At 42.6% G+C, this 144,179-nt stretch overlaps 1 protein-coding gene across 2 annotated transcripts; it reads right to left on the bottom strand.

The window, feature by feature from the left end:
• Positions 1–25,166: 25,166 nt before the first annotated feature.
• On the bottom strand, positions 25,167–111,998 carry CSRP2 (cysteine and glycine rich protein 2). 2 transcript variants are annotated; one of them, XM_069228793.1, is made up of 6 exons: positions 111,874–111,998; positions 85,087–85,207; positions 66,742–66,910; positions 48,016–48,145; positions 27,015–27,108; positions 25,167–25,657 (listed from the first exon to the last, which is right to left on the bottom strand). In XM_069228793.1, the coding sequence occupies exons 2-6, from the start codon at positions 85,196–85,198 to the stop codon at positions 25,581–25,583; spliced, it is 582 nt and encodes a 193-aa protein (XP_069084894.1). In that variant the 5' UTR covers positions 85,199–85,207; positions 111,874–111,998; the 3' UTR covers positions 25,167–25,580. The 2 variants fall into 2 exon arrangements, with proteins under 2 accessions (XP_069084894.1, XP_069084895.1); XM_069228794.1 differs by lacking the exon at positions 111,874–111,998 and adding an exon at positions 111,510–111,858.
• Between the last annotated feature and the right edge of the window lie 32,181 nt (positions 111,999–144,179).

Here is a 144,179-nt window from a genome sequence, read left to right as displayed (position 1 = left end):
CCGAGCCCCAGAGACTTTGGAGGAGCTGTGGGCAGCTGCTGCTCCCAGTTCCTGCCTGAGCTCATACTGCAACTGGAAGGGGACGACATGCAGAATTGGGCTAGGCATTACTAAGTCTGCATGGTATTCCTCAGTCGGGGTGAAAAGTTGCAATCACCATTGGCCTCCCTAAATGTCTTTCTCAAGGACTTCAACTTGTACAAAATCAAGCGGCTAGACTTTTATTCAAACAACCAAGACATTGTCATACTACTCTTCTGATGAAGAAACTTCACTGGCTACCGGTGACACAACGTACCATCTTTAACACTGGATGTATTATCGTTAAATCTATTGATGGAAGAAGCCCTTCCTTCATCTCATCTAGAATTAAAAATGCATTCCCAACTGAAATTTAAGATCTATCCACATGAATTTACTCTACACTCCATCTTTCAATAAAGAGACTGGGCGGCCCCCACATCTGGAACTCCTTTCCACAGGAAATCAGATCCACCTCTTGTTACTAAAATTTACGAAACTGTTGAAGGCTTGGTTATTCAAACAGGCATATGATTAACTGTCCTGATGGTGGGCTTAGCTTCTGTTATATATACCATGAAACCACCTGGTGTACATGCACTCTATAACTGTATCTAACATAACAATATTTCACGGGGAGGTAGGTACTAGTATTGTTAAATCCAGATCCAGTATCTTCCCAGTGAGATAACAGGCTACCTTTAAAAACAAAAAAAAAAACTTCTCACGAAATGCATGGAGGGGTTTGTCAGCATGAACTGCAGCACATGAAACAGATGCAAATTACTGTGTGTAAAGTTCATCCGCATTTATCATTTGCTTCTACTTCTTTTTATGTGACATATGTACGTACATGAATGGAATTTCTGTAGTTCTGTAACTAATAATACTTAAACAGCCTTGGAAAAGCCCCAGGTCTGCATGCCACTGAGGGGTAAAACACTTGTTGGCTGGCCTATGTTCTCAGCTGTCTCGCAGTGAAATAGATACTTTCATTTGTTTTCAAATGCATTAAAAATGACATGTGATGATTAGTACATCATCTCTGACCACTATTTAACTCAAGGAATATCACACCACATAATTATTGTTACTTAGAATTGCTTACTCTACCTTACTTAAATATATTTATTTTATTTTGCAATAACATACATGAAAATACATTTAAAATATAGTTGCTTACAATATTGCCATTAAAACAAGTGTTTTTAGAAATGGGTAAGGGAGTTTACAAGGGTAACAGTAAAGGAGGAATCAATTAACGAGCAAATCAAAGCCATTGCAGGCACCCTTGCAGCATAGTGCAAGGGTACGTGTGTTATGGGCAGGATTGTTTTTAAGCATGAATGGATAACTTTCTGCATAAAAACAATCCTTAGAGCCATGTTTCTCTTCCTATGTGTGCTGCAAGATGCAGCACACATGCAAAGAGATACCAACAAGTAGAAATCAACATATTTCTCCTTGTTACTCCTCTGTCGGGTAGTCACACCATTTTGGCACAATACCAGGTTTACAAGTCTTTGTAAATCTGGGTTTGCATCAAAATTCAAAGATGAATGCACAAGACCACCCATGCTCCACCCATGTAACACCTAAACGACGTTGTGCAGCGCCACTTTTCTTGAGCCCCTTAGCGCCACTCCAACACCATCATGTGTGGGGCGAATTTAAGATATGGCACACAATGATGGTAGTTTGGCGCTTTGCAGAATTAGAGTCAAAAATGTTGACGCTAATCCTGCAAAGCACATTGAGGCCCATTATAAATAATGGTGTGCCTCCTTTTATTGCATGTTCTGTGTAGGCGTTAAAAATGATGCAAAGAAATCTTTTAGATCAGGTCAAACCTTTCCGAATGTAGTAGGGGAAAAAGACTTGATGGCAGACTTATCAACATTTTGAACTGGTACAAAAGTGATATACACCAGTGCAAAGTCCTGATAAAGCATTTGAGTTCTAGTGCAAAACATTTTTGCACTGGAAAGTAGCCAATAAAGTAACCCAAACAGAGACTGAGCCACTATGCTTCAGGGGCAGTTATATCAGTAGTACATGGGCATTCCCATGCTTCAGCCCATTGTTTTTGATGCAAAGTCCTATTTTCTTAAAATAGTGGACAGGCCTTTGTACCAAAAATGAAAGCCTCCTGAGGCAGGCATTGAGTTGGAATAATCTTAATTTCTCCTACCTTTTCAAACATTGCATGTATGCTGCACTGTACCATAGACACCTAATGTATGAAAAGTTTTAAACTTTACCTAGGCATAATTTATTGCACTGAAATGGTACAATACTATGCTAGACAGCAAACATTCCTTTGCACTGTGGTGCAATTGTGTGTGCATGGCACTATGTAGTCTAATTGTGCTCCTCTGATGGGGAAAATTAGAAGCACCATATCTTAGTAAATGTAACACAGATACTTTGGTTGTTACACTAGAAATTAGTAAATGTGCTGCTTATATTTACAGAGACATGGATTATGGTGTGGTAATCACCAAAATCTGCATTTTACTCCCTCTTATAGGGAAAGTACCCTGAATAGGTTCTAATTGTAGCACCCAATACATTTCAACCACTAGGGTGTTGGATTTTATTAGATGAGTTAAATACCTGCTATCCCTCCAGGGCAAACAATCAGATCCTGAGCAAGTGGTATTTGGGTCAGCCCAGTTCAATCACCGATGCTGGTTGCTGCAAGAAATTGGAGTATTAGTTGAGAGAGGTGAGAACCTACCTCAAATTGTAATCACAATCCTTGTTAAGATGACTGACAAAAGTCACTAATGAAACCTATGCTTAACTCTCTGGTAGGTTGGCACTAAAGCATTCAGGCTTAAAGTAGAGGACACCTGTAAAATATTTATGCATAACTCAAACAGTAATAAAGGGAAAGAGCAACACAAGAAAAGAGCTTGAAACCAATTTAGAAAAACAGGGTACATTTTAATAAATAAAATGATACCAAACTGACAAAAATACAATTTTAATTTATCAGTACAAATAGCATTACAAAGCTTCGACCAAGACAAGGGTACGGTTTTAGGCTGACTGAGATAGAATGCAGGTAGGATACAGTGACCAGGTTTTTGTCAGTGAAAGTAATTGACTTTTGGTGGGAAATCTGAGTGGGAGAAGTTTGAATTTTGCATCCATAGAAGGTCCCTCACGAGCTGGTGTTATGCTATTAATTGTGCTTGACCAATAACTTTGTGTTTCACCACTGCGCATATTAGTTGCTCAATGTTCACCAGTGGCACATTACATGTTGTATTCAGTCTAGTTGCCTATTGGCTTTAATGTGGCATTCAACATTACATTTGGTATTTAGGTTAGCTGCCTGTTGGCTTTAACATGGCATTAGACATTACATTCTGTATTTAGGTTAGCTGCCTATTGGCTTTAACGTTGAGTTAGACATTGCAGTTGAGACATTGCAGATGACATTGCAGATGTGTTTTTCCAAGCTGTGTTTTTCCACATGATAGACCAAGCTGTGTTTTTTTCAAATTGAATTCACACCAAACCCTAGCTGATAAAAGAGCGTAGATTTTGTGTTTACCTCTCAATCCAATCTGGGAACGAGTGAAGTTTGGAGAATTGGCCACTCTCCAGGTTTATTCGGTTCTCACACTAAGTTTGCTTTTAACGGTGGCCCTGGGCAGCAGTGAGAGAAAGATCTTGACTTCAGACAGGAACGGACATCAGTTGCCTGTCTCCCGTTTGGGTGGAAAATCTCTTTCTCGCAGTTGAACCCGAGTCATCAACTTGTAGCCATTAGAAAGATGAAGCAGAGTGATAGGCCCTACGGTGATACAATTTTGACTTTTATGCTTTGCTTTGAAGTTATGCTATAATATAGTCACATGTATTTGCTGTGTACATTGCAACTGAGAAGTACTTTGATAGATTTTGCTTTCATTGATATGACTACTTTTAAACGTGTGCTTCCAACCTACTAATCTTGTCTTTCAGGAACCTCATGGTGAAGTAATAATAACAATAAATGTCTTCTTTAAACTAAGAAGTGCAGTCCAGAGAAGTTTTGTAAGCATGTCATAAAATAAGAGAAGGAAAGCAAAGCATTTTGGCGTTAATCAGCAGTCTGGGAGTCAGAGTTAGCGATAGGAAGTGCACTATTTAAAAGTGTAATTGTTTTTCGTTGTTTAGAGAATTAAAGAAACACGGCAGACCATGTTTGAAAATGCATGTGAAGTTAAACTGCCTTATGGTGCTGTGAGAAACATGTTTTCTTGTTTATCAGGACTTTGTGAGTCTTGGGATGAGTGCTTTGATAAAGCATATTTAGAAAATGTGCCTTTTGAAAGAAATGATGTTCCTTTTGTTCTTGACAGAAGGGTTTGGATACTTTTGTCTGCTTACAGAAAAATGCAGGAGAGATGTAGGCAGTTAGAACATGAAAATAAGAATTTATGTGAGCAAATTAGCCAGAACACATTATTGCAAGATAATGCAGAAATCTATAAAACGATTGTAGAAGAATCTGGCTTTTCCCATTCCAGTAATGAGAAGGTTACCAGTGGGGGCCAGTATGAGCAGTGCGTAGCGCAGAGCAGCCCACAGTTTTTGTCAGTTGAAGTGCAATCCTTAACAGATTACACTGAGAACAGAGTTGAGAATGTTATTTTCAGACCGCTTTTGCAAAGTACGATGTTTAAAATGAATTCAGACAAGGCAGCAGTACTGTCACAAAATGTGCAGTTTCTGGGAATTCAGTAGAATCCAGAAAATAGACAGATGTTGTCACAGGTAAAACAAAATATTTTAGAGTTTCTTACTATTTGCACTAAGCAAGAGATGCTGAGTTTCATGAGCTTGTTTGATTTTTGGAAACAGTATAGCCCTCATCTGAGTGAAATCTTAATACTTTGGTACAAAGTAACTAGGAAAAAACATGAGCAGCTGCGTGCTTTTGATTTGGCAAATGAAATAATTCAGACTTTAGATTTGTGCGCAGTGCAAGAGGGAAACACTGATTTACTTGTAAATCAGAATCAGGGGAAAAGTGCCCCTGGAACTTTGGATTAAGCTTTGGACTTGTTATTGGGCTCTAGTGAATACTGAGCAAATGACATTAAATGATAATGTAATTCTGAAACCTGAAATAACAAGCATGCAGTGGGTGATGAGTTCACCTAAATCTCACAGTATAGGACAGGCACAGGAGGCTAGTATCATACACTGGATCTGGTACATGCAAAACAGGGCTAGAGTCACTGCAGCCCTACATGAACAGGTGTCACAAGCCCATTTTCAGGACGAGGAGAGGGTGCAGGGAGTACCACAGGTAAAAGAGTCACCAGTGAAATTGAGTGCACCATTTGCATTCTTGTCCCCTGAGGATAAAAAGTGTGTGTGTTTGACTAATGATTCATTGAAATGCATGAGTACTAAAAGACAGTGGAAAGCAGTGCTATACAATCCAGTTACTGAAAAGTTGTTGTCTGCCACAGGAGAAGGAACAGAATTGTACAATGTGTGTCAGACTTTAAAGCAAGAGCTGCTTGAGATGTGTCATTTTTACACTGATTCTTGGGGTATTGCTAATGGTTTCGCTGTTTGGTTTTCCACATGGCTTGTACATAACTGGTTCAATTCCCTTGCAGATGTTAAAGAGAAAAATTCAGAAACAGAAGTGTCCACCCAGAATTCTGACTTGGTGGGGATGGCTAAGTGGGTGAACCAGAAATGTGGACATCTGGGAGAAAAAGCCACTTACAGGTGGGCAGAGATTAGAAAGATGCACATTCCCCTAGATTTGATAAAAAACTGTGATTTTGCAATGTCCTATTTGTCAGCACGCGCAATAGCAATCTGTCCCACAAACAGTCAAAGATCAGTTGGGGAGAGGAAAGTTACCAGGACAGATATGGCAAATTGATAAGGTTTTAGGGGGCGTGATTGCTGCAGATTACCAAGAAGAAATCAAAATGATGCTGATAACTAGAAGAGAATCTGATTTATCCAAACAGATTGGAGACAGAATTGCCCAACTTGTCATAAATGCAGTGAAAGGAGGTTTGGTAAAGAAGGAGTCTGCCCCAGCCCTTCTGACAGTGCAAGGAAAGGGAAGCGGTGGTGCAGCAGATAAAAACCTCAGTGCTAAGGTGTGGGTTGAATCCCCAAATGACCCTCCAGATCCTGCAGAAATCATAACAAAGGGCCCCAAAAACGTCCTGCTGATTATAAAACAAGGAAAGGAAGAAGGAGGGCACATTTAAGATGACAAATGTTATTTGCAAGAAAAGTCATACTTTTTTCTTTTGCAGATCTTACCACGACTCGCCACTGATCATGAGTGTGCTGTGTGGTCTCCTTTTGGGTGTGTGCGTGTGGGGTCGGGGGAGGGACTGAACCCCCAACCTGAACCTGATTGATTAAAGTACAAACTCCATGGATCCATTTTGTGCAACTGGCACCTTCAGTTCAAGTTCTACATGGGATCAATGTAAAGTTTGGCAATTTGTTTGATTACATTCTTCCACTGGAATTAAGCAACCTTACCAGTTAACTGTCTGTGTTTTTTCGTGTGGAACTCTGACTTTCACTTACATTCCAGCAAACCTTTCAGATGGACTGTGTACCTTTACATGAGTAGAACTCATGCTACATCAACTTGCTGTTTTAGAGACACTATTATCCCAATCAGAGTATATAAACTTCAGTCTTTTCATTGTAGATGTATCTGATGTGAAAGGTTATGAGATCAATATGTTAAGCCACTTCCATTGCTTTACAGTGATTGCTTTTATCATTCAAATCTGATTTGCTTATAATGTTTTTTTGTTGATGTTTTGTTTGAAATAAGAGATATGCAAACAAAAATTAATTGGTCATAGGGTGGAGTGTTATGCTATTGATTGTGTTTGACCAATGACTTTGTGTTTAACCACTGCGCATATTAGTTGCTCAATGTTCACCAGTAGCACATTACATATTGTATTCAGTCTAGCTGCCTATTGGCTTTAACGTGGAATTAGACATTACACTTGGTATGTAGGTCAGCTGCCTATTGGCTTTAACATGGCATTAGACATTACATTCTGTATTTAGGTTAGCTGCCTATTGGCTTTAACGTGGAGTTAGACATTGCAGATGAGCTGTGTTTTTCCAAGCTGTGTTTTTCCACACGATAGACCAAGCTGTGTTTTTTTCAAATTGAATTCACACCAAACCCTAGCTGATTAAGAGAGCGTAAATTTTGTGTTTACCTCTCAATCCAGTCTGGGAACGAGTGAAGTTTGGAGAATTGGCCACTCTCCAGGTTTATTCGGTTCTCACACTGAGTTTGCTTTTAACGGGGGCCCTTGGCGGCAGCGAGAGAAAGATCTGGACTTCAGGCAGGAACAGGCGTCAGTTGCCTGTCTCCTGCTTGAGTGGAAAATCTCTTTCTCGCAGTTGAACCGGAGTCATCAACTTGCAGCCATTAGAAAGATGAAGCAGAGTCAATCAATCAATCAAAGAGACTTATAGAGTGCGCTACTCACCCGTGAGGGTCTCAAGGTGCTGAGGGGGGGAGGATGAGGGGGGGCGGGAGGGGAGAGGAGATCACTGTTCGAAAAGCCAGGTCTTAAGGTACTTCCTGAAGAGCAGGAGGTTGTGGGTCTTGCGGAGGTGGGTGGGGGAGGGAGTTCCAGGCATTGGGGGCTAGGTAGGAGAAAGATCTGCCTCCAGTGGTGGTGTGCTTGATGCGCAGGACAGTGGCGAGTGAGAGGTCGGCGGAGCGGAGGTGGCGTGTGGGAGTGTGGAAGGTCACTCTTTCGTTAAGGTAGGTTGGGCCGGTGTTATGGAGCGATTTATGTGCGTGGATGAGGATCTTAAAGGTGATCCTTTTGTCTATGGGGAGCCAGTGAAGGGATTTGAGGTGTGGTGAGATGTGTTCGTGTCGGGTGAGGTCAAGGATGAGTCGTGCTGCTGAGTTCTGGATTCGCTGAAGTTTGCGCTTGAGTTTTTGTGTGGTGCCGGCGTAGAGGGCGTTACTGTAGTCTAGCCTGCTGCTGATGAGTGCGTGGGTGACTGTCTTTCTGGTCTCTGTGGGGATCCACTAGAATGTTTTTTTCAGTGTGCGGAGTGTGTTGAAACATGAGGAGGTGAGGGCGTTGTTTTTTTGGGTCATCAAGAGGGAGGAGTCCAGGATGATGCCCAGGTTGCATGCGTGGTTTGCGGGGGTGGGTGCGGGGCCTAGCATGGTGGGCCACCACAAGGGGTCCCAAGTGTTTTTGTGTGGGCCAAAGATGATTATTTCGGTTTTGTTGGAGTTGAGTTTAAGGTGGTTGGCTGTCATCCAGGCTGCGGTGTCAAGGAGTGCGGTGTGTAGGTTGGATTTGGTGGTGTTGGGGTTGCGGGTGAGGGAGAAGATGAGTTGTGTGTCATCCGCGTATGAGAGGATGGTGATGTCGTGGGGTCTGAGGATGTTGGCTAGAGGGGTCATGTAGATGATAAAGAGTGTGGGGCTGAGGGAGGAGCCTTGTGGGACTCCGCAGGTGATTTTGGTGGTGGGTGATTGGAAGGGTGGGAGACAGACTTTTTGAGCTCTGTCGGTGAGGAAGGAGGTGAGCCAGTACAGGGCTTTGTGTCTGATCCCGGTGTCGTGAAGACGTGTGCGGAGTGTGTGGTGGCAGACAGTGTCAAAAGCTGCGGAGAGGTCCAGGAGTATGAGTGCTACGGTCTCGCCCATGTCGACTCTGGATCTGATTTCGTCGGTGCAAGTGATGAGTGCGGTTTCTGTGCTGTGGTTCCTCCGGAACCCAGATTGGGAGGGGTCGAGTGTGTGGTTTGTCTCGAGGAAGTGGGATAGGTGGGAGTTGACAATTTGTTTCTGTGACCTTGGCTGAGAATGGGAGGAGGGAGATGGGGCAGTAGTTGGAGAGGTCGCCTGGGTCGGCTTTGTTTTTTTTTTAGGAGCGTGGTGACTTCTGCGTGTTTCCAGAGGTCTGGGAAGGTGTCGGTTTCGAATGAGCTGTTGATTATGGCTCGGAGTATGGGGGCGATGGAGGGGCTGGCCCTGTTGTATATTCGGTGGGGGCATGGGTCGGAGGGGGAGCCAGAGTGAATGGAGTTCATTGTGTTTTCAGTTTCTTCGTTGGTGGTAGGGGCCCAGGTGGTGATTAGGTTGGGTGGTGTGTGTGGAGAGTTAGTGTTGGGTGGGTGGAGGGCGCGTGTGAGGGGTGTGTGTGGTGTGAAGCTGTTCTGCATGTCCAGGATTTTGCGATGGAAGTGATTTGAGAGGGAGTTGCAGAGGGTTTGTGTGTGTGTGGGGTCTCGGTTGCTGGCTTTGGAGAGCTCTTTGATGATGGTAAAGAGTTCTTTGCTGCTATGTGAGTTGTTGTCAATGCTTTCCTTGTAGTGTGCTCTTTTGGCGGTGCGTATGAGTTGGTGGTAGATGCGTGTGGTGGTTTTGAGGGCGTAGAAGTTTGTGGTGAGGGTTCTTGTCTCCAAGTTTTCTCTGCTTTGCGGCATTTGCGTTTGGACTCGTGGAGTTCAGTGGTGAACCATGGGGCGTTCTTGATATTGTGGGTGGGGATGTTTTTTCTGAGGGGCGCGAGGGCGTCGGCACAGGTGGTGATCCATCTGTTGAAGTTGTGTGTGGCGGTGTTGGGGGGGTTTGTGTCAGTTGGGAGTTCAGGAGCTCAGTGGGGATCTTGTCCCACATGCGGTAGGGGGTGATGTGTGGGTGGTGGTGTGTGGGTGGTTTGTTGTAGGAGGAGTGGACGCAATGGTGATCCGTCCATTGGAGTTTTGTGGTGTGGGTGTAGGTAATGTGTTGGCTTGAGGTGAAAATTGCGTCGAGTGTGTGTCCGGCCGAGTGGATGGGGGCACTGACCAGTTGTTTGAGTCCCAGGTTGGTGAGGTTGTCCAGGAGGGAGAAGGAGTTGTGGTTGTGAGTGTTTTCCAGGTGGAATTTGAAGTCGCCGAGGAGTATGTAGTCTGTGGAGGTGAGAGCGAGCGTGCTGATGGTGTCAGCAATGGTGTCACAGAATGGCGGGCGTGGTCCTGGGGGTCTGTATATGAGTGTACCTCTCAGGGTGGTGGTGTTGTTGATGTGGATGAGGAAGTGCATGTGTTCTGCGTTGTTGAGGGTGTCAAGGGTGACCTTGATGGTGTCTCTGTGAAGGATGGCGATGCCGCCTCCTGGTTTCTTTGCGTTGGAGTTTGTAGCCCTCGGGGGTGGCTATGGCTATGTCTGGCTCAGATGTAAGGTTTGTCCACGTTTCTGTGAGGAAGACGATGTCAGGTGAGTGTGATGTGATGAGGTCACAGAGTTCTATGGCATGTTTGTGTAGGGACCGTGTGTTAAGTAGCAGACAGCTGAGATGGTTGCAGGTGGTGTGGTTGTTGTGATGTGTGATAGTGTTAGCAGGGATGCTTGTGGTGTTGCTGAGGGTAGGGGTGGCAATGGCGTGGGGCTTGTGTGAGTTGTGGGGTTTGTTGGTGGGTGCGGATGTTGTTGTGTGGAGGATGTTGTGTTTGGTTTTGGTGTGAGGTGGGTGGGGGGTGGAGCAGGAGAATAGGCAGTTGTGGCAGGAGAAGGGGCCTTGTGTGTGTGAGGGGGTGGTTTGAAAGCAGTTGGGGCGGGCTCTGGGGTTGAGGGAGAGGAGCGAGTGGGGGTGGTAGTGGAGCCTGGGGGAATTTGGCTGGTTGGGCCAGGGGGACTGGCGATGGGCGCGGTCCGGGCGCAGACGGGCTTGCCTCTGGCGGCGCACCTCCGGCACGCAAGCGGCACGGCCCCGCAGCGACCGCCATTAAGAGGGGGAGGTGGGAGGGAGGGGCAGCTGGGAGGTGGGAGGCGGGTGGGAAGGGAGAGCGAATTGGGGCGGGAGGGGGGGTGGGGCCACAGGGACGCAGCGGCAGGGAACAAACAGAGCCGGGGGAGCGCACAAGGGTCGAGATGGCCCGGAGACGGAAAAAACAGTGGAAAAAAGGCAAAACTACAGGAAACCGACAATGCACAGAACGGCAGAGTACAGTGGAGAAGAGAAGGTAAAGAGATCAGGTGAGAAAAAGTAGGAAGGTACGATAACAGACACAGAATGCACAGAACGGCAGAGAGCAGTGGAAAGCAGAAGGTAAAGAGATCAGGTCAGAAAAGTAGGAAGGCACAATAACAGACACAGAATGCACAGAACGGCAGAGCGCAGCGGAAAAGAGAAGGTAAAAGAGATCAGGTCAGAAAAAGTAGGAAGGCACGATAACAGACACAGAATGCACAGAACGGCAAAGAGCAGCGGAAAACAGAAGGTAAAGAGATCAGGTCAGAAATAGTAGGAAGGCCCAAATAACACAATGTACAGGGTAGAAACACTTACTAGCATCGCTGGACACCAGGGAAGAGGATGGGGGCCTCGAACACGCGATCGGTCGCGTTGGCGGGGGGGGGGAGAAGCGGCGCAGCAAGGTGGTGCTGTCGGCACAGGGGAGCGAGCTCCGGCCAGAAGGTCAGCGGTCTCTCACTTGCGTCGCGCAGCGACCGCCATTAAGAGGGGGAGGTGGGAGGGAGGGGCAGGCAGGAGGCGGGCGGGAAGGGAGAGCGAATTGGGGCGGAAGGGGGGTGGGGCCACAGGGACACAGCAGCGGGGAATAAACAGAGATGGGGGAGCGCACAAGGGTCGAGATGGCCCGGAGACGGAAAAAACTGTGGAAAAAAGGCAAAACTACAGGAAACAGACAATGCACAGAACGGCAGAGTACAGCGGAGAAGAGAAGGTAAAGAGATCAGGTCAGAAAAAGTAGGAAGGCACAATAACAGACACAGAATGCACAGAACGGCAGAGAGCAGCGGAAAACAGAAGGTAAAGAGATCAGGTCAGAAACAGTAGGAAGGCACAAATAACACAATGCACAGGGTAGAAACACTTACTACCTTCGCTGGACACCAGGGAAGAGGAGGGGGGCCTCGAACACGGGATCAGTCGCGTAGGCGGGGGTGGGGAGAGGCAGCGCAGCAAGGTGGTGCTTTTGGCGCAGGGGAGCGAGCTCCGGCCAGAAGGTCAGGGGTCAGAGTGATAGGCCCTACGGTGATGCAATTTTGACTTTTATACTTTGCTTTGAAGTTATGCTATAATATAATCACATGTATTTGCTGTGTACATTGCAACTGAGAAGTACTTTGATATATTTTGCTTTCATTGCTGCTACTACTTTTAAACGTGTGCTTCCAACCTACTAATCTCGTCTTTCAAGAACCTCGTGGTGAAATAATAATAACAATAAATGTCTTCTTTAAACTAAGAAGTGCATTCCACAGAAGTTTTGTAAGCTCGGTCATAAGATAAGAGAAGGAAAGCAAAACAGCTGGATACTTTGCTACTTCGCCCTGTGAAAATTTCAACCTTCAGACTTGCGGCATGATTTAGAGTTTGTTGGAAGAGTTACTCTGTCACAATCGTGACTGATATCTCATCCGCTGTAGTACAATTTCCATAGGATATGATGAAATCATTATATGATGGACGGGATATCATCACATTTGTGATGGAATTAACCCATCTGCCAAGCTCTAAATTGGTCTATAGTCACTTTTATGGTCCTCTGATTCTTCCAGCAGGGCAAGGCTGCAGGGTGTATCTGAGAGGTTCCATAAGGCCAAACACCTTGAATGTGAAGTCCTACTGGATTGGATTTGCTGTTGTGGAAAAGACCATAGCAGAAGCAATCTGAATCTTTGGCCCAGGTGTGATGTACCTTTGTTGGATCAGTTTGTCAGGTTGATCCCAGACCCGCATCAGTTCTGAAAGCAAATGATTGGCAACAATTTGGAAAGTCCCAAGTTTCAGGAAACTTAGGAGTACATTGTTACACCAGCCAAAGGTCCAGGACCTTGGGGACAGGACTTAGGGGCCAAGACCACTCCAGCAGAAGCACGGTCCAGGGCAGGTTTAGTTGGAATTGGTCACCCAGGCAGTTGTAGAAAAGGGCTCTGAAAGCTTGCTGTCTCCCCGTAGCTGAAAGAGCAAGCTGGCCTATTGACCCTGGGAATCACTTCTAGCATCCTAGGTTCAAGGTAAGAAGGTTGAGCCTTCCTTCTGGTTCTTCTGACAGCAGGGTAGTCCTTCTGTTTCTTCACAGGTGCAGGAGTGTTCCTGGAGGAGGCACATTCTGGCTGCCTAAGACGAGGCCCTAGCCAGGCAGAACCTACCTCTCCTGTCAGGGGTGGTTTATTATGCTTATTGTATAGCCTTTGCTCATCCTTGGGTAGCTTGGAACAGAGCAGTCGGGCTTATCACAGAAGCAATGTGTAAAGTGCAGCACGTCCACACAATAAGCACACTGAGCATTACAAATGAAACATCACACACGTAAATACATTTTATATTCACGACACACAAATTAACACCTCATGAGCGTCATGTAAATCTGGACATAAATAACATTTGAAAATATCACTAATAGTTTGAGGCCCAACAGTGTTAGTACAAAATCAACAGCATGAGAAAAAGAATACTTTGCCTCCCTGCGCCCACATGCAATGCTACTGCGTTGGCAACACAAGACCCATCGCAACAAATGCTCCAATGCCATCTAAAACCACAGTGGGATGCATGTTTCCAGCAGTAGTAGCAATGTATACCTCCAGAGAACTGTAGCACTTTGGAAATAGCTCAGAAGCCGAGACCACACTAGTAAATGTCAATACCAACCACGATAGTAAGCAACTTGCATGGCTACGCAGCCTTGTGGGGAAATCAACACCAGAAACCCACTCCCACACCCGCTATGTGTAACCACGGATGTCAGCCACACTCGTCTAAATGAACTTACACACACTCTCTTCCAGCACCCTAATGCAGTGCTCTGACAACCGGCAGGTGAGGTGTAAATGCATTGCCGACCCATCTCACCCAAACCCACCACCAACCAATTTCCACCCCACCTCAGAGTAAGAAATGCAGAAACCTTTCCTTGATACTCGGCCACTTGCGGCCAGCGGTTACATTTAAACAAGACCCCGGGGCAAAGGTATGGGGGGGGAAGGAAGAGAGACAGGCAACAGTTAGCAAATGGTGGTTTTGGTTCCCAATTGGACAGTTCACTCAAGGGTCTCCACACTGGCCTTCTGGCACAGGCCCCAATCTGCAAAGCACAAGGGTAGGGTAGCCTTGGGACACACTGTTCACAGTGGTGCCCAGCCAAGCCAGACACATCAATTTGTAGATAGTTATCAATCCGGCATCTCCCAGGACAGGAGGCACCATGACTGGGGCATGACAACCTGGACTGTCCACGGCATTCTGAGTTTACCAAGTTCCACGCCCTCCTGGTATTGGGCATAAGGTCTGGTGCAAGATGACCTGAGTCGCACCAGGCACTTCTGAACACCAGTGTAAGGCACTCAATGCAGGGCCTCCCTCAGGTGAGGCCCAACATCTGGTGCGCGATGACTTGAGCCGCACCAGACAATCCCGATTGCACGCAACAAGTTACCCATGTAGTGCCCCTCAAAAATGAGACACTCAATGACTTCAGTTACACCAGACAATCCTGCTGCACACAAAAAATTACCACTGCCGTGCCTCCCTGGAATGATGCACAATGTCTGGTGTGCGATGACTTGAGTCACACCAGACAATCCCACTGCACAAAATGTTACAGCTGCAGCATCTTTCGGGGATGAGACACCCAGCCTGGTGTGCGATAACTTGAGTTGCACCAGGCACTCCTGACCGCACAATCAATTCCCATTCCGTATATCCCTGGAATAGGGCACAAAGTCTGGTGCATGATGACTTGAGTCGCACCAGACAAATCCAGTCACACAGAGATGCCAGTTCAGCTGCACCCCCATGTGGTAGAATGCAGCACTGCTCTGGGTATGCCCCCTCCTCAAAGGGTCTAAAACAGTGACACAGAAACCGCAAGCAATGAGGGTGCAGTTGGTGGTCACGCAAGAGAAATGCAGCAGACTCGACAATGGACCATGTGGGGTCCAGTAACTAGTAATCCATTCACTACCAACTAGATGCTTATGTGCAACATGGACACAGCAATGAAGGGCCACTCTCCTTGAATATGGGCTGTAATTTGCTGGCTCTGCACAGGCCAATCCAGTCTCCAGGTCCAATACTTAGATCAATGCTCACACTTCTACCACCAGTTGGAATCCAGCAGACAATGTAAATGCATCAGAGGGCACCTCTCTCCAGATGACACAGCACACAGTGTAGGTCTCTCACAGGAGGTCTTTCATGTCCCAGAGACCTCCTTGCTGGGGGTCAAGCCAACAAGGCCTTGGAAAGCACACTTTGGGGCAGTGTGCCCAGGCAAGCCATGATACAAGAAAGTCACAAAATTCCTTTATTGGACAGTAAGGGGCATATTTATACTCTGCGCTGAATGTGCGTCAAAATTTTTGCCGCACAATCGGTGCAAACCCTGCCCCATATTTATACTTTGACGTCCGACCCCGCGGGTGTCAAAATTCCACCATGTGCATCATTTTTTGGAAGGGGGAACCAGCCTTGCGTTAATTATATGCAAGGTAGGCGTTCCCTTCCAAAAAATGACTTTAAGGCCTGTGCCCCATATTTATACTCTGGTGTCATTTTGACGCACAGGAGGGGGTGGGCCTTAAAAAACGGTGCACAGCCTGATGGGTGCCGTTTTTTAACGCCTGGGTCAGGGCAGGCGTTAAGGGACCTGTGGGCTCTGAAGGAGCCCAGAGGTGCCCTCCCCTGCCCCCAGGGACACCCCCTGCCACCCTTGCCCACACCAGGAGGACACCCAAGGATGGAGGGACCCATCCCAGGGAAGGAAAGGTAAGTTCGGGTAAGTATTTTTTTCTGATTTGTTTTGTGGCATAGGGGGCCTGATTTGGGCCCCCCTACATGCCACTATGCCCAATGATCATGCCCAGGGGACATAAGTCCCCTGGGCATGGCCATTGGGCAGGGGGGCATGACTCCTGTCTTTGCTAAGACAGGAGTCATGTCAATGGAGGTTGGGCGTCAAAAAAAAATGGTGCAAATCTGGTTTGAGGCCTGAATTTTGCCTCAGACCTGAATTGCACCATTTTTTGACGCACAACCCCCATTTTCCCATACGCCGGCGCTGCCTGGTGTGAGTTTTTTTTTTTTTACGCACACCAGTCCGCAGCTCCGGCTAACGTCATTCCATAAATAAGGCGCCCGCATGGCGCATTGGAATGGCGTTAGCCGGCGGTAAAAAAATTTACGCACAACTGCGTTGGCGCAGTTGTGCGTCAAAAAGTATAAATATGTGCCTAAATACTCCTGTGCACAACAGATTCCTCTGGCAGTGTGCACTATGTAGTACGCACTCATCCTGCATTTCAGAATTGCTGAATCCCCAGAGGAACCCACATCACACCCCATCTTAAAAAAACAACACTGGCGCCCGATGCAGAAGAGATGTCCGGCACAACGAAGGACCAGCATACATCAAACGCCTGTCCTCCCACCAACCGACCTGGACACCTCCAAATAGGGCTTCCCTCTCGCTCGCAGACACCCCACTGATCTATCAAGCCCACAGTGGAGGACGCGCCTTCTCGCAGCTGGCAGCCAAGGTTTGAACAACCTGCCCCTGCACTTTAGGACTGCACTGTCACCCTAGCAATTCAGAAGAGAACTAAAGACCTGGATGTGTGATTCATCATTCCTCCATGCAGCAGCATACAGCTCCAGGGCCTCAAGACCCTCACATTTACTTGTCACACTCTATAACTGATTAATTGATAGTTTATTAAAAAAAATAAACAAACAACATAACTAACAATTCTCTTCCACAATTTCACACTCATGCCACAGGCTGGAAATTGGGGATAGCAGTTGATGAAGCACACCCAAAATAACCATGATGGAGTTCCAAAGTGAATGAGCACTAAACCAGCCATTAAGTTTTGCTTTTATCTTCTCCCATTTGCGGTGCCTTCAAAGACAAAGGTCAACTGTTGGGCACAGTCTTTCGAAGGAAGTTACTTTTTTTCTCTGAAAGCAAAGTAAGAAGAGTTATGTGACAAATGTGCTGGGTACTGGGGGTGTAAAAGGGAAAGACTGTAGGGTGTCATTTTGTTCTAGCACAAAAAATGTAAATGCTAGTAAATGAACTATACAAATATTTCAGAATTTACCAGAATTAGAAAAGCACTAATGAAGCACATTTATTGTAAATCTGAAGTGTGGTAAAAACAAATATTATAATACAATCAATGATCAAAACACTGGGTGATGCCAATTTTCACTCATGGTGTTAAGATATACTTTTGTCAGTAAAACCATACGTCTGTGCAAATGTAATGGTAATTTTGATTCAACATTTGTTGCCTGTAATGGCAGTGTGCTAACACACCATGCATACTTCACAACACCACTCCACTCTACGCAACTCCACAACTCTATTCCACTGTCACACCATCACTCTATGCCACTCAATGACACTCTATTCCATTTCATTCTATGATACTCTACAACACTCCACACAACTCAGTCACTCTGTTGTGTTGCAGTTTACACCACTCTACTCCCTTATATTTCACTAACTTTTATCCATGCAGAACAGCTGCTACGCTGGTGTACAACATGGCTAAAACACATGGGTAAGGCTGATAGCTCTTGCATTGACAAGAACAATTGGCTTTGCTAGTGCTTGTTTTGTGAAGCATGTCCCATAGTGTAACCACAAGGAGCATCTGTCTCCTCAGAGAACTTTACAAGCGTTTTTTTCTCCAGACTGTCACTTCCAGGTGTCCCGAACACAGCCTCCCTTGCTCAAATGCTCTCATAACCAAGCAAATAAAGGAAACAACACATCAGCATCAGTACTGAGATATTATTTATTTATTTTTTTAAACCGAGCCAGCAGCATTTATTTGACTACATATGCTCCATCTAAAACTCCCATATGTTGCATCTAGACTTCAGTCTTTAACATCACAAGACACAATGGTGCAATGCGAAAGTGTCATAATATGCTACATGAAGTTGCAGACTTAAAATAGACTTATTATAGAAATCTAGGGCAGCAATCAAAGTTGCTGCACAAGCGGGATAGTGCAGCATTGTTAGGCCTGTCAACCTTAGGGTGGCATCCATCTCCTGAATTTTTGCCTAATTCCTACATTTTTCTGACCTCATCGTTTTGCTGGCATTAGGAATCTGAACAGTTTACCAGTGCTAAAGTGCTTGTACTCTCTCCTGAAAACATGATAACATAGGTTTATCCCCAGTTGGCATATTTAATTTACTTGCAAGTCCCTAGTAAAGCGGCACTACATGTGCCCTGGGCATCTAAATTAAATGCTACTAGTGGGACTGCAGAACGGATTGTGCCACCCACTTACGTAGCCCTTTAACCATGCCTCAGCCCAGCTATTGAAGAGCCTGTGAGTGCAGTTTTAAACTGTCATTTCAACCTGTCATGGTAAACTGCTTATTCAGTCCATCCCTTCCTTTTTAATACATATAGGTAACACCTAGGGTTGCCTGGTAGTAAACAAACTATTGCATTTGTTTTCACTACTACAAGGCCTACCTCTCAAATAGAATTACATTGGAGTTGCCTTATTTCATCTTATATGTGGAACTTCCAAATAGGAAGAGATGACCCCTTCATGTTTGGTGTCTCTGGAATCCTAATTTAAAATCCTACCTTATTTTGAAGTCGGATTTTAAGGTACAATTCTGAAAATGCCACTTTTAAAAAGTTGGCATTTTCCTGCCTTAGCCATTTGGTGCCTGCGGTCTGTTTCTGGTCACATGACTGGATGTAGTTGCTAGTTGGGATTTTTGTATTCCTCCTAGAAAACCACACACAATGGTAGCATCGGTGTGATTGCTGGGCCTTCACTGGTAGGATGGGAGGAAAGAACTGGACCAAGCTTCACTTACACCTGAATAGGCTGTTTCCTGTTCACCCACAAAAGGCCTACCGACCCTGCCTTGTCAGTCCAACCAGCTTGGAGCCAGGGCAGGGGAGGCAGAGAATTCCTTGCACTTCAAAGCCACTGTCTGGAGGACTCTTGCTTTACTGTGCTGACCTGCAGACCATTTGCCTGAGCGAGAAGGACTGGACCTGCATATCTTGAACTCAGAGTGACCCCAAAGGCTTGATGGCTGGCCTCCTGATCTTAAGTCTCAGGGACAAACCAGGCTTCTAAAAGTCTTGATTGTGCACCTGGACTTTGCCATCCTTGAGCTTACCCTGCCATGTGGTGCCACCCCAGGCCTGGATCATTGAAAGTGGGCCTAAGGTGCTCTCCCAGTCTATGGATCCAGCAGAACAGCGTGGCAGTCACTCAAGCAGAACAGATGCCTTTCCGCCTCTGCATGAGCTGAGCCCACTGCAAAGATTTGCATTACCACCACAGCCCGTATCACCTTCGGAAGTCCTGCTGCACACCGCTTTCTTGGTGCAGGTCCTTGCATCTCTAATGGTCAGCAGCCTCAAACAATGTTGCCGGACTCCGTATCGCAGCCTCACAGCTCTTTGGAACTGATGCATCGCTCCAACTGTGTGGTGCATGCCCCCCATTAATGGGATAATTGACATAACTGGACCTCGCACCACAGCCTCGCTGCATCTCTGAACGGACGCTTCACTTCCGCTGTGTGACACATCTTCAATTTGGATCCATGCAAAGCTAAGGAAACCAGGATTGAAGGTACTTTTGTTCAGCAGGCCTAACTGGGGCCCTGTGGCCGACAATGAGCTCCATCAATGTCAAACTGAACTTGTAACTTTATCCTGTTCTGGCGCAACCTGATATTCACAATTGCCGCTTTAAGTCTTATGGAGCTATTTTTACCTAAAATGTTTTAATTCAATGTCTCAGTTTCTACTGCTTGGATTTTTGTCATTTTGGTCTTGTTTTATTTATTTATTTATTAAAACCTACTGCAGTTTCCTAACTCTGTTGGGGGCTCCTTTTGTGATAACTTTTCACTTGGTTACTGTTTGAACACAGTTCCTCTAAGTTAAGCCTCACTGCTCTTTGGCAAGCTACCAAGGGGGTTAAGCACAGGTTAAATTAATTGGGGTATGCTAGTGCCTCACCCTGACAGGGATTGTGGTTGCTGCTTGACCAGGGCTTACATCCCAGTAAACTAAAAAACACATTTCTTGCAAGCTTAGAATCATATTCATTAAATGTGGCCTGTTGCAGCTCTCTTCCTGGGCACTAGCACACAATCAGGCTGCCCACCACCACGTATACACTCTTGCAACCTGGTGCAGAGGTGCAAGTGACATCTGGCATACGTTCTCTGCTGGAAGCATACCTTTCTATTAAAAAAAAATATATCTTATGAAAAGGCAAGTTGTAAAACATTTCACACATTGATCAGGGCAGTGCATCACAAATGCAATGTGAAAACTGTTTGGAGAAAAATATTTTTCTTCATTTTCTCACCTGCTTTAAGAAGTCCTTTTTTTGAAGCAAAGCTTAGGCTGACAGTTTTGTAGCTGAAGCTTTGTGTCCAACAAAACGGGTGCTAAAGCTCGAAGGCACAAGTAAAACCCATGTAATGCCTCCTCGATACAAAATGGCTCAAAGCTCTGTTTGTGCTGAAAAAGGACATAAGTCAAGTGCAAATGTACAGTGGTCGTGTAATGCTGGCTGGTGGCTGGATAATATTGTGTACCTTGTATGAGCTGCTATTAATATGCAACTGATATGGGTTCCACTTGTATACTGAGGTTTGTTTGCAATAAAAATAAAAAAAATACGTTGTGCCACTTTGCATCACACTGTGTGACTGTTGCTGCGCTAAGTCTTAATAACGGTAGCCTTCTCTTCTCCCCCCTTTTTTGAAGAGACAGATGACAAAGTGATCTTTGTTTGTTATGGGTACTCTTTAGGTTTTAGATGAAGGCATCATTACTTTGATATTCCACTCATTTTCTAGAGAACTCAGGCATCAGATTCTTGCCTGATGGTGGTTTTTCATGTACCACAGGGATTTGAAATTCAGACAGCGCTGCAATTTAGTGACGATGGCTTGAGGGCATAAGAGCTTTCATAGTTTAAGTGATTTTGATGTGAATTCAAAATTCACATAAAAATAAACAAAAGGTGGATCTGCTAATCTTGCACTGTGATATAATGGGGATGTTGGAAGACTGTTAGGAATATTGCTGTGCTGCGTTTCATCATCTAACAGAAAAGACGATCAGTCTGGTTGACTAGACTACTGTGAGCGTAGTTCTTATAATGAAAATTAACATGAGATATTTATTAGCTAATGCATAATAATGTCGTATAGAAAATGTATTCATGTGTTTTTGCTAAACATGTGCTCGAAATGTGCCCACGGGGAGTGGCCACCAATGTATACGATGATTAATGAAATTGACTAATAATGAAGAATTAAGGTATTAATGTATGATTTTGAACTAGTATTAGAGTTATATGTTAAGGTTTTGCTAATAAATCACTAGACCTTAGCTAGCCTGAGTTGAGGCCTAGCGGCCCGGTTTCAGATTAAATGTGCTTTTCTAACGTACAGTGTGCTGACTTGCTGAAGGACATTTACTCTTACTTTTCCAAAAGATAGAGGATGTATGTAACCGTAGTGGATCCGTTCTCATGAAATTCGACTTGCTCAAAGAAACATTCTTAATGAACGCAACAGTGTAGACTCGCAACAGGTACAAGGTCGCCTAAACCGGTATAGACAATGGAACTACTGACTGGGGATGCGAGAGGACCACGAGAACATGAAATCATACCGGACATTCTACCCATTGAAGACGTCAATCACAAGAACCAATAAACTACGTGAGAACTGTTATGAGGTGACAAATTTTGATAGTATGACTGCTAAATTATTGGACGAGATAATGGTGCGCCAAACCTGACCAATGAGGAATTAGGGGACTGTAAAACAGAAAAGGGATAAAAACCCTTTGACACGAGGAGCCATTAGGAGATGCCACTGCGAATATTCTTGCTATTACCCAGCCACTCTGCCTGAAGACTTGTTGTTGGACTCTTCAAACCACCCTCATTTTGCCCGTTCCATACTTCTTCTCCTTATGAGGGAAGTACCCCTTTTGCACAGTCTTGCTGAACTGTACTGATGGCGAATCAACTGATAACTATATGATGATGAAATTGTAATTGTCTGTTTGCCTTTCCTTTCTAGGTACCAACTGCTTCTTTTGACAGAGACCATACTTAGATGTTTTCTAAATCTATGTTGCCAAAACGTTTTGCATGAAGCCCAACATGCCAATGCTAATTCGAGGTTAGTTAAGAAGTTCACTAAACCAAACGCAAATAGACAAATGACTGACTCTATGCTTTGTTGAATAAGGTGCGAATAATACTCTGCTGAGATTAACTCACGTTGACGTCGTGCTATGTTCTAATGTTCATGATTCTTGCTTTGATTAAATCTTATTTGAGTTGCCATATTATGACAATGTTGACGTGTTTCATGGTTTTGAGACTAATAAACTTACTAGTAGAATTGTAATCAATAGGGAATAAACATAAAAAAAATCGTACTAACCTGGTGTGGTTATTCATGACTGAAAGGTCATGGTGGTTTCCGAGTCTAATTATTGTTATTGATTATTCTAATTGATTCGGTATGGTGAATGTTGATGACGTTATTGACTTATTGACATGTTGACATGTTGATTAGTTATCTCGTCCTAAGGTGTCTTCAATCAGGGTCAAAAGATTCATTGTCCTAAAACGAGTCCCAGAGTGAATAAATTACCTAGTAAGGGACGCATTACCACTACATACAGGAGTACCTGATGCCTGTTACGATGGCTGACAAACATCAACATTTTCAAGTAAAGTAAAACTTTGTTATTGAGGGGATTCCTAGGAGGAAGTAATCAAAACTAATGATATTTTGGTATCTTGGATTTACTACTACAAGTGTTATTCTGGGTAATGGCAAACTTGCCAATAAAGGGTAGACGGAGGCATATATGCAGGATAATATTTGTACAGTGTAATTTTAGAAAAGTGTTGTTGTCTTTACAACTATGGATTGTGCAGTTTATTCTTGCTGGGTATGGAGCTGCAGTACATACACCACCAGGACAGTGTAAGGCAGGCGTTTCATCACTTAGAGGTCAGGGAGTTTCTTCAGCAAGTTTTTAAATGACTTGTATCTAGTTATTAAATCAGTATATTTAAGACAGACTGCATAGCTCTGGCAGTCACATGGTATTAATATGTCGATAGTGCTCAATTCAAAGTACACTTATTGTTAGTATTCCCTACTGGTTATCATTAATTTAAATTACAAGGGAAATGATTTCTTAAAGTCACCTCATTTCATTACGACAACAATGAAGTATTTGCAAAACACCATATAACTAATAGCTAGTCTCATAAGGATTATCTGGAAAGAGGGTCACAGACACACGAAATATAATAAAACTTTCTGTTGTGATTAGTTGTTTCCTTTCTAATTTATGCATCCAGATTATTAGAAAGATGTTGAAATATAAAATGCACATTTATTCAGGTTACTGATTTTTGCCATGTGTTGGGTCTGCTTGAATATATTCATATTAGTTTGATGAGGCAAATCTACTGTTCTGTATGATACACCAAGTTTTATCGTAAACTGATAAGTTAATTTCTTGTTTTTCAAACAAAAGCACAGTTTCAGAGAATGTAAGTGAAAGGGTGCCACAGTCGTTTTTTTATTAATTCATTCTTCTGAATGATTCACCAATGAATTGATATATTACATAAACTAAGAACAGAGTGAAAAGACATAGGGCACATTGTTCCAGAGATTCAGGACAGAGTCCAAGCAGAATCTTATCTTCCTTGGCTGAAGAATGTTGAGATGCACACTTACTCATCACCTTGTGAGCTTATCTGCCTGCTTTTCAATGCAGAAGAGAGCAGCAGACAATACTATTTCACTGACCATTAGCTTAATTGTTCAGGAGATCTGTAGGTATGATCTAACTTTGAAACTAGTATTTGGCTAACTAAGCTAAGCACCAAAGCAAGAGCCTAAGTGATAAGGGTCGGGTTGTAAATAAGGACATAGAGAAAGCTTTAATGACTTCACCAATATGTTGCATTATTTTTTTTGCTGGTCACACTTTTGATAGGTAGCTATGGTTTTGCTGATCTTAATATTGGTTACCTTTCATATCGTGTGGATTTGGATAGGATTTTGATTTTAACAAAAATCTAGCCCTTGTTTCCTAATCTTTAGTGTGTTGAAAGAATAATTATTTCCAGTGATTATCCCTGTGATATCATTCAGTATCGATTGTTACATGAAAGGCATCTCCCTAAGATATTGTTCAGTGGATTGTGGGGTGGTTACGATCCAACTAGTTTTCTGTCTCAGTGTGGCACACTGGCAAAGTCCTTGGTGCCAGGGGTATATAGAACTCCTAACGTGGGCTGAGTTCTGGACTATCCAGACAAAGTATAATCTCCAACATGTACTAGTGCACACAATTTGGGTGGGAATCGATGGCAAAGAAAGCACAAAATTAATACAACAGTTTAACAAGGCAATCTTTTACCTGACATAACCCCATCTCAACATGGTCACGACAGATGCGACATGTTATCTGCAGAAATCAACACAGCACCTTGCTCAGGCCTCCTGTTAGCAGAGGAGCATACTGTTGTGTTACGGATCATATTGATAGTTCAGTTTAAAGAAAAAGGACAACGTTTTCCTTCAGCAGGAGCTGGTTTGCACAGTCAGCTGTTATGTTCAATTAGTTTCTTGAAAAACAAGCAAGATTCTCAGTTGGAGACAAACACCTAAGTTAAGGTAGCTAAATCAACTTAAAGTTGCCCACTAACCACTGTAGCCCACTCCTCACATTCACTGTGAAGCAGCCATTCCATACAGTTACTGTGGCTTGCAAATAGGGTCAGTACAACATTCGCAGCATTAGACCAAGGTATATTTTACAGCCCGATGCCTTGTAGCAAGAAGAGAACTTTTATTGGTCCGCGTTAATCTGGCATCTACTGTAGCTCTAGCCTTTGGCAGCAGTTTATCCTTTAAATTGAAGTACCGACCCCACCTGCAGATTAATTTACTTTACCTATGAAATGCCAACACAAAAACAGTCACAAGATAGTCATACAATATGTACTTAAAGTAACCAAACTCAAAAAGCATTTTCATATGACAGTTTATGCACAGACTCAATAAGAGAATTTAACTATGTTTATTTTGCATTGAAAAGAAATAATAAAGACATAGAAAACTTTATTTGCATCACAAAAATTAACATTTATAACAGAAATACTCCACCTTAGCAACATTTTTGTCTCATCCATTAGTTAGAATGGTTTCAACAAACCAAGAGGAAAAATACTTTTGTTAGTTGGCATTTAAACTGCATGATTGCACCTCATGCTGTGGCAAAAGGACAGCTATTATTATTTAGCCCGGTAACCAAAATATGGATTAGCCTAAATAAAGGGTTATCTCTGGAAGGCAATGTGTGTTACGTTAAAGCTAACTTGTTCGCAACTTGTCTAGGTTACGGGCTTAAATGTTAGAACATGCCCCCGTTTGTGGTGCAATGACTGATCATGTTTCATGTTTGCAGCATGCACTCCATCACTGAGCATGAACGAGGGCTCCAGCTCCCTGGCCATAGCCAAATCCCTTGGGTCCGAAGTTCTTTGCATAGCAAGCTGAAAAAGAAGGATGATAATTACTGGAAGTAGAACAATGCAACTACACTGATATGGCAACAGGGCAAAGAAAGGCATTTTTAATAACCAATACTCATTTGATTTTCTGCTTTCCTATGAAAGGGTGTCCAGTGGGATCACTACAAAATACACTTTAAAAATCAACTCTGAAGTACTTTTTATTACTTGAAAAATACTGATTGAGTCCTTTGCTGAAAGAGACAAAAGGAACAATTTTGGGTGTTTGATGCTACTATAAGAGAGGGGACTGCAAGTAAGGCTCTAGACTACTTTGCACTGTTTAGTTACAATTAGGGGCCAGATCTACAAGAAAGTGGTGCATCTGTCCAGATGCGCCACATTTCTTGTTACCCCTGCCACACCAAACACCTCGCTTCCACAATAGCGTCATAATTGTGGTGCTAGTGCAGCAAAGCAGCCCCGAGCAGACGTAAAACATTATAGAAAAAAAAAAAATATATATATATATATATATATATATATATATATATATATATATATATATATAAATAAAATGTTGCAGTGAAATCGGGTAGATGTCACTGCGCCATTTTTTACGGCCTCCCTGCGTGGGAACACCCCCTTGCATATATTATACCTGGTGCAGCATTGCACCACTTTGTAAATATGGTGAAGGAGAACGGCCTCCTTAATGCCACATTAGCGTAAAAAAATGATACTAGTGTGGTGCTAAGAGGTGCTAGGGCCTTATAAATCTAGCCCTAGGTCTCTGCACAGAATAACGACACTTGTGCCTTTAAGAATATACTCATTGATTTTCTTAAAATGAAGCACAAAGGTCAGTGCGAGTAAAGTCCCAACTGTACATGTAACGGGTGACAAACTCTGTTATTTTATGCACATGACATAAAATTAGTTTGTGTTGACATAGCCATAATTTAGAGTCTTCAGGATCACATCCTGTATCCAGATTTCCTCATCTCACCTCAAAACAGTACTGGGTTGACACTGTTATATCCAACCAACTGAAAAGGTATTACATATATTCATCTTCCGCTTTCACCTCTAGAAACATTTTGACAAACATGCCAGGCCCCAAAGAGCTATATTAAGAATTATATATCTTTAGATACGTCACGAAATCTGAAGCCAACATTTTAAATGACTTTTGTTGAGGCCGTTTTTGTGCCCAGAACTCCGGTTAAAAGTGTATATGCTTTAGTTTAACACAGTAGAGTAAAGGGCAATCTAAAAACTTTAAAGATCGAGGTCGTTTTATCTCCATGTGGCAGCCAAATATGCATTTGACCTTTGAAAGAATAAAATTTCACTTGTGGCTCTTGTTTTGGATTGAAAACTATTTAAAGAAACTTACCTTTGCAGTAGATTTCTCCTTCTTTCTCGGTTAAGGTTGTAGATTCTAAGCTCTTGCCACATTTTGCGCATCTAAAACAATTTTTGTGCCACGGCTGCAAAAAATTAAATATTAGTAAAAAAATGCATTTGGGGCTACTATAATTTTATGATAAAGAAATAAACTATATGGTGTACCACTACAAGCACAGCAATTGTAAAGGAAAATCATTTGACGAATAATTTATTTTAGATTTTGAAACAGGTGAGGATTCATAAATTTCCACCATTGTTTGGCCATTATCAGGCATTAACATGCCAGACCCTGTACTTCGTGGAATTCATTAGTTTGGCTACCAGCAGTTAAGGCAGCCTGTAACCAGATGCTAAATCTTGTACAGTCACTGGTTCTGCAGTTTCATCAGGGCCGGCTTTAGGGCAGTGCAACTGGTGGGGCTGCACTGGGCACTGACCTGGAGGTGGACACAACACTGTGGGTGGGAGGGGGGGGGGGGGGGGGGGGGGGGGTGGTGAGAGGGATATTGTATTGAGCAATAACTTAGGAGCACATGCTGCAGAGTTCCTTGTAGTCAGACTATCAGGTAGCAGCAACAGGAATGTCAAGTTAACTTGTGAGATTACTTTGTTCCAGAGAGTGGTGGAGTGGCAGTTTTGACTCACCATAAAATAGGGCAGAGGGTGAACATGTCCGCATTTTATGTGGATAGCTGAGTGAATTAGTCAAGCCAGCTTTACCAGCACTTTAAAACAAATGAAATGTATGAGAGAGAGGGGCTATAGAAAGATGAGGTGCATTTTTGCTGGGTGGTAGTGAGGAAATCTGAAAAGGAGGTCAAGGGGGTGGGGCAGCAAAACATATGGTCTCACCAGGGGCCACTAGCACTAAAGCCGACCCTGAGTTTGTTACAATATGATATATCACTGTTAGAAAAAAAACTGTAAGTGTCCAAAAGATTACTATTTAGAATCATGTGTGTGTGTATGTATATGTATGTATATATATATATATATTATATATATATATATATATATATATACATATACATATACATATACACACACACACAAACACTTCTTTATTCATGTCTATTGAATATAAATTTAACCAAAAAAAAACAACTTGTTGAAAATGTGTAGGAAAAAGTTATGTTATAGTATTAGGGCTTAATAGATTGGTCCTCTATTTCTAAAATTGTTAAACCACGGATATGGCTGCAATATGAATCTTTTTCGAAGGATTAAACTTAAAAGTTGTGTAACAACATTTTTTTTTTTCTTTTTAAGTAGGGACCAGCTCTGTGGTTATATTAAATAGAAACCTTATGATAGCTATTTTTATACATTTGACTGGCTCCTAATTGATCATCACCATTGCAGCAAACTCAATTTCATAATTTATAAATATGAACAAAGCGTTTCAATCACAAAAACAGATCTGTCTTTACATATAATATTGTAACTAAATAAAGCCAGTATGACAGAAATACACACTAGAGTCCTTAAGCTCAAATATACATCCAAGAAAAAGGCTAAACTATACAGGAACATTTTAGTCACAAGGTTATTTACCAGATGTGTTTAAATCATTTAAAGTAATAATGTGTTTGTTGCCAAATGCATCAACATTTCAGGTAGAAGTAAAGCCTGTCAAGATTTCACAGTTCGGTAAAACAGGAGCTCCAATAAAAGAACTTCATTGTACCAGAGCCCCTTTCAGAGGGACAGCGGGAACATGAGCAACTCGGCCAAGTACCCAGTCTGCACTTGACTCTGTGGTAGAAGTGAAGGAGCAGTTCAAGGCTCGCGGCAGGGTGGTGGGGGCAGTGGAATGTGTGGATACAGAATAATGAACATGGCTCATAACTCAAAAAGCACACAGTAAAATCAATGTCCAGCCAAATATTTACTTTTATAACCAAAACTGGTATTTTATTTCCAACTCTATTCATTCAAAGGAAGGTTACAGCATTTATAGCAACACAACATTTGCGCCCTCCCCCCCCCCCCCCCCCCCCCCCCCCCCCCTTTAGGTCAGGGCTCTGTTTTTTTTATTTTTTTTTATTGACAAGTCCCTGTCCCACCTATTTCTCACAATGTGATCAGGGTTATTCCCTATTCACTGGTGGCTGTATCCAGGGAATGCTCACGAACAGGCCTCATCTCAAGAGTCGACCCCGACTGTTTGAATACAGTCAAAAAGGGTGTAAGCGCCACAGCACTCTGAGCAACAAGACCCCTAGGGCCCAGTAGGCATGTAACAAGTTGTACACAGTTTGGCAGGGATGAATGGTGCTCAGTCTTGGAGGGGGCCTCTTCTGTAGGAACTCAACAGCTCTGGTTCTGCTCAGGTGAGTCGGCTGCACATGGACTTAGTGGAAGCACTTGGCAAGTGCAGCCTCTTTCAGCCTACATGGTCGTTCCCTGGTAGGGATCAGAAGCGTTTATCCGCTCCTCCTGTGGGGTACATTTCCGCACTCCAAGGGAGGAGGGGGCCAGGGAGAATTTCAGTTGCTACAGATATGGATCCTCCTGAGTTGGCAATGCTCCCACAGCGTCTTGTCAGTTATAGTTCTCTCTACTCCTGGTAACTTACGTGTTCCCGCTTCTCAGTGCACAGGCTCCCCACCAAATTCACATGGCACAATTATTCTCAGCAGCCCTTCCTGGCATACAGAGCTCTGCTCCACTGCCACACAAGTTGTCTGCCTTTACTGTACAGCAATCCTTACTATGGCAGACCATCCCAGCTTACGGGGTTACCACAATGGTTTTTATGCAGCCTCCGGCCCGATCCCAAGGCAGCACCTCCTGACACACAGGGTAATTGTAACAGCGTGGCACAGGCTATTGCCCTCACTATGAGGCAATCTTTTTAGAAGGCTATCTTCACAGAGGCACTCTTCTGCCATAGAGAGACAGAGGGGTTATTAACTCAATCCTGCACATGGGCACTTACCAGATTGGAGAAACATTCATCTCCTCACACATTGCATGAGGAGTCCACTCAACAGGGCTCCCCACTGGACCTCGCTCCCTCCAATGCTTCCCCTTCCTCAAAGGGTGCAATGTTCTTGCCAAGTAAGCAGGCTCAGGTTCTCCAAAACAGGCAGTCTGTGTTGGTGGGTTATGTTACCTCCTCAAGCAGGGAGGCTAATAGACCTTGGTCCCCAGTCCTGGTCAGAGGCTGAAGGCTTGCAGAGCTTCCCTTTTTCACACAGGTCATCCGGCTGTTTGGCAGAAATTTTTGGGGTCTTAATCTCCCCTTCTTATAGTCCATTTCTAGACACCAAATGTGACTTACTTTTGTCCTCTCGATCTTGAAAAGCAGTCTGTCACAGCAACAGAGACTCCAAAGCTGGCAATCCCACAAGACCAGCCTTGGGAGTGACTAGAGGTCACACCTGGATGTCAGCCACAATATGTGCATCACACAGTAAAATCTCAGGCTCCCAGGCACTACTCCCATCACCTTCTTGAGATGCGTTCAAACCCCTTCCTTGTGGTCCCTCACTGAATCAAAAAGCACCCATTGAAGTGTACAAGGTGGAGCCTCGGTCTCCCTTCTCCAGTGTTTACCACCCAGCTCACAGGAAATGCAGCAATGCACAAGGTTGTCTGAGGGGCAGGGGGATGGGGGGGTCTAAGACTCCTCAACATCCTCATGTCTTCACCAGGCAAGTTTGGGCATCCCAAAATAAAACCCAAGATCCTCTAAGTAATACAACGTTACAGGCACACTTGCACTCAAAGTATGAACACATCAAACACACAAAAGTCAGCACTGCTACCGCTATGTATTGTGCCACTACAGGCGTGCACACTCAGCAGTCACTTTGTGGGCACTGCTCAGTACTGTAGCATCTGTACTGCACCACTTGCAGGCACACCTGCAGCCATTCACCATGCGCACTCTGTACAACACTGCACCCTTCATATACTGTGCTCTTCGCAGTTACACATACACGCACTGCTGTATACCTGATGTACCCTTCCCTGGCACAAATACAACCAATGCAGAGTCACCAATTTTGCTCTGTACAGCATTTCACATCTAGCTGATATAGGCCTGGTTAAGCACACAGCAGCGGAACTTAAAGTGAGTAAGCATGTAGGCCTCACTTCAGTGGCCGGTCAAAAAGGACCAGGTCACTCCTACAGGATCACTACACGGTATGCTGCCACCACTGCACTTTTGCTGCTTAACTCCTGCTGAATCAGCAATAGGGATCGAAACAGTACAGCAGGATACTCAGGACATGGGTACACCTCCATCAGCATGCAGAGGACTTTTCAGTCCCAACAATCAGTATGTATGCACACTGAATTGTTCCGCTCACGACTCTTTAAAACAAACTCCAGTTATGCAGGCACTAGTACACACATTTTCTTTTTAAATTAGTGGGAACTAAAAATGTTTAATAAAAAACACACACACACACACACAATAGTAAATTTGGTTGAGTGCTTGTATATGCCCATGGAGGCAAAATCCCTCAGTATGAAAGGGAGAAGACAAGAATAGCGCTTAAGCTGCTACATAGCAGCAAACGCTTCTAAATAACAAGAACCCTGGTCCTATTTAGACTATTGGAATACTACCTAAACGTGACCATTTAAAACATGGATCCAGACTATGGTAAATGATCCAGCACCAGGAAGCCATAATCTAAAACTGTTTGAGCGCATCCCCCTACTTTAGAATTACTTCATTGGTTCTCAGTTCACCAAATGATTCAGTACATGGTCCTATGCACAAGCACAAGCCTTTCTGGGCAAATGGCCTAAATTTACTGCAAAAGCTTCCAATTATTTAGTGCCAAGAAACCCCTTGAGGTGAGTGTGCGCCTAATAAAAGCCAGATAACAAAGCAGGCCCTTCAATGCCTTTTAAAGGAACCTGAAATCTGAGCATGCTACTCATATGTGTCAAAGAATGTTCGAACAGATGAAAAAGGAATAATCCAGAAAGCTTTGTGATCCTGTTTCAACAACCAGAACTTACCTTCGTAAGGTTGCCAGTGCGTCCCTCTATGATAAATTATTACACACTGGGACTCGTTTTAGGCCAATGAATATTTTGACCCTGTTGAGAGACACCTTAGGATGAGATAGCTAATCAACAAGTCAATCAATACATCAATAATATCATCAATATTTATTCCCACAATGCACTTTACTTTGGTCATTGACATTTAGTTAAACTCAAGACGCCACCATGACCTTTCAGTCATGAATAACCACACCAGTTTAGTATAAATTTATTGATATTTATTCCCTATGTTACAATACTACTAGTAAGTCTATTTGTCTCAAAACCAAGAAACACAATAACAGTCACAATATGGCAACTCTGATAAGATTTAATCAAAGCAAGAATCACAAACATTAGAATATAACACGTCGTGAACATAGACTATCCTTAGCAGAGTGTATTAGCGCATTGTTCAACAAAGCATTGATTCAGTCATTTGGCTATTTGTGTCGGTTTAGTGAACCCCTCTCAACTAACCTCAAATTAGCATTGGCATGTTGGGCTTCATGCAAAACAATTTCATAACACAAATTTGGAAAACATCTAACTATGGCTCCTGTCAAAAGAAAAGCAGATGGTACCTAGAAAGGAAAAGCAAACAGACAATCACAATTTAATTGTCATATAGTTACCCTCCAAGTCTGGTCAGCACTCAGGTTCTGTCTTCGTCTTCAGGACATCAGTTGATTCGCCATCAAAAGAGATTCAGCTCCAGCAAAGGGAAAAAGGGGGCACTTTCCTCATAAGGAGGTAAAGTGCAAATGGGCAATCTAAGGACAGAATGGTTTTAAGAACCAAACTGCAAAGTTTCTATACAGAGTGACCGTGTCTGGGTCATGGCAAATAGCATCAGCATCTCCCCCTCTCCTATTCTCCTGCTCCCTAATTCTCTCTAGTCTGATTTACTTCCTGGTGACAAGGGTTTTTATCCCCTTTTCGTTGTACATTCCCCTAAAATCTGGTTGGACAAGGGGTTGCACCCCACTATCTTTAACCAATTAACTTTACATCAGGTCATCAAATTTGTCACCCCATAACAGTCCTCACGTATTTTATTGGTGCTTATGATTGACGTCTTTAGCGGGTGGAATGTCCGGTCTGATTTAATAGTCTTGTGGTCCTTTGCATATCTTCGGTCAGTGGCTCCATTGTCCGTACCGGTTTAGGTGACCTTGTACATAGTGTTAATCTACACGGTTGCATTCAGCTAAAAATGTTACTACAGGCAGGGTGAATTTCATGAGAACGTATCTACTACAGTTACATTCAGCTTCTAGCTTTTGAAAAAAACAAGAGTTAATGTCCTTTAGTGAGTCAGCACACTGCACGTTAGGAAAATACATTTAATATGAGAGTCAGGCAGCTAGGCCTTGACTCATGCTAACTAAGGCCTACTGCTTTATTAGCAAGAATCTAATACATTTAGCCTTTCAACATTAATGTAAAAGCACAATTTAATAAAACATTTCACCATTATTAGTCAGTTTCATTAGTCTCAGTATACATTGGTGGCCACTTCCCGTGGTCACGTTTCAAGTGCACATTTAGCAAAACATGTTAATACAGTTTCTACACATCATTATTATACATTATTTCATAAACTAATCATGTTAATATAAATTATATAAGCTACGCTCTCAGGTCATAAAGATACTAACATTCCAATTCAGCTTTAAATGATGCTGGAGGCATCCTTACAGTCAAAACAGGCAGACTCCTTGCCCTCACCTGAAACTGGGGTTTTGGGAGGGTGCACATACTGGGTGCCTGAACAAGACTTCCTGTCACCGACATTCCAAACTAGGACACAATTTACTGAAAACATAAACTAACACTATAGGGTATGTTAGACACCTTAGCTCACTTGACAAGAGCCACCAGGATACAACGGAGGGAATATCCAGACACATTCAGATTACCTTCAAGTTTCAGAATGTGATATGCCCTTCTTTAATATGCCATATATGGTGCACAAGAAAAAAAAAAAAAAATGGCAACCTTGAACGTCTTAAGATTTTATTTTACACAATTATTTATCAGACTGATCGTCCGCAAAACCACTTAATCATGATATTTCTATTGTAGTCCGAGAAATGATAATTGTTAATTAGTAACCGTTTTCTTAAGAATAACTGTATCGACTGGATCTCACTACTTTTGATTCGAATAGGCGTTCAATAGAAATGCAGCATTAAAGCAAATTATAGTTGTATTTCCATTACTGTAGGATTTGTAGTAAAAGGAGCTGTTCTCCTTAAAGATGCATGTTCCTAATCAATATATTTTTGTTCCTTCCGTTGAAAAATATATATCAAGTGTAAATGATGGAATAGGTTGAACATTTTGTAATGGTCTTAAAAACCTGCAAGGTAAAGTATCACAGTTCATAAAATATTTATTTTTATAGGAAAAATCTATCTGATAAATACATGGATTAAGAATTATGTTTAAAATATGTTTGCCATTTTTGGCACAGGTCGATGTGCTCCATATTCAGCATACCAAAAGATGGATTTATCACATTCTGTAACTGTTTTCACTGGTGACCAGGATAGTTGATGGTGGCACAGACAAAAATGATATACAACTAAAATCAGTACATTAACAAAAAAAATGTTTGCAGGAATTTAAGATTTAAATTGACAATTATTTGATGAAGGTGGAAAAACTAATTTTGCACATTATAATTTTCCAAGATCTAAGAAGTAGTTGTTAGGGGCTTTGCACAGAACCTCCACATTGCCCAAATAAATAAAATAGACAATGATGTAGCAAGTCCCCAGAGAGCACAGGATTCCTACATCTTCAGTAGCAGCAAGCTCTATCACAGGAAAACCACAGCGATGTATAGATACAAAATGAGATTTGGTATGCATGCAAAACCCTTGCATTGCAGTGAATGCTTTGACCAACTTACGTGGTCCCCTTTACAGGAGACTGTACATTCAGGAGTGGGAACACGACTGCCCAACACCCCTCCTCCACTCACAACCCTCTGATCTGTGCACACCCTCTACAGTCTAATGTCTTACAACACACTGAGATAACTTTTTCAGTAACCCATTCAGGTATCATGGACAACATCAGTAAGGTTGCACAAGTTGTGCAATATAGGACTCCTGATCGTGATGAAGTCTTGCTAAGATACACTGAGCGGGAGGCCTCAAAGTTTTTTCTTCAAACGTACAAACTTTTCTGTAGCTTTTCTTCCTCGGCGTTGTGCAGTCCTCCTCAGCAAACTAATTTCAATGTAACATCATTGAATTGCCTTTCCATGAGCCCCCTGTCAAATCCTGGAAGTCTGGAGCTCCAGAGTTTTCAGCTGGATGAACCTGAAATTCAGGCCATGTCGTGGTTGAAGGTATCCGGCTTGAATCTCAATATCTGGTCTGTTCACTTATGGAGCTGCTGTTTTATTTATTTTTTAAACGTTGCTCCAAACTTCTGGATCTGGTCCTTTTTGGGTCCTTCAAGTGTTCACAAACTTGATCCAAGGTTCCAGAAGCTCAGAGTTGCTCCTTGGAAGTTGGGACTTCAGTTTCCAGAACGCACCGGGTCAGAATCCTCAAATGGCCACTGGATGCTGGTCAGCTGGGCTATTCTTGCAGAACTTGATGCAGGGGACTCTGGTCAGCTCCTTTGTACCTGTAGCTTACAGTTAGTTCACTCCTGGAGTTGAAGAAGCAAGGCAAAGTTCTTTTCTTGTTGAAGCCCAAAGTGTGCAGCTGGTGCAGTCCTTGTGAGTGAAGTGTCCATGTGCAGGCCAGGGGTCCAGCAAAGCAGTCCTTCTCCAGTATATTCCTCCAGCAGGAATCTGAATTGTGCAGCAGCTTTGCCATACGTATCTGTGCTCGGAGGGTTGGGAAGCAGGGGGGTTGCTCCTGTCCAATGGTATGTAGGCCACCATCCTCTGGAGTGACCACTTCCTGTGTAGTGTGGCAAAAAGCAATCCCAGAGAGCAAGGTCTCTAAAAATCCAAGATGGTGAAGATTCATCATTAGAGGTTACATCTGGCAGAGTCCACCCAGAGGTGTGGCTAAGTCTCTCTTAACACACCCCTTCCAGCCCCTCTCCTAATCTAATAAAAGGGGCTCCAATCATTCTTGGGGGGGGTGGGGTCGGTCTAGTACTTGTCCCAATGGGCTTTCCCTCCTTTGAAGACCAGTTTGGTTACTCTTATCCCATCCTGCTCTGTCATCTTTTGTTTCCTCTTTGTACGGAATTTATGTTTGGTTTCACATATAATCATCACCATTCACAAAGACCTCTCTGATCGTAAATCGTAGGTTACAAACCTGACAACATGCGTACAAGCTATCCCTTTGACTTTAAGGAAAAGGGTCATGTTAATAAGAATACATTATATCACTTTTACATTTACTACACCTGTCCTCATCTGTATCCTTTACTACACCTGTCCTCATCGGTATCCTTCTCTCCCCACACACCTTTCAGGTCCTGGAGTGAACAGAAAAAGGAACAACAGGTTAGTCGTCCCTTCAGCCCCCCCCATGTTAGGGTACATGGAGGACCCCTTCAGGCTTCGTCGTCATCTGATCCATCAAACGCTGTGAAGTCACAAGAGGCTGTGGATCATCTTCCAGCAGGCAAGGGTCGATGCTGCCTTCTTCCTGGAGTCCAGGAGGTCTCAGAGCGCGTGGGTCCCTGGGAACAAACCACATATTACAGAGTCTGCAGTGACAAAATGTCTGTATCCAGGCCCCAAGCTCCGTGCTTAGGGCCTTCAGCAGGTCCTGGCGTAAGCACATTACCAGAGGAGGCGGTAGGGCGTCTCTTCTGTAGAGCATCCTCTCAGGCAGGACCAATATCAGTTGAGCTATCTTGCATGCAAGAAGGCTCTCACTAGCAGGCCTCCTTGGATGGCCATGCAGACAGGGTCTTTGTGGTGGTTGGTCAGGCACTTGAGGTAACATTCTCCCACACGTGGTGAGATAGGTTTGCTGATGTCCTTTTGCACGGATCTGGCCCTGGACACTTCAGTGGCCACTGGCTCTCCTTGATGAACCTTTCCACTTCCTTGTAAAGCCACAGGGTATCCCAGTTCTAGGGGGCAGTGCTCTCCCAACCTTTCCATCCGAGGCGCCTCCACATTGGCAACAGGAAGAAGTGTGCCATCAGGAAGCCAATATGGCTCATCTTCGGTCCTCAGGCTGTTCCGTACACAGTGGCACATGAAGGTTCCAGTCAGTGTGATGGCGATGTCTGGCATCTGCTGCTGCAGTTCTCCACCCACCAGATGCTTCCTTTGTCTTAGCCCAGGCCACGTCACACCTCATTATGGTCAGCCTCTGGCAGCCTGAGCCAGGCTACCTATCAGGAAAGAGCACTAAAGGACTGAATTTGGGTGCTTTTAGAAAGAGTTCTAAAAAAAAAAAAAAAACTCTTTCCTTGTGCTAGTTATATGAAATTCAACAGTGGCAAGTTGTTGGATTTATTATATTGTTTAATTTGATATTAAACTTGCTATATTTAGCTCCTTTCTATGGAAAATAAGACTGTATTTTAAAATAAAGTCTCCCATGTTAGCCTATGAAGGCCATGGACTACAATGGGGAAAAACTAATTTGGCTGTTTTTTCACCCTCACTATGGCTTATACGTCATCTTTAACCCCTTTGCTGTGGCAGACGCCTGCACTATCTCTCTGGTGCGTGCAGGTCACGACCAGTGGCAGACACCAGGGAGGGGGATAAAAAAAAAAAAATTATATATATATATATATATATATATATAAATAATCCTTGGGTGAGTTTTTTTTTTTTTTTTTAAACCCCGGGAGACACGGAAGCGGTTCCGTGTCTCACTCCCCACCTGCCCCTTTGTGACGTCAGCACTGCGCGAGGCGCACTGACATCACAGTGTACGGCAGCTTCCCGTTCAGATGGGGAAAACTGCCTCAATCAGCCTTCCTGATGTTTGGGAAGGCCTCGTATGAAAGGGGAGACTCTCCCCTTTCACACTAGGACTTCCCGAACTTGTTTTTTGGCCCTCGATGGCCAGGAAACATCACTAGACGGCAGGGATTTCACTTGGGGGGGTGGGAAGAGGGTCGGCCCCCTCGGAAACAGCCTTCCCACCACCCTCCCGGCCATATTATATATATTTTTTTAATATGGAGGTAGGTGTCCTGTCGTGCTTGATCACAATCTTCCCCACTCCCCCCCCCCCCCCCCCCCCCGTTTTTAAAAAAAAAAAAATTTTTTTTAAGAAATTGACGGGGGGTTACCCGTGGGGGCAATATTATTTTTTTTTCTTTTTAGTAGACAACTACTAAAAAAAAAAAATATATATATATATATCTATATTTCTATATCTATGAGAGAGAGAGAGAGCAAGAGCATATATAAAAAACGTTTGTCAATGCATGTGTAGTTTCCCTGGGGGCTGCGATCGGCCCGCAGGAAAACCAGACCCACATTCGAAAGTGATCTCATATATATATATATATATATATATATATATATATATATATATACACATATACACACATATACACACACACACACACATATATATACATACATATATATATACACACACACACACACACGCCACCAGTTGTCTTGCAGTTTGCGTCTTCAAAGCAATGCACATTCTTCAACTGACGCATTTCAACTGTAGCTTTTAGGCAGCAATAAAAGTCTTGTGATTAGGTTTCTGCTGCAAAAGGGTCAGACTTTTGTCTAGTGGCAGTTTTAGTGCCATAGAGAAGCGCAGAAGGTTTATATGCCTACTGCAAAGAGCAAATCTGTATTTTATGCAAATAGCGGAGTACATTAGTAAAGTCAGACATTTCCTGCACTATAATACAAATGAAATGTATGTGCAGGGTGGGAGGCGGCTATGGAGAGATGAAGGGCACTTTTGCTGGGTGGTAATGAAGAAACCGAGGAGTACATGGGAGTGGGAGCACCAATAATTATTGTTGGTCTGGGCGCAGGAGGTGCTAAAGACTGTGACGAATGGTATGTGACAAGGTGTTTTTCAAGTGTCTTAAAATAATGTGCTGATTGAGGGAAGAAGCGCAGGGAAGGTGGCCTCTACTGTTGCACATCACACACACACACACACACACACACACACACACACACACACACACACACACCCCCCAGCAATTTTGTGACGGTCTACGTAGGCTAGTGTTGTAGATTAACAGTTTAGCCAATAACAGAGATGGCATCTTGATGAATGACTGCTGCCGACGCCGTCACTCAGGTTTTAGAGGACAGCTCGGACATAGGATCAGAGACTGAGACAGCATCTGATGGATAAGACAATGGCGCAGACTCTGGGAGTGATTTTTCAGTTGGAGGAGTCCCATTGGATAACTCTTCTTCCAGTAAATTATGAGGGAGGTGATGACAGTCCTGCTGTCCCTTCGCAAGCATAGTCTGTGCAATAGGGGGTTAACCCAAACCAGAGAGCAGGTGAATGCGGCGGCAAAGAGGAGAAAAAAAGAAAGAAAAAGAAAAAAAGAGAAAAAGAGGGAGAGAGAAAGAAAGAGAAAGAAAAAAGAGAAAGAAAAAAGAAAGAGAGTGAAAGGAAAAGAGAAAGAAAGCTAGCTCTCTTGGGAGCTCCCCAATTTAGTTCAGCAACAAATTCCACCACCCAAATTGTATTGTGGAGACATCAAAATTATAGATCACAAAATAAATTGGTTTTGTAAGCCAGGCACCTGTGTTTTTGGTCCTGGGTTCAGCGGCCATATAGGGAAACATACTAAATCCAAACATTTCCGGAAACTAGACATCCGGGGGAGTCCACAGAGGTGTGACTTGTGTGGATTCACTAAAGTTTTCTTACCCAGAATACCCTGCAAAACTGAAATGTTGAATAAAAACTCTATTTTTCTTGCATTTCTGTCACACAAACTACAGCAATATGCTGGGATCCACAAAATTCCTACCACCCAGTGATCACTCACCTGTCCTGATAAAAACACTACCCCACTTGAGCGCCAATACCTAGTGCCTGCGTCAGGAATGGATCACCCCAGGGTCAATATGCCTCATGTAAGGACCAACATTGACCGTGATCTATTCCTGTTGTGGGCACTCGGCCTACCCGCACAATTGAGGTACCATTTTTATCTGGAGACTTGGGGAAATGCTAGGTGGAAGGAAATTTGTGGCTCCTCAGATTCCAGAACTTTGTCACCAGAATGTGAAGAAAAAGTGTTTTTTAGCCAAATTGAGGTTTGCAAAGGATTCTGGGTAACAGAACCTGGTGAGAGCCCCACAAGTCAGCCCCTCCTGGATTCCCCTAGGTGTCTAGTTTTCAAAAATGCACAGGTTTGCTAGGTTTCCCTAGGTGCCGGCTGAGCTAGAAGCCAAAATCTATAGCTTGGCCCTTTGCAAAAAACACATCAGATTTCAATGTAAAAATGTGATGTGTCCATGTTGCCTTTCCTGTCGCGAGCACGCAAGTGAGGTACCATTTTTATTGGGAGACTTGGAGAAACACAAAATAGCACAACAAGTGTTATTGCCTCGTCTTTCTCTGGATGTTTTCCTTCTAAAGGTAAGACTGTGTAAAAAAAGACGTCTATTTGAGAAATGGCCTGTAATTCACATGCTAGTATGGGCTCCCCAGAGTTCAGAGATGTGCAAATAACCACTGCTTTTCAACACCTTATCTTATGCCCGTTTTGGAAATATAAAGGTTTTCTTGATACCTATTTTTCACTCTTTATATTTCAGCAAATGAATTGCTGTATACCCGGAATAGAATGAAAACCTATTGCAAGGTGCAGCTCATTTATTGGCTCTGGGTATCTAGGGATCTTGATGAACCTACAAGCCCTATATATCCCTGCAACCAGAAGAGTCCAGCACAAGTAACGGTATATTGCTTTAAAATAATCTGACATTGCAGGAAAAAGTTACAGAGTACAACGTGGAGAAAAATGGCTGTTTTTTTCAGCTTGATTTCAATTTTTTGTTTTATTTCAGCTGGTATTTTCTGTAGAAAAACCTTGTAGGATCTACACAAATGACCCCTTGCTGAATTCAGAATTTCGTCTACTTTTCAGAAATGCTTAGCTTTCTGGGATCCAGTACTGGTTTCACACCCATTCCTGTCACTAACTGGAAGGAGGCTGAAAGCACCAAAAATAAAGTATGTCCCGGTAAAATGCCAATATTGTGTTGAAAAATTTGGTTTTCTGATTCAAGTCTGCCTGTTCCTGAAAGCTGGGAAGATGTTGATTTTAGCACTGCAAACCCTTTGTTGGTGCCACTTTTAGGGGAAAAAAAAAAAAACACAAGCCTCCTTCGGCAGCCCTTTTTTCCCATTTAAAAAAAAAAAAACAAAAGTAGCTGTATTTTGGCTAATTTCTTGGTCTCCTCCTGGGGAACCCACAAACTCTGGGTACCTTTAGAATCCTGAAGGTTGTTGGAAAAAAAAAGGACGCAAAGTTGGCATGAATAGCTTATATGGACAAAAAGTTATGAAGGCCTAAGTGCGAACTACCCCAAATAGCCAAAAAAGGGCTCCGCACTGGAGGTGAATAGGCCCAGCAGCTAAGAGGTTAATAAAGCCCCTGTTTATAGTTATACTGCACCCAACCATTGGGTCACCTCGGGCAGACCTTAGGGGGGAGACATGCAAAAATAAGGTAGTTTGATACTTTGGAAGTACTTTTATTTTCAAAGTCGAATTTGGGGTTAATTCGAACTAAAAAGCAGCCAGCAAGGCAGGCCTGGCTTTACAATGACACTGGGCGCCACAGCAGTGCACCTAGGGCTGCACTAACTATACTAGTGTCCCTAAACCTACATACCCTACCATATACCAGGTACTTATAGGTAGGTTGTCAGAGCCAATTGTAATTAGGTCCAATTTGCATATATCATTTTACACAAAGCACTGGCCCTGGGACTGGCTAGCAGTGCCCAGAGTACAGTCAGAGTCAGTAACCACCATTATCAGTCAAAAGTTGGGGGGGGAAGGGGAGCAGGGAAGTCAGGGCAAAAAGGATGACTTCACTATTTTGCACTTCAAATAGTACATCATATGTACGTAAATGTGCAGTTTACAAAACCGCAGCAAATACTTTTGTACTTTAAACAATGTATCCGTTCATTTAATTGTTAAAAAAGAAGCAGGATAGTGTCTTCAGGAAGTAGCTCCACACACACCAAATATTTGTATTTATATGATTTCCAGTGTTTATAGTGTACAGTGTTCCCAGATGCACAAAGAAATGCCTGCAGACTCTCCTTTCCAAACTTTAGCTTGATGAGACAGAACACTGGAGTGGTGTAACTTATATACTTAGTTTCCATTTCACTGTATGTTTTCCACCCATAATTGTATCGGTGGTTGATATAATTATAGCATTTAATTCTCCCATTCTACAAGTAATGGGATTGTTCTTTATCCACTCTAAACCTTTTTTCCACTTTACAGTCAAACTACACGTATAGATTCATAGAACAGAAAATCAGCTAAGATCACTAAATCAAGATGACCGTGTCTTAGCCTGTTGCTTCACAGTTTCCCCCAGCTCAGATGTTTGTGGCCTTTAAATAATTGTTTTTAACTCCCACTAAAATGCAGTACCATCTGCATCTCATCTGAGGTAATTTAGCATACAAGTTTTCTTATAGTCCATAATCAAACCTTTGCTGGAAAGTGCAGACCTCGATAGCAATTTGTATCCAAGTAATTTTAATGTTTCTATTACATTTACCCTGCAAATCCTCTTCCAGTATATACAAATGTACTCTAAATGCTTGCTTTTCTGCAGAGCGAGAAGTAGATATGCTAATAATACATTTAAATCACTGGGAACACATTGAAAGCATTTTTCAACACTTTTCAGGCCGCTACAGAAAGGAAAATGCAAGGATCATAGACACACACACACACAGCTCCTGATTAGGTCTCGCTCATAGACCGCTTTATTGGTTCATAAAGCCCTACTGTAGCAAATAACCATACCTAGTGGGGTTTAAGTCCGCACTTCTTCATGGCTTGATGGTTGTGTCTGTTTTAACTCCCTGATCTTAAGATAGCTTTCCTTCTTGTGTTTGTCCCACCCAGAAAAGGTTTCCAGTCCCACTGCATTGTGATTGGATGATTAAAGGACTTCAAGCCCAAGCACTGCAGGAGACATTCTCTCCCTCTCCTCTTACAACCCCACCCAGCCCCCTTCTGCTTTGCAGTTCCCCATCCCCAGTGCTCCATCCACCAATACTGCTAATACAGCAGCAAGAGACCATCTTTTGAAATTTACACTAAATCGTGGCCCTTGCAACACTACATTTATTCTTTTAAAAACATATAAGCCAAAATGGCCACCGATGCCTGCACATGCACTGTGGCCAACTTTGACTATTATGAAACATAACAAAGAGCATTCACAGTTGGCTGTGGTGCATATGCCACATATTTGGTATGTTATATGAAATAACATTCCAAGAGGGCTACAGTTTGTACACGAGTGTACATGCAAGTATGACCAGCCATCATACCATACTTTTTTGCCATAAATAATGGTTAAATATCTGTTTTTCCTAAATATATTCCCACACTTATTTTTTGAATTCGTATTATAAATCAATCATTTTTTAATGTCTACTACTTTCTACATAAATGTAAAAGTTATTCCGTTAGTATTTACTGCCTTTGTGATCTAAACTGTGATCCCTACCATAGATTTTTTGTAATGTATATTAAGGTTAATATTTAAAATGTACTGTGATTCTGAATTGCCTGCAACGTAATGACCCCAGACATAGCACCCACAAAGCAATGACTCTAGATGTAGAGTCCTCTGTGTAATTGGTGGGTGGGGTGGAGGGGGGAAAGGGGTGGGAAAACCTCAATTTTTCACCTCCGATATACTTTATTTTTTTCTTTCAATTTGCAATAGTACTCCATTTATTTATTTTTTAATCTTACATTGGTTATTCTTTTAAATGTACTGCTCATTTAAAGTGTTAATCCCATCCCGCACCTCCCTATATTTAAGTCGTGCGCTCAGCCCACAAAAATTCAAGGCAAGCTAAGAATAATTTAAGATTTCTGCTTTGCCTCAGATTTTCAAGGAATCTATGTTTTAGTTACCATGGATATTCCCTCAGTCTGCCAGAAGGAAATCCCACAAAGTTGATCCTACTTGTCCAATCAACTACCCCACCCCCACCCCAAATTGGAAAATTAAATCTCTAAATTGCATCCTCTCAGTTTAAGATCGCAGACAGACAGTTCATTTTCTTTGGGCCTAATCAGTGAGGCAGTGTTTGTATCACTATAGACAGACACCAGTATTCCCTATGGCTAGGGAAAGATCAACAATCGCATTAGGACAAAAGCCCTTGCAAATCCAATGACTCCTCTACCTCACTAAAACAGAGTACGGACATTTCTTGCAATGGATAAGCTTTCCCCAAATCACAGCTTTCCACATGACCCATCCAAATCGGATGGTTTAATCTGTGAGCTTGTATTCTAGACAGTTATTTGTTAAAATGCCACTACATTCATGCAAGTTGTCTTCCATCACATCCCAAGCCCACGGTGGTAGCAATGAGTTCTGTAAGTTCTGCCCTTGATAACTGTGGGAAAGTTACCATAAATATTTATACTGCTACTCTATTGAATGTGATTTTAGTATGTCCTTAGGTGTGAACAATTCGTAGTGAGCCTCTAGGATTGATGTGGCTGGTGTAAAATTAGAAATGGTGAGATTTACACTAATGCAGTGTAGCAACATTTCTTGGATTTCACATTATGCATGTGTAACAAAATGCCTGTTTTGCATGGTCACCCCCCCTCCTTTTTGCTGGATTTTAATGCTGGTGTATGAACTCTGAACACTAGGATGCTGACGTATCACACCCAGTGTATGTGCTTTGACCCCCAATCAAAGCACGTAGAATTAGATATTCCCTAATTGGAACATTTAACTTACCTGTAAATCTCTAGCATATGGTACAATGTGTACCCGTACCCAGGCACATAAATTCATTGTCACTACTGAACTGCAGCATCTATTATGCTACCATTGAAGTGACCAGTACAAGCATGCTTTCAGGCCTACTACTGCTGGCTGAGAGTGTAGTTTTAACACTGCAAATTCAACATTGTAAAAGTAACTTTTGCCTATGCCTTCCTTTTCTAATACTGGTAAGTCACCCCTAAGGTAGCCCCTAAATGTCCATATGTCAGGGTGCATGGTATTTAAAGTGTAGGACATGTGTACTTACGTTTTACTGGTCCTGGCAGTGAAAAATCTACAAAGTTGAATTTCACTGTGGCAGGGCTCACTCTCCCATAGAAAAGCAATGGGTTAAATTATGACACCTTAAAATGTCATAATTTGTGAATAGCTCAGCCCATGATTCAAGAACTCAAATTACTTGTAACATAAAACCCAATCTCATTATGGAGTTGATTTTTAAAAACTATTTTGGAAATGTTACTTTTAGAAAGTTGGCATTTTCCTTCCTAAAGCCTCTAGTAGCCTTAAGGAGTAATCCCAAACTGTCACCAGGTAGCCTGCTGGGAGGTGTAACTGGATCCCAGGAAAGGGAACAAAAGGGTCCTTGGTGGCAAGGATGTGTGACCTCCTCCTGACAAGATAGCCTGCATGATGTGCTCACCAAATGCACAACTTCTAATGGGGGAACCACCGTCATAGACAGATGTAACTCACACCTAGGCCTGCACTTTCCATTATCCACATAGCTAGAGTGTTGGGGGCGGGGCGGGGCGGGTGCGGTGCGGAGGGAAGGAAGGTGGAAGAGGGGTGTCTATGTTGTATCTTGTTTGCATGGTGTGGGGAGGGGGGTTCTCGTTTCCCTACACACTTAGGGGTGTGCCCAGACCGCTGATCTGGGGTAAGAAAGATTTTACAAGGTTGGATTTTTTCCCAGAACAGAGCACTGTGCCATTGTTTAGGGCCAAACCCTGAGGAAATGATGTTACGATTGGTAGAGTTGCTCCTGAGAATTTTTGCCCAATTGGCCAGGTAGTTTCCCCCCACCTGAAGGCTCTTGTCAGACATAAAAGTGACACCCTGGGTACCTTCTTCAGAACAACTCTGAACCAGTGGAAGATAGAAGGACTATTTCTGCTGTTGAATCTCTGGAGAGAAACTAAAGGGCTGGATGTGTAACCAGGACAGAACAGTGAACTCCAAGGGCTAGCTGCTAGCCTTGTGTTTAGCTCCAGGAACACAAAAGCTGCAGGAACCCCAAATCTCTGCAGAGTCCAGGTCCAAATAGATTTGCCCAGCACCCTCCTGGTGGTTTCTGAAAGATTAAGTCCTAACCCTCAAGTGGTGCCCAAATGGTCATAAGCCTTGGCTGGTGTTAAAGTGTGAATTTACCCCTTCAAAATTGCAAGGCTGGACACTTCGAAACTTTCAGCAAAAAGGACCAGAGGCTGCCACTGGACCGCTGATGAGCTGCTGGTGGGACTCAAATAGCTGGTTTGCCCTGCTGAAAGGATCCAGACTGAGAAAAGTCTGTAAGTCTGAAAGTAGGACTTCACCAGGACTACCGTGCCGCAATCCAATGATGAATCATTCCTGGGCCATAACTTCAGACTTCACCCACTTTCTGCCACACGTCAGTATCCCTGATACGCAGCGAGTTAACAGGAAGGGGGGGGGGTGGCAGATTAGTGGGGTGAAAGAATCCTTGCTCTAGGGGTGGGAGTAATTGGATTCTACCATCACAGGAATGTTTTCCTAATTGAACTGTTTGGGCTCACACCTGACCAGTGTGGGCAAAGCTTCACAAATGATACAATTCACCCAAGTTTGTTGTGTATCTTTGTCTAACATCTCAGCACAGAACACTAGAGGGCTGGATACAAGGTAACCACTTAGGAAAGATGTGCTCCTTTACAACCAACTTGTACATACAGACCATGTTTCAAAGTACTACGCCAGCACATAGTAGGTTCCAGGCCGACTTAAACCAGGTAGCTAGGTAATGCAGCTTATGAATAGGTAGGCACCTATGTATCCAGGATATTCCGGGGGCTCAGCCCAAGAAAGAGTGGGGTAAGCCTACATAACAAAAACGGAGGAGGAGGAACAAATTATTATTATTATTATTATTATTAATAATAATAATAAAAAATCATCCTTAGTGCCCCAGAAACCTGAAGGGAAAGAGTCCAAAACCACTCCTGACAAGCAGGAAATTATGAACCCAGGAGTAAAGACACCCGTTGAGAAGGATAAGTGTTATGCATGCCAGAAGTCGGGGCATAGAGAGGGGAGGTCTCCTTCCCCAGGAGCAAGGAAGGTGGGTGGGTGTAACTTATGGGCGCGGGTGGGAGTACCTGCAAGAGGTCTTGATGGCCTTTAGTTATGAAATTGATCCCATAGGAAGAGCTGGTGATCACAGAGTGGTAGGAATCACTTCCACAGAGTCACAGTGAACATTTTCCCCTGCCACAGCTGTGAGGGATACAGTGCCAGCCAGACAATAGTGGACTACATAGAATATGTGGCAGGGCAAATTTATATGGCGAGGAACACCCATGTGCAGGAATAGATAAATATCCCACTTTCCTGGAAGGTACAACTCTGGTCCACACTGTAGCCACCTAGACTTTCACTCTAGACACCAAGATTTCAATAAACATTACAAGAGTGAAAGTCTAGGTGGCTACAGTGGACACCAGAGCTGGAGGGGAAAGTGGAAAATTGACATATTAAAGAGGATTTCAGAGCTTACAATAATCATTTTGGGCAGTTTCAAAACAAGCCTTAAACTACATAAGGATCTAGGCACAAGTAGGGATATCAGCAGTATGTTCCACATCAACCCATGGTTCACTTGGTTGTTTAAAAAAAAAAAAAAAAAAAAAAAAAGAAGATTCAACCTACAAATCTACAATAACTGATCAAGAGCAATATGTCTGTTGATTTGCAATCTCCAAGTAGGCACAAACAACTAAAATATATAAAATTCCTAGTAAACTTACCTTTCCAGCACCCATTATCTTTTCTGCAGCATACACAGACTCGCCACATCTAGAACATTTTTCAGTACCTCCAAATTTCTGAGCAAATTTAGAAGTATTGGTGTTTGTGATTGGCCTCTGAAATGCACTCCTGCAATGAAAATAAGTTGATTATTTACTGGAGAGTACTGAAGATGTGGAAAACTATGGAAATTGTAACAATTGTGGTTTAGTAGTGAATATATTTAACAACAAGACTCTTTTAATTTATGTTTTTGGAAATATGACCAAAACAAAACAATTTCAGCGCCAAAAGCCAACCCAGCAGTGTAGAACACCAATTGCAGTCTTACTTCTCCTTAATAACATTCATCTACAAAAAACATCTTTATTACCAGTTTTCAGTAGCATGGACTACATATAAAGGTGACTGAGTGCATTTCTAGGATGATGTTGCTACATACAGTACACACTAAACACAATGGAGAAATGTATTCTTATGAGAGGCATCTTCTTCGAATAGCATAGTTTAATTTCCAAAGACTTTAGGATAGACTAGATTTGTACGTTTAAAATACTCTAACCTTGGTTTAATTTCACAACATTTGCCCAAAGTAGGGTTTTCACAGAATACCATCCCTCCTCTCAAAGCCATATTTAGATCCACAAATTTACCTAAAAGGTCCTCTGCACCAGGGAGACATTCATCACCAGTAGAATAGGTGGATCACATGCTACTATACTTTAGTTGAGAGGTCTACAGGAGTGAAATAATAGCATGGATACACAGCATTTTTATTTCCAATATGGAATTTTCAAGCACATGATGGACTCAAAGATAAGACCTACTGGTAGCTTTTTCAAGATGGCTCATACACCAAGCCTGGCATAAGAACCCAGGCAGATTGTATTGTTCAGAGAAGGTATGGATACATTACCTTGTGGGAGATTCTCAAACCTACTACAAAAAAGGGCTACTTAGCAAGAAGGCAGCACTGTCTTCTTTATCTCACCCACACAAAGCATAGGAGAACTTGAGTGAGAGTGATTAACCTTTTAATAGGCAATACACAATCCGCTTGGAAAGGAGTTCTTTACCATTAACCAAGGGGTCAAAAGTGAAAAGCTTTGATCAGACATTAAACTAAGCACACATTTAATACAATGCCTCAGTGTAAGCTACATTTGCTCAGTGTGGAGTGGACCACATGACAAGATTATTTGTTAATCATAATGCAAGTGAGCACAGTCACACTGTCCCCAAACTACAAAATGTTTAAAATAAAACCTTTTTCTGGCTAGCAAGATTATGCCACAAAATTAACCACTTCTGGGATCAATCCGACTCCACACTGAAAATTTTAATATCATCAAGGAAGATAAGACTGCATGAAACCTGCTAAACGACTATATTTATATTTGGGACTGTCAGTCGATTGTTTTCTACAAATTATTGATCAGAGGTAATCGCATAAAATCTGTGATATGTAATACAAGGAATGATATTCCAAAAGTTACAGTTGTTGAAGGATACACATTTTTCCTTTAGTAGCAGAGTCCTTCCATCACAGATATTTTGTATACACTAAGGATGTTGTGTTCCCCTCTTCTTGGCTGGAATGGTAGATAAATTATTACTGACTACCTAAGCAAACAGATTACGTAATTGTTCCTAAGCCTTTATAACCAGATTACATCTTGGAATTGGTGGGAAAAGGTTTTTCAGTGACCCTCCAGCATTTCCACAAGACTCAGGAAATGAGATGGCATATAAATTACTACGATTGTTTTGATGGTTACAAATGGCTAAGCACCACCCCTTCCCCTTTGCAAAACCTTTAATTCAATGTTGCAGTCCTAGAGAAGAATAGCAATGGTTCTATAAATGCTTCATTCCTCTACATATTGCACACAGGCATCTTAAAGCAAGAATATCTAATGATTCCCTTGGTTAATGCATAGGGACTTAATGTGGGGAGTCTGGCTTTACACAAAAATACCTGGAGTGGCACTCTGAAAATCTGAAGCACAGTCAGACCAATCAGTCAAAACAGTAGGAAAAATATTTCCGGAGACACAGACAGCCTCCATCATCAAAGATTGCTGAAGACGTAGCTCAGAATTAAGAGCATCATTCACATTGCTCCATAGATAAAGGTTTTTGTACATTTCTGGCCCTTCAGCAATAAAGCGTATTCTGGCACAAAGCCACAGAATGCCTGTGTCAATTGGAACCCATTTAACCATTTCATTAATTGAGACAACCATTCCTCTATGAGGATCTTTGGATTGGATTTTATTTTTGTTTCCCTCATTTCCAAGTTTTTGTCTCAGATACTAGCATTTCCATAGCACCTTTCAGATGTAGACATGTCCCTCATTTAAAAAGTTTTTATGGAATTGGTTTTGCTTAATTAGTTTTGGTTTATGATCAAAGTCTTACATACAGCAACCTGGATTCGTGGTTTGCAAATTCCCAATAGACTAATTTATTTTGAGTCTTAAAAAATGTATCTACTATTATACTACCTATATGATGAGAACAGAGGTTACTAATTGGATGCAAAATTCCATTGACAGTCATTTTCTGAAGTGTAGAATTCATCATTGGCCACACAGATTAAAATATAAAGGAATTCTACTCAAGTCCTTGGAAGCTTATGTTTGACTTTTACTTTTAATTTATTTACACTGATGTTTTTAATGTAGTCTGGAAATGCATTCAGAAGGTCTTGCCAGATTAGCAGGAGGTCATCAATACAGCAAGCCATAGGACAACATAATGTGTACATTTTGCAAGCTGGTCATCCCAAAGCCAATTTTTTTTCACTTCACCCACAAAGATATTTGCATGAGGGTACATATGTTGTCACATCACAGTCCTCTATATTTAGCAGTAGAGATCTTGAATGACGTAGAAGAACTTATTGGTTACATTTAATTTAGGCATCTCCAGTATGATAACAGCAAAAGTGGTGTGGTGGGTTAAACGTGCATGTAGAGTTATTGGTTCATTTAGGCTGAAAAATTAAGATTGAATGAGAGCAGTACATATAAGTCATTGGTTTCTAGAATGTTATACTCTTGCCTTTCTGCGTCATTCAATTTAAACAGTAGGTCTTTGGTACCTAGGTATATGGTGGTAGACTATGTAAAAAGTTGCAGTTGATAGACTATACATTATAATATCTGAAAAGATAAAGAGGATTTCTGAAACGGTAGCTCTTCCATGAGGCAGATTACCTCAATTGTGGATTTTTGATACAAGGTGTTGGTTAGGCAGAGTTGGCTGTTGTATGAAAAGATAGGATTTCTTCAGCATTTGTTAGAATGGAGTCCAGTCAAATGGTTGAGGTAGGCACTAATGACAATTAGAATTTCCTTTGTGTGGTCATCACCCATTTTTATTTTAATAAGTTAGGATTTATAATTTTCAGTTGGCATCCATGATAGTCATTTTTAACCCATTGTTACAATATTGCTGCCTTTGTCAGTGTCTCTTCGGGTTTACTCTATTCTGGAGCTTACTGAGAGACAGGGATTTGGTCTTTAGAATGATTTTTGAGGTGGAATGCTTGTATTGCACTTCCAGCTCATGATTAACAGCTGTGAAGTACAGGGAATTGCCTAGATCTATTTAGACATTTCAAGTTTGATAAATGAATTAAAATGTACACAAAAAAAACATTGTAATTAATATAGTATAATATTTATAAACTTGTATGATTTATATTAAATTTAATTATAATTTATTTGACTTGGGCATCATGCTTGCTTCCTAGGACTTAAACCAGACTCAGACCAATGAAATGTGGTTGTTTGTGGTCTACGGCTTTGAGAGAACACATTTTTGCCCAGCCAAAACAATGATCCTTTACCAGTGGGCTGCCCCCTACGACCTGGTTGTCTGGAAATAATGCTATTCATACAGCAGTTGAGACAACTAAGCAATTATCAATCATTGAACAAGCAATTATCACATCAGAATGGTGGCAGTTTTTTTAACCACTAAGGAGACGCGGCTAAACTGTAACATTTATAAGACAAAATCTTTGAAAGTAGTTGAAAAGGGTCACCAAGAAATAAGGAAGAGAAGTTCTTTAAACTAATGCAAGGAAAAGGTGTGAAACATTTCACCTTGCCCTCATCCAGATAAAAGTGTTCACTAAATGGAAATCCCCTAGAACAGATGGTAGAGACTGTACCAATTGCAAGCCAGCATCTGTGTCTTTTTGCCTAATAATTGAACACAAATACTTCTTCTCTTGGAGTTCATACTTATGCCAAATAGTGTTTAACCGTCCCTGTTATGATTAAGATCATACTCCTCTCTGGAGGCAGTTTGAGCAACCATTGACCTCCGTGTTTAGGGTAGCATGTCATAAGTGATGGCTAAGGACACGTTAAGGCCTTCAGTTCAGCCAGTTACCGGGTGAGGGGACAAAATAATAATAAATATTAATAATAAATAATAATAAATAATAATAATTATATATATCACTTGTTTAAGGTGTTGGTCAGCATTCCTGGGCCTTTCTGCAAGCATGTTCCAGACCCACTGTCGGCATCTTGAAATGGGCAATATAGAGGGGCAGCAGAATGTACCAATCTTTGTAGGCTTGAGGGCAACACCAATTGCGGTCTTTTTAAGAACAGAGCCAGCTCTGCAAAGGTCTAGTCAGAGATACAGCGCCTATGATCAAAGACTTCTCAAGCAAGATTCTAATTGTCATGACATGTATTTGATTCTAGTGTCAGCGATACAGACTGCATTTTCATGGGACAGAAGAAACAGGATAAATAACAAAGAAACAACCAAAAATAAATAAAAAATAAAAAATAAAAATAAATTTTGAACAGATTTATAGCATGGTGGTACCATATAACCCTCCAATGAGCAATGGTACCATGTAAAATTGCGATAATTTTGTTTCCTCGATGTGTAATTATTACCATAGAATATAAAGCAGAATAAAACACGGAGTATCACCAGGACTACAAATGAAAATTTCTAGAAATAAATTATAATTTGCAAGCCACAGGGGCCAGTCCTCCAGCATCCTTGCATCAGTGCCTACTCCAGAAAACTACAATGCTGTCAAATAGCTGGACTAATAATGAGTCCCAGTATAGTCCAAAGACAAATAATTATCATTTCACTCCATCTGTACCAGCCCATGCGGAGAGCAATTTTACTCACTCAAATGCTGATCCAAAGAGATGCAGATTTATTTGGTTCTCAGCTCTCATGCACGCTCAGGAATATGACCAAGCCCAAAGGTAACCTTTCCTGCATACCCACGTTCTAACAGGCAAGCCAATCCACCTCAGTCATAAAGCCATGTTGCAACATAAACCAAGTGTAACTATTAACCCTAAAATAAACCCAGTTTTAATATGCTTAGTTTATCAAGTCTTCATATTGTCCTTATTGAATATCTAGTAAGACGTTAGTGCACTTTTCCAATTGTACATGTTTAGTCATTTTCTTTTCATCTCATTTGCAGATCGGAAACTGTACTAGTCTTCAATCCGTAATTCCATACAGTGCCTCAGCCAAATTTTCATAGATGTGTTAAAAAACAAAAACAAAAAAAAAGCACATATCTAGATTTTGTTTTTTAAGTGTCAAGGAGACACTACGACTCCCTATGGTAATGAGCGAGAAAGAAAACACAGGCACTGCCTATTCCACTATTAGTCACACTGTAAGGGACAAGTATCTCAACTCCAAGGATAACTAATCCCCTAATTTACTTGACAAGGAGCAGATGAAGCTAATATATATGAAGATGTCTCAGACTTTAAGGAGACGTGATGAAGAGTAACATTTTTTATGACCCCTGGGATACTGAACGGTTTGCCAGAATGGATCTAAATCACCTTAGGCACTTCAGAGGTGAATTTAGAAGGTAGCATGAGACATGAGTTTACATGAAGGGTTCACTCACCTTATTACCTGCACAAACATTACAGGAAAGCACTGTATTGCGTTGACCAACTGTAACCCTTATGTATAGGGAATCTGTTGAATTTCTATTGTGTACTATTCATTGAGGGAGTCACTGCATGTAGTGAGCCAATTATAAATATAATAATGTGGAAAGAAACATTCCACGTGGATTTGGCTTGATTTCTCTTACATAATCATCTAATATACTACAACGGCGTTTGAGGTTGTAGCAATTTATTGTAACCACAGACACTCTGAACACCTGGGCTGACAGTTGTACATTGTAGTCTCCCACAATTATAGTATTTGTTGCTCTAACAGTGTTATGTTCTATAACTGCTAGGTCTTTACCCAGACAGTGCAAGGTGCTGCAAATGAAGAATTCAAATAACATTTTGCAAACCTCAGAGAAGTTGATTGTACTCAAGCCTCAACCTATAATTTGTGTAGACCATTACATAATATTTAAATTTCTGTTATATGGGGTCAGCCAAATAGGGCTACCAATTATTTTACATCAGCAAAGCTTTGTGAGAAATTAGACTATCTACTTTCAAACCTATTTTGGCCAAAGCTGGTACTTCGGTTACCCCTGATGCAATTCTTTCTAAATTCAATAACTGAATAGGTACAATAAAGCAGTCTCTTCGAGAGACCCTAAATACTAACTGAAGAACCAATACATTTTTACTCCAGACATTCTGAAGGAACACCATATGTTTCACAAACTAGAGCACAAACAGCTCACACATTACTATACAAATAATCAATGGGCTCTTATGGCAGAAAACAAGTAAAACAACCCGATTTTTTGAGGCATAGAAAGTCACTTTAAATGAGAAGATAAATCCCTTCCCTAATCCAACTAAATAGGTCTTCTTCACAGATTGCTGAAGAACTAGAAAGACCCTGGGCCACTAATACATAAAACAGCACAGGACGTATGCAGGAGCTTCAACAATTTTCAAATATGATGGTCAGAACAGATAATGGTGTTCAGAGTTGTATGCCCAGGGATGGGCAGTACCTCACAGATTACACTACCATGTCTGTTAAACTTCACAAAATATTAAAAACTATTAACACATTAGAACTGTAATTAGAAATGTTCTACAGCATCTGTCATTTATGCTTGACATCTGTTCAACAAAATGATGGACATCAGTAATCCAATGTGTATAGAAGTTGTTAATGTTTTTTAGAAGGTATAGTATACTGCTGCTAGTTTTAAGAGGGCAATAGTTTGGCTATATTGAAAGTGATTGGGGGGTTAATTGGGGGGGGGGGGTAAAGAAGAGGAGGAGGAAGACAAAAAAACAATAGAATGCATCACATTTGTATTTTATATTGTTAATTTTCAAAATATCATAACAATTGTATCAGTAATCAATGTGAGGCCAGACTGATGCTAAAGTAATATTGCCCATGTCCATACAGATATCCCTCCTAGCCTTGACTGCTCATATGTTGAAAAGGGGAAAGGCAATTGGGTTCAATATTACCAAGGAAAATTATATGCAGAAACACGAAGGGGAACAGGGTCCGGTGTCCACAGTGTTCATTGGGGATTTTGGCTTTGGGTGTTCATGTGGATTGAATGGGGCTCTCCTGATACAAATGATATCATGGTCAGTGCTGGCAGTTGTAGGATGGTATAGAGTTGGGGATGGATGCTTTTAGCATAATGTCTTATAACCTACCTGAGTGTAGAGGCCTACATTATCCTGTGCCTATACCAAAGTGGAGGCCCCTCATGGGCGATAGGTGGTGGACATGCTGACCTGCGGGGGTCAGTCAGAGATAAAAATGAGTTGTTAAAGTGTGAAATAGCAAAATTATAGTATCAACATATAATCTATTAATGGTTGGCATGTACGCAAACATTTCCAGTCCGAGTAGGTCAGCGTGCAAGTGATCTGTTCCATGGACAGCACCTGCCACAGGTGCAGTAAGAGGTTTGGACCCTGCTGTCATATAGCAGATTAGTATCTTGTCAGGGCGAATTATACCCTTTATGGTGTTGAGTATCATGCCTAAGAGGGCCGTGAATGGGTCTGCCAGAATAGGGTATCCCAGAGTTCCTTGAAATTGGCCTAGTATTTCCTTTCAGAATGTCTGTATGAATGCACAAGACCCCCAACTTAAAATAAAGTTTTTTCTCCCTGTCCACATCTCCAGCATAGGGCGGATGCAGTGGGGAACATTTTATGTAGGCGTGTCAGAGTGAGATACTATTGGTACATTACTTAGCAATCCGACTCCCTCTGGGGGATACAGCATAGAGCTTTCCCTCTGGGGATACAGCACAAAGCTTTAGGTAGGTCATGAAGAAGCTGATCCCAGTCCTCTTTCACTGTGAAGGTCTATCTCCCATCAGGATTAAAAGGGGTGCTAGGTTATGGGTTTTTACTCCTGTATTAACCCTATATGTCCAAGGGATTAGACCTTTTGTGCTGGAGTATGTACTTACCAGGTTCCATAGTGTGTCCGGTTACGTATGGCCGCCTGGGAATTAGTGGGATGTAAGGCCGTAGTTGAAAATATTGGAGTTGGGAGGTTTCTTGGATGCGGTAGTCATGTGGTCCAGTTTGGTCAGGGCCAGAGTTAATTTGGGGCTCCTGACTATCAGTGTGTTTGAAGATGGGAAAATTGTGAGACTTTTAAAAAAGCTAAGTGGTCCCATGTATCAAGGACTATTTTCGTGGGTGTGACTGCATAGGTGCTTTTCAGGCGTGAGTGGCCTTAACGGGCACAGGCGGCTACTTGGCCAATATGGAACCAGTGCCTCAGTACCCACTCAGAGACACATCGCAGATGGGCCGCCCAATAGCAGTCTATGAGGTTGGGGCATGCTAGATCCCCTGAATGTGTAGCATGAGAAGCTTATTCAACATGCAAGGTTGTTTCTCATTCCACACAAATGAGCGTATGTGTGCATACAGTTGGAATGTATCTCATTTGGATAATCTACGAATGACAAGACACAGACTGAACACCTTCGTGGTAACCAACAATCCCATTAGTTCTTTTAAATTGGTCCATATTATATTTATCAGAAGTGTTCAAACCCATAGACCATGAGAGGCTAGTCCTTCTACTCAATGAAGTGACCTGTAGTCAATGGGTTTGTTTCAAATCTATAGGACTGCATCCAATTGGTGACAAATACATTTTTTGGCTCAGCCTCAAAAATGGCCACCAGGAGAATCAGTCAGGGTTTGTCGGTTAATACTTTCTTAGCATCCATCAGTGCCAGGAAGTTTTTTGGGTACATGTATGCTTTAAAAATCAAATAAATAAAAACATAGTTCTCCACTAGTGAAGGGTTATTGAATAGTTCCCATCACCTGGTTCTGCAAGCACCACTTTCAAAGTACTGCAAAGATAGCAGAAGACTTAAGTAATGATATGCTGCCACAAGCTGGTTTATACATGCACACCTCATTCTCAATTCAATTTGTTCAAAACAGTTTGGGGGCAACACACTGCAGGATAAAACAGGACCTTCTGTGAAGTTGTAGGATGATGTACTAAGCAGAGGGATCATGTGTTCAAAAGGCTTTAACAGTAAAGGTCAATTACTTCATGCTTTTTAATGTACAAGGTACAGAAAATGGGAATTCTTCCAGGCCTCTACCATGAACAGGCCAGATGAAAGTATAGTGCATATCTGGAAGATAAAATACAAAAAAAAAAATTACTATTTTATGATCAAGCATTTACAGATGCAATGGAACTGGTGATACTAATGATGAATGTACTGTGAAATGAAATCCCAGGAATCTAACAGATAAAAGCAATTTGAGAACCAATGAGTTTCAATTTTATCCAAGTCAGCATTACCTATTAAGTTGCCATCCCCTACCCCATCACTTTAATCATAAAAAGTTTTGGAAAAAAAAAAAAACACACACACACACACACACACACACACACACACCAACCACCAAATTTACAATGTGGCCAGAAAAAATCCCAGAATGCAAAAACAAAAAAAAAAATAATAATAATAATAAGTAAAAAAATCATTCTTACCGAGGTACCCTAAAGTGGTAGTCTTAGTAAAGTACCATGATGTGGTAACTCAAGAAAATGTTACATGAAGATGGGTTCATAAAAGTTTTTTTTTCCCCTTTGCAAGCCGAAAAGACAGTGGTTTCGATGTTAAAAAAATAAATAAAAATAAAAATAAAAAAGAGTAGATTAAAGGAAAGTAAAAACAATGTTGTGGATGAGAACAGCTAGACAAGAGTTCATTATTAAGCTATGTGTTGCAAATTGAGTGCAAATATATCATGATGTGCTTTATAAATACTTAGTTAAATACAAACTAAAGACTGGACCAAAAGTACGATCAACAGGTATGGACTTCCCAATTAGTGAGACAAATGGGTAATCAGTGTTGGCAGGATTGGTCAGCTCCGACTTAAGTGGCAGAGCTGTCATGTACCACACTGGCACATCACAAAGACTCTGCTTCTGCAGACCCCCAAAGAGTTTCACATTAGTCTTTCATGGCCCCAGACATGTAGGGACGGGGCAGGGAGGCAGGAAATTCCACACACCTCTCTAGGAGGAGGGCTCTAGAAGCTTCTATCGCTTCAAAGTGGCCACCAGGTATAAAATAGTGGACCCTCAGACCCAACTCTGCAGTACAATTTTGGACCTGTGGAAGACTCTAGCAGAAGGGCAATCTGTCTTGTAGCATAACAACCCTTCTTCTGAGTGAGAAAGGCTGAGCCTGCTTCTTGAACCCAGGACCACCAAAGTGACTCCAAGGGCTAGTTGGGTGGCCTCCTGGTCACAGCCTTGGGAACTGAAGAGGCTTCAACCATCATAGCCCTTGAACCTGGACTGCCTACTGCGAGTCCCAACCCCGCTCCTAACCCCCCCCCCCCCAAAATAAATAAATTAGAGCTCCTCCAGTCTTGGATCCTTGAAAGGTGCTCTGTCAGCCTAGCTGTGGTCTCTACCAGAACTGATGCAGCTCTTTGCAGAGCCTAATCAAAACAGAGGCAGCCTCGACACAGCTGACCGAAACCGCTGCTGTACGACACATCCAAAATGCGCACCTCGCATCACTCATCACTCATCACTCCCTGCACTGTGCCGCTCTACGCTCCGCCACCAGGATTTAAGGTACATATTTCAGAGGGACCAACTTGGTCAATGCTCCATCGTGGTTTGCCCGAACTTCTGACTTTATCTGGTCTCTCTGAACTGGGACAAACACCTTCGGTGTATTGTAATGCTTTTTTTTTTTCTTTTTTTCTTTTTCTTTTCTTCTTTTTATTGAGTTTTTATGAGGATTCACCATGAGAACAAGAAAGAAAATACCTTGCAGTCCAGACTTTGGCTTAAGAAATTCCCCAGCAATTCCCAGAGAAAAAGCTCTAAACAGAAACACCAAGATTAGTTAGCTATGCAAATTCATTCAATAGGTGACTCAAGAACAGATTGCTCCACGGTGGTCTAAAAAGAATTCACCCCAAATCGAGAAACTTTTTTTTTTTTTTTTAACCACTCCCTAGTCTACTAGCATTTCTAATTTTTTTTAATTCTGACTAGCACCATTTTGCTCCGCCCTTCTTGAGGGGTGGGAAATAACTCTGAGCGCCAGTTTCTTAACTGGAGAGATCTGGCAACTACAGTGGCGATAAAAACGAGTTCCTCCCACATGGAAGGGAACCCTGCCTCAGGGTGGAAGCCTAGGCACAACAACCGGATGCTGGGAGTTATAGTAACCTAGGCCATAGTTGTTAACATCTTGAATATTCCCTCCCAGTAGTCCTGTATACATTGACATGTCCCAATCACATGTATCCAACCAGACAACCCTACTGCCTTACAGCGAAAACAGAGATCAGGACAGCTGGGCACCACATGGGATAAGGCTTGGAGTTCGATATAATAGCCATTTACTGAAAAATATCATTCAATGCCAATTTGCGCCCCTGAGAACTGAGAAATTTAGATGATTGATCTCTCAAATGAGTGCTTGGAGAGAATTAAAGTCCTTGTGACGAGACCATTTTTTAATTTTTTTGCCTTTGCCTCCAGATTGACTGGATCCCTGTCCATCAATAGCCTCCTCCAGGATCCGGCGCTCCTTATTCCAGGAGGATCCACCAAATCTGAGACGAACGCCTGGGCATTAGTGATTAAATTGATATCCAGACCCTTTAGACTGTTTAGCATAATATTATAGGATCCCACCAAAAGAAAGTCATTTTTGACAACCATCTGGATATTTAAAGGGAGTTTCCCAATTGTCTGATACGAAAATCCCTGATTTTGCTAAATTCTGCATGCCCCCACCTCCTTACGAAGTCTGCATTGAGCTGAGCACCAGAGCGCAGCATGAACTGTGTAAGGGGGTGTTGAAATGCAGATACAGAATTGAATATTTTCTGGAAAAAATAAAAATAAAAATCTGACTTTCTCTTAAAGAGCCATTTAAGAATCTTATAGCAAACTTTTTTGGGAGATTTGTCCAAAAGTGCTGGATTCCGAATGTTGTGCTCCCTACATATTAACTCACGAAAGTCACTAGAGAATGTTGAACCTACAAATTGTTCTGCTTTAAAACTAGTGAGATAATGCGCATGAAAAGGCAAAGTAATAGTCTTTAAAATTGGGCAAAGCTAACCCCCCACCCCTTTTCTTTATGCCCATATAATGTGCTTAGTGTGGCTCGAGCCTACTTATTTTGCCAAATATTAGGACGAAACAGACTTTTTCTCCCCCCCCCCCACCCCCCCAATCGGGCAAGTAAAGCCTGAGTTTTCGTAAGCAGCGGAGCGTAATTAAGGTCATACAGGTCTCCTATATCAGCTGAAAAATAAACCCCAAGGTATCTCTTTGGCCTAGTATTCACACAGTGTCTTAATTCGGGGAGCAGATTAATAGAAGAGGTGCCACACAGAATAATATCAGTCTTGCTCATATTAATCTTGTAGCCACCAATTTGCTCAAATTCGGCAAAAACACTAAAAGCTGCTGCCTGTGAAGTTCGTTCTCCATCCAAAAACATAATATCATCAGCGTAGAGTTTAATCTTTCCCATTGATTTTAAAGGGGGTTGAATCAGACTATTTTGTCTAATTTTAATGGCTAAAGGCTCAATGAAAAGAGCAAAAAGTATAGGAGATAAAAAGGCAACCCTGCAGAGTCCCTCGTTGTACTTGAAGTTGACCAACACACACGGAATTAATAATAATATTAGCTTCAGAGTTTGAATACAACCTTTGAATTAGTCCAGAGACCCGAGAGGGCACCTTATTGCTAGCCAATACTGCGAAGAGTGTATCCCATACAACCAAATCAAATGCCTTTTCCACATCTAATAAAAGAACGATGGCAGAAGTCTTATTAGAGGCAAAATAGTCAAGAGCCTCGGACAAAAAAATGCGAATTAGTTGCAAGTTGCCGACCAGCTATGAACCCGTTTTGATCAGGATGCACCAGTTTGTTAACAACCCCATTGAGCCTATTAGACAAGTTTTGTAATAATTTTATAATCTGTATTTAGCAAAGAGATTGGATGATATGCATTAGGATCTTCCCTGTCCTTATTCGGCTTGGAAAAACTGACCACATTCCCTGAGTGCCAAGAATTGGGAATCAGTTTGCCCCTAAGTAGGCCATTAATCAAAGAAATAAAATCAGCAAAGAATATCTTAATAAAAGTTTTATAAAATTCAGTCGGAAAGCCATCAGGTCCACAAACCTTCCCCGTAGGGAGGTTCTTGACAACCTCAAGGAGTTCTGGCTTCGTAAACGGCTGTATTAGAGCATCGCTGTCCTCTTCTGTAAGACTAGGAATATCCAGTTTCCCCAAGAATTCCTTAATTGACCTAGGGTCAATATCCAGAGCATGGCTGTAAATTTGCCTATAATGCTTTAGCATAATTTCGTCCACAACTCTGGGGTCAGTATGTCTAACCCCAGTGATAGAGCATCTCAGGGCATGTATATTACCAGCAATTCGATCCCTAGCCTGCCATGCCAAAAATTTGCCTGTAAAATTACTCTCCTCAAACCTTTTGTTTATAAGTCTGGAATCCAACCTTAAGAAAATTGTCGGCCGAAATCTTTTAGGCTAATTCAAAAGACTGTCTATTATTTTCCGAGAGCGCCTGGAGATAAGCAACTAAACACCTTTGCACTACCTCTTCCAGGCCCCTGGTTTGTTGTCTCTGAGAAAATGTATCTGCTGCCTCCTTGGCGATTACAATGCCCCTGAAGAAGGCCTTAAACGAATCCCAAATTATAGCCGGAGTTGAAGATCCCGGATTGCGTTTGAAAAATTCACTAATTTCATTCTTAGAGATCAGGACCCATCCCTCGTCTTGAAGAAGACGCCGATTGAAAACCCCCCTTTTAGTCTGAAACTTGGGGACTTCTGAATAAAGAGACTCTTCTAGCACCGGGGAGGCATGGTCAGATAAGCCAGAGTGCCGTACCGACTGAGCCTTAAAGTGCAATATTTTAAAAATCAATGCGAGAGGCACTTTTGAACCGGGTTGAGATACACGTATACTCTCTTGGAGAATGAATGCCCCCCATGAGAGAATCACAAAGCATTAACACTTTGACATAGTCTTTAAAGATTTTGGCAACTCTAGGCTTATTTTGTTTCTTGCCCCTAACAGTGGTATCCAAAACTCGATCCTGAAGAAAATTTAAATCCCCTCCAATAATAATTTTACCTGATAATTGCAAAAGGGACTGGAACATTCCTGCATAGGGAGCAGGATCATCTAACAAGGGTGCATAAAAACTAACAAAAACAAATCTTTCTTTAGTAATTAAACAGTGCACCCAACACCATTGTCCTTCGGAATTGCAGAAAAAGTCAAGCGGCCGTGCATTGAGACCTCTAGCTAGAAAGACCACAACACCTCTATGGGCTGCTGAGGCTGCGGCAACCATCTTGAAATCAGCCATTTCTTTGAACATGTGGAAGCCCGTAATTTTTTTGACTGGAATACGAGTTTCCTGTAAAAGAATAGCAGAGGGATTTAGGGCAGCTACCCTTTCTTCGATTGCAGACCTTTTCCTCTGATTATTTAACCCATTGACATTCCAGGAAACTATTCTGAGTCAACGATTCAAGCTTGCCATTGAGTTCAAGAAATTGCCAAGAAAATACCGGATCTAAACCTAGTCCAATTAACATCACCCCCTCTATAACCTTCCCCATTCTGAAATGCACATAGCTACTATTTAGTGTGAAAAACCAGGATCCTGCGCCCCATACCAACTCTCCCGACACCCAACCCACACTCCCACCCACGGGTGGCCAGCGCCTGGAGCCCACCTGCCTGAGCAATACATGGTCACCCCCGTACCCCTCTTTAATCGGGTACCTTGACATGGCACCCTTCACCATAGACTCGGTAAGGACTGTAGTGTAGGTACCGTAAAGACACATTTGATTTTCACTCTATGAAACACACCTTTCTGAAGGAGCAATCCCCTTCCCAGTGTCAAGTCCATCCTCATATCCCCCTCTCTTAATCATCTCCCCACCCTCTGCCCAGACTGCTTCTGAATTGAATGCAAAAAGTCTTAGCAGCATCAACTGTATGAATTAAATTAGAATGTCCCTGATAAAACACTTTAAGTTTGGATTGCTGTACAAGTCCTGCCAGAGCAGCAGCTTTTTTGAAAGCCAGAGTCATCCCTTTCAATTCTCGCCTTCGATGTGCAGCTGCCACAGACATATCTGAAAAAGTTTTAAAGGCGAAATCGCCAGGAACCTGATGTATTTTACTCTTAATTGCTTGTTGAAGAATACGTTCCTTGACCCCAAAATCACCAAAATTATCGAGGATAGTTTGAGGATACTTTGCTTGGGGTGACTGTACTGCTGGAACCCGCATGAACGTAAGATCCAAATGTTTATCGCCTCGTTCAGTGAGAACATACTGCAGAATAAGGTCTGTGATTAAGTTTGTGACAGTCTGTCCGTTTTCACACCCTTCAGGAATTCCCGTAAATCTCAAGTTTGATCTGCGTGAGCGATTCTCAGCATCATCTAGCCGGATCTGTGAGTAACAAATCAGCTTGACATTTTGCCACTGATGGTTCCTCAGAGATGTGAGCATCCTCCAGGTCGGATACTCGCTGTTCAATCTCCTTGATACATAAGATAAGTTGCTGTATATTGCTCAAAAATAAATTGAGTTGTGATTCCATCTTCTGATTTGCCTCATTTTGTGAGATTTTCAAGGCTTTTAACTCAGACAAGTTCTGAAGAAGCAGATTTTCCGAAAGAATATCGGAGCTTGCCTTGACTCTAGGTGCGTGAGAAAACAAGCCCATTTGAGAGTTCAGCTGATCCTGGAACAATTCAGAAGTTCCATTAACGGAGGAGTTCGGGGGGGGGGGAAGGGGACCACCTGTAGCGCTTATCCCTGATGCAGCAACTGACTCGCAGGACTCGTGAGAGAGATCTAGTAGAGAGCAGTTAGCTGGAGGAGCAGAGGCAGAGTTAGTAGTCAATGCGGGAGCGTCACCCTTTTGACCCTTCACTAGTCCAGAGAACAGAGGATAGAGCATTTTGGAGCCTGCGCCCATATCCAGAGCCCGACTGAAAGTGGCTTTGACGCTACAGTTTAAGGCCGATTGATTCAGAGGTGGGTTAGCCTTATTCATCGATTGTGAATTTAAATCTGAATCCAAGTCCGAGCTCCTAGCCTCTGCCAGTAGAGAATCCGAACCAGCATTTTGCGAGCTAGTCAGAGGGCAGTAAGCTGAGAGGAGAAGTGTCGTTAGAAGGTAATACGACAGTTGGTGGAGGAACAATATTAGGAGACAAATCCATGTTGAGGTGATTGTAGTGTGTGGCTGGGTGCTTTGGTTTAGCAGTGCGGGCAGCTTTAGGAGCCCGAGAAGCATGGCGTCCTTTCTCCTGGAGATAGTGCGGAGAACGAGGCATTATACAGCGCTGTTCCTTTCCCTTACACGTGCCCTGCTGCCCTCTTCCTCTCCCTACCAGCGCAACAGGCTTTGGAAAAAAAAAAGAAAAAAAAAAAAAAAAAAAAAGAAAAAAGGATACCAGCCTCGTACCAATTAGCGCTTCCTTCCAACCAGCCACTTTTCCAGTTCTAAAACTGTATTACACCAACACCAAAGAATGCTCACAGCCCGGTAGCCTATTCCATGTCCAATTTAAGAAAGAGAGGGAAATCCTCCCTCAGTAGTGAGAAGTCATGCCCTCTATAGCCCCCCTACCTCCGTTTCCAGTCCTCTTTTTCTGAGAGAAGAAAAACTCCAACCATGCAGTCGCAGGCTCTTCAGGACTACAGATGAATTCCATTGACAGCCAGCTAAGCCAGAGGGGAAATTCCTCCAAAGAAACCTCAGAAACGGCAAACCCAGCAAGCGGTGAGCAGCTGTGGGAGCAGGAATCCGAACTTGTCTTTTTCCGTGTTGCAGCAGGACAGCACTGGCATGAACGCCTCTGCCTGCGAGTGCGCGTCCTTCCGAGATGATGTTTCAGCCGCGGAGCATGACGGGAGCTCGTACGCGGCCGGACAGTCGCGCCTCGCATTGTAATGCTTTTAGGCACTATTTCTACCCAACCCTTTACAACTGCATAACTCTGGTTCTACTGGTTGTTTGTCATTTTGATCTCAAATCTTTATTACATTTTACTCTTTCTAGCTAGGTGTGGAATTTTTCTTGTATTAGGTTTTCACTTTGTTAGTGTCTACATAAATACTTTACACATTGCCTCCAAATTAAGCCTGGATACTTGTGTGCCAAGCTACTAGATAGTTAAAAAAAAGGTTCATTTTGAGTTTGCCTGCAGTTCACCCTACAAGAATTGTGGTTGCTGCTTGACTAGAGTTTGAACCCCCCCCACCCCCCCCAACTAGCAAGCCAATTTCTCACAGCTAGTAAACCAATTTCTCACAAAAAGTGTTGAAGTAATAAAAATAAAAAATAAAAATGAACAGCTGTCAAAACAAGGACAGAAGGAATTAGCACAGATTAGGAGACTAGGTAAAATACCAGGCAGAGTAAAAAAGGAATAGCGAGAAGTTAAATATGCAACATGCCATATAATCTCTAAATGCAGCAAGAAAGAATAGTGTCGATAGTGGATAGAAAAGTAGTCTTGGTGAAAATGGAACAGTTTAAAGTGAGGGAAAAAAAAAAAAAGTTTAAAGGCATTCGAAGCAAGTGGTTCACTTTGGAACAAAAAGGTTAATGAGCGAGACAGAAACCCTACTTCACTTCCTTGAACTAGTGACTGCCTCTCGTAACCTATAAATATCTGCTATTTTTATGCAACATCTTAGTCCATGAAGAATTTACAGGACACAGTGTTCATGTTCAGAAAATAATATTTACATAGGGTTCCGCTCACAATTTGTTTAGGGGACTTTTATAGGTGTACCCATCTAATATGTTCACAAATTTCAAACATCAGCAACACTCAAACACCTTGCTTATAGGTTGCGAAAGAATCAGGAAAGTGGAGAAGGAAATGTGGTCTCCCTCTTACCAAAAGAGACAAGATGTTAAAGCAAGTAGTCAATAATTGATGGATATCGATTCTCAGAGGTGTTAGGGTGTAGTAACGCTCTAGAGAGGGAGAGTGCTAGTCAAGCAGGCAAGTCCTTTATTCACACAGTGCACCTCCAACTTTACAGGTTAAACAATGTTGCAGCACAGCTAGGCAGTACACACCCACAGCAGAACTAACAGTCTATGCTGTGCACATAAGGAGGATGTAACATGCATTTCCATATGGTCTTGTTAAGTAAGGGTATACATACTCATCTGGCTTAATGCCTAGTCGTTCTCCTCGGTCCATATTGAGTGTGCCTGCTCCTTGTCCATAGCCGTAACCTTTCGGACCATACTTCTTGCCATAGCAAGACCTACAGTAGATCTCATCCTCATGAATTGCTACTGTTGTGCTGTCCAAATTCTTTCTGCAGACCACTGAAAGCATAAACAAACGTGCATTTAGAGGAAAAACAAAATATAAAAAGTTGACATAAAAAGAACTTTTCAGGAGATTAAAAAAGATGAACGTTAGACCAGAGGATATTCATAATATTGTAAAACACCACCAATCGGCGATACTGCTGCACTACCTACCCCTTTTCCCGACCCCAAATGGGACATCAGAGATTACGTGTATGATGTTCTTGTTTAAGTCACTACAATTGACAAATATTGTGTTTTTAGGTTTTGAACTGTATTCTAAACAATGTTCTACGGAGTTTTATTTTGCCGTTGCAGGGATTTACCATACCGACTTTAATATCAAACCTTGCGTGCTAATATAGATTTTTATTAACTGCATTTTCTTTTGTAATGGTACAATTAATCAAAGTATTTGTGCTCCATTTCCCTCCGGCATCAAACTTCCACAAGAATACATCTCGTTCATGGTGCGGAAGTGTGGCTGCAACCTGTTGGCAGTCTCCCCCACTCTCAGTGGCAGCTGGGCATGCTGAAGGCCTTGCCAAGTACAACCACTCTTATGCCCACTGGGTACTGCCTTCATCTGCATCCTGCTGGCACCAGGACTTTAAGGTTTGGTCGCAGCAGCTGTTTTACCATCTACATTTTACTGTGCTGCAGATTGTCAAGTATGATGTTACTATGCTGCAAATTAAATTAACAATTAAGGCTTCTCTCTCTCAAAATAACACGGGCTGCTGAACTGACGGATTGAAGCAGCTTGTATTGCAATACACTGCAGAAGAAATTAGAAATTAACCCATGTTCTGTGAGCCAGAGATCCAGACTTGAATTTGGGCTCAGATTTTAAACATATTTAAGATTTGCACGCCAGAATGCAGCCTTTCCCATGCATTGCTGATAAACAAGGAAGGGTCCTTGCTTTGTTGTTAATAAGAGTTTGTAAATTGGATTACTGTTTGGGGAATTTGTATTTTTTTTTTTTTTTTTTTTTTTTTTTTTTTAAAATGGAGCAATACCTTTCAACGATTAGAACAATTATTTTTCTCAATGCAGTATTAGAATGGGTCTTCAAAGTGGCTGTGGTAGTACCCATTTATCGTGTCTTTAATGGACTGCACTTTCATAAAAGAACTGGCAAAGCCAAACGCTCTTTTTTTTTCTTTAACTAACAAATGCAAATACAGACATTCACAGTTGTAGTGTGTAAGCACAAATTAACACCTGTCCTACTAGCTTTGCCAATGATGGGAAAAAGTAACAAAAATGCTGCTTCCTATGTGAAATACAAATAGGGCAAAAAAAAAAAAAAAAAAAAAAAGCCCAACTAAATGTGACATACAGCATAGGTGAGTTTATTTTTTACATTTAGAATAGTCCCTCACGCATTAAAAGAGGCATTTCCTGGAAGACAGAATTATACCAGATATGTTTTATGGTATGTGCAGAGTGGACAGTTGCCTAGGGCACCCTGCCCCCATGGGCCTACCCTGGTAATGTGAGCCTTCTCTCGATATCGGCCTTCAATTCAACATTTTTATTTTTTTTCTCTCTCTCTTTTTCTACTTCTCACTATTTTTTCACGTAGTGCTTTTGAGGACCCAAGCAACACACTTTTCAGCTGCTTTTTGTGTGACCGTGTTAATGTTTAACATATAAGTCAATGTTGTTTGGCATCACACCAGATAGAATTGGCAGGAAGTGGGTAATAAAATTCAAAATTGTTCTGTACAAAGGCCCCCCCCAAAATAGGTCTTGTCTGGAACCTTCAAAAAAGTTCAGGACAGTGCCCTCGATTACTCTTCACAAGTTTTTTCAAGAAAAAAATAAAATTAATAAATCTTTCCTTGTAGGCATATTTTCTATTAACAACCCAAAAACATTTTTCCTACTGAACGATAATTACAGATTAGCTACCACAGTCTATGTATTTTTCCCTGAATATAAAAACACTTGCAGGGTTAGGAATATTAGGGGGGGGGGGGGGGGGGGGGGGGGGAAGAACACCACACACACTTCAACAAATTAAATCATTTTAGGCATAGACTGGTCTCCAGGGCAAATATGGCAGTGAAAGATGGGCTTGCATGGCAGTGTGTAGATTTGTTTTTTTGGCTCTTTGTTTTTCTGTTTTATTGTCTGGTGGGCTTGTTCGGTCTCGGCTCTTCAAGACATGTTTTAAACAATCTGTGGACTTAAGCCAGCCCATAAGCTTATCATTTGTCTACTCCAACACCGCTCTCCTTTCCTTCATTCCTGTTTGTCCATAGCATGCTTGTGTTATGCCTCTTCTTGCGTTTGTCCCTCCCCCAGACCACGGGCCAAGTTCTTGTGTCCATTCACTGCTCCAGTTTTGAAAGCTACTTTTTTCTCTGTCTTGGAGCACTCCATTGGAGTACTCGTGTTTTCACAAGCTCCGCCTCCTCCACCACCCCAATCTTGCTACTTCTTTCCCTCTCTAGATGGTGCAGTAATGTGCATCTATATTTATCCTAACATCCCCGCAACTTTTCTGTACCAATATTATATATGTTTCATATAAAAAAAAAAATACAAAAAAAAATACAAAAAAAAAAAAAAGTAAAAATCTGAAATGGAAACAAATTCCAAATCCTCAATAATACTCCTCTAAATGGAGCTGTTACAGAGTTACACAGGTAGTGTGATCTTTTCGCCAGCACATTCCTCCTCCTGAGGTAGGCTCCGATTTAAACAGGGAATGGAGACTTCCTAATAATCTAGGCAGTGCTGTCCCCCGAGAATGGAAGGAATCATGGGACCCTCCCTCTATATCTGCTGCAGGAGGCTCGTACACTGCTTGGGGTGGGTGTGTCCGTGTGGTTTCTGACTGCTTGTGGATAACTTATGTGAACATGCATCATAGTTGTCTTTTCTCTGGGAAACCTTTGAACGTCACTTCTGATGAGTCAGCATCTTTGGATCAAAAAAATTATATTTAAAACTCTCCAAGTACCACCATACCCAAATGCCCACGGCACCCGTATAGTCTTAAAACGGATATAGTTTCATTCAATCTTGGTGCAAAAAAATAACTGAAATGCGTGAATATATAAAGTAACCACTAACGACTTTCCTATACCATTTTCTTTTTTTGACTTATAAATCCTGGACTATATGCAACAGTGTTCCACTGTGTTTCGGACTCCATGAGAGAGAAGCTGTTCATGGCAGAAGTGAAAGAGAACCAAGAGGCAACTAACAGACTACACACAGAAAGGGTCATTGGTGTGTGGGATACAGACCTCAAGTTTCCTAGGTCCATGAAAGTAGTTCATCAAGTGTTTTTTTTTTTTTTTTTTTGCTTTGAATTTTGGAACTTTTAGTCCGGTTATTCCCCAGTAAAAAAAATCATGAATTCAAGTCTAGAATGCAAGGCAGAATTCTGATCTGAACGAGTTACTCATGCTGGTTCCTAGGAAACTTGACATTGCTTGTGTCGTCACATCCATCAAAAGCAACAAAAGCCATGCTGCACACCAGCTAAACTAACATGAAAGGTGTTTTTGTATTCAACACATTTAGGGCCGATGTAAAACGCTATTTTGCAGTTGCAAAATGGCCCTGTACAATGTACCATCTCTATTTTTGAGTCGGTATCCAGTTACCTACTCACAAAATAGGGATTGCGACTCACAATTAGGAAGGGGCGTACCTTCCTAATTGCGACTCGCAGGGGGATTTATGATTGTTTCACAACCGCATTCACGGTTGCAAAACAATCTCATTTAACACCAATTTCAAACTTGTGTTAACCCATTCGCAAACGGGAAGGCCGTCAATCATCACATCGAGGCACAGGTAACTGTATCTTCCAGCTTTATTGCAGTACACGACCTGGCATTGATCCACTCCAGGCAACAAACAGCAACTGCCTTACCCTGGAATGCATTACTGCCACACATTCTCTTTAAAACGTATTCGTGTCAAGCTTCCATCATAACACATCCCCCTCTATTCCCCATATTAACAATAGGAAAGAAAAAAAAAAAAAAAAAAAAAAAAAAAAAAAAAAAAAAAACACCCCACAAGACAAACCCCAATCAACAATTTAAAATATAAATAAAAACACCCCTAACAAATTATATGCTATACAACTATACGCACACATTCTATTGAAGATGAAATGATACAAATAACTGAATAGTACAGCAAGTCACGGTACTCATTATTTCACAATCTTACATAGTCAGCCAAATAGGATGCGGCCTACACATTCTCACGTAGCCTTAAAACTATCCAACCCTCTTTCACGGACCTTAGGACTCAAGTCATGGTGTTTATTGGAAATCTCTTGAACAACCTCTTTGCAACTAAGTACTTGAGACACCCATATCTTTTTCACCCTCACCCAATCTTGTACTGGACTGTTTATTTCTTCCATCTGCACACTTACCTGAACATCCTTCATCCTCCACCCCTATGATACAAAGCCACCTTCCTAAAATTCCATCTCTCACCTCCTTCTACCACTACATTATACCTACCTACTTTCAACACATGAACTGGCCCCCTTGAATTTAGAAAGACCTCCCTTCACTCTTCCAGATATTATTTTGACCAAGTCTCCTATTCTTAGTCAGGAAATATTTAATGGTCTTGCTATACGTTCACCCCCAGATTGAACCCACTCTTTAAGCCATAACAGGACTAATTTGGTGCCCGCTAAACATCCCCTCATCAACTGAAGTGGGCAGTTGTTGGACGTAGAATGGATAGTGGTGTGATACGCCCATATCATCTGAGATTTAAATAAAAAAAAAAAAAGAATTAAAAAAAAACATTGACACAATTAGTTATGGCCATGTGAATGGTACCTTTGACTAGTCTGTTAGCCCTTTCAACTATGCCAGTACCTTTAGGGTTGTATAAGGAAGTGCAAGAATGTATCATCCCTGATAACTTCTAATGAAATGGCAGGATTTTTAAAGTTAACGGAGTTCTATTAGCTGTAAGCAGTACCGAGGTACACCCTCTTCCTCAAAAATCTCCTCCAAAACTTCTATGGTTTTTATTTGAGCAATCTCTCTCATGAACTTTACTATAAGCCACTTTGAATGCACACTCAAAATAACAGCTGCATACCTTAACTCAACCGCCAGTTCAGTCATTGGTCCAATAAAATCAAGGTAAATGGTATTCCATGGTTTCCCTAGATCTTCAATATGACCGCCCTCTTTTGTATCACCTACTCACAACCTTTTCTCACTTTCCTTACATATGCTACATCTTTCCACCCCAAACCTTTATCTGTCCATCCAAGCCTGGTCACCAAAACCTTTGTTTCCTACTATTCAGTCTCTGGCCTAAATGCCCCTCATGCGTCAGGTTGAACATCTGAACCTAAAGCCACTAGGTGGAACATATCGATCACCTCTCATTACCATGTTTTCTCCACAAACTGACAACTCATTAAAAATGTTTAGGTAAGACCTCATAGCCACCGGTATAGAGCTTTCTCTCCTGGATCCTTTACGAATCATTTTAATAACTTCGTTAAGCACAAGGTCTGACCTGATGTCCTCCTCCCACTCCCACTTCGTAAAGGCACCCAAACCATCTTCTACAACATACTGAATTGAGGCAAAAGCCCATTCTTCATCATCTCTCACTGACTGACTAGCCACCATTTCCCATTCAAGAGTTAATCTGGACAAACAAAGTGCTTGTACATTCTTCAATCCCTGCACAAATACCATTTTGTATTGATACTACTGCAATCTTGCCATTAATCTAGCTGATCCTTTACCTGCTCCGCCTGATGAAAACATTTTAGACAAAGGCTTGTGATCACTACGTAGAATAAATTGCAAATGCCACAGATACACCCTGAACTATTCAGCACCCCAAACAGCAGCTAAACTCTATCACAAAGTAGTTTCTCTCCGCCCGTGTAAGTGTGCGGGAAGCAAATGCAACTGTTTTCTTATTACTTCCATGTACTTGGGAAAGTACTGCTCCTAAACCAGTTGAACTGGCATCCACCGTCCAGGGCTCGCAAAATCCACTCAACCACTCGCTTTGGCAAGTCTTATTTGATCAGGTCGAGCTATTTTTATTAGTTACTTGTCCCTTTAGGAGAGTTGACACTGAACAGGTGTTCTATTCAGTTGAAAAGTGGAGGGGCAGTAAAAGATGCCTTTAAATCTTGTTCTTATGTCTCATTTGCTCGGTGTTCACAGACAGAGGTCAAGAGTCAGTTTTTCTTACAATTTATTTTCCTTCTGACTGCAGAGTTCCAGGACTTTGTAAGGATGAGCTGTTTGACCTGCTGCTTAGAATGTAAAATAAAAAGGATATAGCATGTCAGGTGTTTCCTAACACACAACATTTAAATGACTAAGTCAACTGTGCAAACATTTCAAAATATATTTCAGTAGTTGTGAAAGCCCTTTTCTATATATTTGTGTGATGAAAACATATTTTAATAGGATGAAAACAAATTATAATACTTTACATGTTGATGTGCAAATTATATGTTTTCTGAAACCCAGTGTTCACACATTGTTAATACTCTATTGTTTTATCAGTAAAGCTGCAAGTTAGTGGAGAGGTTTTTGGAAATTTCTTGTAAAGTTACTGTGTGTAGATGACAATATGTTACCACATCATGGTTTGGTAATATATTTATTACAAATGAGTGTTTAATTAAACTGAGAAATACTCCTACTCTGATGGCAATGTTGTTAGTAAACTAAAAAGAAGTCCTATGTTATGTGGGCTAGACCTCATGGGTATGTGGGCTAGACCTCATGGGTATGTGGGCTAGACCTCATGGGTATGTGGGCTAGATGCTTCTGATGCATGCAGCAAACTTGAATCTACTTAATCAAATAAAAGAGGTTTTGTTTTTTTGTACTGCAGAAATGCTGAACTCACATATTTGAAGGTACAATCATATGTGAGAATTAAGAAGAAGGCGACAACAATTTCCTCAACATCTGTCTGATCAGCAAAGTTGTCAACAAACTTTGAATAGTACTCTATCAAACATAGGAATGATCTCTATCAACAGGAGGTGCCAGCCTGATTGCCTCCAGCAAACATTTTTTAGGTTTGACATTTCCATTGGATATAGTGTATCCTAGGTATTCAATACGTTCAATTAAAAATGTGCATTTTTCTCTATTCAAACACAAACCGGCTTATCCCAGAATTCAATACTTTTTTCAAAATGACATTATGCTCTTTAATAGTCTCCCACATGACCAAAAGGTCATCCTGGAAAGAGATAACATCCTCTACCTCCGCAAACATACTTCTCATTCTTTGAAATGCACTCGCTGCCAATGCAAGTCCGAATAGCATTTGAGTAAATTGAAATGTTCCCTCTGAAGTTACAAAGGCTGTTAAAGGTTTGGAACTTTCATGCAACTTAATTTGATGGGAAGCACTCCTCAAATCAAGTTTTGAAAAGTACTTACCACCCTTCGCAGCAGACAATTCATTAATATTGGGAAGGAGATAAGTGTTCACAACAACGTTCTGGTTCAGTGATCTTAACTCAACACAGATTCTTTTAAGACCATCAGATTTCCTTGTGATAACCACTGGAGATATCCATGGAGACACCTCAACTGATTCAATGCCGCCTTCTTGTAACATAGCTTTAGGTACTTCTTGGACTTCAGCCCTCACCATCATAGGTACCCTAAGAAGTTTGTGCTGACTGGGTATCGCATCTTCTTTGAGCATTATTTCATGCACATAACTCTTTAGGCATCCTAAACTTTTCCCTTTCACCTTTTCAGCAGCATTCAGTATATCATCTAATTGAACATCCTCTACAGCCAATATTTGATTTACAGCCCTAGGATTAATTATGATATTTAAATCAAACATGCATCTATCCTAAAATAGAAGGCCCATCCACCGACACATATACTTTCCCTTCTATAGAACTCATATCATACCTCATGTTCACCACCATATATCCCAAAATAGCAATTGTTTCTCCCTGATACCCACACAGATTAATATCCTTAGGCCACAATGTTACATCCTTCCAATGAGCTTTGAATATCTTCTCTGGGATAAAGGTATAAAGTGAACCAGAATCAACCATGAGTTTTCATTCATAACCATACACCACAAAATTTGCCGTGGGTCTGCATACCCTTCCTTTGTCTCCCGCACCAGTCACATTAGTATCTCCACCCAGACCTGTTGATCAATCACTAAAATCCTATCTTTGCCACTAAATTCACTCATCTCTTCTACTACACTGACCCTAGACTGTTTCTTTGCCACTTTTGCTAGTATCCCTGAACATCCTCGCATAGTGGCCTTTGTAGCCACACTTTCTACATTCCTTATTTGCTGCGAAACATTTCTTAAAATCCAACATATGGTACATAGTACCATATCGAATACATTATCTCACTTTAACACTGGTAGGAGTGCTCCCCATCCTTTTGGATACCACATTGAGATTTCCCACAGCCGAGATATCATAAGACTTCTCTCTTCTACTCAATTCTTTTATACAACGCTATGACTCCTTAAAAACCTTTGCCATTTCAACAGCTCCTTTCAATGTGGGATCTTTTGCTGCCAATAACCTCTCTTGAATTTTCTTTTCCCAGCACTGCACAATAAGTTGATCACATATAACCTCTTCCGTCATGACTCCAAATCGACTCTTAACAGACAACTCTTAGTCTGGCTACAAATTCATTGATTCTTTCAAGATCCCTTTGAGGTTGTTTGCAAAACATATATCTAGCCATTATTAAGTTTACTTCCTTTGCAAACCTATTCTCTAATCTCTAATCTCTCAATAGCTGGTCCTAAGGCAAAAAGGTAAATATTTAAAAATGCATGGTCCCTCACAACCCAATGTACTCAACAATACACCCTTCTTGCGCGCTGCAGAAAGATTTTGTCCATCCAACACCACAACATAATTCTCTAACATTTCCACCCAATCTTCCCAACATATTGCAGGTGACCCTGGTTAAGGTAAAAAGAGGTGGGGTAAAATGTTACCCTGAGACGCCATACTACGTATATTATGTTATAAAAAAGTAGGAAGCGGCAAGAAAGAGGCAAACAAACACTCTACCACCACAAGGGCTTCTCTTACAAATGGCAAGCAACACAGGTAAATAAATTCAAATATTGGTATGCAGTGAGAAAAATCTGCACTCCTCAAGGCCAAAAAAGGAAACAATGTGTAAATCACCAAGATTTTTTTTGTTTAAATACTAAAAAAAGGTGTTCAGATCACCGAGTAGGGTGTGCAGATTACCAAGTAAGATCTACACAAAACACTTCACACAGTATGAGGATTTCAGTCGTCTTGTACTTCACTTGCCTCACAGCACATCAAAAACACCAGACTTTAGCAAAACATTGCATGTCCTGATATGCGATCCTGTTGAGTGCTATGCAGATCAGCAAACTGGACCTGCAACACTTACGATTCCAACACAAGATATAATCCAGTGACATACGATGTGACAATTCTCTTACGAGTGGCGTGCAGATCTCCAAACCAGCCTGCCTCACTTAAATTGGTGTTCAAGTGCATCCACACAAGTCGCGTTTCAGTGACGTGCTATAACGTAGGATCCTCCATTCCTCGCTGCTTACAAGCACGCAACGGCCACGACAATGTGTACGCAACACACCTCTATACTCCAAGTCATACGCGAGACACTGGCAGTTACTCCCTCATCGTCTTTACCATCTCCTCACCAACAGTACAAGAGGAAAACTGGAAACAACACCGAAGTGAGACATACAGGTTTAACAGCACATACACTGTAAGAGCCACCGCAGATGCAAAGTACAAGCAGTGCTCAGTACTAAAAGCTAAACTTCGTATATCCAAGTGTGCTGTGCCAGTTTAAAATTCCTGTCCAAATCGTACCACAGGATTTACAGGTCACCATCAGATACCTGCCCAAAATGTACCACAGGACTCAGAGGTCACAACAGGATGACAGGCAAACAAACTTCCACGACTGCTCCATTAGGACCAACCAGGTAGTGTACTATATCAAAAATAGCAAGCTCAATCGTCACCAAAATGTTGAGCTCCATCAATAAACACACTGAGACACAGGTAACTGTATCTTCCGGCTTTATTGCAGTACATGCCCTGGTGTCGATCCAATCCAGGGAACAAACATTAACTGCCTTTCCCTGCCGCAAATTCTCTTTAGAACGTACTTGTGCCAAGCTTACATCATAACATTGTGAATGGCTGCGAAAATGTTTGGCAATCGCAAACAGTGTGGTTAACAATGTTGTACATTTTGTTTTGCACCTTGCAATTTACAAACGAATTGCAAATTGGGAGACGCAAAACAAAAGGTCGAACTTCTGTCCCTTAATTAGCACCATAAAGGTGCAATGGAGATATGGGTTCCTGTGGTATTGTATTCTGACTGTTGTATTAAGTTACTTGTTGCTAAGCACTGTGTATGTACGTTGTTGTTATCGGAAACTCTCATTCCTGTGAGCAAGACAGTTCTAAGAATATGGAATACTAGGGATCTAGCAAAGTTCCTTAGATGGGCAGTTGGAGGTGAAGGTCTTGCTGACAGGATGAGGCTTCTGTATACTGGACTTATACTGAATAAAATGGACTAAACCCTGAAGAAACTGTATGCTTGGTTACCTCATTTTGGCGACGAGGATGGGATCATAGCTCCCTAAATCAACTGCACTGTGTAGGAAACATTTAATATCCTGAAACTCATTTGAACATTGATCGTTCCAGGAGAATTCACTACCCTTCAATAGACTTCTCATGTTCCTTGTTCTCTCAGCAAATTGTGGTACAAAGTTATTATAAAATTCAGCCATCCCAAGAAATTTTACTAGTTCCTCCTTGTTTTCTGGAGTTGGCATATTTATGATCGTGTTAACTAAAGCCGATTTAGGGAGAATCTCTTTTCCCCGAGATCTCATGTCCCAAATATTCAATAGTACAGGGAGTGCAGAATTATTAGGCAAGTTGTATTTTTGAGGATTAATTTTATTATTGAACAACAACCATGTTCTCAATGAACCCAAAAAACTCATTAATATCAAAGCTGAATATTTTTGGGAGTAGTTTTTAGTTTGTTTTTAGTTTTAGCTATGTTAGGGGGATATCTGTGTGTGCAGGTGACTATTACTGTGCATAATTATTAGGCAACTTAACAAAAAAAAATATATACCCATTTCAATTCTTTATTATTACCAGTGAAACCAATATAACATCTCAACATTCACAAATATACATTTCTGACATTCAAAAACAAAACAAAAACAAATCAGTGACCAATATAGCCACCTTTCTTTGCAAGGACACTCAAAAGGCTGCCATCCATGGATTCTGTCAGTGTTTTGATCTGTTCACCATCAACATTGCGTGCAGAAGCAACCACAGCCTCCCAGACACTGTTCAGAGAGGTGTACTGTTTTCCCTCCTTGTAAATCTCACATTTGATGATGGACCACAGGTTCTCAATGGGGTTCAGATCAGGTGAACAAGGAGGCCATGTCATTAGATTTCCTTCTTTTATACCCTTTCTTGCCAGCCACGCTGTGGAGTACTTGGACGCGTGTGATGGAGCATTGTCCTGCATGAAAACCATGTTTTTCTTGAAGGATGCAGACTTCTTCCTGTACCACTGCTTGAAGAAGGTGTCTTCCAGGAACTGGCAGTAGGACTGGGAGTTGAGCTTGACTCCATCCTCAACCCGAAAAGGCCCAACAAGCTCATCTTTGATGATACCAGCCCAAACCAGTACTCCACCTCCACCTTGCCGGCGTCTGAGTCGGACTGGAGCTCTCTGCCCTTTACCAATCCAGCCATGGGCCCATCCATCTGGCCCATCAAGACTCACTCTCATTTCATCAGTCCATAAAACCTTAGAAAAATCAGTCTTGAGATATTTCTTGGCCCAGTCTTGACGTTTCAGCTTGTGTGTCTTGTTCAGTGGTGGTCGTTTTTCAGCCTCTCTTACCTTGGCCATGTCTCTGAGTATTGCACACCTTGTGCTTTTGGGCACTCCAGTGATGTTGCAGCTCTGAAATATGGCCAAACTGGTGGCAAGTGGCATCGTGGCAGCTGCACGCTTGACTTTTCTCAGTTCATGGGCAGTTATTTTGCGCCTTGGTTTTTCCACACGCTTCTTGCGACCCTGTTGACTATTTTGAATGAAACGCTTGATTGTTCGATGATCACGCTTCAGAAGCTTTCCAATTTTAAGAGTGCTGCATCCCTCTGCAAGATATCTCACTATTTGTGACTTTTCTGAGCCTGTCAAGTCCTTCTTTTGACCCATTTTGCCAAAGGAAAGGAAGTTGCCTAATAATTATGCACACCTGATATAGGGTGTTGATGTCATTAGACCACACCCCTTCTCATTACAGAGATGCACATCACCTAATATGCTTAATTGGTAGTAGGCTTTCGAGCCTATACAGCTTGGAGTAAGACAACATGCATAAAGAGGATGATGTGGTCAAAATACTCATTTGCCTAATAATTCTGCACTCCCTGTAGAGGTGTTAAACTTGCATTTTTCAAATTTCAGAGTTAGACCTGAGCTTTCCAACCGGTGCAAAACTAAACACAAGAGTTTGGAAACAGTTAAGTCATCTCCATATACTAAAATGTCATCCTGATAGATCTTAACACCTTCCACCCATGTTAATACTTTTTCAAGTGCTCTTTGAAATACAGATGCTGCTGAGATTAAGCCAAAAAAGGCACCCTGAGCTACTTGAAGGTACCAAAAAGGGTAATAAAAGTTGTGAGATCTTGAGAAGAAGGGTGTAATTCTATCTGATGATATGCAGAGGAAAGGTCGAGAGTAGAAAAGTGCTTCGCACCATTAAGAGAACACAGCATTTCATTAATGTTGGGAAGAGGATGGTGGTCCACTACCACAGCTTTATTTAATTCTCTTAGATCTACACAAAGCCTTACTTCTCCATTAGCCTTTTTGGTCATGACCACCGGGGCCACCCATTCAGAAGCCTCTACTTCTTGAATTATACCACTAGAGAGTAACCTATCTATCTCGTCTTTCATTTTATGTCTGACAGTGAAAGGAACTGACCTTAACTTTGCTATTTTGGGTTGAGCTCCAGGTTTCAAACTTGATAATTATTTAGACAGCCAATTATTATTATTATTATTTTTTTTAAACCTCCGGGAATTTGTCTATCCATGTTTTCCCTTGTTCTTCGACTTGGCCCACAGTAGGAGAATCCTTAAGTACTGATGGAACCTCATTCGGGTCACGATAGACCCGCAAATCACGTTGGTGGAACCAGCTTTATCAAGGAATCTCCTTTCAATAACACATACACTTTTGCTGGGATCACAAGTCCCTTGAACTCAATTGTACCCCAAAAGTACCCAAGTAGTTTGATTGGCACACCGCCATAACCTTTGGGAGAGATATCAGGTTTCTGTAAACTTAGTTTGTTTTTTAAAAGTGTTGGTCATAATAGCTCTTCGGAACTAGAGTTATTTTAGCTCCAGAATCAAACAGAACTTTTACTCTTTCACCATTCACTAAAATTGTTTCAAGGGGACCATTCAAAGATCCACTCTCATTCTGCAAGATATCTACTTCATTTACCAAATCTACTTCATCACTTGTGTCTTCATAATCTACTTCACTAACCTTCTTAATACCCATTTTTGACTTGCAACATTTTGCTAAATGTCCTCTTACCACAGTTTTTGCACAATACTTTCCAAGCAGGACGTTCCTTGTTATTGGCCATATAACCTACATTGCCACACCTAAAACATTTTCCTGTAAACGCCTTTATCCCTTTAACATCATTCTTCTAACGTGTTTGAACTCTGTCTTACAATTATGTACAGTTTTAACAGAACCCCCTTCTTCCATGTCGTAATTAAATGTAGTTACATTCTGATTCTTCAAAATCTGGACACAGTTCTTAGAGTGTTCACAGGCTTTAGCCATAGTGAGCACTTCATCTAAGGAAGAATTATCTTTTTGCCACATGTTTTCTCTGGCCTTTTCTAACGAGCAACCCAACATGAATTGGTCTCTTAGGCGCTCTTCATAAGAAGGACCAAAAGAACAGTTAGTGGCCAGACCACGTAGTGCTGTAATGTATTGTTCAATTGTGTCATCTTGTTGATTTTGGGTAAATAATGTAAATCGAGTTTTTTGATACAAATCTCATATTAATTGAGGCCAGTGGAGTCACTGTCTGATAACTCAGGCAGGTTTTCAAATATTTCTTGTCCCTCTGTGCCTAGACAGTGCATTAGCAAGGAAGTCTTCCTCTCCGCACTAAGACGTGCCACAGACTTTTGCGTAGTTCATAAACACCTTTTTCCACTTCTGCCATTTGATAGGGGGCTCCCCAGGAGATACTAAGAAGAAGGGTGCCGCTGGTACGTTTTGCATGTTGACGTTACACTCGTGTGCTGGAGTTGAAAACTCTTAAGTAGTAGTTAAATATATGCTAACAAAGACATAGGCTAATCATATACCAGTATTCAATTAATAAGAAAGTTTGTACTTTACCATATAAAACAAAACAATAAAATGTATACATATTCACTCTACTTGATAGAAATTCTAAAGTCCTTTCACAGCCTCAGAATTTTGTAAGAAACCAATGTCATGTATTTGTTTTCGTTGCGCCCGTTGGTTAAATGAAGGTGAAATCCCTGTGCAACAAATTTAAGTTTTTCCTCGTCAAATGACGTATGAAGACGCTGTACCCTCGTTGCGTTAGAGGGACACAGAGACACGATTACAAGTGTCTCTTCATTGTCTGGGAGACATGCGAGAGCGTTGTGTGCACCCCCTAGTTGTCTTGGAGACACGTAGAGTTATTGCGCGTCCTCTTGTTGTTTTGGAGACGCGTAGGGACGCTGTGCGCGCGCAGCTCTCCGCAGCATCTAGGCCTCGCGCTTTGTATCAGTAGACAGAAAGAGAAGGTTTTCCCTGTGCGCAAGCGCGATCTCCACTGTCTGCGCCTCGCGTCTTGTATCGGGCTATGGAATACCAGGGATCTAGCAAAGTTCCTTAGATGGGCAGTTGGAGGTGAAGGTCTTGCTGACAGGATGAGGCTTCTGTATACTGGACTTACTCAATAAAATGGACTAAACCCTGAAGAAACTGTATACTTGGTTACCTCAGTTCCCCCAGTGAACACTTTCAAAGGATGCGGTCCAGACAGTTTCAGCTAAGCATTCCACATTGGCAACGCTAATTGTTCAGGCACTGTTGAGACAGATTGTTATTCTCTGGGAAATCAACAGAAAAGCCAAACATTGCTTGCTGCAAGAGAAAAATACATGTTCTCTCCAATATCTTACAGAACACCAGTGTCCACACGTTCGAATCAGCCCAGATTTGAAAAAGTGGGACACTTTTTCATATTTCTGATTTACTAACGAAGGACCACTTCTATTTTGTTGCCCAGGCTTATTTTCTGTCCCAGTCAGGGGTGGCTTCTCAGCTAAGGCAGAAGAAAAATAAAATGATAATAACAGATCGTTATTATAATTTTATTTTTAGCTGAGGCAGGAGGATGGTGTGGGGTGGGGGGGGGGGGGGGGGAAGAGTGGTGTGTGCACCTTAAGTGCTCATGTGCACTCTGCATTTCTCCACTCGGCTGTATTGAACAGCCAGGAGGAGAAAGTGCACTGGGCGACACTCCCTCTGCGAGCGGCGAAGCAGGGCGTCCACACCAGGTTCTGAGATGTTGTTGTGCTCATGACAGCAGCTTTGTGATTGGCCGAGGGGAGTCTGGGAGACTGTGTGCTCCCAGGTGGTGAGGACGAGACGACGGAGGAGACTGACCCGGTGGAAAAAGGTAAGTATTTTCTTTTAACTCCCCGCCTAACCACCCCCATTCAGTGGCAGCTGTGCCTGGTCCTAGTTTGACCTTGAATTCAGTAGTTATGATTTTTGTTTTAAATACGCAACCATAACGCCACTGTGTTAATTCTAGCCTGCAAAAACCTTACAGATTATTTGTACCAATGGATCCCTTACGGTGTACCATGCACACTACAAGAAATTGTTTACATAAGTAATATCACACACAACTTTACATGGAAGCAAAAAGGTATCCAAGGCAGGTCTTCGTAAAAAATTACATTTTTCAAATGCCAATGTCCAGCCTTTTCCCCACAATTGCTGTTGCAGGCTCGAAAGCAGTTGGCATATGTCCCAGAAATGATAATGCTGCCAGAAATGGTCAACATATATCTCCAAAACAGCAGTCAATTTACAAAAGGGATCAAGCTTATTCTTAGAATCAGGAGTCATATTATAAGAACACTCTTGGGCCGCCTCCCTGAGGCCATTACTGATCTCTCCGAATTTTAGTAAAACCACGTGCATAGTTGGAACCATGATAGCTGGAAACAAGGACACGTGTTCACAACTTTTTGCACACAATTTAAACCGACATCAAAATATTTGTCCTTTTTGCATTCATTTATACAATACTCTAACAGTCTAACATAAGTGAGTTTTTTTTTTTTTTTTTATGAAAGCTATACTATACCAAAGCAATAATATTTTTCCAAAGTGATTGTTAATTTTAAGATTACAGCCAGAGGCCCAAACCCTCCCCTTACATTCCCCTAATGGTCAGCTTCTCGTTTCTGCTGGTGAAAATATGCTCATCACCAGTGCAACTTTGAGATGCATCTGTAGAGCTGGCAAGTATCGTCATCGGTGCTTCATGAGGTCAGTCTTGCTTATGACCCAGCTAAACCAGGGGACTGTAAGAGGCACATCACCTTTGATTACACAGAGTGGTGGGTGGATACAGCCTACATACTTAGCATTCGAAGACTAGAGTTTCCACACTTGGCAGTAGATGCACCTCGTAAGTAAGGGCTGGGCAAGGAAAATGTATACAAAAGGCAATTTACTGTGTCAAGCACAAAGTGTTTAGCTTACATTTACTAGCCTGAAAAGTTAAAATAAAAATGCGGTGGCAAAAAAAGAGCAGTACCAATCAGTAACAGTTTTGTATACCATTTACAGAATATATTTAGAATTACCTGCAAAAATGGAAAATAAAAATGTGAAAGAGTATTAAATAAAGAGATAAAGCCAGCCCTGCAAAATGTGCAGTACCAACTCAGCAGTAAAAAGGGAGGTACTCTTCTACCCTCCACAAAAAAGAAAAAAAAAAAAAAAAATTGTTACATTTACATCCTTTTTAGGTCTCAACGAACAGACCTCACAGGCCGTTTGAGAAAAGACCTACTGTCAGCTTACAGTGGGCTTACAGTCTGCCCATTGCTTACCACTAGTTGGCTTGGTCACTCTCATCTGCTTGCTTACTATATGTTTGTTTGTGTTTTTTTTGCGTTTGTCCACCCCTTGAAACATGGTTCTCATTATTTGTGTCCTTCCGCTGCTTACTTTTGAGGCACTACTTTTTCTTTTTGGTTAAGTGCTCTTTGAGAGTGCACAGGTTTTCCAACTGTCTCACTCGTGTATTTCTCTTTCCCCCTCTGCCACACTCCTCTGCCTGTGTGCTTCTTCCTGCCCTCTCTGTGGTGTGCTCTTCATGTTGCTTTCTCACCCTGTTGCTTCTACCCCAGCTCCACTTTGGTCTCTTGCCTGTGTGCTATTCTCTACTAGCAGTCCACATTGCTCTCCTCTGCCCTGTTCTGCTGACACCCCCTTAACTCATGCTCGGTGTTGCTTCCCACTACCTGTACCCTCCATGTTCCTTCATGCCCACATAACTTTTGTAGGTACAGGCCTACAAAAGGCTGCAACCAGACGTGTGATAGGCCATTTTTGTGCTCTTTAGCCATGATGCACATCACAGAGGATTGATTACAGTATTGCTAACACCGCTGGAAACGCAATAGGTCTCAAAGGCAAGGCGCATTGGCTTTGTGAAGCACTAGTTCAAATATACGGACTAAAAATCTATGGGTTTTACATACTGATCAGATAAGAAATTTGTGAAATATGCAATTAGGTTTGTGTCCAACACACTCTTCAGGAGCATCTTTTTTCTCCAGCAGAGATTCCGTTATCAATGTTGGAATGGGCCACTGACCAGTTTAAAGGCAGGGGAGTCTTTAGCCATTCATTTCCCACATCATGGTTCTCAGTCTCACAAATAGTCACTCCAAGCTAAAAAAAAGCCTATCACAAGGGCAACGTAATAAGCTGACTTTTACTTACTACAAAGAAAACAGCATCGATGATAACTATTCCCGTCACATTGCACCTCTTCAGCATGATAAACTGTCCTGCCACAGGAGCCACATTTGTTACCACCTCCCCAGTTAGGCATTTCTTGACACTGTGGAAAAAAAATAAATATATATATATATATATATATATATATATATATAAGGCATTAAAAACAGAGCACACCAATTTATCTAACTCCTATTGAAAATGTTGCTTTACTACATATTTTCTTATGAAGAACATGCTTGGTCTTCTTTGTAATGGTTTCCACAGCACAGTGCACACGCCTTAAATCATGTAAGCATTGCGTCAAAGATACTGCCTCTTGAAGGATGCTTCTCAATACATTTTCTCTGTATGGATTAGCAGCACATGGAATAATACTGGCCTCAGTTTTTACCACAAACAATCTATACGTACGGTGTGAATCATGTGCCTGTTGCAAATGTTATTATGTATAAAATATTCCTTCTTGAACATGAAATAGTTCTTAGTGAGAGCCAATGCTGTTAACTGTAGGATGAATTATATAGGAGCCCCATCAACATTCCTGTTGGATTCTAGTATAGTTAATATGGCTGCACCTAGGGGGCTGTTTGTGTACACAGTATCTACATCAAAAGTGACCAAGATGTTGCCATCTTGGTTAAATTATATATATGTTAGAGGCCATTATCAACCCTTACGCCCACCCCACGCCCCACAAAAAACCACCCATCCATCCATCTGCTGGTTTTATGGTTCTCTCTGTATTGCTGTATAGAGCTGATGAGTAAATTTTCTCTAACTTTGGAATGCTGAACGTTGAGTAGTTATTTCTCCAGCTCACTCACCTGTTTAAGACCCGTTTTCAAGAACCAGACTCTCTGCTGGCATACTATGGGATGAAGATAGGAAGTAAATATCAGTTGAAGTCCTGTTTTCTCTTTGATAACTAAGCCAAACTCTCTAATAAGGATGTCAATTCCATCATGGGTCAAGGTGTATGTAGATATAATGCAAACAGAAAATTGTCTCCTTGGGAAATTGTGTTTATGGGCCCTCTTCTTTTTGGATTACAGTTGTTTAATTTGATAGCATGTCCTACTAAGACCTGTATGTGTGTGTGTGTATATATATATATATATATATATATATATATATATATATATATTTTACATAGGGACAAAACGTTGACAGATTCTCAGGATTGTCCCAAAATAACTTTTTAGTACAAAAGATACAAAAATTTGAACTGCACCTCGATAACGGCAATCATTGTGACAGCTCTGTCACATGTGACTGTCTATAAGTCACACGTTACCACTGTGCACTACGCCATCAGCCCTACTGATGGCGTTATGATCACACGTTATTTACAACTAGTACATTTACAAAGAATGGCTCTCTAGTACATTGTCAAATAAGTAAATGCATGTTGTAAGATTAGATTGTATGTGGTATGCTCGTCTGGAGAGAGTCCCACAGAACCATTATGATTTACCCAAATTTTGTTGATTGGGCGTAAGGGTTAGTCCTGGGTTATAGTAATAGTCCCTAATGCTCTTCTAATTATTTGCACGACATGCTCGTCAACCCCCATATGGTTGAACATATGTATTCAAAACACACTTTTGACAGCCCATGGAGCTCAGACGGTGGTAGCCTCTTCCTTAATCAGGCTGTTTAAACATGCACTTTTAACTTCCTTCCCAAATACGAATAAGTGGAACCTTTCTACACCCTATGCTGAAGCTCTCCTTAAACTCACTTCTGTTAGCAGCTGCAGCACATAACTACAAAGACATCATGGCAGCCTCCACATCTCACCCTTCTCAACCTGCAGTATCTCTAGCTGGATGCCACGGTTTGAGCTGGCAATCCCTTCCCCTCTTCAGCCAAATGACAACCTCTTTGCAAATCCATCTCATCCACCTGCCAACTACCTTACCATGCCTCCATCCAATGTCTGCCTCACTCCTAACCCCACCCCACACAGCAGGTTACTAACCCCCATTTAAACCTGTGCACTTTTACATCTTTCCTCCACCTCAAGAAAGCTAAGAGATATTATTAACAAGAAAGCCCGGGGAGGTGGCTGTCACCAAGTCAGCAGGGTGGGGCCACCCACATATGTTATAATACAAGCCCCGGGGGGGAGGTGAAACCCAGGGTGTGGGGTGCCCATGCCTATATATATATATATATATATATATATAAATATATAAATTGAAATCCTGAACAGGTGATATCCTCAGGGCAGCGGGGGGGGGGGGGAGGGGTAAGGGGTGCCCCCCCTTGCACATACAAATAAAATAAATAAAGGAAGCTCTGGGGAGGTTGTGGTCCCTGGAGCGGTGATATATAGATAAATAAATAAAAAGGGCAGAAAAGTTTACGCTTGTTTCCTCCTCCCTCCCCCCCCCCTCCCCCCCCATTTTGTTTTGCTTCATGTTGTCCCTACCGTGGTCCCTTTTATTTTTACTTTTTTTCCTGGGACTCGGCTTAAGGTTTGAAGTGTTGGCAGCCAATCAGAGCTGTGCATTTCCCTGCATTAGCTCGTCTTTATTCACAAATACTTTGCGGCCAGAGATATACAAATCTGAATTTCCCTACATTTCGCCAAAACTACTGAACGGATTTACTCCAAATAAGCAAAAGCATGATTTGCATACCGACAGCTAGCTTTCTTCCAAATTTGGTATAGTTCCGTACAGTGGTTCGGACTGTAGTCGTGTCTAAAGAATCCTATGGAAATTAACATGGGAAACACACCTTTTTAGAGCCCCCTTTTCTCTGTCCCTGCTTGACGGGTCACCCCAAAAAAACTTTCACTGCGCAACCAGAAGTATTGCAACACTTTTTTGGGGAATATGTTGTAAAGATTCGTCAAACGGTGCCAAAGATATAGGCAAGTCAAAAAATGCTTTTATTATGGAAACATGGTCCCAACTATACCTACCTGGCAAGATATTTATATTTATATTTTACACACATATACACACACACACACTTATATTGTAAGGGGGGGGAACTACTCCATGTACCCTTTGTAGATTAGTTTAATAATTTATCTCCCAAGGATTTTTAATTTATATAGATGATCTGGGCACCTAGCAAAACTCAAAGGGTCTTTGAAATCACTGTGCCTACAGGGCTTACTTGAAAATATTTTGAAGGGTGAGGGGGTTCTATCAGAACCCATATTTATGCCTTATAAAGTTTCAAATGAGTATCACTGTGCTTCAGCTGGTGGGGGCTGCTCTGCTACTCAGATGAATGGTGCACAATTAGCATTGGTTACCAGAAGATGTTTTGGCCTGACATTTTAAAACCGCAATGAGTAAGTACTTTTTAAATACTCACGCTGCTTTCTAAAATAAGCAGAACTTAAGAAGCTCAAATGCTACATTAGTTTGACTTAAGATGAACTGTATGTTACATTCTGATCAATAAAATAATTGTTGCGTTCACCAGTACGACTGGACCCCCCCCACCCCGATCCTCCCACCACATCCATCCGTGCCTGACATCACTCCACTTTTTATCTTTGAGAAGAAAAAAAAAAAAAAAAAAAAAAATGATACAAAAGCGAGGTCTTCACGTACAAGAGATTTCACTTTTCCTCTAAACTCTGATGAATCACCCTAAGCCTTCCTGCTTTGCTTCTGCCAAGGACCAAATTGTACAGCGTTACCTTGTGCAGTAAAAATTCCTAAAACTATCCCAGGGGCGCCTCCTCCGCTAAGGTGGAAGCGCGTTGCCCTGCTGCATGCAGTAGAAGAAAAATAAAATGATACTAATGGATCGGTATTATTTTATGCTGAGCCAGGATAGGGAGGGGTGGGGCTGGAGGGAGGAGTGGTGTTATATGCACTTTAAGTGGCAAAGTCTGTCTGGCCAGCTGTGTTGGGCCGGCGAAACAGACAGACATGCACACTTTGCATTTCTCCACCCAGCTGTATTTCACAGCCGTGAGGAGAAAGTGCACAGGGTGCCACTCACTCTGTGAGCACTGAAGCAGGCCACTTACACCAATCACGGTGTGCCGGTCATGCTGGCAAGTCTGGAAGCCTGTGTGCTTCCGGACGAAGAGGAGAGTGAAGGAGACAAACACGTCTCCCGACCTGACCAGGAAAGAACAAATAAAATAAAAAAATCATCATTATTTTATTTATTTTTTAAATCCCCGCCAACTCCGTTTTGTGGCAGCCGCCCCTGAACTACCCCTAGATCACCAAAATGGAGATGAGTTATAGGTGCTAAAATGACCGGTGTTACCTTCTGTGTGAAAAGGTGAATGGAATCAACACTGATCAGCCACTGTGGCATTGAAAACGTTGCAAAAATCCTGTTACGCTCCCATCCCACATGCATTCATTTTGAAATACAAGGATCTGATGAACAACTAGTGTGTGAAAAATGTATGGGCATCAAGATCACTGCTGGGGACGAATACATAAGCAAGAGGTCTGTGCACGGAAACATGCATTAAACATTGATCTAATTTTGGGGGTCCAAGAAAGGGTAAAATTAGAGACCAATATATCTAGTTAACTATTGTTAACAAAGCCAGTAGTCTGGTGTTGCCGGCAAGCCTGCTGACTTTCTCGATCTAGGTTTTATTTTGACATGATTTTGGTAAAACATTGCTGAGAAAGCTGCCAATGAAATGTGTGTGCGCAGTAGGTAGCCTTTGCTAGTTTTGCAAAATGTCTTACTACGCTGGTAGCTGCATTATAATAATATTTTCCGGCATCCAATGTAGGGGGGCGGGGGGGGTCAGCTGTAGCATACAGCACATTCTGGACATAAAAACAACATTATCCAACATAGGACCGAGCAGACTAAAACAGAACACTCTTTACAAATGTCCCACTCATGTACACCCCAACTTTGAAACCCCTCTGCATAGAGAAGATTTCAATAAATGTGTGTGCAAACCTTCACTCTAGACAAAACTACCAACACCACACTTTCTATACTTGCCCTCATAATTCTGTTGAACTTAAAAACACTATTTAACTTTTCAAAAGGAGCAACAGACTCAGCCACGTATGAAATTATGTATGAACAACTATTACAAAATAAAATTTATCCCTTCAGAAAACCATAATATTCCTTTTGCTGTTAGATGAAATCTGGAGAAAAGTGGTTATTGTACCAGTTTTAAAAAGCTCCTGACACGGTTTAGTTGATATGGGCTGGGCTATTATAAAAACAAGCATACATTCAGTAGCCACTACTCTCTAGATGCCTAAACAAAAGATGATGCAGTAATGTGTCAAGCAGTTGCTTCTTTGACATCTATACCAATTAGGTAATCGGCCCTTTATATATATTTAAAGTCAGTCAAGATCATGTTAAGTGCTTCCTAACTCTGTATTTTTTTATTCTCTGTCAAGTGTGATACTGCTTGCTGCTCTTATTCAAGCATGTGACTATGGAAGAGTCAAGACTGGAGAAAATTACAAGTTTCCTACCTGAACACCGTGATCCTCTAGTATTGATATCTTTCATAGATTCACATGCAACCAGTGATTTATTTGTAATTAAACAAGTGCCAGGGCCCTTCCCAGGACATCACTGCAGCTTGGACCACCCATTTCCCCTGGCAGCGCCATCGTCCACATAGTTACTGATCATCACACTCCTACATTTATATTTGGATTAGTCCAGACCAGGCAAAACTTCCAGAATGGGCTGGACAGTTTATATTGTTATTTTACTCTACATTTAATTATTAAACACATGGTTTGCTCACAAAAAAACACACAAATAGCCATACCACATGATAGAATGTTATAAGTGCTGCCCACTGGCAAACATTGGCTCAAATTAAGCACTGCAAGGGACCATCCCTCTTCCCAGTTAAAGAAGCTCACTACATTGGTTAACTCTTTCATAATACCTTTACACTCAAGCTAACAAATCTGAGGTATAGTGGCCTTTGAGAGAAGAAAGAAAAAAGAGAAGAAAAAAAAGAGAAGAAAGAAAAGAGAAGAAAGAAAAGAGAAGAAAGAAAAGAGAAGAAAGAAAAGAGAAGAAAGAAAAGAGAAGAAAAAAAAGAGAAGAAAAAAAAGAGAAGAAAAAAAAGAGAAGAAAAAAAAGAGAAGAAAAAAAAGAGAAGAAAAAAAAGAGAAGAAAAAAAAGAGAAGAAAAAAAAGAGAAGAAAAAAAAGAGAAGAAAAAAAAGAGAAGAAAAAAAAGAGAAGAAAAAAAAGAGAAGAAAAAAAAGAGAAGAAAAAAAAGAGAAGAAAAAAAAGAGAAGAAAAAAAAGAGAAGAAAAAAAAGAGAAGAAAAAAGAGAAGAAAAAAGAGAAGAAAAAAGAGAAGAAAAAAGAGAAGAAAAAAGAGAAGAAAAAAGAGAAGAAAAAAGAGAAGAAAAAAGAGAAGAAAAAAAGAAAGAGAAAGAGAAAGAGAAAGAGAAAGAGAAAGAGAAAGCCTTGGGCAAGGGTCGCCCCCCCCACTTTGGGGGCACATGTACAGAGGCCATTTCTGCACCCCTTGGAGACAGATCAGCCTATTATTTTAGGGGGGGGCAGAAGCCACTTAGGCACCAGGGATAGTGTTGTGTGTGTTTTTTGTTTGGGGGCTGTCCCCTTTGGCAAGGGTCGCTCCACATGGGGACACACTACTAAAAGGTATTTTCTGGCCTCCTTGGGGCAGACAGGCCTATTTCTTTAAGTAGGCCCATCTGCCCCTATGGCAGAATCCACTTAGGCACCAATTTCTAAATGTTTGATGGTGGGGTGTTTGTCAATTGATGAAGTATTTGCATTTGTGATAAAAATTGTTTTCCTCCTTGTTGTTCTAGTTCAAAGCTTTTGCTTTATTTGCTGTGGCTCCTTGCGGTTTTGGCGGTGGTTGACCTGCAGTTTGCACAGTTGCATGTTTTAGATAAGTAAAAACAATTTACTCCAAAGGAGTATTGTTGCCATGCATGAATGACATGTTTGTACGGGGTGTACTAAATGCAGGATTGTGTGTGAAATTGTCCTTAGATTTGTGCACAATGATATTTGTTTTGTCTTATTTCTAATTTGCCTTTCTTTCTTTCTTTTTAGTGGGATATCATTGGTGATTGCTGTGTCTGTGCAGAGTAGTTGCTGGTGAATCAAGCTTTTTCAGGCAAGTGAGCGGTATAGTTTTTGAGTTTATAACTCTAACAAAGCTACACTTTGTTACTTGTCTTACACAGTGCTGGTTGTTGGTGGTGAATTTGTCCAGTTAATTTTAGTAAGAGAGATCATGGCTAGCCGCAGGATGACCACTCAGCAGGTGGTTGATATGCTTTTTGAGTCACAGTCTGATCATGATTATGAGACGGACTCTGCATCTGAGGCAAAGGAGGAAGTGAGATTCTGGCAGTGATGTTTCTGTTGGAGGGGAATCTCCTGATGATTAAGCCACACTCAGTGCAGATGAAGGGCCTGTTTTAGAGGACGACACTGATGTGCCAATAGTGCAGCAACCTGGGGCTGAAAGGTTTCCCGTTATAAGACCTGATGTCTGGGTTGCCCCAAACATGGAGCAGCCAGAGTTGCCTGCCTTTACTGGTCTCCCGGGGTGTAACGCCAATACAGAGAACTTTTTGCCTATCAATTTCTTTGAGTTATTCATGGATGATGTGTTTGTGGAAGAGATTGTTGAGCAGACTAATCTGTATGCAGAGCAGCATTTGAGGGACAATGCTGCTAGACTTAGGCCACACTCTAGAGCCGCCCAGTGGATTCCCACAAATTTGGAGGAGATAAAAGTTTTGGGTTTGACTTTTTTGATGGGGTTGATAAGGAAGCCGTCACTGGCTTCTTATTGGTCTACTAGTCCCTTGAAGGCAACAGCTATATTTCCTGCGACCATGAGTCATAATCGGAATCTGCTTCTTCTTAGGATGCTGCATTTTGTTGACAATGCATTAGCCTTGCCACAAGATCACCCAGATTCTGACCGTCTTTTTAAAATTAGGCCTGTCCTTGATCATTTTGTAGATCAGTTTTCGGAGGTCTATGTTCCAGGCAAAGAGATAAGTGTGGACGAGTTTTGGTCCTCTTCAAGGGTCGTTTGGTTTTTAGGCAGTACATTCCTAGCAAAAGGGCACGATATGGAATTAATTTGTATATGCTGTCTGAAAGTAGGATCGGATATGTGTATAGTTTCCGTGTCTACACTGGTAGGGATTCCAATATTGACCCCCCTGGTTGTCCTCCCACTTTTGGAGTTACTGAGAAAATTGGGTGGGATCTTGGTAGACGACTGTTCAACAAAGGTCACCATTTGTATGTAGATAACTTCTACACTGGAGTGCAGTTGTTCAAGGAATTGTTTAGAGTGGACACTGTTGCTTGTGGCACAATCCGTTCTAACCGGAAAGGCTATCCAAGGGAGCTTGTCTGTAAAAAACTTGGAGGGGACAGTGCTGTGCCTTGCGGAATGAGGAGCTGCTAGCTTTGAAGTTTTTAGACAAGAGGGATGTCTACATGCTAAGTACCATCCATGATGAGATTACTTCCCCCCGTGACTGTTTGGGGCCAGGTTGCTGAAGTGCGCAAACCTGTGTGCATTTTAGATTATAATAAGCACATGGGAGGTGTAGATAGAGTTGATCAGAGGTTGGAACCTTATACTTCTATTCGTAAGTCTTACGTTTGGTATAAGAAGTTAGCAATTCACCTCTTCCACTTAGCAACCTTCAATGCTTTTATTGTGTTTAGGTATAGGTCTCCAGAGTCAAAAATGACATTTGTGAAATTTCATGAGTCAGTGATAGGGAGCCTTATTGTGGTGGAACAGGCCAGAGTTCCTAGAGAAGCAGTGGAGGAGGATGTGGCTAGATTGAAAGATCGCCACTTTGCTGAGCACATTCCTCCCACACCCAAAAAAGACTTTCCAGCTAAGAAATGTAGAGTGTGTTTTCGAAGAGGTATCCGGAGGGAGACTCAAATGTACTGCCCAGCTTGTCCTTCAAAGCCTGGGCTGTGTGTGTGGGTGGTTGTTTTAAGAATTACCACACCCAGAAGAATTTCTGGGAACAACCATGAGTGTAAACTCATGTCTGTTTTGTATTTTCATGTGTTCAGTTTCATGGTTAGCATTTCTGTCATGTACTTAGTTATAGCTTTTGTGTTTGTAGTTTTGTAATTCTTTCTACTTAGAGGTTCCTCTGTTTTACAAAGAAAAAAAAAAAAAAAAAAAAAAGCTATTGTGTGTGGAGTGGGGCTTGGCTGAGAGTGTACATATTGACTTGCTGTTGGCTACTGCAACACACTGCCAGCCAAACACCAGTCCACACACTCCCATCAGCTGGTGTGATTGTTGTATCAGGCATTTGGGCGTATGTAAGTGATGGTCCCTTGAGTGGCGCTGTCTGTCGATGGGAGTACTGTAATGTGCTGGGCCCGTGGCTGGCGGTGTGAATGGTCTTGTGTGTGTCATGTATGAAAGTTGTGTGAATGGACTTTAAAGCAGTTGGAGCCTTGTCGCGGCTTTACTGCTCACGAGCTGTGAGTCATTGTTTCCGTTTTTTGCCTTTCAGTTATTAACAGTGCATTTCATTTTTGTGAAAGCTCTTGTTAGTAAAATTTGATCCACTGAACCATCACTCACCCTCGTGCCAAATCCAACCAGTATGTGTGGTAAAAATGACAAAACCTGCTCCGCTGTAATCAGGCGTCGCAGCACACCTGTGACACGCTAGGTGCGTCAGGTGGGACCCCAATGATGAAACATGCCACCAACTTGGTTGGTGGGTGAGGGGTCTTTTTCACATAACCTAAGTGCGTTTCTTTTCACAATTTTAGTGTTTGGCACATCACGGATGTATGTGGACACATCAAAATGATAGATTACAAAACTACCTGTGTTTGGGGGGGTGGGGGGGTGTGGCACCTATGTTTTTGGTCCTGGGTGCGGCCTTCATCTAGGGGAAACCTATCAAACCCAGACATTTTTTTTAAACTAGACACCCCAAGGAGTCAAGGGAGGTGTGGCTTGCGTGGATCCCCCAACATTTTCTTACCCAGACTCCTCTGTAAACCTCACAATTTGCTTAAAAAAAAACATATTTTCCTGACTTTTCTTCGTAGGATCACCGCTCCAGCACACAATTCCTACTCCCCAGTGTTCCCCCTCAGTCTCCCAAGTAAAATGACACCTCACTTATGTGGGTCCCCAAAGCAGAGTCAGTCTAAAGACGTATAGAAGAATATGTCCTTATAAACTCGCTGTGCGATCCCCTCTAGCTCTACAAGTTTTGGGTCATACCCAGTCAGGCACCTGGTCCACCCACACAAGTGAGGTATCATTTTTAATCGGGAAACTTGGGGGAGGGGGGGGGGGGGTGAGGGAACGCTGGGTGGAAGGAAATTTGTGGCTCCCCTCAGATTCCAGAACTCTGTCACCGAAATGTGAGGAAAATGCGTTTTTTTTAGCCAGAATTGGAGGTTTGCAAAGGATTCTGGGTAACAGAACCCGGTCAGAGCCCCACAAGTCACCCCATCTTGGATTCCCCTAGGTCTATAGTTTTCAAAAATGCACAGGTTTGGTAGGTTTCCCTAGGTGCCGGCTGAGCTAGAGGCCAAAATCTACAGGTAGGCACTTTGCAAAAAACACCTCCGTTTTCTGTGATGTGTCCACGTTGTTTTTTGGGGCATATCCTGTCACGGGCGCTAGGGCTACCCACACAAGTGCGGTATCATTTTTATCGGGAGACTTGGAGGAACATAGAATAGCAAAACAAGTGTTATTGCCCCTTGTCTTTCTCTACATTTTTCCCTTCCAAATGTAATACAGTGTGTAAAAAAAGACGTCTATTTGAGAAATGCCCTGTAATTCACATGCTAGTATGAGCACCCCGGAATTCAGAGATGTGCAAATAACCACTGCTTCTCAACACCTTATCTTGTGCCCATTTTGGAAATACAAAGGTTTTCTTGATAGCTATTTTTTACACTTTATATTTCAGCAAATTAATTGCTGTATACCTGGTATAGAATGAAAACCCACTGCAGGGTGCAGGTCATTTATTGGCTCTGGGTACCCAGAGTTCTTGATGAACCTACAAGCCCTATATATCCCCGCAACCAGAAGCATCCAGCAGACATAACGGTATATTGCAGGAAAAAGTTAGAGTAAAACAGAGAAAATTTGATGTTTTTTCCACCTCAATTTCAATATTTTTCTTTTTCAGTTATTTTCTGTAGGAAACCCTTGTAGGATCTACACAAGTTACCCCTTTCTGAATTCAGAATTGTATCTACTTTTCAGAAATGTTGCGGTTTCTGGGATCCAGTGTTGGTTTCATGCCCATTTCTGTCACTGACTGGAAGGAGGCTGAAAGCACAAAAAGAAATCGTAAAAATGGGGTATGTCCCAGTAAAATGCCAAAATTGTGTTTTCTGATTCAAGTGTGCCTGTTCCTGAAAGCTGGGCAGCTGGTGATTTTAGCACCGCAAACCCTTTGTTGATGCCCTTTTCAGGGTAAAAACCACAAGCCTTCTTCTGCAGCCCCTTTTTCCCATTTATTTTTTATTTATTTTTTTTAACACATTTTTCACTGTATTTTGGCTAATTTCTTGGCCTCCTTCTAGGGAACCCACAAAGTCTGGGTATCTCTAGAATCCCTAGCATGTTGGAAAAAAAGGACACAAATTTGGCATGGGTAGCTTATGTGAACAAAAAGTTATGAGGGCCTAAGCGCGAACTGCTCCAAATAGCCCAAAAAAGGCTTGGCACAGGAGGCGGAAAAGGCCTGGCAGTGAAGGGGTTAAAGAAACCAACATTGAGATTACATAGCCAAAAAACTGCAACTTTAACTTAGCAAGGGGTGCATAAACAAGACACCAACATTATATCTAAACTATACCAACACCCATGTTTTACCTAGGCCATTGAGAGGACATTGAGGAAGACAGACTACATTTTAGAAAAAAAAAGACAAAATCACAGGCATTCAATGCCTCCTTTCATTACTACTCTACACAAAAGCCTAGATATACCTCAACTTTTATCTGCAAATGAATAGCAGTACAAAAAAAATATATAAATACATTTAAAAAAAAAAAAAAAAAAAAAAAAAAAAAAAAACACAAACACACAACTCATGTATGAAAAATAAGATAGAATGGAGTTCTATCCACGTTCAGGTTTCTTGTGTCTACTGAGAACATTAAAGCAACCTATATAGCAATGTTGATGACAAGTTATCTTTGCATACGAACGATACAATTTCATACTCAAATGAACTTGAATCGCCACTGTTAAATTCCCCCATCACGAACTCGGTTGACCGCAGCACAAAGACATTTGGTCAGGCATGCTCTGCGACCCAGGCCTGAAGGTGAATACCCGACAGGTCACAGGTAGGTAACCTTTAGCCAACAGGCAAATACGCACATAAGACAACTTAGATTAAGAACCCACAGATAGGCAGCTACACTACAATAGTACCAGGAGATTGGCCCTAATAAATCACACATGGCTAGAGAGACACAGGCATTCCAAAATACCATACATTTAGATGCCAATGTAGTTTGGTACACCTAGCCAATTAGGTTGCAACACACGAGTGACCAAGCGCACCTCCGACCGGACATCTGGACAAGAACTCGCTCGCTCATATTGCGTCCACGCCAGATCGAGGACCAGATTCTGTAACTGCTCTCCCAGCCATAATTTGTGATTAAACAGACGGTTTCCTTTTCTGCCCGATGGCTCTTGTCTTAAGGTAAATTCTCATTTTGAGCAACATGACTGCAACACTGAACCGAAGCACTTTGCATCCAAGAACACCCAGAGTGTAGCTTTTAATAATGATGAACGACAGTGGCACCTGGGCTCAATTGTTGTAGTGACCCACTTCATGCGAATTAGAGGCTGACTTTACTACAAAAGTGAGGAATAGGGTGCACAATTTCTTTGCTTGCACTAGTGCAGGGGGAGACATTGCTATACTACTGTGGACGTGGAGGGACTATAACATATTTAGAGGCGGTCTTTGTCCTTAAATGGTAGAGCTGATGGTGGAGTTATAAGGACTAATAGCCAAATGAAGGTGACATGGTATGTGCACTTGTAGAACGCTTGATGTCTTGGGAGTGCTTTAGTAGCAAGGAAGGAAAAGGCACTACCATTTTTCTGGTTATTGGTATTTGTGAAAGTAGGAGTCTGGTTGTGCAGAGGTGACTGGTAGGTTTGCGGAAGCTGATGCGGTTGAGGTAAGGCTTTAATAATAATAATAGATGACTACTTATTTTAGCGAGAACACTGGCTCTTGACTGTTAGTGTTAAAAATTTGAATATTTCCTACCATTTGTGCTGATTGAGTGAAAATAGTGAGGTGTATACCCCAAGCCGCATAACCATGTAAAATAATCTTGGAGATTAAGGTCACGTGACACACAACACCATCAGTCATTGTCTCTCTATGGTTGTACATACACATTGTTAAAAAAAAAAATATATATATATATATATATATATATATATAATAATAATACTAAGATTTGACATCAAATTTCAGAACCTAGCAGAAATAAGTTTAGGGATTAGATCACAGTCTGCTCCGTGGTAACTATGTACAGCAGAACAGGAACCAGTCGCACAAAACAAAAAAAAAAAAAAAATTACTTATAACGTCTAATTCATGGAATATCTCTGTAACCTGCAAGTAAACCCTGCAAAGAGTTCTACTCACCAATACACTTGTGTAATGTTTATTAGACACTGTCCTAAACAGGACACAGCTTATATGTGGAAACAAATCCTTAAATAGGAGTCTAGCAGGTAAAAGAAACGTGCATATCCTGTAAACCGCGAGAGGCATGCACTGCCCTCTGTACACATTAGGCTAAGTCACTGATATATATCAGTCTGGTGAAAATAAATACCTGCAGCACTTGGAATGAACAAAACTCAAATTTGAAATGCCTTGAAACCTACTTGGACATCCACAGTCTTGGGTCGTGCCCCTAGATAGATTGTGATTCCTATGCAAACACCGGTTTTCACAGGGAACGCAAAACACAAGGTCATTTATGTAAAATATATAAAAAATAAAATAAAAAAAAACACACACACACACACACACACACACGAAGCCTAGGCTATTTGAGGATTGTTTTACATTCGACTAAGCCTACATTTTCAATTTTTCTTCTGGCATTGTAAGTTTTATTCTCACCCCAAGGCTCGAAATTCACTTTCCATTAGGATTTTAATACTTTTTGGGGGAATTTGAGTACCAGGTACAAGTAAGCATTGCCAAAACCTTAGACATGGTCTTGGCAAGATGCTGCCTGCCCTTCCACCCCAATTAATATTTTATTACGAGAACACAAAATACATTGAAAACATGTAGCCACCTAAAAAGTGGTCACCACGAGCTTTAATAAAAAAAAAAAAAAAAAAAAAAAAAAAAAAAAAAAACCCACACACACACCCCAACAACATGTAAATCTAAAAAAAACAAAAACATTCAGTAATGTGGGCTTGTTGATAGTGATTTTTTTTTTTTTTTTTTCCAATAGTAAGCCTTTAAGTTGTTCAATGAATGTAATTTTCATTTGTGAAAGAGTAGAGAACAAAATCACCGTCTAGCAAACAACTCAAATACAGGTAGCTACAGTGTTACTTAAATATTTTACAACAGTGCCTTTAAAAAGGAGATGGAAAATAAGTTGCCATCTAACTGGGCACCCAAAGTGCAGGCAAGAATAATAAGCTGGTTAAGTTAATATAATAAAACAAACCAAATACTCTTTAAACCAGATTTCACCCAGAGGTGTGTGCACCGGCTTTGTGCAGTTTCTCGAACTGAAGGGAACCAATGGGTGAAGTAGGCTGACCCATTGACCCTGCCCAAATGCTGTGGTAGGTAGAAGTAAATTAAGAATTACAATTTAACAGACCAATGGATGAAGCCCACAGACCAAATAAACTTTCTTTCCATAAGGCACAACAGCGTGAACTTCATTGGCGGTATTGGAGTGCTGGTCACCTTGTTCACAGTTACCTAATTTCTTGTGGCGCTCCCCTTTAACCACTTGAAATTGGTTAATGCTTTACATAAAAACAGAAATCTTCAAAGGGAAAGCGGCTCTCCCAGTACTGCAGGAGAGACAATACTACAATATTCACTGCACTGGGCACACACGCCCCATAATACTTTGCAGGGTATTAATTTTGCAAAACATTTTTGCTCATAACTCAGCCAGTGGTGGTCCTAGTACAATGGGACCACCTTCAAAACACTGTCTACATCATCTCTGGGTCCCCATACTAGGTTAGTAGGGACCCCAAAATAATAACTCCTCCCACCATTCAGTGTCTTTTTAAGCCATCTCATGGCTATAACCCTTGTTTTACAGCTGGGATAAGTTTTGTTTTAAATGCTTTGTTTGGATTATCATTGCAGTGGGCCTGCTAGCCCTACAAATGCCCTCCAAGGGCTAAGTATATGGTTAGACTGCATTACTTTCTCCTGCTCTTTTCCACAGCGTTATGCCCTCTAGGAACTAACGTTATGGTTACATGATCATGTTTCTTACAAATGATACTTTTGTTATGATGCCCTCTATGGGCTGTTTTCAGCATTGCAATCTAATGCCAAACATTTATTTCTGATAAAAGGTTTACATGATAATCGTATATGTTTTAATAATCTCTCCTTATTACAATAATGACCACATGATTCAGACCATCTTAACATCCTTATTGCACCAGGAATGTTTAAACACTCTTGATATGTTTTGGTGACCCTTCTAGTTTATTTCTCCTCTATAGCTGTTGTGTGTCTTATTTTGGGGAATTGTGTTAGCCAGCCACCAACGATGATGGTTGGATGGTAAAAGTTGTATACTATTGGAAATAGCATGGCAGATTTAAATTAGGATGCTAAATGGCAACATTTTCATTTTTTTGCTGCAGGTAGAGGAAGGTAAATGAAGGTACTTTAGTTATATGCAAAAACAACAGATAATGGAAGGAATGCAGAACAAATCAAACATTCACCCCCAGTCACAGATCTGGGTTTAATCCATCAGTTTTTTTGCTTGCCATTCCAGTTTGGATCTAACCATATGCAAATCAGTCTTGACCCGGTTTCCCATGGGATCAGTCCAGCCCGAACTAGCAGGCCAGATCTTCCATGGACCAGAAAAAAGCATCCTGGGACCTGTTTCTGGGTATCACCCTTCATCAGCCAGGCTAGCTTGAATCTGGTGGCATAGCAATCACGGGACCCATGTCTGGGCATACCCTTCCCACTTGGGGCGACATGCAAAAACAACAGATGATGGACAGAATGCAGAACAAATCAAACATTCACCCCCAGTCACAGATCTGGCTTTAACCCATCTGTTTTTTTTTTTTTTTGCTTTCCATGCCATTCCAGTTTGGACCTAGCCATATGCAAATCAGTCTTGACATGCAGATTCACGGGAATTACATAACAGGAAAAGACGGAATTATAAGGCAGGGTTGACCAAGTTATGTGGCAAGAAAAGTCCAGTTATGAATTTACAATGCCAACAGCTCTAACTCAAGCAAATACAAGACCCATTTAATTGCAAATGCTTGTTAGTACCATGCAACCATTAAGTAAAGTTTTTGGACAATGGTTGAGGCCCAATCTGTACAAAATAAAAGCCTGAAAGTAATATCTCCTGTGACCTAGTCAGGCTAAACGTCAGTTACCATAGTAACCCCACGTCTCAACCCAGACAATCTGAAAACAAACAGTCTTTCACCAGCATTGGAAAAACCCTTGCGTCTCGAACATAGCCATGCAAAAGTCAAGGATACCTGTAGATTCCACAAAACACTCTTTCAGAGGACACAGGGTAAGCATGAGTCACTGGGCTCAACCACAGAGTCTATGGCCTTTTACTCCGGATTACCTGAGGAATTACCTACTATGGGCCCGGAGTAACTAATTGTAGGAAGTTGGCTCTGTATGCACTATTTCAAAGTAAGGAATAGTATGCACAGAGTCCAAGGGTTCCCCTTAGAGGTAAGATAGTGGCAAAAAGAGACAATACCAATGCTCTATTTTGTGGTAGTGTGGTCGAGCAGTAGGCTTATCAAAGGAGTAGTGTTAAGCATTTGTTGTACATACACACAGGCAATAAATGAGGAACACACACTCAAAGACAATTACAAGCCAATAGGTTTTTGTATAGAAAAATATCTTTTCTTAGTTTATTTTAAGAACCACAGGTTCAAATTCTACATGTAATACTTTGCATGAAAGGTATTGCAGGTAAGTACTTTAGGAACTTTGAATAATCACAATAGCATATATACTTTTCAAATAAAAACACATAGCTATTTTAAAACTAGACGCTTAGTGCAATTTTCACAGTCCCTAGGGGAGGTAAGTAATTGTTAGTTCTTGCAGGTAAGTAAACCACCTACGGGGTTCAAGTTTGGGTCCAAGGTAGCCCACCGTTGGGGGTTCAGGGCAACCCCAAAGTTACCACACCAGCAGCTCAGGGCCGGTCAGGTGCAGAGTTCAAAGTAGTGCCCAAAACACATAGGCTTCAATGGAGAAGGGGGGTGCCCCGGTTCCAGTCTGCCAGCAGGTAAGTACCCCAGTCTTCGGAGGGCAGACCAGGGGGGGTTTTGGAGGGCAGACCAGGGGGGTTTTGTAGGGCACCGGGGGAGAGGGGGACACAGGTTAGCACAGGAAGTACACCCTCAGCAGCACGGGGGCGGCCGGGTGCAGTGTGCAAACACACGTCTGGTTTTCAATTGGAATCAATGGGAGACCAAGGGGTCTCTTCAGCGATGCGGGCAGGCAAAGGGGGGCTCCTCGGGGTAGCCACCACCTGGGCAAGGGAGAGGGCCTCCTGGGGGTCACTCCTGCACTGGAGTTTGGATCCTTCAGGTCCTGGGGGCTGCGGTGCAGAGTCTTTTCCAGGCATCGGGATCTGGGAGTCAGGCAGTCGCAGTCAGGGGGAGCCTCGGGATTCCCTCTGCAGGCGTCTCTGTGGGGGCAACTTTGGTTACTCACAGTCTCTGAGTCGCCGGGGAGTCCTCCCTGAAGTGTTGTTTCTCCACAAGTCGAGCCAGGGGCGTCAGGTGCAGAGTTGCAAGTCTCACGATTCTGGCGGGAAATGAAGTTGTCTTGAAGTTGCTTCTTTGGAAACAAAGTTGCAGTCTTTGGTGAACAGGGCCGCTGTTCTCAGGAGTTTCTTGGTCCTTTTAGAGCAGGGCAGTCCTCTGAGGACTCAGAGGTCGCTGGTCCTGGGGAAAGCGTTGCTGGATCGGTTTTCTTCCGAAGGGGGGAAACAGGCCGGTAGGGCTGGGGCCAAAGCAGTTGGTTAGGAGTTTACAACACGATCAGCTCTAACATGAGGAAACGAGAGAACCGTTGCATTGTAAATGCTTGTTTATGGTTCTCACTGATAAGATTGTGAAATAGCAGCAATCCCTCATGTTGGCTTTTGGTCTTGCTCCCAAGTCATTCTGCTGGTCATGGGGACTCTGCCGGTGCAACAGTCCCAGCGGTTCTAGCGGCCCATCCTAGCATTCAAGAGTAATTGGCATAGGCAACAGCCCCAACGAAGTCAGATCTCCCGGGTGCCGGCCCCAACAGTCAGTTCTTTGTGCTGTGCCATAAGTATCAATTAGGGATGACACAAAAACTGATGGAATGCGTGTGCCAAATATTGCTTCATCAATATTCATGAAGCAGGATTACTTCTACTCATTTTCGTGACCAACTATACATACAAAGATAGAAGCCAGTAAGAGAGCAGGCCTCGAGAACTGTATTTGCAAAGGGCTAGCATCGCAACCCTGTCCCTTCAAACTGCACAATGTGAAATGGACACCAGTAGTGCATGAGGTGGTCCAGGGGATTCTTTGAATGCTTTTCAGTGTACAAGTGGCCGCAAGCCATTGAAAAAAATTCCTTGACATTCACAATAAAGAAAAGTGAGCATACATTTGTCTTCACAACGATTCTCAATGTATTAACACAAGACGTTCATCAGAGTCACTGATACATAGTATTATGCTGATCTGGTCATCGGCAAAGCCCAACACTTCATGCTGCTCACATTTAACAAGACACAAAATCACTAACTACATTGGGCCTTACTTCTTTCATGCTACGACATTGATGGAAAAACGCCATCAATGATGAAGAGTTAATCCTGTCTGTGCTAAACACTTAATAATAAAGCACTGAGGAGTGGAGGTACGACTGACTAGCTGTACCAAGTATGAATAACTTCAAATACCCAGCCCTCGACTCTCATTTAACAAATTAGTCAATCGTGGACCTTGTGTAACACTTGTTCACAAGGCTGTGGCTAAATGTGTGGTGTTTGGCAAACAGATGAATCTTTCCAGCATTAGCTGTTGGCATTAAAAATGAATAGGTATGATGCATTAAAAGGAGAAGGCTTTTGTGCCAGGAGGTCCCCTTTCTATGGCTTGCTGCACTGATTTCCCTACCAGACCGGAAATTTAACCCGCTTCATATTGCCTTAAAAAGTATTTTACAGACATTTCTACTTATGATAAAGCTAAATTACAACCAATCAAATCGTTATTATACGAATACAGTGTAATATAACCTGTTTTGCTAGAGATGTGGCAGCATCCTTGTTGGAAGAGTAACATGACTTGGCTGCAAAAACTCTAACAAGTAAAATTTCCTATTCACGGGCAGAAGGTCTGCTGGCCTTCCCCTTGGGCGCTGGACAAAGGACGCACACATACTTAGCAGTGAGCTCTGAACACGCACAGTTGCAACGACTCGGTAGTTGCTCAGAATACAGCCTACCCATCAATGCAGAAGACTGATTAAGTGTACGGAACGATCAGGAATACGGATTGTTATTTAGGCTGCCAAGTAGACAGGCTCGACTTTAGAATTCACTTTCACTCGAAATTAGAATTCATTGACAATAATTTCCTCTAGATCCAGCACTGGAGTGGAAGAAATTATGAACGTAACTCACTCATTAGACAAATCAATAAAAATAGTCTGAATTTACCTCCAATCAACAATGCTCTGTTTTATCGGAAATGCATTGTAAATATCGAGGGGACTGCTTTTGCATAACCCACACTCTAAATACAATAAAATGATCATATTTTGCCTCAACTGGGAATGTGGAAAGCTGCTGCCAGTTCGAACCGAAACAAAAATTGGTATACCAAGTAAAGCAGCACTCCTAGGGAAAACTAGCAGCACAATCCTCCAATCAGCCTGCAGACGCCCCAGGAGGAGAAGCCTGCAAAGGACGAGCAGATGTGAATCAACTAAAGAAGGTCAAGGCAACCCCCCCCCCCCCCCCCAATAACGCTCCCAAGTAGCGAGACCTGCATTCGCATAGCCAACAGGCCTTGCCTCTGGGACCTTATGCAGCACATTCTGGGTGCTGCTCTGCCAGAGATTTAAGAGCTATGCAGTTGCTACACACAGCCTTAAAAAAAAAAAATAATAATAATAAAAACAACAATTGTCTTTGAGAAAAGATATGGCATAACATTTAGAGCTGCTGGCTTTGGAACTGGGAAGTTGGATTCGAGTCAGCTCTCCCTGTGCAGAAGAAAAGAAAAGAAAAAAAAAAAAAAAAAAAAAAAAACACACAACACACACCACCCCCCTAGGAAACTTAAGTTTCAATCAAGGGAACAGCTATTTGAAAAACTACAATAATATGAAACATGAAGCATGACTCCTAAGCGTAACAGGAAATAATGCGTGTTTACAGAAGAATACACAGCTACATTCTTGTTGGGAAATGGTGTCAGCTGAGCACGTTTCCAAGACACAAGCAAAGTGCCCCAAAATGAGCCATTGCAGATAGAGAGCAGAACACGAGCAGAAAACTAACAAAACAAGCCGAGGCAAGAGGGGGGGGGAAACAACAAAAAAAAAAAAGTAGTGCACCAATACTTACCTATATGGGCGATCGTGTAATAATCCATGTATCAGGGGCAGTCTCCATTAGGGAGGGGCGGAAATGGATGGGAAGAAACAAAACAGCCTAACGGCGGGTCAAAGTAAAGCATTAACCAGCGAAATTTCGAAAAGCAGGCCAAGAAACAAACGAAAGTGATCGGCGTTGTGACAGCCCACAGACTTAGATTTCAGCATGTCGATTGATTGATTGAGCCTAGGCAGCACTCAATCGCATTTATAAAGCGCGCTACTCACCCATTAAGGGTCTCAAGGCGCTGGGGGGGGGGGGGGTCAGTGCTCAAAGAGCCAGGTCTTGAGCTGCCTTCTGAAGGAGAGGTGATCAGGTATGGCGCGAAGGTGGCTGGGCAGAGAGTTCCAGGTCTTTGCTGCCATGAAAGAGAAGGATCTTCCTCCGGCGGTGGCTTTGCGGATGCGGGGGACGGCTGCCAGGGCTTGTCCGGTCGAGCGTAGCGTGCGCGGAGGAGTGTAGAAGGAGACGCGGTTGTTGATGAGTTTGGTCCGAGGTTGTGCAATGCTTTGTGTGCGTGGGTGAGGAGTCTGAAGGAGATCCTCTTGTTGACTGGGAGCCAGAGGAGTTTCTTCAGGTGTCCGGAGATGTGGTGGGGGCGGGGTATGTCCAGGATGAGTTGTGCGGCCGCGTTCTGGATCCGTTGAAGTTTCTTCTGCAGCTTGATGGTGATGCCGGCGTACAGAGTGTTCCCGTAGTCCAAGCGGCTGGTGACGAGGGCGTGGGTGACGGTCTTCCTGGTGTCGATGGGGATCCAGCGGAAGATCTTGCGGAGCATGCGGAGGGTGTTGAAGCATGCCGAGGTCACTGAGTTGACCTGTCTGGTCATGGAGAGGGATGAGTCCAGGATGAAGCCGAGGTTGCGTGTGTGGTTGGTGGGCTGGGGAGTGCTGCCTAGGGCGGGAGGCCACCAGGAGTCGTCCCAGGCGGTGGGAGTAGGGCCGAGGCGGAGGACCTCCATTTTCTCTGTGTTCAGTTTCAGCCGGCTGTCTGTCATCCAGTTCGCTACTTCCTTCATACCGTCGTGTAGTCTGGAGCTTGCTGAGGTGGGGTTGTTGGTGGGGGATAAGTTGAGCTGGGTGTCGTCGGCATAGGATATGAGGTCGAGTCCATGTTTGCGTGCGATGTTCGCTAGGGGGGTCATGTAGACGTTGAAGAGTGGGGCTGAGGGAGGATCCTTGGGGTACGCCGGAGATGATCTCCGTGGCTGTAGATCTGAAGGGGGGGGGGGGGGGGAGGCGGACTCTCTGGGTTCTTCCGGAGAGGAAGGAGATGATCCATTCCAGGGCCTTGCCTCTGATGCCGGCGTTGCTGAGGCGGCATATTAGGGTACGGTGGCAGACAGTGTCGAAGGCCCCAGAGAGGTCCAGGAGTATGAGGGCCACGGTTTCTCCCTTGTCGGTCAGGGATCTGATGTCATCCGTGGCTGCGATGAGGGCGGTTTCGGTGCTGTGGTTAGCTCTGAAGCCGAACTGTGTGGGGTCGAGGGAGTCGTTGGCTTCCAGGGCGGTGGTGAGTTGGGCGTTGACGATTTTCTCAATCACTTTGGCGGGGAACGGTAGGAGAGAGATTGGCCGGAAGTTTTTGAGTTCGGTGGGGTCTGCTGTAGGTTTCTTTAAGAGGGCGTTGAGCTCTGCGTGTTTCCAGTTCTCTGGGAAGGTGGCGGAGGTGAGAGATGCTTTGATGACGTCCCGGAGGTGGGGGGCGATGATGTTGTCGGCTTTGTTGTAGATGTGGTGTGGGCAGGGGTCGGATGGAGATCCAGAGTGGATCGAGTTCATGACGCGGGTGGTTTCCTCGGTGGTGGTTGGGGTCCAGGTGAGGATGGTGGTGTCGTTGGTGGTGGGTTCCGGTGGAGGGTTTGTGTTGTTTGTGGTGAAGCTGTTGTAGATGTCGGTGATCTTGTGGTGGAGGAAGGCTGCGAGGGAGTCGCAGAGGTCTTGTGAGGGAGGGATGGAGTTGTTTTCTGCGTCGGGGTTGGAGAGCTCTTTGACGATTCCAAATAGTTCTTTGCTGTTGTGGGCGTTGTTGTCGAGTCTGTTCTGGTAGGCTGTTTTTTGTGTGGCGCGGAGGCGTTGGTGGTGTTGGCGGGTGGCGTCCTTAAGGGCTGACATGTTCTCTTCGTTCTGGTTGAGGCACCATGTCTTCTCGCAGGTGCGGCATTCTTTCTTGGAGTCCTTGAGGTCGGGGGTGAACCAGGAGTTTTTTTTGTGGTTGTTGGTGTTAGCTTGGGTCTTCAGGGGGGCCAGGTGGGTGGCGCAGTCGGAGATCCAGCTCGTGAGGTTGTTGGCGGCTTCGTTGGGGTCTGTGGTGCTAGTGGGTTGTTTCTGAGCGAGGGTCGATGTGAGTTGTTCCGTGGTGGTTCGATTCCATTGTCTTCTTGGTGGTTGCTGGGTGTGGTGGTGCACGGTGGTCTTCTTGAAGTTGAAGTGGACACAGCTGTGGTCCAACCAGGTGAGTCCGGTGGTGTGGCTGAAGGAGATGTGTTTGCTGGAGGAGAAGATGGGGTCGAGCGTATGTCCGGCGTAGTGGGTGGGGGTGTTGACTAGCTGTTTCAGTCCCAGGTTAGTGAGGTTGTCCAGTAAGGCCGTGGTGTTGTTGTCGGTGTGGTTCTCCAGGTGAAAGTTGAGGTCCCCTAGGAGGATGTAGTCGGTGGATGATAGTGCGTGAGGGTTGACAAAGTCTGCGATGTCTTCGCTGAACTTGGTCCGTGGTCCCGGTGGTCTGTACATGAGGGTGCCTCCGAGGGTGGTCTTGGGGTCGCTGTGGATCGCGAAGTGGAGGTGTTCGGTGTCGGGGAGTGAGTTGTCGGTGTATGTTGAGATACGGATGGAGCTTTTGTGTGCGATGGCGATGCCTCCTCCGGATGATTTTGTAGCCGTCGGGGATGGCTATGGCAATGTCGGAGGCCGAGGAGGGGTTCATCCAGGTCTCGGTGAGGAAGGCGATGTCCGGGTTCGTTGAGTAGATGAGGTTCCACAGTTCGATGGCGTGCCTGTGGACGGATCGGGTGTTGACCAGGATGCAGTGGAGATTGCTTCCGGGGGAGTCGATTTTGACGGGAGCGGTGTGAGTCCGTAGACAGTTGAAGCGGCAGTTGCTGCAGGTAAAAGGGCCGTGGGTTCGTTTCGGGGTGGCGCGGTAGCAGCCCGGCATGCGGCCGGGGTTGAGGGTGGTGGAGTCGTAGGTTTGGCGGGGGTTGCGGGGGCCAGGGGTTTGGGCGCTGGGCGCGGTCCAGGCGCAGACGGGCTTGCCTTAGGCGTGCCCGCTGCACGGCCTCGCAGCGGCAGCCATTTAAGGGGGTAGCCTGGGAGGAGGGGTCAGCTGGGAGGCGGGAGGGTAGGCGGAGCGGCGAAAGGCGGGAAAAAGCGGGAGAGGCGAGGAGCAGAAGGTGGGAAAAAACGGCGAGAAAAAGGACGAGGCGGCCAAAAAGCGAGTGGGAAAAACAGTCGAGGGGGAAAAAACGGCGAGTGGGGGCAGGAAGACACGGCGGACACAGTCACTCGGGGTACAAAAAGAAGAGGGGAGCGCGATCACACAGGGCAGCAGACACTCGGGGTACAGAAAGAAAAGGGGAGCGCGATCACACAGGGCAGCAGACACTCGGGGAAAAATCAGGCAATCAGAAAACAGTCAACGGGCAAACAGGCAGAAGGCACACAGGAGCTGGTGGCGCTGCGGGGGCAGGGGAGCGACCTACCCTGGGGTCAAAGGTCACTCAACCTAAAGAAAAGAAGAAAAAAAAAACAAAAAAAAACACAACAACACCACACACAACACAATAAAAAGAGGGTGCAAAGCTAGAAGCCTGGCGCAGACCTATAAGTCCAGCAAGGCGGCAGGCAAAATGTTAGCATCATTAACATACAGATACAGGTGTCCTGCGGAAGAACCTGGATCTCCAGCACACGAGGATGGTGGAGTATACCTGTCGGCGAGGTTCATCCTACAGAGCAAAAAATTATTGTCTTCGGAGATGGATTCCACGTCACAGTCAGAGTGAGGGTACAGAGAACAGGTGGCGGAAGTAATGTAACAAATAAAACTACAGGATCCAGAATGCAAAAGGAAACATGGCAGTCACTACTCAGACATGGAAACGGGAAATATGAGAGCTCTGGAAACAGAGATAAACCTCAGCCTTCATACTTAGTCCCTCTTAAAAACAGAGGTTTTTTTTTTTTTAGCTTCCGTCCCCACCCTTTTCAGTCTCTGGGTTTTTTCGTTTACTAATTATTATTCCTTAGACAGACTTTTCACAGATCCTTGGCTTCCACCTCCCGCACGAAAAGTACACATTTTATGATAAAAACGTATGTATGGCCCACAAACGCATTCCTGTCGGGCGTCATCTTCCTCGTTAGCGCCCTCTTCCCAGCTTTGAGACTAGAACGCGTGGCCTGCATAACGTCATTAAATCAGATCATACGACTTCCCTAAGTGACCACCTATAGTGCAGAAAGTACCCTCCTTTAGTGGGTGTCCAGGAGAGAGCAGTATGCGCATTAATAAACAACAATCAATGGCAACTCGAAAAGTAGTTTAGTTTGAACTTAATGCCATGTACAAAAAGCAATTAATCTGCAAGCACACTAGCTGCTGGTCTGGGTCACCTCTGTCTATGTAACCGGAGAGGTGAAGTCTAGTGCGTTTCTGGAATTTATATTAAAAAATAAATAAATAAAACATTTCTGTGTTTTGATTTTTTTTTTCTTTCTTAACGAGTCCCTCGGGAGACTCGCGGGACTGCTCTTCACGCAGCAGTGCGCTTTCTGCAGAGTTTCGCAGCAGGAACAACAGGTGCTTTGTATAAAGGTCACCCTGCTAAAGTAAGGCACCAAACAAAAGGATTCCAAGAAAAGCGCCGCAGTTCATTTAATATTATTTAATATCGTAAAATCACGCACTGTCCCATTGCTTCTTGGTGGCAAGACATCAGCCACGCGCCCGCCCGGGGGCGGCTTCCAATGTGTTCAACCGACGAGCTCAAACGACGCAGACGAAGACCAGCATTCCCAAAATGCACCGAAACCTGCTGTCAACGAAAGCTCTTGGCTGGTGACAAAAACTCCCCTTTTTTTCAAAGAAGGCTTACCATTAATTGAAAAGAGGCAGATACGAGTGAAACCGCATGATGGTTAGCGGGCAAAAGTAATTCATGATTTGTTTATTTAAATATCTGCATAGACCATCTTGCATAGTTAACACTATCCCGACTGAGTCTAATAAGGTACTAAATAAATAAAAAAAAGACCACCGCGGGTCTGTCTTTCTAAAAGTGACGTAGAGAAAGGTGGCAGCGCCGGCCATTAAACAGAGAAAGGAGGGAAGAGGGGGAGTTGTAAGCCTGATACTTTTATGAAGATCGGCGTCCACTGTTCCCCGTTCATCTATTGCTATGCATGCACAGACCGGTGAAAACTAGGCGCGCACCTCCCCGCCCCCCCAAAAAATAATAATAATAAGCGGCGTCCTCTAGTCTTTACCTGCTGACCCGGGGCGCCGCGGCTGAAACACCTTTTGCACTGATACCTCGCGTGGGATAGAAGCGAGTTTTCCAAGCAGCCTGTAAGGACACTGCACAAAAACTCCCAGAGCTCCCATCCAGGTTCGGTGCCCCTGCTCTAAACCCACAAGGGCTGACTGAAAAGCAATACTCCGAAAAATGTTTCCAACTCAGTTTCTCTCTCCCCAGCAGCTGCGGACTTGGCCAGTAAAATGGAACGTCGCACTCGGTTGCCCTCCAGTGTGGGCTATGCGAGGACAGGGTAGAGAGAACACGACACGTGAGGAAAACTGAACCCCTTAACTACTAGCAACCATCCCACTCATACCCTTCCCTCTCCATACCAGTCGTCGTCCGCGAGGCTCGCGTCAGTTACGGCAGCCAAATGACGCTCCTCTCTCTGTTAAGCCTACTTTGCAGTGCAGACCCCAGTGTACTTTAAACCTCATCAGATCGGGGTGGGAGGAGCCTGGCTCAACAGTAGTCCCGAACAAGCCCCGCCTCTCCATGACTGGTCTCAGCAGCATCCCAGACATAAAGTGAGTCAAGGCTTTCTGCACTCCAGAGATGACATTAGGCAATCCTGCTCCCAGCATGCACGCCTCAAGGGTACGCGTGGTCTGTGCTGGAGGCCAGCATCGGAAACCTCGCTGTGTGCCTCTTTCATCTGCCAATGAATTTGCTTAGAAATAAATAAAAGCTATAGAAGCTACCTGAAAAAAGAGTGTCTGTGTATATGATATATATTTTTTTAACTGAAAATCCAAAGGCTACTGTAATGTTATATTTAGGTGAATCTGTTAGCGCCAACATTAACATTTTGAACAAAAAAACATAGAAAATCACAAATTTTGCACCCTTCCATGCTCTAGGCATGACCTTACACATTACACAACTCATTTCATGTTCTAAAACATAATTTATGACATCACTAATGACAGCTCAAATGACATAATTGATGACATCACTGATAAAATACACATTGCTCTATAGACAGGTATAGCATTTGAGCTCTGAAAGTAAGTTTAAAACAGCTCAGAAGAATATGATTAATCTTCAATGCCATCACAGAAACAACTCCCTTAGGTGTTTTTAAAACATGGGTTATGTGCCACATTGACCCTGTACCAGCACAGTTCACATTAAAAATCAACCACTGATAAATGGGAAACCATCATTGCATAGTCTGTTCAATCTGTTTACAACTGTTCAGAGAGAGCCAAGTTCCTAATAATATTGAACAACATTTCCAAAATGAATGCCCCACTACGGACAGCCTTTGTTTCAATCTCCTGACAGTCGCTGAAGATACATTGAGAAATGAAGTTGATGTGAGTAGAGACGTGGGTGCTCTAAACTGTATTCACTTTTACCGTGAACCACAGTTTGCCCTAGTTGGTTTACCCTGTACCACAGTTTGCAGACAGTGAAACTCTCATGAGGAATACACTACTTAGTATTACAAAGTATCTACTAAAAACAGGAGACACTGTATGCAACACTTGGCAAAAAAGATACTATTCGCTTAAAAAAAGCAACATCTGTAGGTGCTAAAGATAATGCTACCAGCAGCCTTTCTACTGCAGTGAAAACTTTATGGATAGCCCATCTTCTAAGGCAAAACAAGCACATGTACATAGCTTAACTCATGGTGCACACAGTCTTCTGTGTTACATAGAAGTTGTCATGCTGAGACAATACAGTCTAATAACGCAGGGCTATTTACAATACTTAGCATGCTGTATGTAGAATCTTTGCCCCCATTGCAAAAGAGTTCTGTAGAACCTAAAAACCTGTGTGGAACATAATGAAAAGAAGTTGTCACCTGTCACCTGCACATAGTGTTACTGTTCAATGCATATATTTATAACATGTTCAATACATCTACACACCTATTATGTATTAGGAGCACATGCATTTTGTAAACACTCACACCCATTAGTTGGGACCAAGCTGTACAAAATTAGGTAGAATAGTAATATGGTAGTAACCCACCATTGTGTAAACTATAAACCAAACTAGCATACTCATTGGCTGATGTCATCAGTGATATCATTTATGATGTCATCAGTGATTCAGTGATGTCGTAAATGTTGACTTAGAACATGCCATGAGTGATGTAATATGTGAGGTCATTAGCAGTGTATATTGAGACACAAGTTACAGTTAGCTCTGCTAACTATAACTGGTGAATTTCTGCTTTTTTTTAAATTTCAGAACGTTAATGTTTGTCACATACAAATTCACCTATGATGTTACTTTAATCTTTGTTTTTTTTTCAGATAACATCTGATTTAAAAAAAATAAAACATGTTTTTATCATCCTTAACAATATCGTTACTTTACCCTTTAGTTTTAGGGCTTTTTTATTAATGTAAATCAATATTTTATTATCATACGTAAGACAACTTCTCTCCACGCACTGCCTTTGGCCATGCATGACGAGGGTTTGGCCACAGGGCTTTATGTTTTTTTAAAGGGGAGGAGGCCTCGTGGCCACCTTCCCCAAGCCTAATTAAGTCCATTAGGCCCTAGGGACCCAGAGACTTATGTTTTTAAAGGAGTGGGGGGGGCAAGTGGCCCCCCTCCTTGAGCCTTATTAGGCCCTGAGGACCCCATCGCCAAGTGCCTTTGTTTTATGAAAGAGGAGGGCTGCGTGGTCCCCCTCCCTAAGAGTTATTAGATCCTTTGGATCCCATTCCCCAGGGCCATTTTTTAATAACCTGGGAGGGGGGCTGTGTGGCCCCCTCCCTGAGTTTTGTTAAGGCTTGGGGACCCCATCCCCCAGTGCCATTTTTCTTTTTAATTAAAGGGGAGGGTTGGCCACAAGTCCTTATTTATTTTAAAGCTAAGGGGGCCATGTGCCTCCCAGGCCAATTAAGCCCTTTAGGCCCTGGGGACCCCAGGGCCTTCTGTTTTTAGAGTGGAGGAGGGCCAAGAGGCCACTACCCGAGCCTCACTAGGCCGTGGTGACCCTATTCCCCAGGGCCTATTGTTTTAGAGTATCGAGGGGGTGCACATGGCTCCCCTTCCAGAGCCTTATTAGGCCGTGGGGACCCCATCCCCCAGGGCCTTTTTTATGAAAGGGGAAGTAGAGTCACTTGGCTCACTGTCCTCAAGTCTTATTAGGCCCTGGGGGACCCATATCCCAGGGCTGTGTTTTTTTAATTAAAGGTGAGGGGGCTGCATGCCCCCACTCCACGAGTCATTATTGCCCTGGTGACCCCATCCCCAAGGGTCTTTTTTTAATGAGCTAGGAGGGGGGCTATCTGGCCTGCTTACCTGAGCACCCATCCCCCAGGGGCATTTTTTAAATTAAAGGGGAGGAAGGCTGCATGTCCCCTCCCTGAGCTTTGTTAGGTTCTGGGGACCCCATCCCCCAGGGCCATTACTAAAATTAAAGGAGGGGGCTACACTTTCCCCTCCTCTGTCCATTATAGTCCTGGTGAGGCCATCCTGAGGACCTGAGGCGAGGGGTTGGTCATAGGACCTTATGTTGTTAAAGGGAAGAGGGGCCAGGTGGTACCCCTCTCCAAGCCTGATTTAGCCCATTAGATCCTGGGAGTTCCAAGGCCTTATGTTTTTGAAAGAGGAGTGGGCTGCATGGCCCCTTAGCCTTATTAGGCTCTGGAGACACCATCCTCCAGGGCCTATTTTTTTTAAAGGAAAGGGAGACCATACCAAACAGCTAATCTAACTATAGCTCTAGGTAATATATATATATATATATATATATATATATATATATATATATATATATATATATAAATATAGATAGATATAACGCGTAGTTTAAGTTTTTTTTATCATTTGATCTAAATTCGCTCAGTACTTTTTGAGAAATTTAGGCTCAATAACTGTGTATTTATCAGGGCCGAGTGGATCAGCAGAACCAACAGATCTTAAGATAAGATTTGATTGGCTGTCACCACATTAACAAAATGTGGCAGCAGCCATTTTAGGACTTGGGACACAGTCGCCGTCCAGAAAATAAGGTAAAAAAATATAGGGGCTGGGGGTAGGAATGCCCTGCCTACCTAGGTCACATGGGGGAGTCAGCGAATCAGTGGTGAAATAAAAAATGCACTGGCTCTGCGCTTTCAAAATAACAGCGTGGGCCAGGGCACAGGGAGGTGGCAAAATAGGTTTAATAGGGAAGGGTTAATGCATCCCCCATCCCTGAGCCAATATGTAAACAAATGGGAGGGAGGATCTGTGAGCAACATACGCTTTTAAGTGTGTTTTTATATACACCTTCTTTCAATGTTTCATAATCCACTAGTTAATTTGAAAAAATTTACCAAATCTACACACAAACATGTGTAATGTGTTACTCACTTACTTATGCCAACTACTCTTTCTGGAGTATAGGGCATCAAACAGGACTCTTTAGCCATATCTGTCCTGGGCTTTTCATTCAGCCTGACTCCAGTTGCAACCCATCTCCTTACAGTCAACCTCATGGCCTCAGTGCCAGGTGTTTCTTTGTCTTACTCTTACTCTTTTCCTTTTTCCTTGAGAGTTCCAGGTCCAGGCATGCCTGGTGGTGTATCATGCAGGCCTGTAAAGGTTGTGACCTATACAACCCCAGTGTCTTTTCATGATTTCTTTATGAGTAGAAGTTGGAAAGTCTGCTGCCATAGGTCATTGTTGCTGATGGTTTTGGCCAGCATATTTGGAGGGTTCTCCTCAGGCAGATATTGGCAGATGAAGATCTGGACTTTGTTGGAGTGGTCACTGCTGTCCTCCAAGTACCTGCTCCTTACAGAAGGAACAACTTTACGTTGGTGTTAAAACGCTTTATCTTGGTTTGCAGCATTAGGTCCTTGGAGCTCTAGATCTTCTTTAGCTGAATAAAGACATTTATGGTGTAATATGTTACCACAGAATTATTTACATAATGTTTAAAAGCTCTGCTCTGTCTGAATGGTGACTCCAATAAATGTCCTCACTCTCCTCTCCTGTTATCTTACCATATCTAGCACATTTGTTAGATATGATTCTTTTACCTATGCAATCCAATTTGAAAATAAAATGCTACACTCTTTACACCTATCTGGAAGATCAGATTGGCACTTACATGTCCAGGAAACTGTAAGTCACTGTTTGCAGGGTTAGTGCACCAAATGTTACTTGTGTCCTACCAGCACTTGTTGTTGGAACTACTGAAATAGTGGCAAATAAAGGTTCTTTTGCATGCTTTGGGAGCGACCCCTTAGGCAAGGGTCGCTCCCGGGGGGGAAATTATTATTAGGCCATTTCTGCCCCTCCTGGGGGCAGATTGGCCTTTGCGATCTGCCTCTGGGGGGCAGAAACAACTAGACACCGGGGATTATTGATTTTTTTCATACTTGCGCATAAGGGGAGCTGCCCCTTGGGCAAGGGCCGCTCCCCAAGGGGCAAATTATTTTTAGGCCATTTCTGAACCACAAGACACCAGAGAATTTTTATTTTATTATACTAACGCATAAGGGGAGCAGCCCCTTTGGCAAGGGCCACTCCCCATGGGGTGCAAAATATTTTTAGGCCTTTTCTGCCCCCCCTGGAGGCAGATCGGCGTATTATAATTAGACGGATCTGCCCCGGGGGGGGTAGAAACCTCTAGACATCAGGGACATATGTATTTTTTATTTACTTTATGTTTTATGTATGGGGAGCGACCCCTTAGACAAGGGTCGCTCCCCTGAGGGGCGAATTGTATTTAAGCCATTTCTGCCCCCTTGGGGGGCAGATCGGCCTATTTGTGTTAGGCCAATCTGCCCCCAAAGGGGGCAGAAACCAATAGACACCATGGATTGGTGTGTGTGTATGTGTGTGTTTTGTTTGGGAGGGGCAGCTCCTTGGGCAAGGGTCGCTCCCCATGGGGACACATTACTGTTGGCCATAACTGCCCTCCTTGGGGGAGGATTGGCCTATTTTTGGAAGGCCCATCTGCCCCCAAGAGGGGCAGAAAGTCCACCAGAGACCAGGGAAGATTTCTTTTTCAAAATAAGAGGTTGGGGTATGGCCATACCCCCACCCCAAATAAATGGGGCCAAAGTTGTTCTGCCCACCAGTGGGCAGATTGGGCAATTACCCCCAATCCACACCCAGGGGGGACAGAAAGTATACTAGATGCCAGGGAATAAAAAAAATAAAAGAAAATAGTGGGGTGGTGGTTATCAACCAGTATGGGCCTGGTTATGCCCCCCAACCGAACTGAAGGGGCTAACAGTCTTTCAGCTCTCCTCCGCACCCTAAAACATCTTATTCCATGGGTAACAGAACCTGATGAGAGCCCCACAAGTCACCCTATCTTGGATTCTCCTATGTCTCTAGTTTTAAAAAATCCACAGGTTTGGTAGGTTTCCCTAGGTGCCGGCTGAGCTAGAAGCCAAAATCCACAGGTAGGCACTTTGCAAAAAACACCTCTTTGGGAAAATGTGATGTGTCCACGTTGTGTTTTGGGGCATTTCCTGTCGCGGGCGCTAGGCCTACCCACACAAGTGAGGTACCATTTTTATCGGGAGACTTGGGGGAACATAGAATAGCAAAACAAGTGTTACTGCCCCTTGTCTTTCTCTAAATTGTTTCCTTCCAAATATAAGACAGTGTGTAAAAAAGATGTCTATTTGAGAAATGCCCTATAATTCACTTGCTGGTAAGGGCACCCCAGAATTCAGAGATGTGCAAATAACCACTGCTCCTCAACACCTTATCTTGTGCCCATTTTGGAAATACAAAGGTTTTCTTGATAACTATTTTTCACTCTTTATATTTTAGCAAATGAATTGCTGTATACCCGGTCTAGAATGAAAACCCACTCCAAGGTGCAGCTCATTTATTGGCTCTGTGTACCTAGGGTTCTTGATGAAACTACAGGACCTATATATCCCCGCAACCAGAAGAGCCCAGCAGACATAACAGTATATTGCTTTAAATAATCTGACATTGCAGGAAAAAGTTACAGAGTAAAACGTAGAGAAAAATGGATGTTTTTTACCTCAGTTTCAATATTTTTTTTATTTCAGTTGTTATAGGAAACCCTTGTAGGATCTATACAAATTACTCATTGCTGAATTCAGAATTTTGTCTACTTTTCAGAAATGTTTAGGTTTCTGGGATCCAGCATTGGTTTTACACCCATTTCTGTCACTGACTGGAAGGAGGCTCAAAGCACACAAAATCATAAAAATGCGGTATGTCCCAGTAAAATGACAAAATTGTGTTGAAAAATTGGGTTTTCTGATTCAAGTCTGCATGTTCCTGAAAGCTGGGAAGCTGATGATTTTATCACTGCAAACCCTTTGTTGATGCCAATTTCAGGGACAAAACCACATGCCTTCTTCTGCGGCCCTTTTTTTCCCATTTCTTTTTTAAAACAAAATTTTCACTGTATTTTGGCTACTTTCAGGGGAACCCACAAAGTCTGGGTACCTCTAGAATCCCTATGATGTTGGAAAAAAGGGGCGCAAATTTGGCACAGGTAGCTTATGTGGGCAAAAAGTTATGACGGCCTAAGCGTGCCCTGCCCCAAATAGCCAAAAAAAGGCCTAGCACCTCAGGGGGAAAAGGCCTGGCAGCGCAGGGGTTAAGAGCCCTGTAAAGAAATGGCTCCCTGTTGCAGTTACCCCCCACTTTTTGCCTGATACTGATGCTGACTTGACTGAGAAGTGTGCTGGGACCCTGCTAACCAGGCCCCAGCACCAGTGTTCTTTCACCTAAAATGTACCGTTGTCTCCACAATTGGCACAACCCTGGCACCTAGGTAAGTCCCTTGTAACTGGTACCCCTGGTACCAAGGGCCCTGATGCCAGGGAAGGTCTCTAAGGGCTGCAGCATGTCTTATGCCACCCTAGGGACCCCTCACTCAGCACAGACACACTGCTTGCCAGCTGGTGTGTGCTGGTGGGGAGAAAATGACTAAGTCGACATGGCACTCCCCTCAGGGTGCCATGCCAACCTCACACTGCCTGTGGCATAGGTAAGTCACCTCTCTAGCAGGCCTTACAGCCCTAAGGCAGGGTGCACTATACCACAGGTGAGGGCATATGTGCATGAGCACTATGCCCCTACAGTGTCGAAGCAAAACCTTAGACCTTGTAAGTGCAGGGTAGCCATAAGAGTATATGGTCTGGGAGTCTGTCAAAAACGAACTCCACAGCTCCATAATGGCTACACTGAATACTGGGAAGTTTAGTATCAAACTTCTCAGAATAATAAACCCACTGCCATTGTAAATTAAAATTTCCAGAGATAAAAACACCCTACATACTTGTTGAAGATTGTACCATAACTGTATTCGCACTTGCAAACTATGTGGTGACTGCTGTTAAAGCAACCCCATGCTTGTTTTTCTGGATTGAATATGAGTAAACTTCAGCACTGTGGATATCTACTTAAAAACAATGCTGATAAGTCAAATATATTGCTTTTATGATTCAAAATTTAATAAAGATTATTAAAAAATAAAAAATAAAAGAACACAAACTTTGTGGCTCTAGCTAACTCCAACGATATATTAATCTATCACTGTTCCAAAGGCTGGATAGGATAGGTTTGTCATCACTTATTTGATCTGCAACATCCCAGCCAATATGTTGGCAAGGCTTCTACGCGGCCCAAGAAGGAGGAGGTGTAAACTTAGTAAATAAGCAGCCTTTAAACTGGTAATACATGCATAGGTCAGAAGCTTGGGTTCGAGCTAGTGAAGGTGCAGCTTGGTAAGTGAATATCCAGCAAAATGTGCCCACAAAATGAGAGGGGTTGGTCCCTCAAGTCATTTCTTATTTTAAGTGATTATATTTAGCTAATTACTCCGTTCATGTTATTGTATATTCTAAAATTATTTTGAGTGATTGCTTTACATGTCTGTTAATCTGTTCTAGAATAAGTGTGGTCTCCTCGACCGAGAAGGACTGACATGATGAAACAGTTACCAACTGTACCTTGTAAAACATCAACAACTCTAGATCAATGGATAAGCAAGGCATGCAATCCACCCACCTGGCTGACACTCCACTCTCGGTCATGGGAAGGTATTAGAAACAGCTGAAAGCAGTATTTAGTACACACAATGTAAACAAACAATCTGCTATTATGCTCAAAACAACTAGACCATGGAAAATACGTTTTAACATAATTGTTAACTGGAATCGTTGGCATTATAGAGATCCTGAGAAAACTCATTTAAAGTAAGCTCTCCTCCTATGCTAAAAAACAGTGTGCGTTCTAAATCACATCAGGGATGCCCTCCCCCAGGCACCTAAGATGCATATATTTGAAGACCACCCTAGTGGTAACTATAATGTTTCACTTTGGCTGTGGGGGCTGTTTGGAGAAAAGGCCTCGAGTTGATGGGGTTCAGTCCTAACAAAGCCCGAGTGGCACGAACAGAGTAGAATTCATGAGCGCTTGTCTATCAGCTCTGGCACTGTGTGATACCTTTGAATTAAAATGCATTGGTGCAGCACCCGTTTTGTATTGGGTGCAGCAACAATGTGCAATACATTGAACATATTTTTTGATGGCACTGCATAGGTTCCTCGCAGAGAAAACTATTTTGGTCAAACAATTTGATAAGTTGTTGACCTGTCTCTAACAGCGATAACACAATTTAAGCAGAGAGCTCAGAACAGTAGTATAATACTTGTCTGTGTATTGTCTTGTTTCTTTCTCAATGTTGAAGTATGTTGCATACATGTTGAACATGAAACACAGCCACCAATGGGGTTAAGGTGTTGTGTGGTTGTTTGTCCTCCTGTGGTATCTGATGCAGCACACAAATAATTGCACAAGGCTTGTTTGTGCTATTCTTAAACTTCCACTTGTAACTGAACAATACGCAATACCTCTATTGTTTCAATCCATATGATGAATCTACTTTCCATTTCTCTGATATCTCTTCCAGAAAGTTCCTATTTTTCTCTTCATTTCCCTACTTTCCAAGGAGGTTAGATGTAACAAATTATATTTTACACACAGTATGAGTCACTTAACGCAAAATGTGATATGGACAGGTAAACACGGCCAAATGTCCTGTAGCATATTATGATCCTATTTGTGTATTTTCATATTGTGATGTGGTACTCACACAACGAGTGCACAACAGTGCCTGGAAGAGATAACACATATCTGACTTTTCTTTAAAATATTTTTCTGCTGAGATTCATATTTGCTTGTAGCTATGCAAATGTAGATGACGTCCATGAATAGGTGCTCCTTAAGCAGTACATTTTTCACACAAGGATTGCATTGTCATGTTGTGTTTTTGGAAATTACATTTCACAAATGACGCCATCAAAAAGAGGTCAGCAAGGCCCTGGTGAAGATAGTAAATATATATTAGGCCTAAAATGTTAAGGAAACACAAAGCTATATCTCAAGTCCTCTTTGGAAGTTTCAGCAGGAAATCCTATGTTTAAATGAACATTGAAACAGAAACATCTCATCACCTCTGCATGTGGTTCCTCCTGAGATGAATTGGAGGATGTTGACAAGAACAACTGCAGAGAGTTTGTTTCTGCTCCTCTCGCCCTGGCTAAGGCTTTCCTGTGCATCTAGATGGCATGTGCAGGTTTTCTGTCCTGGACACTCTTCCAGCACACACAATGCTCAGTGAGATGAGAAGGATCACTGACAACCAACCTGTTTCCGGTTTGTACATTTTACTTGAAGTCTCTGAACTTTCCCAACAGTCGCCTTACATCTTTCAGCGCCCTCCCAGATGCCAGGTTTCTCAATTAAACATGTCCACTGTGCCTGCCACTGAGGGCGCATGAGCCCTGCCTTCGGGATCTGCTATCAGCGGGAGCAGCACTGTCCACGACTCCGCTGCTTCCCACGCTTGCTACTTTGTTGATGCCATAAATTGCTCGCGTGGAACATTTGTTGCCAAGTTGTAGCTTTGTTTTAATACACCAGCCCAAGTGAAGAATTCTTTCGACTTCCACGCCTGTGAGAACAGCATGCCATGGTAGCGAATACCAGATGGCCTCTCAGGGGTTTCTGAAATGCCTTTTATTCACATCTGTGATGATTATGGTGTGTTTGAAGGTGTCATCCAGTCATTCCTACGCAAAACCGAGATACTAGTCTGAAGCAGCAGTGACATTAGCATACTGTATTATTCTTCATTCTAAAGTAACTAGGAAAAGTGCAGGGTACTTTTTAATTAACATTTAGCGTTCGGAAGCAGTGGACCCCCTTTGCTGGTTTCTGATTAGAGGGCAGCGTTGAGGGTGCGGGGAGCAAATGTATGTGTCGATGCACGACGATTGATCGGGTTTCTTCTGTCGGTTTTATTGGACCACTATATTCTTTTAAAAACGCTGGTTAGGATTTGTGCTGGATCATGGACCTACCGGATGCAATAAACTAAATATATGTGGTAACCTGATTGCTGCACGTTTCTGTCATTACAACACCACTTTAAATAAGCCATTTGCAATTGACTCTACTCGCACAACAGCTTCTATGTTGGCGTGGACTTACGACTAGTATTATTTCTCTTAGAATGCCACTTAAGCATCAGTCATGTTGTTTTGAAACTGCCTTTGCAATGTGCTCCTTATAACAAGACGTGCGGGCCTTCTCCTCTGCAGGTTTCACCTTGGTGCTCACAGACGAGAAAAGGAGCAGAAAAGCTCTTTTCAAAGGCATTTTTAATAGTTCCTTTGGAGAACAAGAGGCACCGTAGCTCCTGTTATCTGAAGTTTCATTCTCGATCACCTAACTCTTCCTTTGCCGAGGTTAACAAAATGTATAAAAGTAATGCAAAATCTATATGTATTAGCATTACATGCTCTATAACCTTGTGAGGGGACGCTACATGGTTTGATTTCTCAATTACTAATTTATTTGCTTTCTGTTAATACACATGTTCCAGACTTCGAGTAGGCAGCCGCAGGGATTTCATTTAACAGGAGGATATTTTGGACATATTGGCTGAAGGGGTCAAGCGAGTGCCTGCAACCACACCTGGAAAAGGGACAATTCTGGCTGTTTCTGAAGCAGCGAGGACACAAGAAGGTAACAGGCAAGTGGACACAGTGGCTCTGCTAGCAAGCTAAATGAAACAAGCAACAGCGGAAGAGTGCAGTACAGGAGACGAGAAACTGACCTTATGAGACCAAAAATGGATCATGGGAATCACTCATGCTAGCTATAAATAAAGCTTCCATTGAGGGACAATTCAGCTTGAGGCTCACATCGGTGTTCATGGTGCGAATAACAGAGCAATTAATCAATTAGGCTTACCCACCCTCTAGCAATACTGACGATGAGGAGGCTCCCTAATTCATGTCTCCCTTAAAGAATACCTGGACCCAGAAGGAAAATAATCCCGCATGCCCCATGGTCCACATGAGAATGAAAGAACATAAAGAAACAATTCTCCAATGTGCAAGTTCTGTGAAGAACTGCATATTGTATTTGAAGTGCACCAAGCAAATCGGGTGGTTGTAAATCAGCTATTATGATTGCTATTTCTGAATGAACTGGGACTGGCTGATAGAAAAAAGTAACTGCCCAAAATAGGCACAGCAAGATGATGATTCTTTGAATATTGCAACAAAAGCGCTCTGGTTAATGCAATGGTGGAAGTTTGTTTAGTTAAAAAAACGAATATTTATGATCATAAACATGAAAAGGGTGAATCATCTATAGAATATTTATACAGTCAAAAGGATGTGTCAGAGCATTATTATCATATTACTAATCCCACAGAACAGGCTTAGAAACTATGGGTGCTGCCTTGGTACAGTAATTGTTACCTAATGTGCAGAATCAGTGGAGAATGATTAACACTGGATGGCAAACAAGTAGCTTTGTTGACTTGGTTACTTTCACAGCCGATTAGATGTCAATACAAGAGCACAAGAAGGACTCTAATGCGTCTAAACAAATGTTGTTGCAATTACATTAAATGTAGCAAACAATAAAGGTAAGAGGAAGAAAACGGGGTATGAACAAGGAGGCTACAAGGGTGGTGGTCGTTTGGTGGGGAGGGGAGACGGGTTGGTTGGGTTGGCAGTTGTGAAAGGGTTTGCTTGAAAGTTTCACAATATTACTAAGAGGAGATATTGGCCATTCTTTCTGAATTAAATTTGTCTTCTATTGAATGCCATTCCCATACCTATAATGTACTGATTTGACTGGTCGAACAGGACCCCTCTAAGTTGTGGACCACTGGTACAAATGATGTTGGTTACACCACAACAATTAAACCCATCAAGATTAAAGAGAACCATTTGAAGAAGGTACATTTTATCTCACAATAACCTCTCTGCTCTGAAGCCGAAAAATGAATTCAGCCCTATAATCACTGACCTCATTAAACAGGGAATTTCTTTCCATACTGTTAGTCCCGGAATATGCCAATTTACCCCATAAAAAAAGGCTGGTAAGACTTATGTGCATTGCTTTGTGTAATACCTCCACACAATCAGTAGTGTGGTGATTCCTAGCTTCCCAGTAGGCCCTAAACCTGCCACCACCCTTTCTAGTATTCCATCCTCAGTCAAGTGAATACAGTGGTGGATCTTTGTCATGCCTTCTTTTCCATCACATTGAGTCAAACTGCTTCATTTTCTTTTTTGGTAGGTCTCAATTGACATGGTGGAGACTTCAACAAGAATTAATGGAGTCTCCTTCTATCTTTTCCCAAGCATTAAAGACTTGCTTTGTTATATTGATTTGTTTAGCAGATTATCACCAGAGAGGGTATCCAGGTGCATGTGTAGGTTTAAAGGTTTGTGGTCTTTAAAGTGCCTATACGAAAAGCCAAGTCTTTAGCTTCTTGCAGAACTCAAGAAGTGAGGAGGAAGCTCTGATGTGTAGAGGGAGGTCGTTCGATGTCTTTGGTGCTATGCAGGAGAATGCTGACCTCCAATTTTGCTTTTGTGGATGCGAGGAATGTGTGTGAGTGAGAGTGAGGCAGAGCATAGGTTTCTGTTGGGTTGGTGAAGGTATATGTGGCTGTTCAGGTATTCTGGTCCTGTGTGGTGTAAGCAGTGCTTAATTTGTAAATAAAAAGGTGCCGGTGCCCAAAGCCCTCCTCTTAAACACGCGGCTGATGCAATAAAATGTGCGAACACGGAATACTCAGGCGGCATAATCCTGAAGCCATCTCAGGCCTCTTCAATCCATATAAAGCCACTCCCTGACCCTTTAGCTCACCCTAGCAGATTTCTACTTTCTCCCTTTGTGACGCTTTTTCATTTTTCCCTTCCTCCGTCTTTCCCATATGTGTCTTTTGCTCCCAACAAATGTTTGAGGCAGAAGAATAAGCCCCGGCCCTCAAAAATAAGTGCCAGTGCTAGGCACCGGAAGCAACAAGCACAAATTAAGCACTGGGTGTAGGGCTTTGTATGTGTGCTTGAGAAGTTTGAATTGCCTGCACTTATGAACAGAGAGCCAGTGAAGCTTCCTGAGGTGCGGTGTGATGTGTGTGGGTGTGGCATCAGAGGTCAAGTGTGAGTCTTGCAGTAGTCTTCTGGATGGTCTGGAGTCTATGTGTAGTTGTTTGGAGATTCTGACATAGAAAGTGTTGCCGTAGTCCAGCCCAGCCTGCTGGTGATTAGTGCTAGTGTGACTTTCTGGTTAGTGTTCTGAGGCAACCTTTTGAGATTTTATTTGCAGCATGGGGTTGGAGAAGCAGGAGGAGCACACTGCGTTGACTTGAGTCCTCCTGTTCAGCCTGTTGTCTAGGAGGATCCCTAGAATTCTTGCGTCAGTGTTGGTCCTAGCTCTAACAACCATCAGGTGAAGTCCAATGGGGAGGTCTTGTTGCTGAAGACCAGTACTTCTGACATGTCAGAGTTCAGCTGCAGGCAGTTGGGTTGCATCCAGTCTGTTACCAGGGTTATGCTATTGATGAAGTTGGTTCTGGTGATGGTTGTCTTGTCAGACAGGCAAAAGATGATTTTGGTGTCATCAGCATAGGAGATGAATGTGATGACTTATGATTGGATGATGTTGGTGAGGGGTGTCATGTGTATGTTGAAAAGGGTGGGGATGAAGAATGATCCCTGTGGGATTCCGCATATCAATTTCTTGGTCTGTGAGGTGAAGGGTGGCAGCCTGACCTTTTAGGTTCTTTTCGTGAGGAAGGAGCAAATCCATTTCAGAGTGGATCCTTGTGTGCCAATCTTGTAAGTCTTCTAATGAGGGTGTTATGGAAGACAGCATCAAAGACCGCAGAGAGGTCTAGCAAGATGAGGGCTGCTCTTTCTCCTCAATCCATCATGATTCGAATGTCATCAGTGGCCCTGATTAGTGCTGTTCCAGTGCTGTGATTCTTCCTGAATCCTGATTTAGTGTTGTCTAGAAGATGGTGACGTTCGAGGTGGTTTGTGAGTTGCTAGTTGATGGCCTTCTCAATCACTTTGGCTGGATAGGGAAGCAGAGAGATGGGTCAGAAGTTGCACAGTTGATTCAGGTTGGTTGTGGGCTTCTTGAGGACGGTGTTGATTTTGACAAGTTTCCTTTTATTAGGGAAAGTGGCAGACGTCATAGAGGTGTTAATGATGTGGTTGAGGATGGTGCTGGTTGGTGATGTTTCCAGGTCCATTGGGGCCCCTAAGTGGATGGTCTGCATGATTACCGTTGTGTCCTTTCTGTTGAGGGTTGTCCATTCGGTCAGGGGGCTGTCTTGATTGGTGGTGGGTATTTTAGCAATGATTTCTCTGGGATTGGGTTGGTGTGCAAAGTTGCTGGAGATGTTTGCAATTTTGCTGTGGAAGAAGTTGGATATCTTGCCTCAGAGTTGCTGGGAGGCAGGGAAGTTGGTGTCAGTGGCTGAGGGCGAAGAGCAATCCTTAAAAACCGAGAAGATCTCCTTGTAGTTGTTGGAGCTTCCTCTGATGTGGTCCACTAGTGCTTTTTTTCTTGGTGTCTCTTATTTGCTGGTGACACTGTTAGAGCAGATATGCTAATATGAGAGATTTCTAATGATTTGCGTATAAATACTAATGAGAAACATTGATAGAAGAAACTAATAATTGAAAATAACATGTATGAGTAAAATGTGCCCACGGGGAGTGGTCACCATGTGTGTTAACAAAATGCTAAATAATGAAATATTCTGTACTAAAATGTCACATTTGAAGGTATAACCTATGTTTTATGATGATTTGTGTTCTTAGATTCGTCGAACTAGAGGCTTGGTAGGTGCTGGGCCTTGCTTGCTTAAATGTGGAGACGCAATGAGCTGCCAAGGACTGGAACTGGAGAAAAGGACCTTGAACTGTACAGAGTTCAGACGGGCTCTGATATACAATTTTGCAAATGTACCAGTGGACAGGAGATGATGAGGACAAATTGATACAATTATGTGTAGAGTAGGCTAAACGTACTTTCCCAGGACTTGAACAATGGAAGCACTGACTAAAAGACTGTGGGCAACAATTTAGTTACCTGAAGAGCCAGATGATGTTCTCATCGACAGAAGGACCAATCAAATTAATGGAACTTGAAGCTTGAACCGATGCAAACAAGTGGTAAACAAAAATTATAGGTTAGAGTCATAACCCCTGATAAGGTTGACCAATTAGCAATTAGTGGGACGGACTGAGAGACCCTAATGAAAGGCATGACAAGGGAAGGAAATTTAGAGCGGAGAGGCAAAAGTTGATGACGTCAGGAGACGCTGTCCGAAGTGCTGATAATTGGGCTTACTCTCTGTGAGCCTGATACTTGCTGGTGACTGACGACCTGGAGACGAAGACTGACTTGTTGCTGATCTATCTTGGATAGGTAGCTATAACAATGAGACTGACTAATGTGTGCTTTTCCTTCTAGGTACCAGCTGCGCTGTTTAAAATGTTTTATTTTCTTTAGATAGATTTTACCAAATTAATGATTTTTGTCTAAATTGTTTTCGCATGAAGACCCACATGCTGATGCTAATTTGAGTTATGTAGGCTGACAAGGGTGACTTGATGGTGACAGTAGACTGACTGACTTGCATTGCTGAATTATTCATAATGTTAAAGAATTTACTGACTTATGTTGATGCTCGTTTTTGCTTATCAAATTTCTTGTTGAATAGTTGTTTATGATGCTAATAAAGTTTGATTAACAAAGTTGAGTAAAGGTTTTTGATTAGAATTGTAACTAATAGGGAATAAAAACGATGAACCTTTTGAGAGTGATGGTATTTTTTCTTATTAGATAGGGTTTTTCTTGATGTTCCTTGCTGATTGAAATGTTATTGATGATCCATTTGTTACTGCTTGACTAGGATACTCCATGCGATCCAAAAGGTTCAGCGACCTATACGCGTCCCCTTGTAAGTTTACTTACTAAGGACCAGATGCGGTAACAACTCCATCTGAGTGCAGCCTTGTGGGTAGTTCTGTCGGTGGTGCCGTGGCCAGTTCTCCATTTCCTTTCTAGCTGTTTACAGTGTTGTTTAGTGTCTCGGAGGTGTCTGAGTTCCAGCTGGCCTGTTTGTGTGATCTACTATGCTTGTCTGGTTTGATGGATGCAAAGGAGTTTGCGCAGTTCTTGATTGAGTTATGGAAGTTGTTAATATCCTTGTCGAGGTTATCTCTGGGGGTAGCTTGATTAGTGCTGAGGGTGCTGAGCCAGTCTGCTTTTGTGATTTTACCCTAGCTGCTGCTTCAAATGCTGAGCCTGGTAGAGATGTTGACATAGGGTGTGTTAATTTAGAAGTGGATAATGGAGTGGTCATGATACATGTGAGTGTTGTGGTGGACTTGTATTTGATGCTGTCGCTTGTGGTGAAGATGAGGTCCAGTGTGTATCCTGCAATGTGTGTTGGTTCTTGGACAAGCTGGGTGAGTCTGATGTTGCTCAAGTTTTCAAGGATTGCTGTGGAGCAGTGGTTGTTTTGGCCTTGCAGGTGAAAGTTGAGGTTACTGAGGAGAATGTAGGCTCTGGAGTTGATGGTGAGCGGAGCTACGAAGTGGGTAATGAGGTTCGTAAAAGTTGCTTGTGGGCGGTAGGCGAGGGTTCCATTCAAGGTGAAGCTTTCTGTGATTTGCAGTTTGAATTTCAGGTGTTCCATGAATGAGTTGGCGTTCTCTGTGGATGTTGTGCATGTGATTTATTCCTTGTATATGATAGGAAGTCCTCCTCCTGGCTTGTGAGGGCAGTCCTGTTGAGGATTTGGATATCTTGATCTTCCCCAAAAACTCCACTTTAGTGCAGTACATTGATACATTTTTACTCTATCATTCTGAATTCATTCTGCGTAGACGTCCTACATTTCTTAACTTAATTGGCCAACAAAAGACATAAGGCTTCTAAAGATAAATTACAATTTTGTCTCTCTCATGTGCAATAGCTAGGTCACGAAATCCTTGTTAAATGGAAGCCTTCTGTAAGTTACCCCACCTGGTGAAAGCCTCTCAAGAATGCACTTTCTTGAGAGGGCTAGATACTTTCAGCAGTAGATCCTCAGATTTGGTGCCTCTGTACCACCATTACAAACTTTTGTAAAGACACCCCAGAACTCTTGCATAGGAGGCAGAAAGCACCAGCATGCAGGTAAAGAAGGTATTGGCTGCAGCCCCTGCACTGGGACTCCCAGATTACAGTAAACCATTTGAGCTTTATTGCTATAAAAAGGCAGGTACACTTGCACTTGTACACTGGTACAAAAACACAGAATCAGAAAAAGTCAGTTACTTAATCTGCCCTAACACCTGTAGTGACATGACTCTTATCACATTTGCGCCCAGTTGGGGCAGCTGCCTACCTCATGGAAATCTTTGAAAACATTGTGCTGGTTTCAAATCTGATTGTAGGCATTCCTCATTTAAGTCGCAGCTCTACTCCTAACCACAAAAACATAGAATTTGTCTACTGAAAGGTTATCAAAATTCAATATTATCGTATTGTCTGCCTCCAATATAACCTTAGTCCTTGAAGCCTGTGTCTTTGATACTTACCTCCCAAGAGGGAGAACCCAATGATTGTCTTATAGTCACTGAGCATTTCACGGCACGCTGAATTGATATCACTGATACAACAATATCCAATTGCAAACTTGTTTATTATGTTGATGGTTCATGTGTTAGAAAGTATGCTGGAAAATTAATGATTGGTAATGCTATGTGCTTTGTGAAGAAAGTGCTAACCAACACATTGTGGCATGCTTCATCATTCTGCTTCTCACATCTGGACCACTCATTGTATGTGTCTGGATTTGCTCAACCACTTAGTATGGGAGCAAGGGTTTTAAGGTGTAATATTAAGCGTTTGAGATGAAAAACGAAAACAATCTAGGGTTAACTCTTAAAGTGCCTATTTCTGTGATGCAGTGGCCGGATTAAAATACAAAAGAGCTGTCAGAGGACTAGGATTATATTCACCCAACAGTCTCCATAGCATCAACTTGTTTGGGCTGAATTTGAGTGGCTCACAAGGGTCAGCAGCCTTCATCAGGATTTCAAATCTTGGTCTGTTTATGTTACTTTATATGAAAGGGGCACTATCACATGTAACAGACCCATGATACTACTGCATGCAACATACAGAGAAAAGAAGGAAAATCAACACATAGTATGAGAATTACCTGTTTCTGATATGCATTCCTGCCATCAGAAATTTCTATGAATAAGAAAATACAAGATTTGTCACTTTGCAGAATATATGCCATTCAAATTCATGCATGGATACAGTAGGTCATGAATAGCAAACAGTCAGGTGAGACATAGCACTCAGTGAAACATAGCACACAGCATTTACAAACTGATGTGAATGATTGTTCACAAGTCAAACTCTTGCCTGAATTTGAGGTAATTTTTCTCAACCTTGTGAATCAAGGGAGCATTTCCCTGTAGTCACACAATGAAATTAAATATTCTTAACACAATTCATTCATGGGATATCTCAAGTTTATTTAAAAGATATATAAAACGTCTCATTCATGATCGGGTAAATATAATGTATTACCAAAGTTGCCCTCTGATCCTGTTACTTATGGATTGTGCCCCTTACTAAGAGATGGTGGATAGGGCACTCCTAAATTGCACATGTTCTTCAAAAAAGTAATTATTATTATTTGTCTATGAGCAAAGACACTTATTTGGTCAAGGGACAAATGTCTCACATCTTGCCCTGGATTTTCTCTGCTGATGGATGCGTACTTGGCAGGAGTCTATATAAGCCCGATTCATTTTGAATTGCTGGACATGGGATTTCAGTTCATCAAGTTGACATTAAACATTCTTGCTGAATATGTGTGTTTGTGGGTTTCTCACAGCACCTGTGTTGGAGAAGGAGAATGACTAGATGCAGGTGTGATCTTCCCACGTAGATGTAAAAGAAGCTATACATACATAAAATTAAGCTTTTGATAATGACGAATGGCAAAAGCCAATTATCATGGTCTTTTGTGTATCATACTCAGTTGTGGGCCCATTATTGGATTCATAAAAAGGGAGGACAGGGAGACCAAAGAAACGTCAATGGATTCTGCAGGTCCTACTAACCATCTCAATGACAACTTTGTAAAGACAGGATCACCTTGGATTGGATTTGTGCTTTTTAGTTATACAATGGTATCCCCTATCAAATAGGGTATGATTTAGAGTTTGGCTGTTGGGTTACTACGTCACAAATGTGACGGATATCCCGTTTGCAATATTTCAACTGCATTATATTCACTGGCACCTGCAATACAGCAGATTGGATATCTGTCATGTCTGTCATTGAGTAACCCATGGTCATGAATAGGGCATATAAACCAGTATACTCATAATGGTGATATAAGATGTACGGTTAACTTGAGTACATGTCCTTCAGGTGGGGGAAATATGCAGTGAAATTGTCTTAGGTATTTTTTCACTGAGGGTGTATGAATGGTGGGAAAAGCCTAGACATATAGCTTATGTTGCCAATCCAAATAGGGACTCTCTCCTGCAAAATCAGCAAGAGAAGCACACAGATGTTATGTTATTTCAATAAGATGTCTTGAAATTTCATCAATTATCCGATTCTGAAATGTTTTGAGTTTATATATCTAGCATTGCTTTCTTTCTAACAGATTTGATTTGGGGTTCATGTTCTATGCTGGGATCCAAGGTCTCCCAATGATAATCCAGTGAAGATAGTTCTCAGAATAGTTAGCCTCCATATACTGTTTGGTGAGTCTGATGTTTTTCCACATCTGACGGTTTTGCAGTGTACACTGGTCGTCATCTCCACATTTCGTAGAATGCAAGGGCAGGTTATGAGGTAAATTACTACCTCAGAGTTACAATTAGGAATGTTTAGATCTATGTGATTTGCGATGGATGTCAATCTGCAAACATTACACTGCCTGACTGCCCACAAGCTCTCCAAGGGGTAGAAGGTCTTTGCCATCTTGGATTCCCCTTAGAATAGTGAATTCTAGGCCTGTGTGCAGTAAATAAAACAGGTTGTGGTGCAAACATGAGTTAGGTTGCCCTGTGATAATCATTTTCATTGGTTAAGGAGTGTCCAGGATTCACACCCAGCCACTGGCAACTCAACTGTACAAAAGTGAATCTCACTACCAGCCCCCCAGAATACTTTCTGGACCTATGGAAGAACAGATGAAGGACTGCACTAGCTGTTTGAGAGCTGTGGGGATACCAGAAGGGCTGGGACAGCTCCTCCTAGTAATGAGGTTAAAGATGTGCACTCCAAGCATCATTTGATTGACTTCTTGTAGAGCTACAGGGACACAACAAGCTGCAGGAAGTATTTTTCCTGAAGGACCCGCTGACCAGTAGTAAATGGAACTAGACCATACTAGTGGTCTCTGAGGGACTGAGTCCTAAGTGTTGACTTTGAGGTCCTGTGAGTTTTAGAAACAACCAAGAGGAATTGCTCCAAAAACTCAGAAAATTAGGAACTTAGAAACTTTTTGGACTTCCACGACATCTGGAAAGTCAGTGCGACCCTGTGACAATGGTGTACGAATTTGATGAAACTTCACCAGATACAGCTTCAGGCTTGCCACACTGGAGAATTTTGAGCTCCTTAAAAAAGGCTACGTTTAAAGGTAGAAAGCTTGACAAGGCAAAGAGGCTGCAATTACCCGCCCAAAACAAGGATTTTGTCAGCAGCAAAACTTGAATTTCTCCTACTCTGAGCTTTTCCCACCAAAGGACTTTGGTGGTTAAAGCATGCGTCTTTGCCCCACTGAAGGATTTTGACTTCTATTTCAGAGACTATGGCCCTCATTCCGACTTTGGCGGAACCTGAAACGCCACCAGTGCCCACCGCCAGGGTGGCAGAGCAGAGTGCCAAATAACGAGTGTGGCGGTTCGGCCTGTACCAAAACGCCATATCCCCATTGCTACCGCGAGGGCGGCTGGACCAGCCAGGCCGGAGATGAGCATCTCCGACCCAGCGGGCTACCCAATACCGCTGGAGGTATTCCGAGTCCCTGTTCCACAAGGGATTCCATGGCAGGAGCACCGCCACGAAAATCCCTGGCTGAAAGGCTGTAGGCAACAGGAATTTGCATTCTTGTTTCTGGTAGATTACTCCCCCCAACTCCCAGTAGTGAACCTCCCACCCCTGATCCCCATACTGCACCCGCCCCCCAAATACACACACGCACACCCTGACACACACTCACAACACCCCTACACACACATGCACACACACACGCATCACCACAATTGCACACAGACACACACACGCACACACAAACACTAAATGCATGACATGCATACACACACTCACACACACACATTCACACCCCTCACCCCCCTCCCCTTGCGGAGGACACATACCGTGTCCGAACAGGTGCTCCTCCCTAAGGGGACGGGACCCGGCTCTCCCACCCCCGGCCCGCAGATGCCATCACGACACCGACAGGTCGTAATACGGCTGGCAGAGTCCTTTTGGCGGGGCGGTCCGGTGGTGGGCCCGCCTCTGCACTGCCGACTGCCAGCACGAATACTGGAGGATTTCCATCCAATTGAGACAGAAGTCCTTCAGTACTCGGAATATGGCGGTCCTCTGGTGGCGGTCTTCAGCCGAAGTCGGAATGAGGGCCTAAATCCCTAAGTAAAGTGTCTCTCCTGGACAAACCTGCGTGGGGTATCCAACCCACATTCCATCGCAGTCAGTCTGAAATCACTCCTAGGTCCCGGTCACCAGCAAACAGGGCTTCTTATTGGTGCTTTACTTTATCAAGGCTCTATTTCGCCTAAATCTTAAAAAATTGATATCTCCGGTTCCCATTATTGGATTTTTGTCATGTTGTTGTCATTTTGTTTATTAATATTTCATACATTTTTATAAATTGGAGATACATTTTTATTGTATTGTGTTTTTAACATTTTAACAGTTTTGATACTTCTAAATGTTTTGCACATTTTTGCTAAATTAAGCCTGTCTGCTATGTGCAATACCTACCAGGGGTTGAGCACTGGTTTAAATTACTGATACCTTTACCTGGACCTAACTGGTTTGTGACTTTATTACCTGATTTGAACTACCATCTACTCCAGTTGATAATTCACTTTCTTATAGTATTGATCCAATCGTGCATTTTCCTGACACCCCACTGTACAATATGCAGTTCATTGATCAAACACGATTTTAAGAGCAGTTGTGTAGCTGAGGCCTAAACATATTTGACCTCTGCCTGATCGACTGATACTGCACTTTTATTATATGCATAACCTCAAGAATAACCTTCCTGCATTACACTGAACCATGTAATATTATCTGTGTATTCTGAGACCTTGCTATTCTCCTTCAAGATTATTTTTTTGTTTTGTGTAATTTAGGTAGTATATATCTTCTCTTAGATCTAAGCCTCTTACATCTGCAGTAGCTCTCACCCAACAATAAAACTAATAACCCTTACTGGGAGGTGGCACTGGGGACTGACACCATGCAGGTCACCATAATACCTTCCATTGTTAAGGACCATCCAACTATGTGTTACAGTTCTGTTCTTAAATCACTGTGTAATGCAGAGACTGTGTAATCATAGGTACTCTCCATATTTTTATATACATTAACAACCCACAAGGCACATTAAGACAGTCATGCAAGTCATTATAACCAGGGAGCCTCCTCTACTATTGAGCGAAGAGCAAATGTGTTCTGCTTACAAAACAAATCTCCCTTGAGATTCTTGGAAGTTTCTATTTTTATAAAGTATTTAGTTAACATAAACTGTTCCTGAAAACATTAAATATAAACCACATGATGCTAATTAAACAAACAAAAAACAAATACTATACCACACAAGGTGTTCTGTAGTGTTAAATTTGAGCAAATGGTTGCAGGTGGGGCCCAGCAGCACTCATTATTCTGAATCTGCACTTGTTGTTCCTCAACAAATCTTGATCCTAAGCAAGATAAAGAAAAACACAAAGGGGGAAAGGAAGGGAAAGAGAAAGACAAAAAACAGTGACAAGTGAGACAGCAGGGATAAAAAACAAACCCTGCAAGGGTGAGATAAAGAGGCAGGGAGAGTCAGGTATTGGAATAGAGGCATGAGGTGGAATCAACAATATGCAGCCATGGGCCTAAGCACTTCGACCTTTGATAGCACCGACCGCAGGCTTCTTAGCAAAACATTGCACACCAGCACTTACTTTAGGTCTGATTACAAAGCACAGCTGACACCAGAAATTATGTGTTCAACATAAAAAGGGCTTTAGGAAGTACTACCAAGAGAGGGGTTTTGGCTCTACCTACATGTTGGTAGCCAGGTGTACGTTTCGATTGGGCAAAAGTTTTATGCTTTGACAAAAGCGTGCTTGCCTTCCATGCAGCTGTGATCATTTTGTTTATTTATCGAGCTACCTGAGCTTGAACTTTCAGGGGCACATACACATCATTGTAATGCTATTAAAGAGTCTTGGGTAACTAGATAAGTAATTGTGTTTGTTTTTCTCTGGCAGCAGCACAGATGGGTATTTTATAGGGATTCTCACAGATTACAAGAGTAGGCAATGGTTTTGGTGCTGCTCACCCAATACGTCAAACCGTAAATGTGCCACGTAAGACTCCCTGTATAGCTGTCTAAAGAGAGATAGTACTTTTCTTAGCCAACTTTAATTTTGTATATCTTTAAAATTGTATGACTGTGTGTCTGATCATTGCTTTGTGGAAAACCTTATGCATTTGCTCAAAATTGTAGGCCTAAATTGGTCATGGTAACAAGCTATACGCCTGTTTGGTGCACTGGAAACGTTATGTCTGATGCCATAAATCTGGTCTGCTTATTATGATGTGAACAGCATATGATAAAGCCAGCAAGCCTTTAACAGCTGTTTTTAACAGAGGTATTATGTTACATGTAATCTCAAAGCTCACCATAGTAGGCTAGCGGTTTGGCAGTGACCACAAACTACGACAAATCCTAGGGATTTTACTGTGATGATTCTTGGTAGGCTCCTTTGAGAACGGTTATGTATAGTTTTGCAAATTGTATTTGTCTACATATTTGTAATTTCATCACTGTATGCTTGCAAGTTTATGTGCTCTTGAAAAGGGGGGGGGGGTTGGGAAAAGTGTAGCTAATGTTAAACGGTATAACCTTTATCGGTTCTTTAGGAAAAACCATGCCAGATTTCATAGATTCGATCTGTTTATTATGAAATGTTATGATAAACCCAGTAGGTCAGGCCTTTTTTTGTAAAAAGCATTCATTAAAGACAATAGGTTTTTCTGGATGGACTGTTATTACTCTGTACTCAAGCCTCTTGGAAGATTTTTTGTTACATAGAATTTCACAGATTACAGTAGTAGGCAAGAGTTTTGGAGTTGGTGATCCAACCGAACAAACTTCAGGGATAGAAGATATGAATTACAATAATCCTTATTGGGCTGTTTTAGGAGAGATAGTATTTTGCTTTGCGAACTGTAATCTTGTAAACATTTTCACTTCTATGACTGTGTTCTGGTTGCCTGGTTGAGAGCTAATGCTCAGTAAAATGAGCTTGATTTGGTTATGGTGATGAGCCAATGATAAAGGTTATAAGCCTGATTGTGTATTATGACAAGTTACAATGTAGTAGGCCTGGTACATTGATTGTGACATATGTTTAATTCAATAGGCATTTAAGGGTGGGTTGTTATTACTCTGAAGTAAAGATTACATATAGATTTTTGTTACATGGAATTGCATACATAACTTTAGTAGGCGATGAATTTGGTGTTGGGTACCCCCTCTGACAAACTATGAGTATAGAAGATTTGACCTTTGAGAATCTGTCTTAAGCGCTGTTGGAGGAGATAGTGTTTTGCTTTGCCATTGGCAATTTTGTACATGTTTGCAATTTTATGACTTCATACCAATGGTTGCCTCTTGGGAAATCCGCTCAGTGCAGTAGGCTTGAGTTGGTTATGTTGACAATGACACACAAATGATAACAGCAATAGGGGTAGAGGGAAATGTTATGCCCAGTGCCCTAGGTCTGGCCTGTTTATCAAGAAAAGTTAGTACATAGGTAGTAGGACTGGTTTATTTATTTTGAAGGCATATGGAAAAGTCAATCAGCCCCTAACAGTGGATTGTAATCATATTTTGTTACAGGTTGTGGAAGGATATTTGAAAAAATGTAAGTATGTTTATGCTCACTTAAGAAGGCCTGGGTTACATATAGTCTCAAGCCATTGGCAAAGACTAGGGGCATTATCAGTCCACTCAGAAAGTTTATGTCAGATACCTTAGATGTAATCTGTTTATAAGGAAAAGTTGGCATTATGTATTTATTGTGAAAAACATGTGTTAAAGGCAATAGGCTTTTAAGGGTGGATTGTTATTAGACTGTGCAAAAGCCTGTAGACAGGAATGTTGTCAGATAGAATCTTGTAGATCACTGTAGGAGGCAAGGCTTTTGGTGTTGGTGACACAGCTGAGTACACCACCACGATAGAAGATTTGCACTATGGTAACTGTTACTCGGCTTTGTTGGTAGGGATCTTATATTGTTTTGGTCAGAGCCATTAAATCTCAGCTGCATTGTCCCTATTTCCATGATCCAACACAGGGGTCAAAGCTTTTCAATTCAATTTTCCTTGTTTTACAGTCCATTTCCAGTGCATTCTTTTGTAAATGTGCTGCCTATCGAACTACCAGAGTGCCCTTGTGCCAATCTGTTTCTGTCTGTTTTAATGCCTGTTCCTATCTCAATGTAGAATTAGCTCTGTCCCAATGTCGGCATTCTTTTACCAGGGTTGTTTCAGGTCTGACATACACACACAGAAGGAGACAATGGGTCAACTGATTCGGAGCCTGGCTAACTTCATTGTGAGTGACTTCATTTTGCCCTTTCAAAAGGAGCACATCCACCATGAAGTAGTTCCCTTAAGTGCAAGGGACTACCATGGCAATGTGTGCTTTTTGACACCACAAAAATGTTTTCACTTTTAGGGAATGCACACTTTCATATTTGCAAGACGTCAGCAGCTCTCCCAGCAATAAAGATTTACAAAAACAAGGACAAAACGAAATAAGCATTGACAATACAAAAAGGTTGATAGCCAATACCAGACATGTTGGTTTTGCCAGTGCTTGTCTCCAGATGTCCCATTGTCAGCCAATCCTCGTCTGCAGTCAGTGATCCCCTATCACAGCATAACTGTGTTCTGTGATGATTTCTTCCAGTGCCAAAATGTGTGTCCCTGCCCCAGTGTCAGTATGTACTTTTGACAGTGGTACTGATGCCAGTCCATTAAATTGTTTACAGACCCTAGACACAATTTTGAAAGTGGTTCTGACCTTAAGCTGAACTTTTCAGTGTGACTAAGACTACATTTTGCACTACCTTTAAAACCTCAAGATGATGCACTGACAAGCCAATATTCAAAGCTTCAGCTAATTCAACCTGGAATGGAATTTACAACTATACCCATCTAGAATTCCATGCTGAACCCAGAACCCCAGACTCCCAGGTCTTTCACAACTTTTTTGATCAAAACAAATAGGACAACTCTTTTTCTGTAAGTGATGTTTACCAAACACCAACTCTTCAGTGTGCACACTTTCATCTTCAATCTGTTCTTGGTCATCCACAACTCCCATGCTGCCAAGTTCTACAACCCAATGGACAATGGATCATCCACAGTGGAGATGGACTAGCAAACCTGTGTGCCAGCTCATGCCACTCGCAATCCAGATGGGGGCTCAAAGTAGGTTCATGAGCATTGAAACATAAGCATTCAACATGAATGGCGACAAAGGCAGGCCATTCGGAAGCATTTGTGGTGCACAAAGCAAAAACTAGTTGCGGGACTATGCCCAAATAACGTAGCTTCAGTCCTGGCTTCCCACCTTCAGCAAACTGTGTGACCTTGAACAATTCATTTTCTTCACTGTGCCTTCCTTTCTGTGTTCACCATATTTGAAAGCACCTTAAAATTACCAAGGTTAGGAAGAGTCCTGTATATGGCTTAATAAACTGTAATGTTGCTCCATTAAAACAATGCTAAGGCCTTGTGTAGGAGACTCAAGACAACTTTCCAGTCACTTGTCAGCAGGGCAGAAAAGGGAAAGAAAGCCCAATCAGTAGATGCTGTACATAACGTTTAATCAAGACATCTAGTTTCAATATTAGTTTTCCAGCTTGATCAAACTGCGTGACAACAGGCAATTACTTTCCTTCACTATGTCTCCTTTTAAATAAACATCACATTTGAGAGACGCTTGAAATAGTCAGGTTTGGGATGTGCACTGTATCAAAATCTCTCATGTAAATGGTTTAACAGACCATAATAATGCTCCAGTTCTAACAAGGAAGGCTTATATAGAAGGTTCAAGCAAACTGTCTGGCTTCTTGAGTCATTAATAAAATTGTCAGGGCTCAAGGGGTGTGATTCACTGATTTTAATAAAGGCCAATCAGTGTAGTGATATAATCTGATGTGCTAAAATGAAACACTAAAAAGATACTTTAAATTTAAATGTTCATACCTCAGCAGTAAGTGACACTTGCAGAAGGTTGGGAGGTCCTGGATGAGGTAAGAGCTGTGTGCAACCTCAGCAGTGCAGCTCATCTAGACAGCACTGCAACACATAAGTGGCAGCGAAGAATGAGATCCAACCACCACCACCACCTCACTATGCATGAATGCCCTGTTTGCACTAGTAGCGAAACTGGAGATCCTTAGGTGTTGTGTGCCCACTCTTGACACTGCATGCCTGCCACCCACAACCAATCAGCATCAAGTGTGGGCACGGCATATTTAATTCTAAAGGTACAGTACCCAGCTCTGTACAACATACAGCCTTGCCCATGACGCGCCACACCAGGCCTCTTCAAGGACATGCATCGCAACATTTGAAGATGAGCACCTTATAGTTCATCGTTGTAAAGACAGTCCTCAGGTTTAATACATTAAAGCTTGGCTAAACAACCAGGAACGGTCACAGCAAGCAAGGCCTCTACCCATTGTTAGGACAGATTCAGTGCAGTGACTTGGCTCAACTAGTTTTTTTTTTTTTTTTTACCTAGGAATTATCTGTTTTACGGAGCTCTGCAACCTACAAGCGTCAATTTAGAGCTTTATGAAGCAATGCAAAATAGAGGCGGACAAGCCACTAAAAGATCAAGCCAGGCTAAGGCCATATGCTTGGCTCTGCTCGAGGTCCTCAGGGACCCTTGAGCCCAAAACGAGCCGAGCCATCGCGTGGCTTCTGCCTGCCACCCACTGTGTAACTTCCTGCACCAAGAATGAAAGACAAAGCATTAAACAGTGATATAAAACAGAAAAGTGTTTCTAAATTCATGTTTAGAAACTATTGCTTTCCATACCTACCCTTTAGTACAGTATGGTATAAACTGATTTACCAAGGTGAAATGCTAGGACATGTTATATACATTTTTTTTTTAATTGAAGCAACTTAATCATTGTTTTAAATGGCGTTTGCTGCATGATTTACAAAGCAATCATTTTCAGGGTTCGGCTCGTGCTCTGACTCGGCTCTCTATTAATTTACTGCTTCGCCCACCTCTATTCCAATGCAAGATTGCACGCTCTCAATATAAAGAAATCAGTCACGAAAGCGTCCTCAAAGTTTTTCTTTTCTTCACAAACTAAGGTCTGAAGTTCCATTTCTATTCCGATTTTTGCTTCCTTATGTAATGCTGCAATTTAATCAAAAATGTTCCATTCCGCGGGGTTCAACTATGTCTTTTCAAGCAGCAGTAATAAAAACAATATTGAGCACAACAAGATCGTTGATCAATAATAGCAAAAACGTACCCGCATTTTCAGCTGATAACACACCCGGAAATCTGATTAATTGGATGGTGTGAGATGGTTGAAAAACACTTCTCCAACCCTGCGGTCATAGGGAAGAGTTTACCAGCTGACAGGACGCTGCCGTTTAATTGAAAACAACATTATATTTACACGTATTCAATTCTTATTTTTTATTTTGCAGTTGCGCACAAAATTCAGCTGTTTCTGCAGTTCCGCGCCTCTCTAAGCCCCGGATGATCGTGATTGTTGGAGCTGGGCACTCGTTTAATGAGGCTGCGGTTGAACCCCTATTGTAACTTGATGAGATGGCACTTAACCTTTGAGCAATCTGACGGCACAAAGTGGAATGTAGCAAGTATCCAGACAATGCAGCGAATCTTTGAGAGCTTGCTGTGTTTAAACCCTAATTATTATTTTCTTTCCTAGGCCGGCCCTATACGGGCTGGGGTCACTTCAGCTTTACTGCGTTGTATAGGCCACTCAGCAGCCGAGTAGGGTAAAGGACCTGTGACAGCCGTGCGAGGGTTAAAACGAATTGATTGTACTTATTGAACTCATACTGCATTCTTCTGAGAAGGCACTTCATGTGAATGTTTGAAATAACTAGTCACCGTGCTCACTGTTTTCTTTGTTTCACCATTTTCTGAAAAGCCACTCGCAGGGTTTAGAGTTCCCACTCTACTATGACTGTTGTTGAGACTCAAGCTGTTTATGTGGGGGTTTTCTGCTGCTCCTGGCCTGTGGGCGAGCATTTTCATCCTTCGCATGAATCAGTGACCATCCAGGCGGCACCTTTGGATCTTGTGACAAGCTGTAGTAGAACCATACAACTCAATTTCAATACAAACTAAGAAAATTAAACAGTAAGACCTATTTGGCCATACAAGAAAAACTCCAAGCAGGCATAAAGGCAAGCGATTTATTACAAACACAAGCTCAAAGTCATCTAGACTACTCTCAAGACTAAGGCCCTCATTCCAACCCTGGCGGTGGGTGATAAAGTGGCAGTAGTACTGCCAACAGGCTGGCGGTAATTACAGACAAATTAAGACCATTGCGGTGATAACTCCTATAGACAGTCAATGTACCACACCAACCACAGGGCGGAAACAACAGCCACCATGGCAGTAGCTGCCAACAGCCATGCAGGAGACAGAGTAGCACCCACCATATTAAGACACACAAAACCTCCACCTTTTCCAGGGCGGTACCAACACCAACAAAAGCCTGGTGGAAACAGAGCTGAGAAGTGAAAGGACTCACCATTGGAGACACAGGGAAGAACCACGCCACCATGGAACCCGAACTGCATGTTTTCCCCACCTGAAACACCAACGCCGATGAAGACGACGACAGTGACTACAGCCGCCTAGCACACAAGGAAGGGTGGAAGGAAGACGAGAGTGACACACACGAACAACACACACCGACACACACATACCATACACATAACCAGCTGCACACGAAAAACTATTTGTCCCCGAAAAATGGCAGAATAATGCAAGGACAACAGGAATGGATGAAAGTGATTGTAATCAGATCAAAATCGAAATCAATAATTAGATCTGTCAATGAAACAGATATGTACACATGTACACAAAGGGACACTGCCCAGTCCAATGTTCAAAGGGCCCACATGGCCACAGGTCACAGTCTAAGGCCCAACTCGAGTCCTGACCACATCCGGATAGTACACTGCAGGGCCATCAGTTTGCAAATAGGTAAGCACTGTGGGGACGGGGCCACCTCCACCGGAGGCGGGAAGAAGCCCACTAGTTCTGGAGGGGGCAACATGCCCATTGCTTTGTCCTGGGGAGTGCAAGGACACAGTCTCTGGAGTGGGTGACTTGCCCACTGGTTCTGGAGGAGGCAACATGCCCATTGCTTTGTCCTGGGGAGTGCAAAGCCACAGTCTCTGGAGTGGGTGACTTGCCCACTGGTTCTGGAGGGGGAAACATGCCCATTGCTTTGTCCTGGGGAGTGCAAGGTCACAGACTCTGGAGTGGGTGTCTTTCCCACTGGTTCTGGAGAGGGCAACATGCCCATTGCTTTGTCCTGGGGAGTGCAAGGCCACAGTCTCTCAAGTGAGTGACTTGCCCACTGGTTCAGAGCCTGAATCGATTTCTGTTGGGCTGCCAAACCACCATGAATGCCCTCCAGGAATGCATTGCATTGCTGCATCTGGGATGCTAGCCCCTGGATGGCATTCACAATAGTTGACTGCCCTACAGAGATGGATCTCAGGAGGTCAATAGCCTAGTCTCTCAGGGCAGCAGAGCTCACTGGGGCAGGGCCTGAGGTGCCCGGGGCGAAGGAGATGCCCACCCTCCTGGGTGAGCGGGCATGGGCAACTTGCTGATGGGCTACTGGGAGGGTGGTGCTGGTATGGGGGTGGCAGCTGTACCTGCAGCTGGGGTGTTCACAGAGGTGTCTGCCACTTCTAGCGAGCTGCTATCAGAGGAGGTATCAGAGCCTGTGTTGTCCCCTCTAGT

This window comes from Pleurodeles waltl, chromosome 4_1 (assembly GCF_031143425.1).
Source record: "Pleurodeles waltl isolate 20211129_DDA chromosome 4_1, aPleWal1.hap1.20221129, whole genome shotgun sequence".
Classification (NCBI taxonomy): domain Eukaryota; kingdom Metazoa; phylum Chordata; class Amphibia; order Caudata; family Salamandridae; genus Pleurodeles; species Pleurodeles waltl.
Note: the sequence above shows the minus strand (reverse complement) of the source record. Positions and strands in the feature narration are given on the sequence as shown.

Coding starts and splice junctions, on each gene's coding strand:
- CSRP2 (XM_069228793.1), bottom strand. CDS start 85,198: ATGCCTAACTGGGGAGGTGGTAACAAATGTGGCTCCTGTGGCAGGACA. Junction 66,911..85,086: donor TCGATGCTGTTTTCTTTGTA/GTAAGTAAAAGT, acceptor TTATGCTTTCAG/TGGTCTGCAGAAAGAATTTG. Junction 48,146..66,741: donor CTAGGCATTAAGCCAGATGA/GTATGTATACCC, acceptor TTTTCATTGCAG/GAGTGCATTTCAGAGGCCAA.